General features: G+C 52.1%; 7 protein-coding genes across 11 annotated transcripts; 5 read left to right on the top strand and 2 right to left on the bottom strand.

Moving 5' to 3' along the window:
• Positions 1–5,245: 5,245 nt before the first annotated feature.
• SYPL2 (synaptophysin like 2) lies at positions 5,246–18,770 on the top strand. Its single transcript, XM_080648084.1, has 6 exons — positions 5,246–5,571; positions 5,728–5,802; positions 13,919–14,043; positions 14,940–15,141; positions 16,146–16,337; positions 17,930–18,770. Exons 1-6 carry the CDS (start codon positions 5,515–5,517, stop codon positions 18,074–18,076), a joined length of 798 nt encoding a protein of 265 aa, XP_080504210.1. The 5' UTR covers positions 5,246–5,514; the 3' UTR covers positions 18,077–18,770.
• Positions 18,771–22,751: 3,981 nt separating this feature from the next.
• On the top strand, positions 22,752–31,435 carry ATXN7L2 (ataxin 7 like 2). 2 transcript variants are annotated; one of them, XM_080647569.1, is made up of 11 exons: positions 22,752–22,907; positions 24,776–24,841; positions 25,184–25,288; positions 25,686–25,896; positions 26,189–26,475; positions 27,040–27,122; positions 27,471–27,724; positions 28,546–28,744; positions 28,889–29,010; positions 29,489–30,284; positions 31,285–31,435. In XM_080647569.1, the coding sequence occupies exons 1-11, from the start codon at positions 22,781–22,783 to the stop codon at positions 31,297–31,299; spliced, it is 2,265 nt and encodes a 754-aa protein (XP_080503695.1). In that variant the 5' UTR covers positions 22,752–22,780; the 3' UTR covers positions 31,300–31,435. The 2 variants fall into 2 exon arrangements, with proteins under 2 accessions (XP_080503695.1, XP_080503696.1); XM_080647570.1 differs by lacking the exon at positions 22,752–22,907 and adding an exon at positions 24,206–24,327.
• Positions 31,436–32,555: 1,120 nt separating this feature from the next.
• On the top strand, positions 32,556–35,722 carry CYB561D1 (cytochrome b561 family member D1). Of its 3 annotated transcripts, none has more exons than XM_080648435.1 (3): positions 32,556–32,896; positions 33,396–33,433; positions 33,999–35,722. In XM_080648435.1, the coding sequence occupies exons 1-3, from the start codon at positions 32,749–32,751 to the stop codon at positions 34,500–34,502; spliced, it is 690 nt and encodes a 229-aa protein (XP_080504561.1). In that variant the 5' UTR covers positions 32,556–32,748; the 3' UTR covers positions 34,503–35,722. The 3 variants fall into 3 exon arrangements, with proteins under 3 accessions (XP_080504561.1, XP_080504560.1, XP_080504559.1); XM_080648434.1 differs by lacking the exon at positions 32,556–32,896 and adding an exon at positions 32,952–33,020 and having other exon boundaries at positions 33,999–35,719; XM_080648433.1 differs by lacking the exon at positions 32,556–32,896 and having other exon boundaries at positions 33,060–33,433; positions 33,999–35,713.
• Positions 35,723–42,535: 6,813 nt separating this feature from the next.
• Positions 42,536–47,833, bottom strand: AMIGO1 (adhesion molecule with Ig like domain 1). Its single transcript, XM_080647352.1, has 2 exons — positions 47,529–47,833; positions 42,536–47,110 (listed from the first exon to the last, which is right to left on the bottom strand). Exon 2 carries the CDS (start codon positions 47,043–47,045, stop codon positions 45,573–45,575), a length of 1,473 nt encoding a protein of 490 aa, XP_080503478.1. The 5' UTR covers positions 47,046–47,110; positions 47,529–47,833; the 3' UTR covers positions 42,536–45,572.
• Positions 47,061–76,188, top strand: GPR61 (G protein-coupled receptor 61). Of its 2 annotated transcripts, none has more exons than XM_080647354.1 (4): positions 47,061–47,187; positions 71,722–71,884; positions 72,112–74,330; positions 74,972–76,174. In XM_080647354.1, exon 3 carries the CDS (start codon positions 72,726–72,728, stop codon positions 74,079–74,081), a length of 1,356 nt encoding a protein of 451 aa, XP_080503480.1. In that variant the 5' UTR covers positions 47,061–47,187; positions 71,722–71,884; positions 72,112–72,725; the 3' UTR covers positions 74,082–74,330; positions 74,972–76,174. The 2 variants fall into 2 exon arrangements, with proteins under 2 accessions (XP_080503480.1, XP_080503479.1); XM_080647353.1 differs by lacking the exon at positions 47,061–47,187 and adding an exon at positions 68,750–68,826 and having other exon boundaries at positions 74,972–76,188.
• Positions 76,189–78,188: 2,000 nt separating this feature from the next.
• On the top strand, positions 78,189–114,182 carry GNAI3 (G protein subunit alpha i3). Its single transcript, XM_080648640.1, has 9 exons — positions 78,189–78,469; positions 97,944–97,986; positions 98,102–98,243; positions 100,865–101,022; positions 103,535–103,663; positions 107,667–107,796; positions 108,202–108,355; positions 112,703–112,915; positions 113,005–114,182. The coding sequence occupies exons 1-8, from the start codon at positions 78,352–78,354 to the stop codon at positions 112,891–112,893; spliced, it is 1,065 nt and encodes a 354-aa protein (XP_080504766.1). The 5' UTR covers positions 78,189–78,351; the 3' UTR covers positions 112,894–112,915; positions 113,005–114,182.
• A 3,207-nt stretch (positions 114,183–117,389) lies between these two features.
• Positions 117,390–127,774, bottom strand: GNAT2 (G protein subunit alpha transducin 2; the record flags this gene model as incomplete). The annotated part of the gene is made up of 8 exons (XM_080648639.1): positions 117,390–120,915; positions 121,542–121,695; positions 122,565–122,694; positions 122,899–123,027; positions 124,351–124,508; positions 125,361–125,502; positions 126,230–126,272; positions 127,657–127,774. 8 exons carry the CDS (start codon positions 127,772–127,774, stop codon positions 120,725–120,727), a joined length of 1,065 nt encoding a protein of 354 aa, XP_080504765.1. The 3' UTR covers positions 117,390–120,724.
• Positions 127,775–135,435: the final 7,661 nt, after the last annotated feature.

Genomic DNA, 135,435 nt, shown 5'->3' with positions numbered 1-135,435 from the left:
ATCTGTTTTTCCCACCATTTATGTCCTGCCTTCATGAATTAGATAAGACTTTCGTTTTGTGGTCCCTAGCCAGTCAGAGGTTCGATGCCTTAATAAAATAAAAAAATAAATAAAAACTGAGGAGAAATTCCAGTAGCACTTGTCGGAGATCTGTTAGATTTCTCAGGGTATCCTTTGGGTTTCTGGTTAACTCATGTGGCTTATTGGAAAGTGTTAGTTCAGTTTACTATGCTTGCTCTTTAGAAGTTCTTTGGAAATTTATATATAGTAACTATCTATATAGGTACTCAAGCATAGTATTTCCTGAACACCCAGAGATGCAAGGTGCTCTATATACTGGAAGTGAATGTATCATAAATGTCTCACAAAATTACATGAATGTGGAATCCTTTCTGGGTAAATGTTTGTGTCCATATATTATAACAAGAGGAGCTGCAGGTAGTTGATTGTGGGTAAGAAGAGATATCTTGTTTTCTCCCCCAAGAAAGTTGAACTTTATGACATAAAAATCCAGCACCTAGTTTAGTTTCTTGTCCATATTCAATTCAATAAATAATTGCTTCATTAAGAGTTGGACCAGCCCGGGCCATTTTGACTCGGTGATTAGAGCATCGCCCACGGACCAAAGGTTCACAGGATAAATTCCTGGTAAAGGGTACATACCTCTGTTGCAGATTCCCCATCCCCGGTAAGGAAGCAACCAATTGATGTCTCTCCTCTCTCACCTCTCTCTCCTCTCTTCCCTCCCATTCTTTCTAGAAATCAATGGGGAAAATATCCTCCCGTGAAAATTAAAAATATAAATATACTAGAGGTCTGGTGCACAAAAATTCGTGCACTTGGGGGGGGGTGTCCCTCAGCCTGGCCTGCGCCCTCTTGCAGTCCGGGACCCCTTGGGGGATGTCCACCTGCCATCAGTCGGACATCCTTAGCGCTGCCCAGGATGCGGGAGAGGCTCCTGCCACCAGCGCTGCCACCGGCTTGTGGCCAAGCGGAGCTACCCCTGTGGGAGCGCGCTGACACCAGGGGCAGCTCCTGCGTTGAGTGTCTGCCCCCTGGTGGTCAGTGTGCATCATAGCGACCTGTCATTCTGGTCTTTCTGCCCTTAGGGTCAATTTGCATATTACCCTTTTATTATATAGGATAACATTTTTAGAAAGGAGAATAGATCTCATTTAAAAAAAAAATAGAGTTGGACCAGGTGTCCCTCCGAAGAAAATAATATAGGAGCCATAGAAGACAGAAAGGAAAGGAATGTAGTAAAATATTAGTCGGCTAAATTCAGAAACTGAGAAAGGATTACAAACATCCTGGAGAGCTAAGCACATAGGTCCTGGAGCAAAATAAATTGTGGCAGAATAGCCAGGGTGGACTGGAGACACTACCCAAATATAGAACCAGTAAGGCCCTGCTGGCATGGCTCGGGTTGAGTGTTGACCCATGAGCCAGGAGGTCACGGTTGGATTCCCAGTCAGGGCACCTGCCTGGGTTTCTGCTCGATCTTCAGTGTGGGGCCTGCAGGAGGCAGCAGATCAGTGATTCTCTCTCATCACTGATGTTTCTTTCTCTCTCTCCCCCTCTCGCTTCCTCTCTGAAATCAAAATATATTTTTTTAAAGTAATTTTGAAAACCTCATGGTATCTCTTTGAAAGAAATAAAATGAAAGGTGAACTGTTTAAAAAAGTAAAGTAGCCGAAACCGGTTTGGCTCAGTGGATAGAGCGTCAGCCTGCGGACTGAAGGGTCCTGGGTTCGATTCCGGTCAAGGGCATGTACCTTGGTTGCGGGCACATCCCCAGTGGGAGGTGTGCAGGAGGCAGCTGATCGACGTTCCTCTCTCATCGATGTTTCTAGCTCTCTATCCCTCTCCCTTCCTCTCTGTAAAAATCAATAATAAAATATATTTTAAAAAAGTAAAGTAATTGGGGATAAAGAAAATGTGGTATGCACATACAAGGGAAAATGTTATGTAGTTCAGTTCACTATGCTTGCTCAGTATTAAAAAGGAATGAAATTCTGATACATGCTACGACTTGGATGAAGCTTGAAGACATTATGCTAAGTCAAATAAGCCAGACACAAAGGACAACTATTATATGGTTGTACTTATATGAATTACCTAAACTAGTCAGATTTATAGAGACAGAAAGTGGAATGGCGGTTACCTGGGGCAAGGGAAGAAGGGGTGGGGGAATTAATGGGTACAAAATCTCAGTATGGGGGTGATGACAAAGTTCTGGAGATGGAGTGTGGTTGTAGTTGCACAACAGTGCTAATGTACTTAATGCTACTGAACTGTACACCTAAATATGATTAATACGGTAAATTTTATGTTATGTGCATTTTATGACAATAAAAAGAAATAAATTTTTTAAAGCAAAGTGATTAACATGTGAGTTCTTTGAGGACCAGTGCTGTGTCTTATTCATCCTAACAGCTGGTATATAGTAGATGCTTTAGGAATATTCGTTGAGTAAATAAACAAGTGTTTATTGATTGCTATAAACATACTAGCCACATAGAGATTAATACATGTGTCATTAGAAAATTCAATATTTCTAATTGAGACTTTCTTGAAATTTACTTTAAAACTAATATTTCTCTTTTTTATTTCCTTTGTGGGTTTGTTTTTTGTCTTTGTAACATAGAATTTTCTTGGTTACAATCTCTTTAGGTGAAATACTGAGAGGTAAGAAGGACTGTTTCCTCTTGAAAAAAATGCAGATTGTTTGGACAGTAATGAAAGTTCAGTATCCACCCACAGAATGAGAGCTCTCAGATGACTTGGTACTTTTTTGCACATTTTTGGCAAAAAAAAAAAAGTAAAATTTTCCCCTAATTAAAAGCTGCCATAGTAATTTTAGAGATGAATCACAGAGTTCTAAACTATGTTACAATAAAATGTGATACTTTCCTATGTATAGATTAGTTTGGTAAAGTTAATAGCCCAGAAATATCGGAAATACTCAGATTTGTTAGCAAAAGTCATTGTTGGTCACTTTTTATCAGATGGCAGGAAATATATGGAGAATTTTATAAATTAAATCAATCTAACCTACGTCCCTTTACTCTTTCTAAATATTGTGTCCCCCAAATCCAGCTATCTACATTTATCTCTAACACCTACAGTTGGTTATTTACATAAAAAGTCTTTCAGATTTGCCTGCCTCGCCTTGTATATGATTTTTATTTTACCTTTGGTAAGGCTATTTTTTAAAAAGCAAAGATTTTTTGTAAGGATATTGAGAGGTTTAACTAGCCTTGATTCTTGCAAGAGAATTAAATTAAAAAGGGTTACCTAAAGCATAAAATTTAAAGTTCAAAACAATTAGGAAAATGGTAAATTTCTATGTGTTGTTTCTAGATATAGTTACATATATATAGTAAAAGTATTAAAATATGCATGTGGCTAGTAAAAACAAATTCAAAAGAGGGCAGTGGTTACTTCTGGGGAGGAAGGAGAGAGGAAGAGAATGATATGAAGGGCTTTAATTTTATATGCAATTTTTGTTTCATTTAGGAAGAATGGATTTGAGACAAGGCAGAGTGTTAACAAAGCTGGTTGGTGGGTGTGTGGATTTTTGCTGTCTATTCTGATTCTTTTCTGCTTGTGTTATATTCTATATGCATACTGTTGTAGACACTGGGAATAAATGCTATTTCATATTTCTGTAGTATGGGCATTTACACACATCGCACCACTTAATCCTCATGATGACCTTATACAAGTAAGCAGGACAGAAATGATTATCCCTATTCCGTGGAAAAGGAACCTCAAACTGTGGAACAGTTTATTAAAAACTGGATTGGGCCCTAACCGGTTTGGCTCAGTGGATAGAACGTCGGCCTGAGGACTGAAGGATCCCAGGTTCGATTCCAGTCAAGGGCATGTTACCTTGGTTTCGGGCACATCCCCAGTAGGGGGTGTGCAGGAGGCAGCTGATCGACGTCTCTCTCTCATCGATGTTTCTAACTCTCTATTCCTCTCCCTTCCTCTCTGTAAAAAATCAATAAAATATATTTAAAAAAAACTAACTGGATTGGGCCTGGCTGGTGGTTGAGTGTCGATCTATGAACCAGGAGATCATGGTTTGATTCCTGCTCAGGGGCACATGCCAGGGTTGCAAGCTCAATCCCCAGTGGGGAGCCTGCAGGAGGCAGCCAATCAATAATTCTCATCACTGATGTTTCTCTCTCTCTCTCTCTCTCTCTCTAACCAATAAAAAAAAATTTAAAAACTGGGGGACTCAGTTGTTCCTTATTTAGCCTAGATTTGCCTGGCAGTCTGGGGAAGTTTCCTTCAAGTCCAGGTGACCTAACCCCAGCCACTCTCTCCTACCCCAGCCTTGAGAAGGCAGTTACTTACTCAGTGGGGCATGAATTGATGAGTAGCTAAATGTTTATTCAAAAAGCAGTCATTCTGTGGCACCAGAGGGAACCTCAAGAATGACTGTGAGGAGGTGGGTCAGGGGCGCTGGCACCACCCACTGGCTCACTCGGTGACCTTGGACAGATCACTTAACCTTTCTCTACTTACATTTACAATCCAGGAACCGAGTGCGTAAAATTCTTGACTGCTCATTTGGGGCTTCTGACGGACACTCCGAAAGTTAGGGACCGATTTAAGGTCGGCCATAATGCAAGAACGCCAACTTTTCAGCACAAATTACATTCTTTGAGCCCCCTAGTCCTCAGACTTGATTTTCACTCTCATGTAAATCGTGATGGCTATTTTAAAGGAGATTGCGTTTATACTTTTAAAAGATTAATAACTTTTAAATCATGGCATACAAGTGCATTTTGTTGTTTAAAATTTGTATCCATTGCCCTTTTCGTCTGCACTGGCTCTCCAAGATTTTGGAATGGAGCGATTTGTTAAGCTTAAGGCTTAGAACCTTAGATTTAGATTACAGCTTTGATAGTGCCTTATCAAAACCCTTTAGGTTCTGGGTATGGTGATGTAGAAAAAGAAAAGAAAATGGCTCCAAATCCAGGGAAACAGAAAGGTGAGCTAGGAGCCCGTGCGCCCCAGAGCTCCCAACTAGTTTCCGACTTGGGTGGTGGGTTGGAGTGGCCGCGGTGCCTCCCTTGCGCCTGGCGCTGAGCTTCTGGTAAAGACCTTGAGCCCCTTTTGGCCAAACTGCCTGTAGAAGCCACAGGTCCCTTTAAGGAGCCCTGCGGGCTGGAAAAGGGGCGCAGGGGGCGGGAGGAGGGTTCCCTAGCGCACGCCACGTGACTGGGCGGCCAAGTTCGCTGGCGAGTTTGACAGAAGTTTGAATCGGCCTCGGGGGCTTTCTGCAGCCGGAGGGGCAGCGCAGCGGCCGCGACCTCAGCGAGCAGCGAGCGCCAGCGACCCACCCCGCCAGCCTGGATCCCGGGCCACCGCGGGCTGCTCGCGCTCCACCACCGCTCGCGTCCCCCGCTGGTCAGCAGCCCCCTGCCCGACCGCGGACCCCGCACCCTCCGGGCGAGGGAGCCGAGCCCCCGCGCAGCGCCCGGGCCCCGCTGCGCCAGCATGTCCTCCACGGAGACCGCAGCGAGTCGCCCAGCGGACAAGTCGCCGCGCCAGCAGGTACTCCGCGTGCCCCTGGGGCTCTCACCGCCCTCCTCCGCCTGTGTGTTGGGACCCTTATTCTTCGCCCTCTCCTGGGCGTGGGTAGGAGAAGGGGGGCCAGCGCTTTCCTGGGGTCCCCCGTGCCCTGAGCCCTGGACCTCCCTGTCTTCGCAGGTGGACCAGCTGTTCGCGGGGCTGCACTGGCGGCGGCTGGAGGAGCCGCTGGGCTTCATCAAAGTTCTCCAGTGGGTGAGTTGCTGCCCAAGCCGCGGGCTATTTCGGGAGCCTGGGCTGTGACGCTGACCCGAAGCAATGTGGCCGGAGTGGGGGCGGAGGGGGCTGCAGGGAGGTCCTGCGGCCAGCAGCCCGCGGAGGGGTGGGGACAGCGACAGGTGGGCGGGGGAGGGGCGGGCTGGGGTTGCTTGTCCAGCACCCGGTGGCAGGAGGGTGAGAAGTGAGGCATGCGGAGTCTGGGATTCGGTCCTTCTATGTGCAAGGAGCCTGTGCCCAAGGCGCTCACATTTCACCGGGGCAAGAGGACCCGAGTGTAACCTTTCCAGAACTCTGATCCTGCACATACCACTCCTCCGTGGCGGGAGTGGGGGAGGGCAAGGGGGATGAGAGGAGGAATGCCACGGGAGGGCAGAGGAGGGAGGGAGGCAGAAGATGGAAACCATCTGCACCCAAACCCACCGGGACCTGAATGGGCCTGCAGGTGCACTCAAGGGGACAGGGTCCCGGCTGGCGGGTGCCCTGTTGAGATCACTAGGGGAATCTGGGTTCCTGTAACTGAGTGAGGGAGTGGATGAATGAATGAATGGAGTTTATGACTCTGGGATTAAAGAAAAGAAAAAATAAGATAGAATGACAACCTCAGTGTGCTTAAAATGTGGCGTGTAGAATAATACAGTCCATTATGCTGCGAAGCTGGGGCCCTGGTTTCCAGATCCGGACCTGCCTTTTCAGCCATGTGACCTTGGGCAAGTCACTCCTCTGGACTTCAGTTTCCAACATTAGTCCAATGTTGATCACAACAACCCTAGAGCCCCTTCTTCTTTCAGTGGGTTGGCGTGCTAGAATAGTGCCCTTCATTAGACTTACCCTGTGACCTTGAAGAATTCACCTGCCCAGGGCCTCAGTTTCCCCCGTAATGGTCCAGGGCAAATACAGTCGCCCTGCTTCACTGGTCCTTTCAGGCACTGTTGTGCTCTCTGTCCTTCCCAGTGCCCAAGGCCTGCTGGGTCTAAGTAAGGAATGTGGACAGGTGCAGTCACTCTCTCAAATCATGGAGACTTGTTGGGAACATTTAGAGTGCGGTCACGGAAGAGATTTTAGTTGGACTATCCACACACCAAATGGTGTGTGAGTAACGTATTAATGTGCTTTCAGCACAGAAGTCAGCTAGGGAGTAAGTTACCGTTAATACAGAGGAGGATGGAGTTCTAAAGGGCTTTTAACTCACCGAAGACAGGAGTTAGCACCGTGTCACCGATTCCTAAGTCATTGTTTGGACGAGAATCATCAAATCTGGAACTCAGGGGCACTGGTGCGTTTGGGGTTATCTGTGGATATCTGAGACCCTGACTGGGGCTCCGGGCCAGCCTGGGGAGCTTCCAAGTGCAAACTCTGGGCCCCGGTGGGGACTTTCCACTCTCCCTGCTGCCTCAGGAGCAATTGGACAGACTGCTGACTGAGCTCCTTCACCTCCTCCCTTCCTGTTCTGACGCCCCACTTGCGTACGGGAGGGGGCCATATAAGCATGACATTAGGCCTCTATGCGACTGCCATCCAGAGCTAGGGGGCCATTCAGCCTTAGTAATCTCTGTGATCCAGAGGAGCACAGCCTGAACTGTAAGAGCACAACTTTATCTTTAAACTAGACCAGTGGGCCCTAGCCGGTTCGGCTCAGTGGATAGAGCGTCAGCCTGCGGACTGAAGGGTCCCAGGTTCGATTCCGGTCAAGGGCATGTACCTTGGTTGCGGGCACATCCCCAGTAGGAGGTGTGCAGGAGGCAGCTGCTCGATGTTTCCCTCTCATCGATGTTTCTAACTCTCTATCCCTCTCCCTTCCTCTCTGTGAAGAATCAATAAAAATATATTAAAAAAAAAATAGACCAGTGGTCAGCAAACTCATTAGTCAACAGAGCGGCAAACCGCGGCTCGCGAGCCACATGCGGCTCACGAGCCGCGGTTTACCGACCACTGAACTAGACAAATGGGTCTAAGGAGATTTGAGAAAGACTGTCAAGGGACGGGGGACACAATGAGGTCACCAGACCATGGAATCATCTTCCAAGGGGGGTTTCTGCAAAGCGCCCTTCTTCAATCTTCTCTCCTTGCCCCCAGCCTTTCCCCACCCCTTGCCCCCAACACCCGCAACATTCCTATAAAGGCTGCACTGATCCCTAAGAGTTGACCCACCTTGATGACCCTTTGATGACCCCCAATCTCTTAGAGAGGGGGATACACCTTTCTCCCGTAATGCTAACTCCAGGGGCCCAAGGCTGGACTTGGAACTCGGCCTTCATTGGACCAGCAGCGTCTTAAGGAGCCTTGACTTGCTTTTACTGCCATCCTCAGAGCATGCGTTTCATTGCCTTGAGCCTCTGCAGATGAGCTAACGTAAAAGCACTTAGGAGCCAGCACCAGAAATGACAGTGAAAATGTCATTTGGGATTTTTCACTCATTTCCTGCTTGGAGGGATCAAATGCTCCTGACTAGAAAAGGAGAGAGAGAAAAAAAAGCCACAAATCTTGATAATTGAAAACTTTTGTTGTCATTATTATCAAAAGCAAAGGTTTTACTGTAATCCTGGTGAGAAGAAAGTAATACTATCTTTTTTATTAGTGTGTCTTGAAAATTCAAAAATTAACTAATCTCACCTCAGTTCCAATTCTGGTCTCGCTAAGTCTATACTAAACTAATGAAATAATGCCAAAACCGGTTTGGCTCAGTGGATAGAGCGTCGGCCTGCGGACTGGGGGGTCCCAGGTTCGATTCCGGTCAAGGGCACGTAACTTGGTTGCGGGCACATCCCCAGTGGGAGGTGTGCGGGAGGCGGCTGATCGATGTTTCTCTCTCATCGATGTTTCTAGCTCTCTATCCCTCTCCTTTCCTCTCTGTAAAAAATCAATAAAATATATTAAAAAAAATAAACTAATGAAATAATATGGGCATAGACCAATTGTTGGAGAAGTAGTTTTTTTGTTTTGCTTTGTTTTCTTAAAGAAAAAGGCAAAAATACAATAAGATAAAGCAGACTTTGAGGTTAGAGGGGCTTTGGTTTAAATCCAGGTTCTTCTGCTTTCTAGCTGTGGAACGTAGGGTGAGGGATGAAACCTTAGGGGCCTCGGTTTCCTGTCTGTTAAGGAGGGCAAGGTCTCCTGTGGGCTGACGGGGAGGACTGCAGGATGTAGTATCTGTAAAGCATCGAGCATTCAGGAAGACCGCGTGAGCCTGGCGGTCTAAGGGGTGTTCCCTTCCCTCCTATTCCCGACCTCCCCTGTCCCCTAACTTCCCCCCTTAAGCAGACTGTCAGCTAGACCTGTCCTTTGGTGAGATTATTCAAATGTGACTGCTGAATCCTCACTTTGAGGCTAAGGTACAAAAGGATTTCCTGGATCACTGAGTCACTGTTGCCGTAAGAAGTCACATTATTGTCAACTGGGTGTGCCCCGGATCTGTAATTCACCTTTGAGGTGCCAAAGCCACTTACTTGGCTCTGGGGTCTCTGATTTCAGTAAGTGTGGGGAATGTGAAAGCAGCCCATCAGAGTCCATGACGCCAAGGAGATGGTGGTGGAAGTAGGATTTGGGGGAGAACTTGTCTTCCCTGTTAGAACACTAACACCGACCGGGCATGTCCGTGTTCTCAGGACGGGCCCGGGAGTATCCCCCACAAGCACGTGAGCACCAAAGGCGAGCTCCATCTTGAAACTGGCAGGTCCCCCCGCATCGCTCCAAAGGAGAGGCAGTGGCAGGAGGGGGAGGTGGCGGGCAGTGTACGGTTGGCGCCAGAACTCCAGAGACCCACCCCCCACCCCTTGTCTCAGGAACTCCATCTCTCCTTGGTTCCTGGTCTTCATGACCAGTCGGCTCAACTCAGAGCCTAGTTTTCGGAGGCAGGGGTGGTTTCAGTCCTTCCCCGCCATCCCTGTGGCTCAGTTGCCTGGCACAGTTAGGGAAGAAAGCTACATAGGCGCCGAAAGGAGGAGGGGGCGTCTCTGTGCTCCGGGCCGTCCTCCCTGCACGTAGCAGAGACCTCTTGCTTCAGCCTCAGTCACTCTGTGATGCAGGGGTTTTGTTTGTGTGTTTGAGCGTGACACTCCCCTTTCTGGTGTAAACGCTTGGGAACAGGCAGAGTCTCATGTATCTTTATGTCTCGGGCACCTGGCCAAAGTAGCTGCTCCATGACTACTTGTCGCTAGATGAATGAACGCAGTAGACAGAGCGCTGGACGGGGAATCAGGATATGTAAGTTCCAAGCCGTCGATAGATGAATGAACAGACAGAGCAGTAGACAGAGCGCTGGACAGGGAATCAGGATATGTAAGTTCCAAGCCGTCGATAGATGAATGAACAGACAGAGCAGTAGACAGAGCGCTGGACAGGGAATCAGGATATGTAAGTTCCAAGCCGTCGATAGATGAATGAACAGACAGAGCAGTAGACAGAGCGCTGGACGGGGAATCAGGATATGTAAGTTCCAAGCCTGGCTTTCGCATTGGCTAAATGTGACCTTGGGCACGTCACTTAATCTCCCGGGACTCCAGTTTCCACCTCTATGAAATGAGACCCCGGCGCTCGATAATCTCTGAGATCCTTTTTGCTCAGCTGCTCTGTGAACCTGTGCGATTCTCCTGCGAGTTCTCCCTCCCTCCACTTCTGTAGCCAACAGTCTGTCACCTGGCACCACTGACTGCGACGTTCAGACTTAATCATATATTCTGGTTAATAAAGGGGTATAGAAGGTGTTTAGATTCCCGGCTGTCAGAGAATCAGCATAGAAGAGAATACAGTTAAGATGAAAGGTATTGTGGGTATATTTTGCCCAGCAAAGAATCATAAGTCAGGGTTCAGGACTGTCAGAACCTCAAGGTTGTCACCTCGACAGAGCAGACCTTTCGGTGACAATGGAAACATTTGATAACGTGCCGTCCAGTGTGGCACCTGCTAGTCACATGTGGCTCCTGCGCACTTGAAATGTGGCTAGTGTGACTGAGCAACTGTTTTAAATTGTATTTAATTTATTTATTTATTTTTAAATATATTTTTTATTGATTTTTTACAGAGAGGAAGGGAGAGGGATAGAGAGTTAGAAACATCGATGAGAGAGAAACATCCATCAGCTGCCTCCTGCACACCCCCTACTGGGGATGTGCCCGCAACCAAGGTACATGCCCTTGACCGGAATCGAACCTGGGACCCTTGAGTCTGAAGGTCGACACTCTATCCACTGAGCCAAACCAGTTAGGGCAAATTTTATTTAATTTTAATTCATTTTCATTTAAACAAGCAGCTACTGTTTGTTCACTGCTAAGTATTAGTGCCTAGAGCAATTCCTGGTAGGTAGTAGATGCTCAATAAATGTCACCTTTCTGAAGATGCCAGGAGGGCCCGCCGAGAGAATGCTGGTGAAGAGAAGGTTTCATAACTGCCCATTCCATTGCCCCAAGTTAGGAAGACTGGACCTACATTCTCAGGGAACCCATAGGGGGCCCTTGGCTGATGGAACCGACAGTGGGTAAAAATACATCCATTTGTGCTGCGCTTTCTAGAACATGACGCCCTAATGTGTCCAGTTGGACATCAGAAGCCAAGAGGAATAAAGAAACTGATCAGAGGAATCAGAGAGCCACAGAGCTGACAAAAGGTTAGAGAATGCCTCTCAGACAAGTTCCGCTGGGACACCCGTGCGGCGACTTGGAGGAGGTGAAGGAATGACGCAGAGGCGTGGGCGACTCCGGCAGGAGATGAGCACCGGGCTCTGTAGCAGCCTCAGACGTTTCATTCGGAGGAGGAGGTGCTCCGGCATTGGAGAGAGAGGGGTTGTGCTGCCTCCTTCCCTGTTTTTTTTTTTTTTTTTAATATATTTTATTAATTTTTTACAGAGAGAAAGGGAGAGGGATAGAGAGTTAGAAACATCGATGAGAGAGAAACATCGATCTGCTGCCTCCTGCACACCCCCTACTGGGTATGTGCCCGCAACCAAGGTACATGCCCTTGACCGGAATCGAACCTGGGACCCTTGAGTCCGCAGGCCGATGCTCTATCCACTGAGCCAAACCGGTTAGGGCGCTGTTGTTGTTTTTAAAGTGGAGACAAGTCTTATTTGTCTGAACCAAACCTCCTAGAAAGAGAGAGGTGCCCATCGTGACATTTAAAAGGGGGATCAGTGGCTCCATCATGGAGAGGCTGTGCCAGGCCAGGCGGTGCAGGGCAGGGCCCTGGCACCAGACACTGCCCTGGGGCCGGGCGCAGCTGCTGGCTGACAACAGCCTTCCCCTCAGCAAGTGAGAGGACTGCAGCGTCGGAAAGGCCTCCAGCTGACCTCCTCCAAACCCCTCACTTCGCAGGTGAGGACACTGAGACTCGGAGAGCAAAGCGAGGTCACCAGCTCATTTGTGACGGGGCCAGGGTTCTAGACTCCTAGTCCAGGCCTCTTCGCCGCCAGGCCATCGGGGCATTAGCCGAACAGTGCGCACGTCACTCTGTTTCCAACGCAGATTACCTGTCTTCTAGGTGCTTAATGTCCCAGACACGAGTCAGAGAGAAACTTACAGAACACGGCCAATCAACAGAATGAGCTCCCTGTGTAATTAGAACGATGACGTCACGAACAAGCCAAGGGCACGGGGCTGAGCCGATGATGTGGGAGGATGAGGTTCCAATTTCTCACCTTTTTTAAAAATATATATATATATTTTATTGCTTTTTTTACAGAGAGGAAGGGAGAGGGATAGAGAGTTAGAAACATCGATGAGAGAGAAACATCGACCAGCTGCCTCCTGCACACCTCCTACTGGGGATGTGCCTGCAACCAAGGTACATGCCCTTGACCGGAATCGAACCTGGGACCTTTCAGTCCGCAAGCGGACGCTCTGTCCACTGAGCCACACCGGTTAGGGCTCTCACCTTTTCTAATCGAAGTTTGTTTCTCCGGAAGGACACTCTAAAACCACGGCCCTGGCCGGGGAGCTCAGTTGGTTAGAGTGTCATCCCGATACGCCAAGGTTGTGTTCAATTCCCGGTCAGGGCCCGTACAAGAAGCAACCGATGAATGGATAAGTAAGTGGCACAACAAATAGGTGTTTCTTTCTCTCTCTCTCTCAAATCAAGAAATTTTAAAAAAGGGAAAAAATCATGGGATGAGGTCATTTCATCTCACTTTAAGACTCAGAGGTTCAGTACAGTGAGAAGAAAACAATTCACGTTGCCTGAAACACCTCCGGTTCTTAACCCTGAGAAATGGCAGCATCAACCCTGGTGGAGGGACACCACCACCAGGGAGGCAGGGGGCTGGGAAGGCAAGTGGAAGCTGCTTTCTCTGGGCTGGATGGAGCCAGGACCCTCAGCACCACCCCGGCCAGCTGTCCCCTTCAGCTCGGCCTCCACTGAGGCAGGAAGTTGGCCCCAAGGTAACGATTCAGTGATGGCTTCAAAGAAGAAATGGGAAGAACTCCGCGTGGGCCCCATTGTGGTTGGAGCAGGGGGATCTATTTCCAGGTGCCTCTCCCTTGGGGAGGAAATTCAAGGCCAGCTTTGAGCCAGAAGTTTCCAAAAGCCTAAATCGCTCTGTGCTCGTCCTCATCTTAAGAAGGCTACGGATAGAAAGGGAGTGGACTGATAATTCTCAGGGGGAAAGGGGTATGGGGGGTTCAGGAAGAGACTGGACAAAAATCATACACCTATGGATGAGGACAGTGGCGGGGAGGTAAGGGCAGAAGGTGGGGTGGGAACTGGGTGGAGGGGAGCTATGGGGGAAAAAAGGAGAAACAATTGTAATATTGTAATAATCTGAATAAAGATTTATTTAAAAAAAAAAAAAGAAGGCTACGGGTGGCCGGTCCCCCGACGTCACATCCCATGGGGAGATGTGGGAACCCTCCACTTCTTCTCTCTTCCCTCCCAGATGCCACTCGAAGGCAGCCTTACGCATTTGGCTGTTGGGCCCGGCACCCTGTTGGGTAAACACAGAACCGGAGGCTGGACCAACGGAAGACCTGGTCTCCCCAGGGGGACTTGATTAAAGGGGACCCCCCGACACACACACCCCATATCTGCGCCGCTTAGTCAGAGGGTGGTTTTGGAGGGCTAGACCTCGGCCAGCTGAGGCCTCTGACTCAGAGGGCTCCCTCTCCCTCAGCTCTTTGCTATTTTCGCCTTCGGGTGCTGCGGCTCCTACAGCGGGGAGACAGGAGCCATGGTCCGCTGCAACAACGAAGCCAAGGACGTGAGCTCCATCATCGTCTTGTTCGGCTATCCCTTCAGGTGAGCAGCGCTGGTGGGGCCCGCACAGCCCCCGACCCTGACCGGCTAGGCCTTTTCCTCTCCCATCTCGTGGGGTGTCACTCCAGACCGGGGTCCTTCCTACCCTCTAGGAATTTCAGACACACCGGCCAGAGAAAAACACAAGGGGAGTCAGACAGACCGGGGTTGTAACCCTGTCCCCGTCCACAGATAACCAGTGGCGGGTAACGACAGCCACAGCAAGGACCCCCGCGGCCTGGCGTGGAGGTGACAGGAGCCAGGGCGGGCCTCGCTGCCCCTCAGAGCCCCCTCCCTGCCTTGGAGGGAAGGGAGCGTGTTAGCACTCAGACCCCGAAGAGCTGGTGTGGGTGCTTACAAGGAGCCCCGCGGGACCCAGGAGGGAGAAAGGAGTCTTCCTTGAGGAAGGGGGACCCCAGGTGTCCAGAGGACAGTGGGGACAGGGCCACCTTTCCAGACATTTCTAGTAGCAGCTGCCGAGTTAGATGAACGGCCTCTTGTCTGTACTAGGATGTGTTTTCCGCTTTGTCTGTCTCACTGGGGCCTACAGAAGGCCTGGGGATGGGTGAGTCGGGCGTCAGCGTGCCACCGGCCTGTGCCTTCCCCGGGGCAGCGAGAAGCTGATCTGGCGGCGTGGCTCCGGGAAGTAGATGACTCTATATACCGGGGTCGCGGCCTAAAGGGCCCTGGAGACTCTGGAAGCGCAGTCACTGCTGAGTGTGGGTGGGCTGAGCGGGGGCAGGGCTGGACCAGGATCCCAGGGACGTTCACCGTGGCATCCCTCCCGCCACACCCGCTTCCTGGCTCTGGAAGAGGGGAGGGTGAGGAGAGCACAGACTACCCCCGGGCAGGGTGGCCAGCTCAGGAGCCCCCCTCCCCCCGGCCCCCCCGCACTGCAGGTTGAACCGGGTCCAGTATGAGATGCCGCTCTGTGACGACGAGTCCACCTCCAAGACCATGAGCCTGCTGGGGGACTTCTCCGCCCCCGCCGAGTTCTTCGTGACGCTGGGCATCTTCTCCTTCTTCTACACCATGGCCGCGCTGGTCTTCTACCTGCGCTTCCACCGCCTCTACGCGGAGGACAAGCGCTTCCCGCTGGCGGTGAGTGGGCCCGGCCAGGAGGGCTGGCCTGGAGCTGGTGGCTCCCTGGGGCCCTGGCACCTGCCAGCTGTTGGCTGTTGGCCCTTCAGGTACTGAGGCTCCCACAGCTCCTGAGGCCCGGGGGAGGCCTGAGTCTCAGGGCTCTGCCTGCACCAGGCTCCCACCATCGCTTGGTCTCCTCCCCGGAGGCACAACAGCATCAGGCAGCGGGCTCTGGCCCTGGCAGCCTGGCTCAGGGGTTCAGTGGCGACCTATGAACCGGGAGGTCACAGTTCGATTCCTGGTCAGGGCACACGATGCCTGGGTTGCGGGCTCTGTCCCCGGTATGGGGTGTGTGGGAGGCCCCCGATCAATGATTGTCTCTCATCATTGATGTTTCTATCTCTCTCTCCCTCTCCTTTCATTCAATAAAAAATATGTATATTTTTTAAAAAGATGAGCACTTTCAAAAAAGTGTCTGGTATGTAGTTAGCTAAGTGTTAGCTAGTATTAGTATTCTCCCCCTTCACTTTCTCCCCAGCCCAGGCATGCAGGTGGAGGGGTGCCCCCTCTGCCGCCAGCCGCAGCTGAGCGGAGGCTGATGGGTGGACAGCTAGGCTGCCCAATCATTCGTTGTACTCCTGAAGCTAATGCAATGTTGTATGCCAACCGCGACGGAAAAATAAGTTTAAAAAGGGGAAAATGTTTTTGAAAATTTTTAAGGAAATGCAGGGAAGGGAGAGTGGGGAGTTGAAGACATGTGGGTTTCGGGGTGACACTGACCAGGGGATACACTGTCCCCTGAGCTCGGTGTGAGGGCATGGGCAGGGGTAGTCCCGGTGGCGGGATTCCTTCGGTTGGTGACAGTGAAAGAGTTTCCGAGACCACCCGGGCTCCCTGAGGCTCTGGGCGGATGGAAGGGGAGCTGTCCCGGGACCCCAGGATCATCCCAGTGCATTAGAGCAAGAAGACGAAAAGTGGGAGTCCCAGGTGTGACTGCATGTCCTGCCCCTCTGCTCCTGCAGGACTTCTGTGTGACCGTCTCCTTCACCTTCTTCTGGCTGGTGGCTGCAGCTGCCTGGGGCAAGGGCCTGACCGACGTCAAGGGGGCCACGCGGCCCTCGAGCCTGACCGTAGCCATGTCTGTGTGCCACGGAGAGGAAGCCGTGTGCAGTGCCGGGGCCACCCCCTCCATGGGGCTGGTCAATCTCTCCGTGGTGAGGCCTGCGGCCCCCAGGGGGTCTGGGGGAGGCAGGACTATCCCACTGCCCAGGGCTGCCCTAAGAGCAAGTTCTGAGAACAGAGGGTGTCCCCACAGCTGGTGTCCCCTACACCCGGAGTCAGTGCCCCCTGCGCCTAAGGCTGGCTGCTGGCTTCGAGCTGACCCTGGGAAGACATCCGGGGATGGGGAGAACCCGAGAGCACTTAGCCTCCTGCCCCTTCCTCCTGCTGCTGCTGCCTTCCCATTTCCCCTCCCTCGCCCCACCTCCAGGCTCGCATGCCCCATTTCTCCTGCCTCTTTAACAGTGTGTGTGTGTGTGTGTGTGTGTGTGTGTGTGTGTGTGTGAAGGGGGATCCCAGACCCAGAGGGAGTGGCTCAGACCTCCAGGCTGGAGGAGGGCTTTGGGCAGTGGGGGTCCAGCTGGCATGCGTCTTTTGGGCCATCCCAGTTTTTAGAACGTTGACATATTTTCCTATCCGTTGGTAAATAGCAGAGGCCTCAAGCTTTTCCAATGTCCCCTGTCATCCCAGCCACCTCAGCCCTCCCCTGAAAATGGCCTGAACCTCCGGGAGGCCCAGTGATGTGACGGGAGGGTTTCAAGTCTTACACAACAGGGAGTCTTCTAGACCTTGCCGGAACACTGCGGATAGGTTTCACCCCGCCCTGACCTTTTATTGTAAAAATCCTCCTGCATACAGCAGAGCTGAAAGAAGTTTCCAATGAATACCCACGTGCCCATCACCTAGCCCAGTGGTCGGCAAACGCATTAGTCAACAGAGCCAAATATCAACAGGACAACGATGGAAATTTCTTTGGAGAGCCACATTTTTTAAACTTAAACTTCTTCTAATGCCCCTTCTTCAAAATAGACTCGCCCAGGCCGTGGTATTTTGTGGAAGAGCCACACTCAAGGGGCCAAAGAGCCGCATGTGGCTCACGAGCCGCGGTTTGCCGACCACTGACCTAGCCTGTACCATGAACATTTTACTAGACTTATTTTATCACGTATCTGCCCGCCTCTTTCCATCTATCAACCCGTCTTATTTTTAATGCATTTCAAAGTTAATTGCAGGCGTCAGTACACTTCCCCCTAAATGCTTCCTGCTGGTAGGTTTTTAAATATTGTGAATACGCATTGGAATATCGCCCTGGCTGGGTCCCTCGCCCAGCCTCCCGCCCTAGGAAAGGAGCACCTTGGACAGCTCTGGCCACACCCACCTCACGGAGGGCTCTGGGACCTGGGTCCCACGTGTACGTGTGTGCGTGTGTGCGTGTGTGCGTGTGTGCGGTGGGAAGAGCGACAAGGACGGTGCTCCTTGCTGTGCTTTGCACAGAGTGCTCCACTCCAGGGCCCAGAGTCTCCTAGGGACCAAGCCACAGCTGGGGGCATCTGTACACAGAGTTAGCCACGTTCACCAGAGAATCCCTTAGTGAGTGATGGCCTTGAACTGTCTCAATATCCAGTTTTCTGTTAGTTTTTTGTGGCCCTCTGTACCTCTCCCCACCTGCCCCCTCCACAGGTACTCCCCTCCCGGTTCTCACGATGCTCCCTCACTCTTCTCACAAACTCCCCTGATGTCTTTGCAGCTCTTTGGCTTTATCAACTTCTTCCTGTGGGCCGGGAACTGTTGGTTCGTGTTCAAGGAGACCCCGTGGCACGGGCAGGGCCAGGACCAGGGCCAGAGCCCCAGCCCGGAGAGCACAGCCGAGCAGGGAGCCGTGGAGAAGCAGTAAGCAGCCCCCACCTGGCTACTCCCGAACAGGATGCACCTCTTCAACCACCTCGGCTCCCAGGACCTCCCCCTTCTTGCTCCTCCAACCCCCCTCCCCCGCCCCTCTGGGCTCTGACCTATGAGAAGTCATCTGTGGGTGGGCAGGCAGCAGCTGTCAGAAACCTGGGCAGCCCTCCCGGTGGCTTCCTGTCCCTCCTCTGCCGGAGCCCCCCCCATGGCAGGAACTCAGTGCTTCTTGTCTACTGCCTGGACCCAGGCACCTCACCTAGGGTCATAGGGACCCTCACAGCCTCTGCTGCAGGTGAGGGTTGGAGGCAGGAGACCAGAGTCCTGAGACTGGTTCCTAGCAGCCACCTTATCAACCTGTGCAGCTTCAATAAAAGTGGGGGGAGGGGAAATTGGCTGGCAGCCTTCTTCCTGGTCCCTTGCATGGAGGGCCCACCAGTGCTTTAGAGACCCCTCTTCAATGGCCTCCACCTAGGCCTCGTGCCTGCACTGCTCGCCACAGAGCCCTAGCTCAGCGTGCTCCCCACTCTCCTTTGGCCTCTGCTGCCCACTGAGCCCACCAGGTGTGAGCCGGGGGGGCCCACCAGCCTGGCAAACAGCCTTCAGAGGGTCCCGATGCCTTAGACTCAGTGGGGAGCAGACACATTGCAACTGCATTGAAATTCAAGAAACTAAAGCCAGGAAACTTGCTGGGGAGTCAGTTTCTTCTATTCCCTCAGTCCTCCCGACCCTCCAAGCTGGGGCTCTTTCCACCAACTCTCTAAATTCACCCTGGCCCTCAACTCCTTACTTTCCTCCCTGACCTCCCTCTTGGGCTTGGTCTCACACTTGGGACACAACCTGAGGGGTCTAAGAGCACCTCCATCTCAGCCCTTCCCTCATCCTCTCTGCCCATCCCCCACCCCCTTGGGTCTGAGGCATTCAAGGTCCTTTTCCAAGTCTGGCCAGGCCTTCCTTCCATTCCTGTGGGGCCAGACAAGGGCTTTGGAAAGGCCCAAAGGACCGTGCATGAGGCTACGTTGCCCCGGACCCAGGACATGGATGGATGGGCCCACTTCTTCTTCATTCTCTGCCCCGCCACCCTCCTTCTTGGCCCCTCTTTCATACTTCCCCTTCTCACCTTACAAATGGACTGTGCCCTCGCCCTTTGCCCTCCTGCCTCCTCTCTCCCAGGCCCTACTCCCCACCCGTCCAGGGCAGGCCGATGCTATTGGTGCTTCTTCATTTCGGGACCCAGTTCCATATTTGTCTTTGGTGTGTCTGCTCTTACTGATCCCTCCTTCAGTTCCTCTCTGAACCCCAGAGCCTAGGACACAGTGCCCACAGGGTAAGGGCCATCTGTTCCCCACCCGGCCCCTACCAAGTCTGCCCTGGCCATAGGGTTGCCCAGAGAAGGATTAAGAAGGATGAATCCTGCCATTTTCCAATCCCAGTGCCAATCAGCCCATTATCATCCCAGAGGCGAGTGTGCCTTGTGCCAGTCTCTGCTCAGGACTGAGTCAACCCCTCCAACCTCCTCACCTCCCTAAACGCCATTCACAGGAGTATGCGCGTTACTGGGGTGCCCAGGAGTCAGGGCCTTTGCCTTTGGGCCAATCACTTCTTCTCTGGGGCAGAGTCTCCCCCACACACACTTGATGGGGGTAGATTTATACCCTCAAATACTGCAGAGCCCTTGGGTATAAGACTTAGGCCATTTTGTTTTGATTTGGGGAAAGGGATTTGAGGAAAAAAGAGAGGTTACGGGGATGAGAGTGTCTATAAGTCTGAACCTCTCTCTGTCCTGAGCTGCCCCATGGTTACTCGAGGACAAAGAGGGACAGTTTTGCCTACAGCTCCAGAGACGCAGAGAACAAAGGGGTGACCCTCATTTTCTTCAAGCTGGCCCCTGCGGGGGTCTGTGAGCAGCTTCTACTGGGACTTTTGTTTGGATTCTGTGTACGTATTTATAATTTACTTAAAATGTGATGGATACAGTGTTCTCCTTCGGGGGCCGAAGTTAGCAACCGGCCCTTCAGGGGGAAAAGGGCGGGTACGCACTCCTGCCAAGGACTCCTAGCTCAGCACTTCCCCTGCCGCAGAGAAGGCTTTTCCCCTCAAACGGCTGGCTTCCTATCAGCCAGAAGACCTTGATACAGGTTATGGCCTCTCTCTCCGCCTAAGAGGAAAGGCAGGGCTAGGCCGAGTGCCCAAGGGCTGGGCTGTCCTCAGGATTCACATCCCCTCCGACCAGGGCTGGCGGCACCGCTTTGCCTAGTGGGGCCAGAGGTAGAAGAAGGTGTCTGGTTTCTCCAGCTGCTGCAGGAGGCTAACAGGCAGGCCCTTTGCCCTAGTAAACTCTGACCCCGCCAGGTTGCCCACCGAGGGCCTTTCCTGAACATGAGTTCCTTCCACCGTTGTGGCCATGGGTCTCCTACCTCGGGATCACAGGGCGTGGGCGGGAGGAGAACGCTGCATGTCGTTTGCTGGTGCTGTTCTCACACATTGGAATAAAAGTGCTGCAAGCATTTGCCATGAAGGAGCCACGACTGGAGCCCTCCCGGGGATTCTTTCTCCCTCTTCCTCCCCTCGCTTTAAGTTTTTGGACAAATATCTGCATTTCCACCAAAACATCATTCTGCCCCTCTCCCCGCTGCACCCCAGGCTGCAGAATCTGCAAAATGAAGAGCGGCTCCTGGTGACATCTCTTTTGGTGGCATCAGTTAGTCCAAAGAAACCGAGCCTCATTAGCAAATTTAGAGAAAACTCAAAAGGTGTGTGTGTGTGTGTGTGTGTGTGTGTGTGAGAGAGAGAGAGAGAGAGGCCTCCACAACGCCGTTTTCATTTGTTCTCCTACCATCTGTGACCCAGACAAGCTTCCTGCCGGAGTCGAGGGGGGCCATATGCTTGCCCCCTTCACTAGAAAAGTTCTTGCTAAACCAACTTGCACCTCTCTCCCCTCTGACAGTCACACGCTGCATTTACATTCCCTAGAAAAGTACACCTGGGCACAATATTACGTTCAATCTCACCAGGATCCTGGACACCCTGGGGCAGCGGTCGGCAAACTCATGAGTCAACAGAGCCAAATATCAACAGTACAACGATTGAAATTTCTTTTGAGAGCCAAATTATTTATTTATTTATTTATTTTTTAATTTTTAAAAAATATATTTTACTGATTTTTTACAGAGAGGAAGGGAGAGGGATAGAGAGTTAGAAACATCAATCAGAGAGAAACACCGATCAGCTGCCTCCTGCACACTCCCTACTGGGTTTGTGCCCACAACCAAGGTACCTGCCCTTGACAGGAATCGAACCTGGGACCCTTCAGTCTGCAGGCGGACGCTCTATCCACTGAGCCAAACTGGTTAGGGCGAGAGCTAAATTTTTTAAACTTAAACTTCTTCTAACGCCACTTCTTCAAAGTAGACTCATCCAGGCCATGGTATTTTGTGGAAGAGCCACACTCAAGGGGCCAAAGAGCCGCATGTGGCTCGCGAGCCGCAGTTTGCCGCCCACTCCCCTAGGGATCGGCTCTGGTTCTCACGTTAAGATTCCCTGCCCTCAGAGATCATTCTTGAGGGGAAAGTGAGAAGGAATCTGAGAGGTCTTGAAGTCACAGACCTGGACTTATTTGTCTCTGATTCGATTGCCCCTTAGCGGAAGGCATGAATATGGGGTGACATGTGAGGGGTTGAGGAGGAATAAGAGAATTCGTATCTTTCTTCTGATGTGATGGGGAAGGGCAGGCTTTTGTCTCTTGATTGTGTGAGGGTGGGAAGAAATGTTATCAGCTGAGAAAAAGGAAGAGGAGGATAATGAAGGTCCTTCCCAGGCCTTAGCAAGGAAAATGACAGATCTGATGAGAAATCTCCCTATGCCGAGGCTCTGGTAGCAGTCCTTCCAGCAGAGAAAATATTCATTAGGAAAAGAAGCCAAAGTGATGGATGGAGCCAGGGTCCAGCCGGGGTTTGGGAAGAGGCAGTCCAGGGTATCGATCGCTCAGGAGGAGAGAGACGATCAGCAGAGAAGCTGCAAACCCAGTTCCGGGGCTGGCTCTGGCTCCGAGACAGCCTTCTGTCATCCTGACAGGTGATCTCGGTCAGCTCAGCTAGGTCCTCTCAAACCCGGACAGCGCCGCTCCAACCCTCTGCTCCGCGCCAGGGCAGCGTGGGGTTCCCACAGAGGAGGCACAACACGCGACCGAGGACCCTCCCCCACGCCAACCCCTGTGTCCTTCAGCGCATCCTGCAGCCTCCCTCCCCTTGCCCTTCTGATTCACAGCGCCCACCTCCCTGCACCTACCCAGTTCGATCTACGGGGGAGCGAAGTCGCTTCGCAGCCGCCAGCCCGAGCCGGGGCGCCAGCCCGCGGGCGGAGGCGCGGCTTGGGGGGGCTGGGGTGCGTGTGCGGTGAACTTGAGAGTGGGCCGGCAGCACGAAGAATGTGTGCACAGGGGTTAGGGGAGGAGGTCCTGGGGCTTTCGTCTCTTTTTCCCCCCATAATTGTGCATTTCGGAGGAGCTCTCGATGCAAACTCCTGCAAGACTACATTTCCCAGAAGGCTCTGAGGGAGTGAGGGCGAGGGGCAGGCGGCCCGCGCTGCGCTTGTGCAGAGAGTGAGCTGGAGAGGTGGGAGGGGGGAGGCGTGCCCGCGGCGGGGCGGGGGAGGGGGCCGCGCGGCGGCGGCGCCGGGCGGGCGCGCGTCCGCGGCGGTGATGGCGGTGCGTGAACGCGCGGCGGCAGCAATGGCCGCTCTGGAGCGGCGGGTGCCGAGTCTCGATGACTTCGCGGGACAGAGCTGGAGCTCGTGGGTGGAACGGGCCGACCTGCCCGCGGCCGACGGTGAGTGAAGCTCCCCTAGAGTCCGGGGACCCCATCACTGTCTCCCCTCCCCCCTCCGGGTCCCCGCCAGCTGAGGGGAGCTGCCGACGGGAGCCGCCGTCCGGCTCCCCGGCCCCCCAAACAAAGGACCCACCGGGTCCTAGTGCCCGCCTGCTCCTCCTCCTTCGCGCCTCCGGGTCCTAGCGCCGGGTCTCCGCCCGCAGCCCACCCTGCCCACCTCTGCCTCTGCCGGTGCCCAATACCTGTCCCCCCATGTGCTTGCTTTTCTCTTTCTCCTTGCTTGCTGCCCCCAGCTTCCGCCCCTCCTGCACCTGCCTCGGGCTTTCCCCATCCGCAACAGTCCTCTCCACGTGTTTCCCACGCACCCCACTTCCGTGCCCTCCTCCCCTTCCCCCTTGTTCCTTCGCCTTCTGCCCCACGCCTCCTGCTCCTTTTCGGCTTTTGCCTGCCGCCTGGGATGCTACTGGACCCCTGCCTTCTCCGCATTCGTTCACCGGTCCATCCATCCATCCATCCTCCCTTCCTCCCTTCTTCTGTCCATCCACCCATGCCTCCAACCCACCGTCCTTTCTGGGCCTCTTGCCCTACCTCTTGGCTCTCTTTCCTGAACCCCACCTTCTCCAGGCCCCTGGGTGCCTTTGGTGATCGGGCTGGCAGCCCCCTTCTCCTGATCTTTGTGTCCTGGGCCCCAGGGAGCACCTGGCCTCGTGGCCTTTGAGGTGACAGCGGGCATCACGCCCCTGAAGAAGTTTGCAAGTAAGAAGAGGCAGTGGAGGAGGACCGCTCCATGCGGGCTCTGATGACACTTGTTCTCCTCTGAGACTGGACTCGCTGCTCAGTTCTGTCCATCACTGCATTTTCACCCACTTGAGAGTGGGAGCTGCCCCTGTCCTGCATGCCTCACCCACCGCCCCTCCTATCTGGAGATGATACAAGATTGTCAACGGTCTTCTCCAGCCTGAAAGGGGCACGTCTGTGAGCGGGCATCAGAAACAGACCTAGTGGGAGCCCTGGCCACCCGGGACTGCCCCATGCTGGGTGGGCAAGGATGGGGCCATTGTCAGGGTCTGGGTGCGTTGAGAACCGGAAATGGAATCAGCCGGGTTGGGTGACTCAGAATTGATTTTTTTTTTCCAAGGGACAGGGAGGGGGCGTAGTGGAGGGAGGGGAGAGGAGTAAGGTAGGGGGATGGGGAAGGAGCTGCTTTGCACAGCTAAGATGTTTTTGTCATCCACCCAGAAAGTGAGAGGTACGAGGGCAACCCTTGCCCAAAACCCCCCTAAAGAGGGAAGGGGCTTGCATCACTGACCAAGGGGACTTGGAAGATGCCAGAGGGCCCCAAGACAACAGTTGCTCTGCTCTGTGGCCACCCTACCAGTGCAGGACCTGAGAAGCGGGCTGTAACTCTGACAATGCCATGGTAACCCAGGGGGAGCAAGACTGAGTTCATGGGGATGGGGACCTGGGAGAGTTTCTGTTTGGGATGCCAGAGTAGCAGAAAGGACCCAAATCTCAAGAAGGGACTCAGAGATCTTCAGTAAAATACGTTCAGGACTGTTTCCCATTTAAGTGGGGAAGATATTTACTCACAGTCACTCAAGTAGTTGGCCGTGGAACCCTGACCCTCACCTTGGAGTCTACAGGAAAGGTGGCAGGATCCCTCCTAATGGCACCAGTTCCTTCCAGAAGTAGCAGATGGGGGAAGAATGAGCCACGGAAGGTTCCCCAAGTGGTGCTGAGCATCAGGATCTCGTCAGGGAGTGTGGGCTTCGTACTGCCCGGCGGCAGGCTGCAGGCCCCGGGCGGGTAGGCGAGAGATGGGGCTTCTGGGAAGGAGGTGGTCCTTCTGAGCTGTGTTTCTCCTCCAGGGGCTGAGCTGGAGGAGACTAACAAAAGCACAAAGAAGTTGGATGCCATGACCCTCATTAAAGAAGGTGGGAGTCAGGACCACCTTCCCCTCTTCCCCCACCTCCCAGGAGGTGGCTGTTTGGTGGTGGGGGCGGGGGGGGGGCAGGTCTGGGATCCTCACTTTGATAGGTCTGAGTCGGCCCATTCGCCTGGCTGCTGGCACCTGTCGTAGGAGATCCTAATCATAGGGGGTCGGTGCAGACTCACCCGAAAGCCCACATTCTTAGGGACCGCTTAGATTGAACTCTGGAAGCTGGGAGCCTCCAGCAGGCAGCCCGTCATGCCAACAGGGAGGGGAAGTGCTCCTCGTTCTCCCAGGGAAGCCCTGGGGTCCCCAGCCCCGGTGATCAGGGCTTCTGTCATTGCAGACATGTCCATCTTCGGGCACTGCCCGGCCTACGATGACTTCTATCTGGTTGTGTGTAACCACTGCAGCCAAGTGGTGAAGCCTCAGGCTTTCCAGAAGCACTGCGGTGAGGGAGCCCTGGGGCGGAGCAGCGGGCCGGGGGTGGGGTGGGGGTGGGAGGGAACCCCCAGGACAGGGTCAGCTGGGAGGCCTGTGTGTAAGGGAGGGCGGCCTTGGGGATAGGGAGGTCCTGGGGGTGGCTGCACAGATGGAGGCAGCTTGGGGTTAGCGTTTGAGCAAACTTGCAGCAGTTCTTGCCAGTGGAGTTTAGGGAAGCGCTAAGAGATCCAGGAAGCTGGGCCCTAGAATTTTGAGTCCCGAAGGCTCAGGTTCCGAGGGGAAGGAGGCCCGTTTGAAATCTAAACTCCAGATTCTCTGTGCTGAGTCTGTGAGCAGGGTGAGCAGGTCGGGAAGGAGGCAGCCGGTTACTCACCTCCGTTGCTCTCTCCACCTCCTGGTGACAGAAAGAAGACATGGGCCCCTCAGCAAGCTTTACGCCCGGGCCCCACCCCCACCTCCAGCCCCTGCCAGCTCTCAGAAATGCCATGTAGTGAATGGGCAGGGCCCAGCTTGTAGGGCCCCAGGTTCCACCAAAACCTCCTCCAGGGAGAAGGGCCAGGGGTCCCGGAGCCGTGGCCACGCACCTCCTGAGAAGAGCCAGAAGGACAACCTCTGGTAAGGAGAGGCTGGAGACGCCCAGAGACCCTGGCCCAGTCCGGGGAGGGGCTGCCAGAGGGGGCAGCTGGGGGGGGGGGGGCGATGGGCACCGTTTGTAGCAGGAGGCAGCCAGCTCCATCGGCAGCCCCTCCCGGGTGCTCCGGGGAATAGGGGTCCCCCCTCCCATGTTCTGCATCCCTGCTGGAGCCCACCCAAGTCCCAGGGCTGGGAAGGATTGGGCTCTAGGCTAGAGCCCAGGACCCAGGCCCAGCCTCCCGGCCCCCCGTCCACACCCTCTCTCCCTGTGCAGCCTGTTCGTGCCTGTGGTGAACCTGGAGAAGATGTCTGGCCTCCCGAAGCCCGACGGCCCCGGAGTCAGGGTGGCCCCGCCCTCTGCCTTCCTCAGCCAGCCCGGCAGCCTCACCAAGGACTCCCCTGGGAAACCCCCCATGGCGCCCCCTCCTAAGGAACTTCCGGGCAGAGAGAGCATCAAGATAGCCCCCAGCGAGGGCCCCAGTCACCGGGCTGAAGGCAGCCCCCCTGAGAAGGAGCCCGGGGGGGCCAGGCTGCCCCCTAAGACCCACCGGAAAATGGCTCGTGAGTAGTCGTGGTTTTGGGGGTCAGGAAGGTAGAGTGGGACTCGTGCTCTGTCCCTGGACCTGATGGAGAAGGGGCAGACAGGAGAGGGCCTGCCATCACAGGTGGCCAGGGCACAGGAGCCGCTGGTCACCCCTCGTCACCTCTTGACGTGGGCACGTTTGACCTGCTTGCTCTCTGGGAAGCTTCCCTCCAGCCAGGTCTCCCGACCGAGGCTCCAGGGGCCTGTGGCCAAGCCGGGGAATTACTGTTCCTCACCTTGGGCTGCTGCCTGCCTTTCCTCACCCAGACCAGGCACCAGGCACCTCCCACAGCCGGGCCCCTGGCGCCCCAGATGTCTGCGGCTGCTTTTGTGTTTTGATATGTGTTGCCCTGTTTGGGGCTTGGAGTCCCCAAAAGGCGTTCCTGGGCTGCGAACGGGGCCAGCAGAGAGCAGCTGGTGCCGACACTGCAGTCTTGCACTGAGGGGCGGGGGGCTCTTCGCCCGAGGCCCCACTGGCCTCCCGCCTCCTGAGGGCCTCCTGGAAATGCCCTTGAGACTCACTGGTACCGCTCTCCCCGCAGGGAAGGAGTGCGACCTCAACAGGCAGTGTGGGGTAATAAACCCAGAGACCAAAAAGATCTGCACCCGCCTGCTGACCTGCAAGGTAACCCCTCCCACCGCACTGGTCTGGGCCCTGGGCAGGGAGGGGAATGGAGCTGTTCTCCAAGACCCAGCTCCAGGGATGGGGGTGAAGCCCAGACCAGGCAGGGGGAGGGGAGGCTGCCCACAGTGGGCCTGGAGTGGAGGCAGCAGGCAGGGGGTGGCTTCCAGATCCCCCGATTCCGCGGAGGGTTCTGGCCCTGTGGGGGAGTGAAACAAAGACACACAGACACCCCCGCAAACACACTCACATCCCCTCTCTCTCCGCTTGCCCAGGCCAGAGCACACCGCTGCCCCTCACCCCTGCTCAGCTCACACCCCCTCCCCACCCTTCCATCCTGCTGTGTTCTAGATCCACTCGGTGCACCAGCGCCGGGAGGTCCAGGGCCGGGCTAAGGACTTTGACGTGCTAGTGGCAGAGCTGAAGGCCAACTCCCGCAAAGGGGAGTCCCCGAAGGAGAAGAGCCCGGGGCGCAAGGAGCCGGCTCTCGAGCGCCCCTCCCAGGAGCCCCCCTCCTCAGCCCCGCTTGTGGCAGCAGTGGTTGCTCCCAGCAGCACCTTCTCTGCTCGTGCCAAGCAGACCTATCCCTACTGTGCGCTGCCCAGGTACGTCCAGGATCCAGCCACACCTTACCTGGGGACACTCGGCCCCAAGCCATCAGGGACCCCTGGAGACAGGCCCAGGGAGCGCGCTGGAAGATGCTACTCATTCCGCCCCGAGTGTGGGGGGAGACCTGGGGCCCCGGTGGGTGCGGAAGTAGGTGACTCCCTGTTTCTAACAAGCCTACCTCTGGTGTGCCAGTTCCAACACCCAGGATGAAAACGGTTTCCCAGCTGCTTCCGACAGGCCAGCACTCGGAACTGGGGAGCCGCAAGGGTCCGGGAGCTGAAAGGGTCAGGGTCCTGGGCGAGGCGGTCCTACTGTGTATTCATTCGCTGGCCCCTTCGTGTGCAGAGGCTGCGCTGGACCCTGGGGAGAGCCCGCCTTGCGGAAGGAGACACACGCCTCTCTGCCTGTAACACGGGCAGACACGAGACACAGGCTCAGCTCCCAGACAGGCTCACAGGAATGTGTGATGCGAGAAGGGGGTTGAGAGAATTGACGGGGCTGACCAGAGCTGGGTGCAGTTAAGCTCAGAAGATTTTCTGGAGGAGGCGAATCTGGAGCAGATTTCCCCCAAGGAGGCAGGGCCTGGGAAGTGAAGGGCTGGGGAGAGAATTCCCCGGGAGCCGGGAGCCGCAGCCCCTGATCTCTGCCTCTCACCCTGTGAGCTCTGTTGTTCCCTCCCTTCCTCTCCTCCCTTCCTCTTTGTCTGATGGCTCAGCAGGGTGTCTGCCCTGGCTTTGTGAGCTGGGCGGGTTCAGGGATACCCCCACCCTGACCCACGGCTGTCCCATCGCCCTCACATCCCCTTTGGCCCTTCCAGGTCCCGGGCCTCCTCTGAGAGTGAGTTGGACGATGAAGGCCCCTGTGGTGGTGATGGGGACCCAGGCCTGTTCCCCTTCCCCCTGCCCCGGGGTGGGGCCCAGGCCTCCAGCGAGGAGAGTGAGGAGGAGGGGACATCCGATGACCTCCACCTCCCCCCTGACTGCCATTATGCAACCCGGCCCCCCAGGCCACAGGCGGTAAGGACCTGGGGCAGGGACCCGGGTGGGGGTGGCCCAGCCCTCCCTGCCCACAGTGTGCAGGGGGGTCAGATGGTGTGTGCAGGTAGGTGCCCCCCCCTGCATGTCAGGCCCACTGATCCCGTGCCTTCCCTCCATCCCCAGTTCTGCACCTTCGGGAGCCGGCTCGTGAGTCCAGGCTGCTACGTGTTCAGCCGCAGGCTGGACCGGTTCTGCTCGGCGCTGAGCTCCATGCTGGAGAGGCACCTCAGCTCACACATGTGGAAGTGAGTTTCCCGGGCTCGGAACTTCCTCCCCAGGCCCCGGGCATCCGTGGGCCTCCGAAGCCCTAACTCTGCACATGTACCCATAGATGTGGCTTGGCTGCTTGCCAGGAAGACCCCGGCTACAGGAAAGGGGTGGGGGGACTTGGCAGCCCGGAGCTGGGTTAACGCAGGGCGTGAATGGTGGTCTGGGAGTGACTCACTCTTAGCCATACTTCCAGCACCTTTTAGGAAACTAGGATTAGGGGACGCTCGAACATGGAACATCGAAAAGGGTGTTCTTAATGGGTCTCTATCCTAGCTCATTCCTGCCTGTCTGTCCCTGTGCCTTCTCCCTAACCCTCAGTTCCAGCGTCTCCCAGCAGATGGCAGCACTGCCGGGGCGCTGGGCCGTTTCTAGGTGTGCCGGAGGCTGGTGTGTGTTGGTGGAGAGGCCCTCTTGTTTGCTTGACATAACCGTGGCGCTCTCTTTCTGCTGCAGGAAGATCCCGCCGGCAGCCGAGCCTCCATCCCACCTTGCCAGCTCCCCACTCCCTGCTCCCCCGAGCCCAGCCTCTATGGGCAGCTGCCCCCACCTTCCAGGCCCACCCCCCAGACCTGCTTGCCCAGCTTCCACGCCCCTCACCAAGGACAGCCTGGTCCCCAACTACCCTGCCGGCTCCCCCAGTGTGGCAGCCGCCTGCAGCCAGGCGGAGTGCATGGGCGGGAGCCAGGCCATCACCTCGCCACTGCCTGCCAACACGCCCTCGCCGTCCTTCAGCAAGCTCCCTCCATCCAAGGCCAGCAAGTCGTCCAAAGGCAAGGACGGGGCCGAAGTGGAGGCGCCGTCCCGAAAGCGAAAGCTGTCCCCTGGCCCCACGACTTTCAAACGGACCTGCATCCTGGAGCCCACGGGCAAAGGCAAACCCTCCGGCTGCCGGGGCCTCTCGGCCAAGACCAAAACGGCGCTGGGCGTGGGGCTCAACGGGACGGTGGGGCCGAGAGTGAAGCGGGCAGGGCCCCTGGACTGTCGGGGTTCCCCTCATCAGCCTCCCACACCGGTCAAGGCTTCTCAGCTGGACAGCCAGGGAGCGGCTGGCCACCCAGCCAAGGCCCTGCCGAGCAGCTGCCTCTCCGAGGAGGAGGTAGCCAAGAAGCGGAAAAACCTGGCCACGTACTGCCGGCCAGTGAAGGCCAAGCACTGCCAGGCGGGCCCCCCCGCCGACGCGGCCTGCTCCGTGCGCCGCAAGAAGCCGGGGCCAGCCCTGGCCTTCGAGGAGAAGTGTTCTGCACTGAAGGTACCCGCCCAGCTCCCTGCAGAGCACGGGCAGCGAAGGGCAGCATGGGGGGTGGGGGGAGTGGGGGGGTGGAGTGCGCGGTGGGAACCTGACAGACAGGTGCTGAGTGAGTGAGTGTGCAGGGAGGGGAGGAAAGGGGGCCATCGCCAGCGAGAGGTGCGTCAGCTCACTGCTAGGTGACCCCGGCTTTCGCTTCGTGAGCCTTTCACTGTCTCAGCCCAGTCCCTCAGGCTAAGGAGATGCTGCCTTTGCCTCCCCCTCCCACACCCCACTTTTGCTGTCATCAGAGGGCCACTTTCTGAGTTGCCTGTGGCCTTGGGAACTGGAGCTCCCTCTGTCCCCTGAAGGAAAGGAAGTTTGTCTCCAGGAGCTCTGATAAAGGTTTGGGCGTGGGGTTGAGCTTGGGCCCGGAGCTGTGGCCTGAACGCCGCCCCGCAGGGTGGCTGGGCCCATCCCGCGCACTGCTTTTGCCTCGGCATCAGCATGGAGGGGCAGGGACAAAGCTCAAGGTCCACATCGGCGTGCATGCCCACCTTGCACACAGACCCACTTCCAGGTTTTCGGGTGCCAGGCAAGTTTTCCGGGGTTTCTGGGAAAGCCAGCAGCCGGCTCTTCCCCCGCCCCGCCCCTCTGTTGATGGAGCCTTGGCGTTGCATGGATCTGTCCCTAGGTTCTCAGCCAGTAGGGAGTTACTGGAATGGAAGGGGGTGCTGTCGTGGTTTAGGCATGGGCCAGATGCATACCAACACCACTGGTAACCATGTGGGAGTGGTGAGTGTGACACCTGCCCAGGGCCTGAGTGTGTGTGGCACACACGTGTGCGTGGCTGTTCTCCAGGCCGGCCCTGCGGGCTGGCTCTCGGCCTCCTCCTGGCCCAGCTTTGCCCACCAGGCCAGCGGGAGGAAGTGAAGCCTTAGCTCTGTGCTCCACGCAGTTGGCCGAGTAGGAGGACTGTAGGCCCCCAGCCTGACCCTGTCTCTTGCCTCTTGTCTTCCCGCAGTCAAAAGCCCATTAACGAGAAAGTGCCTGCCCACTGCGATGGAGCCGCCAACACCTCCTCCCCTCCAGATCCGGGCCCCAGGCTGCTGTCGCTTTTTATAACTTTATATTATTTTTTTTAAGAAAAAAAAAAAAACTCTTTAAAATACCTCAAGACTGTCTCCCTATTCTGTTGCTGCTAAGAAAAATATAAAAACAGAAACCTAGAAAAGAAAGGGGAAAATATATAACAAAATGAGTGTCCTTACTGTCCCCAGCCATACCGCAGGAGGCTGAGATGATAGAGAGCCGGCCTCCAGCTTCCCTCTCTCTGTCCCTTGAAACAATGTGGAAATGGCCGGGGTGTGTGTTACTGGGGAGTCTTCTTTCCAGGCAGGGTGATGAGGCATGGCTCTGAGCGAGCAGGGCTCCCCCAGAATCTTGACCCCAGAGCTGACACCAGTCCTGTTGGGAAGGGAGCTTGACGGGGAGGGGAGCCACACCTCTGGTTCCGCTCTTGGGTCTTTGCCCTGAGGGTCTGTGGGGGTCAGCCTGTGGCCCTTTCATGGTCTTTCTGCAAGCCCCGGCCTCCATCGCGCCTCCGAATTATTGCTTCATTTCTTCAGCCGTTCCTGCCTCTAACTAGCAGCCTCATCTTCACCACTGCGGGAGCCCGAATCGAGTTGGTAACTTCTCAGAATGTCCCTGTCTGTTTTGGCCTCTCCCTGGCCATTGGGTTTGCCCTGAAGGAAAGGGTATAGCTCTCCCAGGTGGGCCTCCTTGAGCTGAACACACCTTTTTGGGAGGCAGGAAGGGAAGTGGTGTGATCACAGGACTCCCGTGGTGTGGGAGGCCCTGGTCCCTTAGGATCGCCTGGCTCCCCGGGGGCTGAGCAGATGGTGTGGAGGCGGCTGGGGCTGTGAGTGCCCTAGTTCTTCCACTTGACTCACTGGGGACAGCGATTGTGCAGATCGAGTATCATCGACTGCTGGTCCTCACGCCTGAGTTCACTGGGGTGCAGGGCACGGTTTTCCCCTCGTCCTTTCCTTTTCCTCTCCTTCTCCTTCAGGCAGGGAGGGATCTCATTCCCTTAGCATAACCGAAGAAGGATGGATGGAGGAGACAGTGGGCAGCCAGGGAATTCCAGTATTTACTGGTTCCAGTGTCGCCAACTTGTGACTAGGGGTTTGGGGGAAATCAGTTGTCGCACATGTAATTTCCGCCGCTACCTGAGACATAAGCCCTTGCAGACAAAGGTACTGGGAGGCTGGCTTAGAAACAGCGGGCCAGGAGCTGTCCAGTGCCCTGCGCCCTTGGGCTCTCCTGGGCGGCTCGCTTCCCCCCCGTCCCCCAGAGGGCGCTGTGGGCGCACCCGCCGCACCGCCGGGCGTCCGGGGCGGAGCCTCCCGCGGCCGCGGCGCCGGGCGATCGCAAACCCGGAAGACGCGCTCGGGCGGCCGGGAGTGCGCGCCGGTCCGGTCCGGCCATGCAGAGCCTGGAGTTGGGTCTAGTTCCCGCTCCAGCGAGGGAGCCGAGACTGACCCGCTGGCTGCGGAGAGGCAGTGGGGTCTTGGCGCACCTGCTAGCTTTGGGCTTCACCATCTTCCTGACTGTGCTGTCCCGGCCGGGAACCAGTGAGTGCGGGGCGGGGCGGGGGCGGGGCCCGGAGAGGGGCGGGGCCGCGCTGCTGGAGGGGCTGCGCGTGGGAGCGCCCGCCCCGGAGACTTGGAGTGGGGACCATTGTGGAGGGATGGACCGGTGAGGGGGAGTCAGGGCTGGCGGGGCAGAGCTCCGGGTGCCAGGGAGGAGAGGCAGACGACGGCCGCGAACTCCCTAGTTCCTCATAAGCAGAGCCTTCGTGGAGGGTCCAGGAGGGAGGCTGCGGTCCAGTCTGCGGGGCACTGGGCTGACAGCTAGCTGCGGGGTGCCCAATGGGAAGCCAGGCTGAACGGGTGTGGGTTTGGCCTCGTGGTTGCTCACCCTCACCTTGGCTGCGCCACTTTGCCCTGATTCCTGATCAGGGTTGGGGATCGCACACTGACCTGTCCCTGTCGGCAGATTCTTTGGGCTCCAGCCAGCCTCAGGGGCAGAAACAATGGTGCCCCGCGTCAGTCTGTTCTCTTTGGTTCTTAGGTCTTTTCTCCTGGCACCCTGTATTCATGGCCTTGGCGGTGAGTTTGGGCTTCCTTACGCAGCTGATTGGTTTGGCTCTGTCCCTAGGGGAACATCCAGCCTCCAGAAGGCCCAGCCTTGCTAAGGCTCCCGGGTGGGGACGCAGGCCGCCTCCAGCTTTCCCTGCAACCTCTGAGAGTGGGAGACAGGGAGGGCTGGGCTGGGCCAGGTCGTCCGTGGGGGTGGGAAGGCATGGAAGGTATTTCTCCACTAGGGCCTGGGAGGAGGAAGTGGGAGGGGGAATACCCAGTCACTCCTCCCCCCAAATTCAGGAGGAAGTTTTTAACATTTGTTGTTTCCATTGGCCAAGAAATGGGAGTCACTGTCTCAGTGAGGGCAGGTGGGGGGAGCGTGAACTTGCATGTCAGCGGGAATGACAAGCCACTTTCGCTCAAGTGGAGACTCCCAGCTGTGCCCAGCCATGTCGGCCTGTGGGGCAGGAGGTCCTGGTGGGAGTTCTTTAGCCCCCCCACCCTGTGTCCTGGTCTGGATATGTGAGAGCACCTCCCTTTCCTCAGACTCCCCAGCTGGCCTTCAGGCTCACTGGCCCTCTCTTGTTCGCAGTTCTGCGTCTGCATGGCCGAGGCCATCCTCCTCTTCTCGCCTGAGCACTCCCTGTTCTCCTTCTGCTCCCGGAAGGCCCGGATCAGACTGCACTGGGTGGGGCAGACCCTGGCCCTCCTCTGCGCAGCCCTGGGCCTGGGCTTCATCATCGCCAGCAGGACCCGCAGTGAGCTGCCCCACCTGGCGTCCTGGCACAGCTGGGTGGGGGCTCTGACGCTGCTGGCCACGGGGGGCCAGGCACTGTGTGGGCTCTGCCTGCTCTTTCCCCGGGCAGCCAGGGTCTCAAGGGTGGCTCGCCTCAAGCTCTACCATCTGACGTGTGGACTGGTGGTCTACCTGATGGCCACCATGACGGTGTTCCTGGGCATGTACTCGGTGTGGTTCCAGGCCCAGATCAAAGGCGCGGCCTGGTACCTGTGCCTGGCGCTGCCCCTCTATCCAGCCCTGGTGATCATGCACCAGATCTCCAGCTCCTACTTGCCGAGGAAGAAGACGGAAATGTGACTCCCTCCAAACTCTGACTCTAGCCGGCACCCTTGCCTTGGACTTCCGTGGTCTGTCTGGTGACCTTGAAGGGCTCCGCTCCCGAAGTGGTAGGGTTTTTATACTTCTAGCTGGGCTGACGGGTGACTCAGTGGACCGAAATGGGGAAACGTACTGGGTGCAAGTAAAAGGTGATGGGGAGCTGGATCCTGGGCCGCCACTCTGGATGGGAGACAGGAGGGTTGGGTACTGGTGGTGATGGTGAGTGCATGCCTGATGGAGGGTTGGGTTCCTGCAGTTATGAAGGGCAGCTGTGGCTCTTTGAGTCACTTTTGAGAAAGCACTTGGTGTGGTGGACAAAGCCCATGGTCTTGTCTATGGGTTAAGGCAGTGGTCGGCAAACCGCGGCTCGCGAGCCACATGCGGCTCTTTGGACCCTTGAGTGTGGCTCTTCCACAAAATACCACGGCCTGGGCGAGTCTATTTTGAAGAAGTGGCGTTAGAAGAAGTTTAAGTTTAAAAAATTTGGCTCTCAAAAGAAACTTCAATCGTTGTCCTGTTGATATTTGGCTCTGTTGACTAATGAGTTTGCCGACCACTGGGTTAAGGTCCTCGTAGGCTCTGTTGTGTGACCTTATGCAAGTCCCATGTCTCAGGAGCTCGGCTTCTTTATCTGTGTGAGGAGTGTTTCTAAGTGGCCTCTAACATCCCGTGTCTGTGAGGCTGACCTCACAGCACACCCTCTGGGGCCGGACCACTTAGGAGACTCAGGATGTAATTCTTACATCCATTATCCCCTTTCCACTCTGGAGGGACAGACCTGCCCCCGTGGCCTGTCGGGAATCTATGCTGATTTGGCCCCAGACCAGGGCACAAGGGGTCAGGCACTGTGGAGGGAAGGGGCCCAGGTGAGGATCTCCTGAACTCCCAACACAGCAAAGGCACTAAAGTCACTTTAAAGCCATGGGAGAGCCCTGGTCGGTGTGGCTCAGTGGATAGAGCATCCGCTTGCGGACTGAAGGGTCCCGGGTTCGATTCCAGTCAAGGGCACATGCCTCAGTTGCAGGCTTGATCCCCAGCCCTGGGCAGGGCACGTGCGGGAAGCAACCAGTCAATGTGTGTCTCTCACATGGACGTTTCTCTCTCTGTGTCTCTCCCCCTCCCTTCCACTCTCTCTAAAAGTCAATGGAAAACTATCCTCGGGTGAAGATGACCCAAAATAAAAATCAGTTGTACAGAGCTGTGGGAGTGGAAGGGCGCTGGTGTACCCAAGCCTCGGCTCCTGCTGGGCTGTTTGGCCCCCTCGGGCTTGGGGGCTGAGGACAGGGCTGTGCTCCCCGCCTGACGTCCAGTCTTGGTGGCCCAGTCGTCCTGGGCACCCCGTGTTTTGCCCTCCCTGGGCTCAGCTTCTTGCCTTAGCACATTCTGTGCAGCTACCCGGGGCTTTCAGCACCAGAGAGGAGCCCAGGGTTCGGGGCAGGGCTCCTGTGACCTCGGAAAGGCCCCTCTCCCTCGTCACCTGTGTTTTCCTCACTGTCGTCTCTTGCCAGTCCTTGGGCCCAGCAGCAGGGCTGAGTTTGGTGCCAGCTGGCCCCTGAGGGCCAGGCCCTCTTCCCTGCAGAGACCCCTCCTTGTTCCACATTGAAGGCAGTTTCCCAGACTGCCCTCAGCGATGTGCACGGGGTGCCAGGCTGGCTAATGGCGATCCGGCTCCGTTAGGGAGAGGGGATCCCCGTAGATCATGGCAAGGAGTGCAGTGGCTGACCAGGAGAGCTGGTGTTGAGCAGGTGGTAACAGCTCGTGGGGCTCTGGGAGGCCGGGGGATGGGAGCTGGAGCTCCAGGTCCCGGGACCAGGGGAGGTGTTCCTAGGTGGCAGCATTGGGGTGTCCCAGGCCTTTTGAAGATTCAAGACCTCCTCTCTGGGTGGCTCAGAAGCAAGGGGTTGGGGTGACTCCACAGTGCAGGATGGGACTACACGGGCAGAGGCATCCCCGAGTGGACTCCCTGGGCGCCTCCTGGTCACATGGCCTCTCCCAGGAGCTCTGTGGACCTTGAGCATGTGGGGTCCCTTGGATCGGGCACCCATGGCCTCTCCATCCGACACAGCCAGTGCCGGGAGGCTTGCCCTGTCTGCAGCGGGGGGAGGGCCGGTGCGGCTCCCAGCTTCGTCTGCGAGCCCAGCCGGAAAGGAAAGCCGGCGCCTGCCTGAGGTGTTGCCTCCTCCCAGGTGGTTCAGGGGCTGGTGGGCGGGTGGGCGGGTGGGCAGGCGGCTGACAGCCGGCAGTTTGCGTGGGCCGTGCCAGCTGATGTCTATTCCCAGCCCTGGGAGGGAGGGGGGACTCATTTATATTCTGCGAGAAGAAGGGCCCGCAGCTGTCGCCTCTCTGCCTGGGAGGCCAGGAGGGCAGGGGGCAGAGGAGGCGCAGGTGGTCCGTTTGGCGGGTGGGACTGCAGTGTAGGGAGTAGGTCGCCAGGAGGAGCCTTTGTTCCCTGCTGGCCAGATTGTGGGGGGCCTCCCTCCCCTCCCCTCTGCATTTCTCCCTCCTTCGCCACCTGCCCTCACATCCTGGGCAGCAGCGGGACAACCAGTAGCCCTCGGTGCCAGGGCGCCCATCCTCCAGCTGGGATGTCAGTGGCACGCGCTCTGCCCCCACCTCCACGTCTTCCATCGGGGTATTAGCTGGGCACCTCGGTGAAGAGGCAGGGGCCTCGGGGGAGAAGCACATGGCTGCCTTTTGTCCTTGGCCTCTGACTACGGAGAGCTAGTAGTCAGCCTTTTTACCCTTAAAAAAAAAGTCAGGGTGCTCAACTTAAAAATAAATAAAGAAATAAAAAAGCATGTCATTTGCACAAATTTGCCAATCAGGCTCCCTAAGTCCTGATTCCAAATATGATGATATTCAAACTGAACCTTGAGGACATTGGAAATAGAGGAGGTTTTGTATTCAGATCCAGGTGGTAATTGGGTTACCATTCTGGGTTCAGGCGCCCCGGCCCCCATCTTTTCTGGGAGCTCCCCTTCCCTGGAGCCCCACCGTGGCGGGGCGGGTAAGGGGGTGCTCTTGAATGGGGGGAGCTCCGCGTCGGGGGAATTCTACCAGCCTTGCCTTCTCGGCTCTGCAGCTGCATCAAAGATGGGCCTCCTCTCTCCCCACCCCCTCTCGGGGCAGACCGCCCGCCCCACACCCTGACCCTGGCCTGTCCCTCCTTTCTCCTCGTCCCCCCCTCCCACCCCCCCGTGCAGGGCTGCCACGGGCCCTGTTTTCCAGCCTCCCTGTGGGAGAGCCAGCTGGCAGCCGCGCCAGGGTCTGTTCCGAGTTAACAGTAATCATTAGCTGAACGGTGCGGGGCGTTCAGCTCCAGACCTCCAAGCACCGAGGCTGCGGCAGCCCGTCCTCACCTTCCCCACTTCCTGGCCTGCGGGGTGTCACCATGGTGTGTCCCCAAGTAGGAGGGAGCAGAGGTCAGGACCCCCACCTCCCAGCCACGCCCGAGGCGTCTTCTCTCGGCCAGTGGCCCCCAGAGTCCTCTGAGTAACCAGTAAGGCTTTTCACCGACGAAAGTCAAGGCGCAGGGAACAGGTGCGTGCCCCGCTGACGCTGGTCGGTAGTGGTGTTGGTGGCCGCTGACCCTGACCGGCTAGTCCGCCTGCCCTTCCCTCTGTGTACCTGGCCTCCAGAGGACGCCCTGGTCCTGACCCCCGACCTCAGCCTTTCCGGTGGCCCCTGCAGGCTCGGGGAGCAGCAGGCTCCCACTGCCCGCGTCTGGTTGGCAGAGGGCATGGGTCTGAGGTGAGCGGTGGGCTGGCCAGGAACGAACGCGTCTGCCGTCCTGGTTTCCTCCTAACATGCGTGTGGCCTGTGCTAATCACTTACTTGGCGGCCTACCTCCCAGGGATGTAGCGAGGGCAAGAGGAATGCGTGTTAAGAGACGCTGGAAGGTTCAAGGCATTAAACACCTGTGAGCAGGTGGGGTTTCTCCGTCTGCTCCCTCCCTCTCTCACTGCCTGGCTCGGGCTCTGCTTCGCTGAGGGAGGCAGTGAACGGCTAATGACACTTTGGGGACCCCGGTCTCCGAAGGGCTGTCACGCCGGCCACCGTGAGGGAACACAGACGTCTCCTCCTGGATGCAAGGTCAGCTCTCCCACTCCTGCCAGGAGCACCACCGGGGCTGTGACTCAGCACTGGCCCCGTCGCCTGCCTGGCCCTTTCGAGTCAGGGCGCTGATGGGAAACCTGGGAGTCGGTTACCCCTGGGCCAGCCGGGGTTCCTGGGGCTGGTTGGTCTCTCCTGTCACTCCAGCTCTTCTGGGGGAACCAGAGCAGACAAGCCAGGGTGGGAGGGAGGAGCAGCAATAGACACAGCACTGCCCCCATCCTCCCAGCCCCCCACCCGCCCTGACCCCCAGACCAGGCACTGGAGACTCAGAGCTGCAGACATGGCCCCTGGCTGTCCACAGGTTTCTCTTTCATGTTTCAAACGCTGGGAGTCACAGCCCCCTCCTTTTCGAAGCACTTTCATTGGAATTAAAACACACCCTCACCCCATGAACGCAGCTGTGTTTAAATTTTAAATTAGGGGAAGGATACTTTCCATTCCATTCGTCTGAGCACAGCCAGCAGCCTGCCTGGCGGTGCAGGAACGACAGCCTCTGGGGCTTTCTCTTTTATCCGAATTGTTTTCTACCCGGACCCGGGGATGGGACACGGGTCGGCACTGTGGGCATGGCCTCACCAACTGCCCGCAGCACAGGCATGGTGGGGTGGGGGGGGGGGGGGGACAGAGCTGACAGACGCCAGGACAGGGCCCGGGGCTGCCCTGGGGGTGGTTTGAAGTGAACCGCCTCTAGCACCCAGCACCCAGCTAAGCATAAAGCACACACATCACCTCCAGGAAGCGGCCTTCCCAGAGTCTTCCCCAGTGGAATCAGGAGTTGAGAATCCAGCCCCATCTCTGGTGGGCTCAGTCTGTACCAGGGACGTGGGGAGGGCGTGTCTGTTCTGTGCAAGGCTCAGCCAGCCAACCACTGGCCTTCTGCTCAGACCCACACCTAGCGCCAACGCCGGCAGGTGAGGGGACAGGGAGTTGCACTCGGATACGATGCCCCCAACCCGCGCGCACGTCGTGCACTGACAGGGGCTCCTGCAAACACACCGCCCTGACTCTGGGATCACTGACTGACCTTGTGTGCGCCAGCGCTGTGGGGCGTCTGGAGGCCCCCGCAGGGCTCCACGGCCTGGCTCGCTGAGGCCTGGTCCCCTCTGGCACGGGTCCACACGCTGGCCTGGGGCAGTCACTCAGCTGGAAGGCCTCGGGCGGGTCCCAGTATCTTTATCACTCCATATCCACCAGACCCTGTATAAGCCCGAAGAAGGGAAGAGCTATGTGGCAGCTGCTTTCGCCTCCTCCTCTCAACCCAGCGGGCACCGCAGCCAGGCCAGAAAAGCCCCTCGGCCTACTGCACAGGCTGAGGCTTGGCAGTGTGGGAGAGGACGGAAAGCCTCGCCATCCGTTTCCTGGGAGACAAGACAAGCTGTCCAAGAACTACAGCAGCAGACAGGGAAGGAGCTGAGAAATCAGGACAAGGGAGGCGAGGCTGTCACCTTAGCCTCGTCCACTCCCCTGAGGTGCCACCTGAACGGAGCCGGGGAAAGGGCTGCAGGCGTGGCGCACACACTCGCACTCGCCAGAAGCTCGTGGCTGGGGAGGCAGAGGAGATGCAGCCATGGACTTCCGTGGGATGATGGAGGAAGGAGCATCAGAACTTCTCAGGCCAGCCCTGGCTGGTTTGGCTCAGTGGCTGGAGTGTAGGCCTGTGGATTGAGGGGTCCCAGGTTCAATACCAGTCAGGGGCACATGCCCGGGTTGTGGGCTCGATCCCCAGTGGGGGGGCGTGCAGGAGGCAGCTGATCGATGGTTCTTTCTCATCATTGATGTTTCTTTCCCTCTCCCTTCCTCTCTGAAATCAATAAAATATATTTTAAAAAAACACAAAAACTTCTCAGGCCCAGCCGGTGTGGCTCAGTGGTTGAGCATCGACCTATGAACCAGGAGGTCATGGTTTGATTCCCGGTCAGGGCACATGCCCGGGTTTTGGGCTCAATTCCCAGTGTCGGGCGTGCAGGAGGCAGCCAATCAATGATTCTCTCTCATCATTGATGTTTCTATCTCTCCCCCTCTCCATTCCTCTATGAAATCAATAAAAATATATTAAAAACACACGCACACACACACACACACACACACACACACAAAACTTCTCAGGCTCGGAGACAGGGCTGGGCACAAGCCAAAAAAGAGAGGGGCCGCCCTCCCCCAGGAGTCTGCCCAGACCCGTTCTCTACCAGCCTCATCCTCTTGACCAAACTCAGCCAGAGCAAAGCTGCTGTGAGAAGGTGGAAGATGCTGATACACGTAGACGGGAGGGGGGGGCTCTGACATCAACAGCTGTCACTTCGCTGGCTGCTGGGATGGGGGTGTGGCTGTGGCGTCTCCAGCCCTCCCTGGGCTTGCTGCTCCCCGAGACGGAGGAGGGCTGCCCTCTGGTCAAGATTTTATCCACAATAGAGCGTCGGCCTGCGAACTGAAAGGTCCCGGGTTCGATTCCGGTCAAGGGCATGTACCTTGGTTGCGGGCACATCCCCAGTGGGAGGTGTGCAGGAGGCAGCTGATCGATGTTTCTCTCTCATCGATGTTTCTAGCTCTCTATCCCTCTCTCTTCCTCTCTGTGAAATATCAATAAAATCTATTTAAAAAAAAAAAAAAGATTTTATCCACAGAAGAAACCGGGTGGTTTTCCCAACTCGGATCCTCTTTCGTGTCTTTTTTCCTTCCACCATTTCCTCTCCCCTTCGCAATCCAGCATAAAGGCCCCTCCCAGAAGTGCCAAGAGAGTGGCCCCGGGACGCACAGTTCAGAGTTCAGTAGAATCCAGTCCCACCTCCGGTGGCCTCGGGCTGTACGGGCTGTACGGAGAACGCGGGGAGGGCGTCTGTTCTGTGCAGGGCCGAGTGAGTGCATGTGAACTGTCCAGGATTATTAACCTGCCCAGTAGCCGAGCAGACCTTTACCCACACCAGGTAGTCGCCACTCACAACGTGGAGATATAGGAGTAATAAAATAGTGTGACAGTGAGCTGCCCCACCGAGTCTTTCAACCCAGTCCAGGCGTTTTCCCATCATGCCCTTCGAAGGCGTGTGCTAGACTGGAGCCGAGCTCTGCAGGGAGGCCAGCCTTCGCCCCAGGGATCCGGGCCGCCTTCTCTACCCACAGGTCCCCCCTGCAGAGCAGAATCTCTAAGCTCTCCGGCTAAGGCACCTGTGACATTTCTTTTGAGAATCTATCTAAATTATGGTCTGCTGGCCCACACCAGCCCGCTGCCTGGTCCGGAAGAGTCTGTGAGCTAATAAAAGTTTTTACACGTTTATATCGTTGAAGCCCTAGCTGATTTGGCTCAGTGATTAGAGTATCGGCCCACAGACTGAAGGGTCTCCGGTTCGATTCCGGTCAAGGGCACGTACCTCAGCAGCAGGCTCAATCCCTGGCCCCAGTGGGGACAAGGGAGGGAGGCAACCAATCCATGTGTCCCTTTCACTCTCTGTTCCTCCCTCTCGCTTCCCCTCTACTCTCTCTAAAAATCAATAGAGAAAACATCCTTGGGTAAGGATTAACAAATACGGGAATAAAAAAGTAAATAAGTAAATAAATGGTTGAAGAAACTCAACAGACATGTGAAAGTTACGTGAACTCCACATTTCAACGTCCATGAAGAAAGTCTGGAACTTCCTTCACACGCATTTGTCCATTCACGTGACTTCCTGCTGCACGGGCACGGCCGAGGAGCTCACAGAGACTGTATGGCCCCGCACTCTCTGGCTCCTTACAGGTCCTGCTGACCCCTGGTCTGTCTCAATGCCGGGATGTGGATGCTACCGGCAGGCACCCTTACCCAGCCCTGAAATATCCTCTCCCTACACAGGCCACACCCTTCTGAGCCCCAGCGAACCCCACCCACAGGCAGAAAGGAGAAATGAACCAGTCACAGACGTCGGAACGAGACTCAAGCCAGGTTTAATGATCGTCTAGTTTTCAGAGCCCACAGGCTCCAAGGTTGGCCAGCCTGGGTATACACGGTGCGGGGAGGGGAGACAGGGTCCCGGACACGGGACGCCAGCTTGCTTCGCCAGCAGGGCTGCGAGGAAGTGGAGGTAAGAACACACAGAAAAAAATCAATCTGTCAGCCCTGCCCTCCCCAGCTGGGGGGCACCTCCTAGGAGCCCCATAAATACAACTAAAGAAAGAAGGCCACACGGTCAGACAGACTGTAGAGCCCTGTCATACTGTCTCCAGGGACCCCTGCTTCCTGGGAGCCGTGCCTGGTGGTGGGGGTGGAGGGGTAACCTCTCAGCCTGTTCTTAGAACCAGACCTGGCAGTTTCCTCCCCAGGGCTTAGGGAGCTTACATCTGCTGAGCACTCGGTCCCCCAGGAGAAAGCGACCCGTGGCTCCATCAGCTGAAGCCATGGAAGAGGCTAATCCGTGCAGCCTTGGAGGGGGGCGGGCCAGGCACACCTACCAGGCTCTCAAACTAGGGGCAGAGCAGGGAGACTGACAGCCGCGGGCCTTTTCCTGTTCCCCAACTGGGGCAGGACTTCTGAAGATGCCCTCACCCTCAGGAACTCGCTAGAAGGCCCCAGAAGGCCTGCTCCATCTGACGCTCCGCTCACTTAAGGTTGTCAGCGCCCTAGGCGGCTCCTAGAGGGGTGGCTGCAGCGTGGAGGTGAGATTTCCCAGGCTCCCCGGGAAGCAAGCAGGGAGCCCTGGTTCCTCCAGCCCCAGTAACAAAATCCCCACGGGTTTCAGAACCTCATCGGACGGCTTGGCCCTCCCGCCCCTGTCTCCCCGGGGCAGTTAAGAGCAGGAGAGCACCTTACAGCTGCTCGGCCCCCTGCCAGCGTCCTCTGGTCCTTCCTTGACCTCGCCGTGCGCTCCCGTGTCATCTGCTGCCTTTCATCCAGGGGAGGTTTCTGAGGGTCTGAAGACCTGGCTATCTCCTCATCACCCCTTCTCCCAAGGTCCTCAGCCTGTGGCTCCCCTAACTCCAGGCCTCGCGGAGAAGTTACTGGGTGCCATGGAGATGTGGGTGACGCTTCAGAGTTCAGAATGTAAAGTACAGAGTGGATCTGGGGAGCCTGGCGTGATCACTGTCTCCTACGGGGATGAGAACGTGCACGTGGCGTGGCGCGCGTAGGTGGAGACCATTGGGAAACGCTTAGCGGGGACTGAAGGATCGCGGTCCCGATGGTAGGCAAGGCGCTGTGTGCATGCGTACCTAGGAGCATGCGTACCTACGAGCATGCAAGGACTGGAGGGCGATGCTGCACCTCTCGACAAAACCGGGCGCTAAGAAAGGATGACGGGCAGCCTTGACCTCCCAGTCCCCGTCCCCAGTCTTCACGGGCAGCGGGGCAGTCCCTCCTCGCAAGCGGCCCCCACCCGCAGGCAAACGACCTCTCTTGGAACCTAAGGAGCAGGTCGGAAGATCTGGAGAACGAACACTGGGCAGGGAACTTGGTGAGAGAGGGGACAGACGGCGAAAAGACCAACGTCAGGGAACATTCTCACCTCCGCCCTGCGCGTGCCCTTGACCAAGCTCAGAGCAGCCCTCTCCCAGGCTCACACCATCAGAGGGGGGAGGGGCCATCTCCGTCCCCAGAGCACTCTGTAGCCGTGGATGGAAGGGGATGCCGGCCTGTCTTAGGTTCCTGGCCGGCCCACCCCCACTGCACAGACCTCTGAAAGCTTCTGCCCCCTTCTGAAGCTTCAGTGCCACCGACTGTCTCCATTACCATCTCCGTTACGAGACTGCCTGGAACCTCGCGGAGACAGACTCTAAGCCACACTCCAAGCTGCCACTCTGGGGCAAAGACCACCAAATTCCAACCCGTCAGCCACGGAATTCCATGCGTGGCTTTGCAGCAGGGGCGCGATCTGAGGGGAGCAAGGCAGCCTTGGTGACACGGGAGATACACACCTGGTCCCCCCACGTCCCCCCGCCCAGCTCACCCAGCTGGGGCCAGGCGTCCCAGCACTCTACCCTCCGCAGAGCAGCACCCTGGGGAACCTCAGAGTCCCACCTGAGCCGAGGAGACTGCACGGAGAGACGGCGTCCCTGAAAGTCAGGTGGGACCAGCGGTGCTACCTAAGAGGCTGCGGCACCTCCGTCCCGTGTGACGTGGCCCCCCGTCCCCCGTGTGTGGCAGGCATCCAGCCGTAAAAGCTCTGCCTTCAGCAGCCCCCACCCTGGCCTGACAGGCAGGTGCTGGAACCAAAGGGGCCAATCTGGAGTTCTCGCCCCCAGCTACTGGTGTTGAGCTGCACCTAGGCTCTGGGAGGACCCCTCTGTGCCACTGGTCCCAGGAAGGGCACAGACACCACACCTCCCATCGCTGCCATCTCTGACGGGCAGCAAGCGAGGCTCCTTGGGAGAAACGAAGGCATTGGGGAAGTCTCGGAGCTGGGGGAGAGCTATTGATTGAGGTCTCAGCCTTTTCCTAATTCATTCTCCCAAAGGTTTCCAATTCCCCCCCGCCCCCCGGCCGTGGAGTGTGACTTCCTGGCCAGAGGTGACACTACAGCGTCCCCATGTGGCTCCTACGGAAGCTCCCCCAACACACCCAACCTCACACGTGTGGGTGGGCAGAGAGAGAAAAAAAAGATTCCCCCCAAATGAGTTTCTCTTAAGGAGCTAGGGATGACCTCGAACAAGTTTAGGGAATCGGCTCTTGCCCCCACCCTTTCCTCACTCCCACCCAGCTCAGACACACCCCTCCTCCTTCGCCGCCTTGACAAATGGGCGCCGGGGCTTTGGGGAGGGTGCAGCATTGGCCTGAGGGCTGACATATCCGTATGTGAAAATCATGGCGGCTGCACCCTGGTCGGGGCCTTGCCTTCTGTTGTACCCATGACCAATTCTCTCGAGGTCAGGGGGGACCCACGCCCTTGGGCAGCCAGCCCTCTCCTCCATCCCCTCCAATCCTTCAGGGGCGCGTTACCTCTCCCGGGGCAGGACCTCCCCACCCCCCCATCCTGCTCACACCACAATGGGCGTGTCAGAAAAGACCGAGCTGACCGATTCCGGGTCTGACATCCTCCGCTGCCCCTTGCCCGTGGCCTCGGGCACCGGCAGCGTGTTGCCTGGCTTGAGCTTGCCGTTTTGGTCCTGCCCAGGTCCAGCAGGTTCCAGGAAGGCCACCCGCCGGTCAAAATCCTCCTCCTTGTCCCCGCCGCCGGCCATGGGGTCGTGGTTGGGTGTGGTGCTGAGCATAGAGGAGCTGAGGCTGTCTCCCTGGTGGCTGGCAGGCTTCTCCACCCCCCGGCACCAGCAGCGGCAAGGGGTGAGGTACAGGTAGATGAGAACCAGGACCACACTGAGGATACAGCCCACCAGGGTGGTGTAGGCTGTGTTGAGGGTGTCGTGGTGCCCGTGCAAGGTGAAATTGTACACCTTCAGCTCCACAGACAGCGTCTCGTTGAAAGCCTCCCCGACGGCGAAGCAGGTGTACACACCCCCGTCCTCGACCTGCACGCGCTGGAAGTGAAGGCTGCCGTTCTCCAGCACCCGCACGGTGCTGTTGGCCACCGCGTCGAGCGCGTCCAGCACCCGTTCGTTGCTGGGTGTCACCCACATCTTGGTCATCCCCTGCTGCTTGGTGTCGCAATGGATGGTCAGGGTGTCACCCAGGTGGGCCTCCCAGGCCCGCTCCTTGTACTCGCTGCAGTTGAGGCTGAAGACGCTGTACGGCTTCTTGGCGCTCACGCAGTGCAGGTCCTCCTGGAAGTCCACCACGGGGCTCAGCTGGCGGCGCTGCCAGTGAGCGAAGAGCTGGTAGAGCTCACAGGTGCAGTGCAAGGGGTTGCTGTGCAGGTACAGCCCGTTCTTGACCCACGCGGGCAGCTTCTGCAGGTCGGACACGGGCAGGTTCTTCAGCCTGTTGGCGGAGAGGTCCAGCAGCCTCAGCTTGGGGAGCCTGACCAGTTCCAGGGGGAAGCGGGAGATCTGGTTCTGGCTCAGGTAGAGCTTCTGCAGCTGGGCCACGTCCTCGAAGGCCGAGCGGTCCACCGCCACGATGCGGTTATTGTACAGCAGCAGCACCTCCAAGGCCTGCAGCTCGCTGAACAGCGACTCTTCCAGCGTCCGCAGCTGGTTGGAGGAGAGGTCCAGGTAGCGCAGGTTGGGGACGGGGGAGAAGGCCTCGGAGGAGATGAAGTGCAGGTGGTTGTGGCTCAGCAGCAGGGAGTGCAGGTGGGGAAGGCGCGTGGGGGTCCACTCGGCCCGCAGGCGGCTCAGGTTGTTGTGGCTGAGGTCCAGCTGGGCGGTGTAGCTGGGCAAGGCGTGGGGCACGTTGGGCAGCTGCTGCTTGGAGCAGCTGAGGATGTTGCTGGCGCACAGGCAGACGGCGGGACAGCTAAACACCGGCCGGCCAGCTCTGGCCACCTCACAGAGGAGCAGGAACCAGGGCAGCGGCAGGAGCCAGAGGCCTCGCAGGTCACGCGGGGGTTGCATAATGTCACTGGGGAGGGCGAGGAAGGCCACCAGGAAGGTCTGGGAGGGAGTCACCCGGGCATGTTCTGCAGGAGCAAAGAAGGGTCTTTCAGCACAGGCTTGAGGGAGAGAGGATGGGCTATGCTCACCAGGACCAATGGAGGTAAGGACCCGCTCCCCCCCCCCCCGCCCCCATTGGACTAGAAGTCATAGGAAGAGATGCCGGCCAGTTCCCCGGCTGCAGGCAGTGGCTCAAAATGCGGGGACAGAGGTGGACACAGGGCTTGCTGGGCCGGGTCGCAGGAGTGCAGGGGGACGTGCGGAGCCCTCAGGCGCTGTGGTTTCCAAGCTGCCTGGGCCGGTGTGAAGGCGGGGTCTGCAGGGCCTTCGGGGAGGCGAGGGGGAAGGTCAACAGGGCACCGGCTCGGTAGGGGCGTCGCACCGGGGTTGAGTCCCCGGGCCTGAGGGGCGGGCTCCCCCCTCCGGGACCTCTGGTCACTGCACCTGCTCGGCGAGGGCGTGTGTCAGCCCATGGCGGGTCCGGGCGCTCCGTCGCGGCCTCCCCTGGCGGCGCCTCACCGGCCGGCCTGTCGCGGCGCCCGCCTTACGCAGGGGCCCGCGCCCGGCGACATCGCCTCCCGGGGACTCGGCGGGCTCCGCGGCGCTCCTTCCCGGGCGCCTCCGCCCCCACCGCTGCGCCCGCGGGAGCCCACCGACCACGGCCGCCGCCTGCGGGTGCGCGGTCCGGCGGGGAGCGGCGCGGGGAGCCGGAGGCGCCGCGATCCGAGCGCTGGAGCGGCGTGGGGGCAGCGAGCACCGCGCGCGCGCCCGTGGCCGCCGGAGCCTGGTGCGCGCGCGCGGGGGGGCGGGGCGCACGTGCGGGTGTTTGTGGGGAGCCGGACGGGCAGCCGCGCGCCGGGCAGTCGATCTCCGTGAGTGTCCGGGCCCGGGACCGACCTGGCGACGGAAATTGTCAGGACGGAGACTGGCCCCCTCCCCCTCTATTGCTCTCTCCGCCTCCCTCCATCCCCTTCCTTGCGCCCCCAAACCGCTCTCAGAAGTATCTCTGAGTGAATTCGCTGCAACTGACTCCTGGGCAAGGAGCGCCACACGTCTTTTAATTTCACAAATTAAAGCAATCTAGCTCAGTGTTGGCGGGAAATTCATTAGGTTCCCCCTCCCCTCTCTCTAGGGTTGCGAAGTCCCCAAAATTTGGGGAAGGGCCTTCCCCGCCCCCCCTTGATGCCACCACTCCACCACCCTTGGGTACCAAGGAAGGGTACAGCGCCCCAGCCTGCAAGGCAGATGGGCAGGAGAGGGGGTAAGGGGAGGTCTTTGGCGCATGCGCAGACCCCAGGATCCCACTCTTCAGACACCCCATTCAGCAATTCCCACTCCTTCCCTGACACACACACAGGGGCTGCAGACAAACCAGCTACAGGCTTCTATTCCTGGAAACTTCAAAACCCTCCCCAGCGGGGATGGGGGGGGGGTCATTCTTCCCTTGGGCCTGGCCATGGTGCCCTTTCTGACCCAATGCCAGCCCTTTAACACCCTCCCCCGCCACACACACCCTCCTCATGCTGGAGCCATGCTCCAGCGTAGTTTCTCTATCACCAAATCCTAAAGATGAAGGGCGGGGGGTCTTCTTGGGGGCGGGGGGCACTTGAAACACCAAGAAGCTGTTCACAGTATGTGTTGTTAGGGGTTAGGCCAGCCGTGGGCAAACTTTTTGACTCGAGGGCCACAATGGGTTCTTAAACTGGACCGGAGGGCCGGAACAAAAGCATGGATGGAGTGTTTGTGTGAACTAATATAAATTCAAAGTAAAGGAGCGGAGTGGAGAGCAAGAGAACCGGATAGAACAGCCGGATCCGGCCCGCGGGCCGTAGTTTGCCCACGGCTGGGTTAGGCACTGGGCCAGGGGCGTGTAGGAGGAGTGGAGACCTTATGATTCAAGACTTTAGCTGTTGGGTGGTAGACCCTGAGGAAGACATTCCCTTTTTATTCTCTCTCGTCTCTCACAGCAGCCAGAGCACAACTGAAATGAATGTCGCAGTACATTAGCCTGCTAAGGGTTTTAAAAAGCGTTTCTGTCTGTCACAGGTGTTTGACCATGACTTTAAGTGAATGCAGTATCTCTTCGAGGGATATTAGCACGGCAGCCTTATGCATAGTGTGTCTTCTTCCTGCTCGTTCCAAGCATCCGTGATAAGTAGGGAGGGCATCAGGGCGTGGGAAACCCTGAAATGACCTTGTATCCTTCCTCTATGGCCGCATAACAACCCCAAAACTTTAATACAGTGATTTAATTAATACGATGATGTGGACACTTAATGTCTGTCACAGACAGTTTCTGTTGGTCAGAGAGATTCAGGGGTGCTTGGGCGGGCTGCTGGCTTGGGGGCGGGGGTCTCTCGGCAACTGCAATCATGTGTCAGATGGAGCTACAGTCGCTGGAAGGCGAGGCTGGGGCTGGAGAATGGACTTCCTCCGAGGCCCTTTCCGTGACTCACTCGTGCGGCTGGCTGTTGGCAGGCGGCCTTGGCTCCTCTCCCTGAAGGTCTCTCCACGAGACCGCGTGCGTGTCCTCACAGCCCGGTGGCCGACTTCCTCCAGAGCAAGATCGCCAAGAGAGAGCCAGGCAGGGGTCACATTGAGCCGGCTCTCCGAGGTCACACCTGTCACCTCCACTTCGGTCGCATGGACCAGCCCCGATTCAGCGTGGAAGGAAGGAGAGCACACGAGGGGTGCGGAGGGGTGGGGCTGGCTCTCACGTGCATCATCGCGGAAAGCACATCTGTTTTTCTAATTTTGAAGAGGTTCAAACCTACACAAAAGTGGAGAAAAGAATTGCAACGAACTCCCATGTAGCGATCATTCCCATTCAATTATTATTAAGGAAATTCCATCGTTTTCTTTTGTAATGGGTCCCGGAGAAACACGTGCCCTTCCCACCAAGCCCTCACCCCCGTAACTTTCCTTAGATGCAGTGCTCCAGGCTCTCTCTGGCTCGCCCCCTCTGCTGTGTTTAAGGGATGGAGGAGAGACAGACACAAGGAAAGAAGGCCCCTTATGCTGGACACCAGCCCCAAGTGTCTGCAGCTTGGAGCGGCCACCACAGGTATGGCCCTTAAGAAGTAACCATGTGCCAAAACCGGTTTGGCTCAGTGGATAGAGCGTCAGCCTGCGGACTGAAGGGTCCCAGGTTTGATTCCGGTCAAGGGCACGTAACTTGGTTGTGGGCACATCCCCAGTAGGAGGTGTGCAAGAGGCAGCTGATCGATGTTTCTCTCTCATCGATGTTTCTAATTCTCTATCCCTCTTCCTTCCTCTCTGTAAAAAATCAATAAAATATATTAAAAAAAAAAAAAAAAAAGAAGTAACCATGTGCCAAAACCGGTTTGGCTCAGTGGATAGAGCGTCGGCCTGCGGACTGAAGGGTCCCAGGTTCGATTCCGGTCAAGGGCATGTACCTTGGTTGCGGGCACATCCCCAGTAGGAGGTGTGCAGGAGGCAGCTGATGGATGTTTCTCTCTCTTCGATGTTTCTAACTCTCTATCCCTCTCCCTTCCTCTCTGTAAAAAAAAAATCAATAAAATATATTTTTTTTTTAAAAAAAGAAGTAACCATGCCAGGAACCCTTTACTCCCTGTTCCCAGTCCCCCATACCCTAAAAAAAAAAAAAAAAAAAAAAAAAAAAAGTAACCATGCCATTTTCTTTTCTTTTTTTTTAATTAATTTTTTTAAATATATTTTTATTGATTTTTTTTTTTTTACAGAGAGGAAGAGAGAGGGATAGAGAGTTAGAAACATCGATGAGAGAGACATCGATCAGCTGCCTCTTGCACACCCCCTACTGGGGATGTGCCCGCAACCCAGGTACATGCCCTTGACCGGAATCGAACCTGGGACCCTTCAGTCCGCAGGCCGACGCTCTATCCACTGAGTCAAACCGGTTAGGGCAACCATGCCATTTTCAAATGTTAATGTGCGTTCAGATCACCTGGGGATCTTAACCCGAGGATTCTGAAGCAGTCGGTGTAGGGTGGCGCCTGAGATTCTGCCTTTCTAATAAGCTTGGTGATGCAGACGCTGCAGGTCCACAGGCAAGCCGTGGCCTCTAGCTCCCTGTGGCTATTTACATGGATTACCATGAAACAGCATTATCAATCACTTCTTCCGTTTCAAATGTTCAATAGCCACACGTGACGAGCTGCGCTATGGAACATAATCACGGAAAGTTCCATTGGGTGGCAGAGTGTAGAACATTGACTCCTAACGGTTTGCCCACAGCTGCCTCCTCGCCCAGAACAACCATCTATTAATTCACAACGAGAAGAGAACCTTGGCAGGATGAACAGCAACAGGTTGTTTACCGTGGGCACTGAGTTCCTCTTGCTGGAATGTATCAGCCCAGGGTTCCTACGTACAATTTGGAAGGTCGTTTGGTTACCTCGGCATTTGAGCCAAGGAGGCTGGCTGTGTCTGAGACTGGATGAGTTGCTTTTCTCTCTACTTGGAGTATTTTTTCCTCAGTTACGAGTACTGGGCATCACCATCAGAGTTGGAGACTGCGGGAAAACACCCCATTACAAAGCTCCCTTTCGACTCCTTTTCAAAGACTCCATGTGGCTGACCACCCTTCTTTGGGGCAAGGTAGTCCTAAAGTGTGGGACACTGAGGGGTCCACTTCACATCGTACATATATGTCCTGACGGAACTTCTACATGCTATTCTGTCTGCTTACATGTCCACTTCCCCATGAGACTGCATGCCCTCAAAAGCAGTGATTGGCCCTGGGTCTGGCTCTTAATCGGCATTCAGAATGTGTGTTGTTTGCCCTGGCCAGTGTGGCTTGATGGTTAGAGTGCTGGCCAAGCACCGAAGGGTCATGGGTTCAATTCCCAGTCCAGGGCTTGTAGCTTCAGCCCAGGGGTTGCAGGTTCAGTCCCAGTCAGGCCCCAGTCAGGCGCTTGCGGGAGGCAACCAATGGATCTCTCTCTCTCTCTCTCCCCCTGCCCCCCCACCCCATAAAGCCATGGGAAAAATATCTCTCAGGTGAGGATTAACAGCAAAATGTTTGTTGAATTAATTCATTAATTCATAATGGCATTAAATCAACATATTTATTGTATGTTAGTCTCGATGTCTGGTGTAGGAGGAAGGGCAGAGCATGGGGCCTGGGCGTGGACAGCTCATTTGGTTGGAGCATCGTCCCAATACGCCAAGGTTGCAGGTTTGATCCCCGGTCAGGGCACATACAAAGATCAACCAGTGAATGCATAGATAAGTGGGGCAACAAATCAGTGTTTCTCGCTCTTTCTTTCTCTTTTCCTTACTCTCTCTCTAAAAATCAATAAGTAAAAAATAAAAAGATATATTTAAAAACTTAAAACAGCCGTAACTGGTTCGGCTCAGTGGATAGAACGTTGGCCTGTGGACTGAAGGGTCCCAGGTTCGATTCCGGTCAAGGGCATGTACCTTGGTTGCAGGCACATCCCCAGTAGGGGGTGTGCATGAGGCAGCTGATGGATGTTTCTCTCTCATCGATGTTTCTAACTCTCTATCCTTCTTCCTTCCTCTCTATAAAGAAAAATCAATAAAATATATTTTTAAAAAAACCTTAAAACATTCTTGCATTTTGTGGAGAACCCCAGTGATGTTACTAACATCAGGACAGATTTGTAGTCCCTGGAGTATCTCCACAAAGTGTGTGTGGGGGGGGCCTCTAGCACGAAGCTGGTTCTGGGAGGGGCCGCAGTAAAGATGAGTCCTTTGCTAAGATTTGCTTAAATGGCTGGAAGCTAAGCCCTTCACACCATTGGATGGAGCCCTTTCTCCAGTGTTCACCCGTGTTTCCATTTTTGGGTTGTCCCTGCAGGTGCTCAGTCTGGAAGATTCTCGTTGCCATTCCCCTACCCCCACCTCCATAAACCGTCACTCCTTTCTCTGACCCTTTAACATTGAACATGCCCTTCAGCACACTGAGCCATTATTTACTCTCCAGGAGGCACATATTTCCTCTTTGGGGACAACTGACCTCTGGCACCCTGTGGGCTACTTCTGACCCCTTCCCACCTCAGCCCCGCTCACTTGATCTGCAGAAAGCACCTGGTGTGGGTGTGAACTGGGGGCAGAGGAGGAGTCACGGCAGGTGGAGGGGTGCCGTAGACACCTTTCCGCGTCCTGGGCTCCTCAGGTTTGTCAAATAAACCGCAAGGCACCTTGTTGAATATACGGCTCACGTTCATGGTCAGGGCTATTCTGCTTCCACAGAGGTGATCATTCCTGATGACTAAATCGTGAGCGCTTTCTTGACTTCTGACACCCACGTATGGTCATCTCAAAACACTCCTGCGCTGAGTCATCAGGTAGACGCGCCCTCGAAATACTGCTGACAAATGCCTGGTTCAAAATGTTCTTTCCGCCTTCGGGGGCGGGGTTCCAATGCCACAGTCAGCCTGCAGCTGACAGACATCCCGGAGGTGAAGACTGGTTCCGAGGCCCTGCAGCCACCACGACTCCCTGCAGCTCCCGCAGTGCGGCCAGGCAGCCAGGCTAGTGGGGATCGAATCCCGGTTGTGCCGCTCCTTTGGTGACCTGAGTCAGTTACTTAACCTATAAAATGGGCATTCCAACTGTCCGTCCAATCATGGCTCTTTCTCGTCTTTTTTTTTTTTAATATATTTTATTGATTTTTTACAGAGAGGAAGGGAGAGGGATAGAGAGCTAGAAACATCGATGAGAGAGAAACATTGATCAGCGGCCTCCCGCACACCCACTACTGGGGATGTGCCCGCAACGAAGGTACATGCCCTTGACCGGAATCGAACCCGGGACCCTTCAGTCCGCAGGCCAGTGCTCTATCCACTGAGCCAAGCCGGTCAGGGCATCTTTCTCATCTTGACGTCATGAATTCGCCATCACCGGGAGCATTCAAGCAGAGGCTGGGTGGCCACTTTGCACAGATGCCCCTCCATTTGTTTGTTCATTCATTCTATCACATCCCCCAACGCCCATTCGCATAGAACAAGAACTTCTGTGAGTGTTTAGGAGTGAAATGCAAAGACAGACACGTAGGAAACTGTCTGTGTTCTCAGCTGCCATGATTTGGTGACGGAAACCGAGACTTGGATCATCACAGCGCATGTGACAGCTGACAGAAGAGCCTGTGTGGAAAGGGCTTCGGAGGCCGGAGAAGAGAAGGGAGCACACGTGTGGAGGAGTCCTATGTAGGGCTAGAGGTAGACCAGATGGCCCCTAAGTCCTCTTCCGACTTTGGTACCCTGTGCAGTGTTGGGGCCAAGGAGTGGCTTGGGAGGCCTTTATCCAAGCCACTCAAACAGCTTACAATACATATAAGAACCCCAATGGCCTGGCTGGTGTGGCTCAGCGGTTGAGCGTCGACCCAGCAACCAAGAGGTCACCGGTTCCATTCCCAGTCAGGGCACATGCCTGGGTTGGGGGCTCGATCCTCAGTAGGGGGTGTGCAGGAGGCAGCCAATCCATGATGTTCCTCTCTCTTTGATGTTTCTATCTCTCTATCCCTCTCCCTTCCTCTTGCTAAAACACACACACACACTTGCCGAAACCGGTTTGGCTCAGTGGATAGAGCGTCGGCCTGCAGACTGAGGAGTCCCGGGTTTGATTCCGGTCAAGGGCATGTACCTTGGTTGCGGGCACATCCCCAGTGGGAGGTGTGCAGGAGGCAGCTGATCGATGTTTCTCTCTCATCGATGTTTCTAACCCTCTATCCCTCTCCCTTCCTCTCTGTAAAATATATTTAAAACACACACACACACACACACACACACACACACACAAACCCCATGTACTTGCTATGCAAACAGTTTGAGGACCAGTCTCCCCGTTCTCCTCACTCCCTGCCTTCAACCACATGGCTGTCTCTTAGTTCTACATAGAAATTCTGGAGCTGCTGCTCATGCTAAGGTTCTATATTTTGCAAAGCTATCAAGTCACAGGTCTGAGCCCTTCTCTGAATGGACCACGTACAGTCTACTATTTGGGCAGGAGAGGTGGGTGTCTGCCAGTGGGGAGTGCTGGTGAGGAGGAGGAAGGGGGCAGGCGGGAGCGCATGGGGCGTGTCCTCAAACCCAGAGCTGTCTCCCCATGACTGTCCTGACAACCCTGACGTTTGAAAGCATTGCAGGTTTTCCTTGTTTTCTTTGCCGGCTTCCACAGACAGTACACCTGCCCTCGCTTCCTCCCACCAAGGTCACCACTCAGCAGGCTTTGATAAATGTCATCTTTTTTCGAAAGTCGCCTTGGAAAAAGGCAATTTGACTGCAGTGAGGCAGAACAGGGAGCCGAAGGGCAGCCCTTTATCGACCAGAGCCCAATCCCGAGAACAAAGCCAAGAGGAGTGGGAGCTGCCTGGGGCTCCTGGTGATCGGCCACCTCCCCCTGGACCTGTGTGCAGCGCCCGGGGCCTGGGGTTGGATCTCCTCCTCCCTCTTTTCCTCTCCCAGCCCTTGTCTTCTGCTACTTGTTTCCTGGCTGGTAACTCAAGGTCCCCGAGAACCCCCGCAGTGCTGGGGGTGGGAGCCCTCTCCACCGTGGGCTGCTGATTAGTGCAGGGAATAAATAACAGCAAGCTAATTACCTCCTGATTGCCGCTCGCTCACTAACGAGGCCGGGCTGGAGTGGAGATGCTGCAGCTGATCCTACTCCAAGCATGCGTCAGGGTTCAGGGAAATTTCCATGGCTTCCCAGTCTGGAGACACCTTCCCTTCCCCACTGCCCCGGAGGTCTGCGTGGAGGCGTTCCCACTCCTGCTTCACCTTGGGATTCAGAGACTCACCCCAGACACCGTTTGTATCAGACCTTCGTGGGCGATGGGAGCGGACTTCTCGTAGAAACAGGGAAAGGCTTTCCTGGAGGCTTGGGGGTTGGCCAAGGTCATGGGGAGATGGGTCCTCAGGGACCGCGCTCTCCAGCACTTAGTATCCTAATTGCATCTGCTGCTCCAGCTGCCGGAGCTGAGTGGTTCCCATCAGACTTGCAAGCAGAGGGGAGAAGTGCAGAGCCCTGGCATTAGACTTGACAGGTCTGGCTTCTAGTCCTACCCCGCTACCTCTGTGACCTTGACCATGCCCTTTAATCGCTCTGGTCCTCGATTCCCTCTCTACGAAATGAAGGTTAGGCAAACCTTGGGCTTCACTTCTGTAGAACTCCTGACGAACACACAGAACCCGGCCCGGCGGGCATGGCTCAGTGGTTAAGCATCGACCTATGAACCAGGAGGTCATAGTTCTATCCCGGTCAGGGCACATGCCTGGGTTGTGGGCTCCATCCCCAGTGTAGGGTATGCAGGAGGCAGCCGATCAATGAGTCTCTTCATTGACGTTTCTCTCTCTCTCTCCTTTCCTCTCTCAAATCAATAAAAACATATATTTTTAAAATATATTTTATTGATTTTTTTTTTACAGAGAGGAAGGGAGAGGGATAGAGAGTCAGAAACATCGATGAAAGAGAAACATTGGTCAGCTGCCTCCTGCACACTCCCAACTGGATATGTGCCCGCAACGAAGGTACATGCCCTTGACCAGAATTGAACCTGGGACACTTGAGTCCGCAGGCAGACGCTCTATCCACTGAGCCAAACTGGTCAGGGCAATAAAAATATATTTAAAAACAACCCGCCCCCTCTCCACCACCCCCCCCGCCCGAACCCAGATCCTCTTATAGCAAAACAGCAGCCAAGCCCAAGTTGAAGAACATTCTACAAAGTAACTGGGCTCTCCTCTTCCAAATACCAAGACGACAGAAGCCAAGAAGACCGAGACTGTTCCAGATTCAAAGAGACTAAAAAGACAAGGCAAGTAAACGCGACCCATGGTCCTGGGTTGGCTCCTGGCCGTCAACAACGTTATTAGAATCATCAGTGACGTGTGAATGGGGTCTTCGGGCTAGACCAGTGGTCGGCAAACTCATTAGTCAACAGAGCCAAATATCAACAGGACAACGATTGAAATTTCTTTTGAGAGCCAAATTTTCTAAACTTAAACTTCTTCTAACGCCTCTTCTTCAAAATAGACTCGCCCAGGCCGTGGTATTTGTGGAAGAGCCACACTCAAGGGGCCAAAGAGCCGCATGTGGCTCGCGAGGCGCAGTTTGCCGACCACTGGGCTAGACAGTGATTTTGTATCAGTGTCGGCTTCCTGACTGTCATGTTGTTCTGTGGTTAAGTGGGAGAATGCCCTGGCTTTTAGGAAACACACACTGAAGTGTTAAGAGCTAATGGGGCATCCCTCCTGAATGGATCAGAAATTGCACATAGTGTACATGGCGGGGGGGGGGGGGGGGCAGAGGGAGCGAGGGGCCGCCACGAGGCAGGTGTGTTCCAATCTGAAACGTAAGACACGGAGGAACTCGGTGAAAGGTACCCAGGAGCTCTTTGTACCCTTCTTGCAGTTTTTCTCTAAATTTGAAATTATTGCAAGAGCAAAAGTTTTCAAAGGCCATAGGTTGTGTAGCGCACAGAACAGCTGGGCCTTCGGACACGGGCAGGAGAGAGACCTGGCGAGAGCTGGAAGGTAACGAGAGGCGAGAGGCAGGCAAGTGTCATGGGAAACTCCGGGGTTGGGGCTAAATGCTCTGGATCCTGGCTCCGCGTCTCATCAGAGTCACGTGGCTCAAATAATAATGCAGGTGACAGCCCTGACCGGTTTGGCTCAGTGGATAGAGCTTCGGCCTGCAGACTGAGAGGTCCCAGGTTTGATTCTGGTCAAGGGCACGTACCTTGGTCGCGGGCACATCCCCAGTAGGAGGTGTGCAGGAGGCAGCTGTGGATGTTTCTCTCTCTTCGATGTTTCTAACTCTCTATCCCTCTCCCTTCCTCTCTGTAAAAAAATCAATAAAATATATTAAAAAAAAATAATGCAGGTGACGGCTCCTTGGAAGTCATAAAACAGGAAGCTGAATATAATCACTCGTGGTCTCTCCTTCCTCCCGGAACTACAACTAGTGAACGTGAGACCGCCTCTCCCGTCCTGACATTCCTCTCGGTTTTCGGTCTAGTTTCATGGGACGTGGTTATTCTCAGAGAGGTTTTCCCCTTTAAGGACTGGGAACCCCAAGGCCCCGCGCCCCGGACAGGACTGGGAACCCCGCCGCCGCCGCCGCCGGGCCTGCCGTGGTGCGTGTCTGCGTCCCTGTGTGCACGTGTGTGCCCGTGTGTGCCCGTGCACACGTGTCCTGCAAGCCTCGATTTCAGGCGCCGCCTCTGTGAGCAGCGAGACCCCTGGGGATGGACGGGTGCGGCTGCGGCTGCAAATCCATGACCACCTGCTGGCGGGGCCTGGGCGGTCTCTTCTAGGAGGAGGCCCTTCGCTGTGTCCCTCCTGGAGCATCACTGTGTGTGCGGGGGTGGGGCGGGGGTGGGGTAGGGGGGTGGGGGATGTCGGGGTGTGTGGGAGTGGGGTGGGGGTGGGGTGGGGGGATGGGGGGTGTCTGGGTGTATGGGAGTGGGGTGGGGGGATGGGGTGTGTGTGGGGGTGGGGTGGGGGGTGGAGTGGGGGGTGGGGGGTGTCTGGGTGTGTGGGAGTGGGGTGGGGGGATGGGGGTGTGTGTGGGTGGGGTGGGGGTGGAGTGGGGGTAGGGAGTGTGTGTGAGGGGGTGTAGGGGGATGTGGGGGGGTGGGAGGTGGGGCGAGAGGGCGCTGCAGCGCAAACCGTCCTCTGGCAACTTGGGGTCCTCGCGCCACAGGCGCAGACGAGCTGATAGGGCGAGGGAATCAAAACCATCGCCGCGGCTTTATACCCTTTCCGAACATTCCCTCCCGGGAGCCTTAACACCACAGCACCTGCTGCTCCCGGCATCTTTTCACAGCTCAGAACAGCCTAGCGGCAGGGAGACAGGCCTGGCCCATGCTCAGGGCTCGTGAAGGGCCCCGTGGGACCCCCAGCCGGGCCGCCAACAGCACTCCCGCGGGAGATGAGATGGTCTGTCATGGGCACCGCGCTCTTCCCTTTCCTGCCTCCAGGGGGCGCTGCTCCCTGGGCGCTGGCTTCTCAAGGGCATCCCCACTGAAGCCCCCTCTGCTGGGCTCCCTCTCCCGGGGTCTGGCTACCTCGCTCCCCCCACACTCTGCCCACACCCCCAGGGGTCAGCACCTGAGCCCCTGCTGCTGCAGGCTGCTCTGGAGCCAAGAGAGGGGACACCCCCACGGCCTGGAGGGGCCGGCCCAGGAGTCCTGAGCGGCCTCTCTGATTCCCAGCCCCGCTGCCGTCTCACCGAGTCCGTGTGGACATTTCTTTTTTGTTTTTGTCTTTTTAAATATATTTTGGTTGATTTCAGAGAGGGAGAGATGGAAACATCAAGGAGTAGGAGGGATGAGAGAGAATCACTGATGGGCTGCCTCCTGCATGCCCCCTGCTGGGGATGGAGCCTGCAACCAAGGCATGTGCCCTGACTGGGAATCGAACCATGACCATGACCACGTTCATGGGTTGATGCTCAACCACTGAGCCACGCCGGCCTTGACACTTTATAACTCCGTAAGGAAAGAGCCCATTCATCCGCTAACGCTGTCTGTGGGCCTCCTGGGGTCGGCAGTGGGGACAGTTTTCCCTGCCTCGGGTGCTGCCCAGCTGATCTGCTTCCTGGGCCAGGGAAAGGGAGAAAGAGAGTGAGAACTGTCCTTTCTTTCCTCTCTCCTCCCACCGCTGGCCATGCCCCAAGGGTCAGAGCATCCCCTACCCTCTCCCCACCCTCAGGAAACCAAACCCAGGCCGTGCTGCAGGGGGCAGAGCGGTGGGCTGGGGGCGGGCTGGGGGCCAGCAGAGCAGCTGCCGTAGGTGTCATCTTGCTGTGGGGGTGGGGAGGAGCCGGCCTGGTGACGTCTCATCTGAGACCAGGAGGGTAACCTGAACCTCTCTCTGTCCTAATTCCCTGAGGGAGAAGATCCCGAGGGTCTGAGTGGGCCAGGTCAGGGTCAGCCCAGGAGCCATGGGTCCGCGTCTGGCTGCTCAGGCTGCAGAAGAGAAGGAACTGAGCCCTCATGGGTGAACGCCAAGCGGCATCCCCGGAGAGGAGGACAGGAGCACAGCCCACAGCCAAGGCGGCAGCCGCCAGGCCCTGCCCCGCAGACAGGCGGGTATTGATCCCCGCACGCCCCTCCCTCTCTCCACTTCATGGCGCAGCTAATGGTCTGGAAAAAGCTGGCCAGCTGTTCCTCAGCTGTGACATAACGAGCTCGGGGACGATCAATGCCCCTTCCGGCCTCTAATTAGGCCTGGGAGCGGGCTGGGGTGAGTGCGGCCTGTTCCTGAGGACGCCGCTGCCACTCCGGTCCCCAGCTGCTGTCTGCTGGCAGCCACCTGGGTGCAGGCATCTGTGCCCGGGAGGAGGGGACAGGCCCGCAGAGCGGCCCTGGGGAGTCTTCTGACGCAGGGCCCGTCTCCGACAGCAGAAGAAGGGACTCCGTAACCATGTCACGTGGGGGCAGACAGGCTGGTGGGGACCACTGGGCCTGCATGTGAAGCTCTGTACCCCCAGCTTGCTGCCTGGGTCTGTCACTCTGCACAGTGGCCTTCAGTCCCAACCCTCAGCTCCCGGCCCCTGAGGCCCCGCCGGGACCCTCCCACCACCGGTCCCAGGGGGCAGGGAAGGGGCTGGTAGCGCCTTTGGCTCCCAGCCCGGCCTCCCTCTGCTATTTTTACCCTCAGTCCGGGGAGGGAGGGATCGGATTCTCAGTGTGCTCACTGCAGAGGAGGAAGTGAGGGTGGAGAGAGATGGAGAGGGGAAGGTGTACACTGGGCAGAGACAGAGGGGCAGGGAGCAGAGGCTCAGGCAAGGAGGCTGAGACTCGGAGAGTTCTGAGACCAGGACAGGCGAGCAGATGAGAGATCAAAGGAGCGACGCCAACTAAGAGACAGAAAAAGTGAGAAATGGGGCCATCAGGGAGGAAAGAGGAGATGGGATGCAAGGAGCAGGACACGCCCGGTGCTGGGTGGGGTCAGGCCCCAGGTGCCCGATCAGATGTCCCAGCGGGGAAGCTGAGGTGCTGGTCACAGTGTCCAGAGGCCTGGGTGAGATTATAGGAGTCAGGGGAGGACGCTGGGTCACAGGCACAGGGACCGGAGCTGTCTGGAGGGACGAGGAGGGGGTGTGGAGTCTAGAGATGGGGAGGCCCGGCAGGGACCCTCCCCTGGGAACAAGCCTCTGGGGTCTGCTTTCTGGGGAGAGGGTGCCGGCAGGAAGCTGGAAGCAGGAGCCAGGGCGATGCGGGGAGAAGAGGAGGTGACTGCTGGGGGCTCTGGAGGGAAAAGGCCGGAGGGAGGGGTCTAGGCTTTCTGCAGCCTCCAACTTAGGGGAGCCCAGCCTGGCCCTGGGCTTCTTCCTCCAGCCCCCCGTCCTATTACCTGGCACACGGTCACACACAAGCCAATCAGATGGAGCCCCTTGAAGGGGTCTTTCTGGGGCCCGTCCGACCCTGGTCATCCTTCTCGGTCCTAAGACTGGATTTCTTCCTGATTGTGGTTCCCAGAGGAATGGCCTGGTTTGTGGCGAGCAGAGGTGCCCGCTGCTGTGTCCTGCCCCCCTGCCCTGCCTCCCCCCCCCACCCCCCACCCCCGGGCCTGAAACTGTCAAGCTATCAGCACCCTGGAGAGAGAAGCCACTCAAGGTGTTGCTGACTCAGACGCCAAGGCCAGAGCCGCGGAGGGCCTGAGCGAGCGTCCTGGGCCTCGTCCAGCCCTCCTTGGAGCTGGGCTCCAGGTGCTCTGCTCACATAGGCGGACGCAGTCTCTGGACTCCGAGCTCAGTGCTCATTCTGGGACGCCTGCCGGCCCATCTCTTCCCAGCCACCTCCTAGGAGGAGGAGGGATTTTTCTCTTGGGAGCCTTGGCCCTTTTGCTTGGCCCTCCCAGCAGGGATGGTGGGGGGGGGTCAGAAGGTGAAAAGTTGGGGCCCACAGGACAGCAAGTCCCCCAGGAGGGACAAAGCTTGTGGATTTGGAAGGGGAAGGATTTCCCCCCCCCCCCCCCCACCCCCTGCAGGTGACTCTTTGTAGCTCATTGGCCAACACTGCCCTCTTGTGGCTGCTGGTTGTCAGGGCCGCCCAGGGCTCCTCTTCCTCACCCAGGTCCTCACCATCCAGGGACCCGCCGCTGTGCGCAGGCTGATGTACACCCTCCAGGCCTACCCTTCCAGGCCAGGCCGTCCCAGAGACCGAGCTTCCATCCTCCATTCTCCAGTGCGGTCCTCAGGTACATGGGCGAGGGCTGACCATCGCCCCGCTCTGCAGGGCCACTCACAAGCCATCTCTCCATCCCCAAGGAGCGCTGGGTCTGGGGGTCTGGGATTCTGGCCCTTTTTGAGACATAGGAGCATGAGAATTGAATGGGGAGGGGTCCCTGTTTTTAGGTGGGTCAGGAATTCAGGGAGAGGGCTTTGGAGGACAGGACTGTCTGGGAGAGAGGCCACAGGGCCCAGATCCCTGTGCCCAGGATGCGGAAGGAAAGGGGGTCAGGCTGCCCAAGGGCGCAGCGGGCTGGCCAGGGTGAGGACGGGTCATTTGGAGGGGACTGTCCCAGAGATGTAGAACAGGGGTTTCCCCTCGAGTCAGAGACCAGGCATGCTGCGAGTGCCCGTGCAGGGAAAGCCAGCCCAGTTTGGCTCATAGGCTGGAGCGGGACAGGGCGGGAGCTGGCGGCCCGTGCTGGAATGAGACGCTGGGTGGTCCAGGGTGCCATGTGCCTGCGGATCAGGCTGGGCAACTTCTTGTGACACCATGAATCCAGAGGGGAGACTTCCCAGACACTCAAATTTCCACTCCATCCTTGGCCTCCTCCCCACAGGATGGACGTGCAGGTCACTCTTGGGGACCTGAGCTGGTGCTCGGGAGCCCTACCCCTCGGAGGGTGCCGCCTGGGGAGCGTGAGCGCCCCCTCTGATCTCTATGTTCTTCATCGCTGGCCTCCCCTCGCCTCTGAGTCCCTCTGACGGACGCGTGTTCAGAGGCACCGTCTCCGTGGTGTTTGCTCCCCTCGCTCTGGGCCTGCGGGACAGGAACATTTCCAGCCTCGCGTTCACCCCCTCCCTCTGCAGCTTGCGGGCTCAGTAAATACTTACTGACGGACTCACTAAGAGACAGGAGGCGAACACTTCTGTGGCCTGCGTTTCCCTGCTCAGAACATGGCGCTGTGTGACCTTGCAGTCCGGCTTACCCGCCCGTCTCCCTCTCTGTTCTCGTGTCGGCCCTGCACACAGAGAATGTCTCAGTCAAACCGGACAACTCATGGTGCCCTGATGTTCCGTGAACCTGCCTGTCTGTCTGCATGTGTTTGCCAGGCCTGCTCCTTCCACCTGGGCCACTCTCCTTCAAAGTCCCACTTACACCCCTACCCTTCCTTTAAGACCTAGGATGCCTCCTTCATGAAGCCTTCCCAGATTTCCCGAGGGGGTGGGTCCACTTTTTCCTTTGAATCTCTAGAGCACTTTGACTCTCCTTTGGAGATTATAACCCACTTTGTCTCTCTTCTAGATTATACACACCAAAAGGGCAAGGTTTGCATTTGTTTCAACTACGTATCCCTCCCTCTTACCCCCTGTACAGAGCTTTGCATAGAATAGGTGCTCAATAAACACATCTGGAATGGAGTGGCGTGGGGCCTGCAGTTTGGGCTGCTGGGAGCTGAAGAAGGTGGGAAGGGGGTGCCCCAAGGAGTGTGCTCAGAATGGGAGGGAAGTCATGTTCAGGGAGGTGAGCAGGGAGCCTGGTCTCCTCGGAGCCTTGGCAGGAGGGGGAGCACTTTGCTGAAGGGAAGAGGCAGCTGGGAGGGCCTTGGAGATGTGGGGGTTAAAGAAGGGCACCAGGTGTTGGGGGACTTCCGGTCGGCTTCAGTGTCAGGTATGATGGACCCCAGCGGCCTGCATCCTTAGTGACAGGCAAAAAATGGGTTGGGATCCGGAAGCTTGGATTCTGGTCACACCTGCCTCACCCTCTAGCTGTGTAGCCTTGGGCCAGTTACTTCCCCTCTCTGGGCCTATTCATTTGTAATATAAGCATCTGACCTCCTATGACCCTTTCAGCTCTGCTCTTCTGACTCCATTTTGAGGTTCAGAAGTAGAGGGGTAAAGCTCACTGGGGAGTTGACCCCCCGCCCCAGGCCTGAGCACCCGGAATGACCCCACCTAGGTCCTGGAGGCGACAGAGTTCAAGGCCATGATGAGGCACGTGGCTGAGTCAGCTGTGTCTTGGCCCAGAGGATGTGGAGGGGGCTGGCAGGGGGAGACAGCACCTCCAATTCAGAGCAAGTTAAGCGCCCAGTTCTCAGGCTCCAGGGAAGGGTTTCCGGGGACCCCCTTTCTTTTGCCGTCTCTTGTCCTCCTCCTTTGTCCCATTCCCAGACTCAGTAAATATAGACCTGGGATTTGATCCCCGCCGATCAACTGTGTGTCTCTGAGAAAGTCACTTAACCTCTCTGAGCCTCCACTGTCAATGGGGTCACTGAAACGAACTCAGAAGGCCCTTATGAAACTACTCATGTGAAAGTGCCCAGTCCTGGGCCTACGGCTAGATCGCCCTGCTGAGTGGGGAGGGAGACGATTGGGACAGACCGCCTGGCAGGCCACAGGACACGTGGCTCATGGTGCCCTGGAGGTGGGGTGGGCATCAGAAGGGCAGGCCGGTGGGGGGGAGGTTGGATGGGCAGATGGGCAGAGGGCATTGTCCCAGCAGCCCCTGCCCGCCAGGGAGGAAGGGTCACTCTGCTGCAGGCCTCTCTACTCTGTAGTTCTCAAGGACCCAGGAGCTCTCTGGGAATTTTTCTTTGGGGTCCAGCCTTGAGCCCCCGCTGATGGATGGGGGCGGGCAGGCTGGGGAAGGCTCCCTGGTCTCATAGCGGCCTGGCCTGCACATACACTGTGGGTGTTCCTGCCACTCTTTTGAGCCCGGTTCATCTGAGGCCCCCAGTTTCTAATCTGGTTGGGAAGGGTTTATTTTTGGGTCCCTGTAACCTAGCAATGGGCTCACATGACCAATGGCAGCTGCAGGCTGAATATACCGTCGGATCCTGGCTCCTGGCAGGGGGTGTCGGCCAGACTGTGGGGGAATAAAGGGAAAGAAAAGGCTCTCACCTCTGCTTTCCTCATCTCCCCCTCATCCTCAGCCCGCCCCCCAGATGGCGGGCGGCGGGGTGGGGCCTGGGCAGCTGGGAGCTGAGCTGCAGGGGGCGGTCCCAGCTGGGAGCCTGCTCTCTGCCGGGGAGGGCTGGGTGTCCGTGGAGATGGAGTGGGTGCAGAGAGGAGCCGACGTGGGCATCCTGGGGGGAGGCCGGGCTGGGGAGGAGGCATTTGAACAGACAGTCTGGGCCGTGGACTCTCAGGGACACCCTGGTCGGGGCCGGGATCCCAGCATTCGCTCCTCCCCTCTGCCCCCTGAGAAATGGCTGATATTAAATTGTTAATATTCCTGGGAGAGAGGACACCTTAGGTGGCTCTGTGTGAACGGATGTGTCAGCCTCCTTCTTGGAAGCAGGCTCTGACCGAGGCCGAGAGCGCGGAGGGGGGGCGGGGGCCACCAACTCGCGAGGGCTGGAGGGAGGGGCTGTGGGCACGTAAAGGGCATTCGATGGATATTTACTGAACAAATGGACGCTGAAGGATGAACTTGGTCCACTTCAGGGTCTCATCTGAGGGGACCGGGAAAGGTGGGGTGCGGCGGGGCAGGGGGGTGGACATAGCCCTGTCAGGAGGTGCTGGTGGGCAGGGGCGGGCAGGCCTGGCCAGGAGGAAGTCTGGGGTGGAGAGAGCAGACCTCAGCTGAGGGCTGCCACCGCCCAGGCCTGTGACTGGTGCCCACTCCCAGGCCAGCAGGCAGCGCGGGCCAGGGTCTCTGGGAGGTTCTCCGTCTTAGTCTTTCCCCCTCCTCCCTGTGCAAGGCTCTGAACGGACCGGCGGGATGTAATTTCAATAGCTCCCCAGGTTGAGGTAATTGAATGAGATACAGTAAGAGGGCGTCCCCAGATTGGGCCTTCAATAACTCGTGTCGCCATCATTATTGTCAGCATCATCGTGATCATCCTCATCCTCATCCTTATCCTCATCCTCATCCTCATCCTCATCAGCTGCCTCCAGGCCAGGATGGGCAGTGTTTCCTCCCCCCACCCCCCCACTCTTTTTTTTTTTTTTAATATATTTAATTGATTTTTACAGACAGGAAGGGAGAGGGATAGAGAGTTAGAAACATCAATCAGCTGCCTCCTGCACACCCCCTACTGGGGATGTGCCTGCGACCAAGGTACATGCCCTTGACCGGAATCGAACCTGGGACCCTTCAGTCCACAGGCTGACGCTCTATCCACTGAGCCAATCCAGCTAGAGCAAACCCCCCACTCTTGAGCCACCGAGAGGACCCTCTAGGTGGCCTCCTGGAGCCGCCTTCCCGAAGGCTCGCTGGGCGGGGCCTCTGGACCTGGAGGCTTTGGCTGGCCAGATTGCCTGTCCCAGCTCCCCAAGGCCACCTCTGTATTGCAGGGTCCCCATCCCTATTAGATTAGCTGGAGAGCGAAGACCTCTGCCCATTTTATAGACAGAAAAACGAAGACACAGATGGCCACCCACCGATAGAGGAGAGCGCAATCAGAACCCAGGTGTTTTTGTTTGTGGGTTTACTTTTTAAATACATCTTTATTGATTTCAGAGAAGAAGGGAGAGGGAGAGAGGGACAGAAACATCAGTGATGACAGAGAATCATTGATCGGCTGCCCCCTCCTGGGGATCAAGCCCACAACCCGGGCATGTGCCCTGTCCAGAATTGAACCATGACCTCCAGGTTCATCGGTCAACACTCAACCACTGAGCCACGCCAGCTGAGTCAGAAGCAAGGCGTTCTGACCGGCCCAGTGCTCTTCCTCTAATCCTGTTCCGATGAGCCTGAGTCCACTCTGGTTCTGTTGGACCCTTGGGAGGGGCCCTGCCAGTCCGGCTGGGCCCTGGGGCGGATGGTGCTGATCGGTGACAGGCTTCCCATGACCCCAGAGGGTTTGATTGACACCGAGATGATCTTGCCAACATGACAGCACAGGGTTTGATAAGCGGGCTCTGCGGAACCACGCCAACCCAGGGCTGTCAGCCTCTCTCTGCTGTCTGCAGGGTTTAACTGGACATTTCGATGGGATTTCCCCGCACTCAGGGGTCTCCGGTTCTGGTGGAGGCTGTGCCCTGGATGGCAGCGGCCACCTCAGGGCTTCAGCTGGAGCCTCACGCCAGGCCCCCTGAGAGGCCTGGGGTGCGGGGGAAGGAGCAAATGCCTTGGCTTCAAACAGACCTGGGTTCAAATCCTGGCTCTGGCATCTACCTGCCGTGTGATGGGGGCGGGGGGGCGAGGGGGAGTCTCGTAACCTCAGGCACCTGAGTTGTCATCTGGAAAACAAGGTGAGGAATGGCCGCCTCATGGAACCGGTGTGATCACTGGACGGACCGCATGGCAAGGGCCTGGCGCTCGTAAGGCCCAAGGAAGGCGGCTGGGCAGGAGGAGATCCCCGGGCCAGGGGGGCCGGTCGGCTTTGCTGTTGGCCGGGAGCCTGGGCAGCCGCCTGCCCCCGTGAGCTCCCTGAGGGCCTCGTTGCTCTCTGGCTCTTCGGGTTGGTCTGAGAAGCACTGCCGATCCCCCTCCTTTTCCGTTAGAGACGGAGGAGGCTCTGGATGGCGCGTCTGAGGGCAGAGGGCTCTGGAGTGGGCATCGTGCCCGAATTCCTGTCTCAGCTCACGGCTCTGCCCTGTGGCTCTGGGCCATCTCTTCATCTCTCTGGGCCTCGGAAACACGGCTGCTGTGGCCGGAGGACGTCCTGGGTGTCAGGCCTGTACTAGGGGCGCTGACCATTTTCTTCACAGCCGGGGGGGAGCCACACCCCTTCCTCTCGCCTCCAGAGGTTTCTCACTGGGCCTGGGACCCTCCAGTGCTACAGACCCAGACCCATGGGAGCCTCCTGCGTGCTGACTCCGCCCTCAGGGAGCGGCTGGCCGGCTCTGCAGGGAGGCCCCCCCCCGCCCCCCATGTCAGATCCCCCTTCCATCCGCTCTCACGGCCCCGCCCGAAGTAAGCGTACATCCCGAGAAAGCCACGATAACATGCTGGTGAGGGGCAAGCGCCGAGCGCGGACCAGGCCTTGACCCCCCTCCAGGCTGCCCGCCACGCAGACCCGGCCGCTCTACCTATTTTGCAGCTTCCGCAGGAGCCAGCCCGGGGCCGCCTCTGGAGCCGGGGCCCTGCCAGGCCTGAACCGGGCTCTGCGCCCCGCGCCCCGCGCCCCACGCCCCGCGCCCCGCGCCCTGCGCCAGCACTGACTGGCTTGCTTACTCAGAACCACGCCAACCCAGGGCTGTCAGCCTCGGGGAGCAGCCCTCCTGCGTCTCCTGGAGCAGGCCAGAAACGCAGGCCCGGCGTGGGAAATGACTCGCCCAAGGTCACAGTGCCGGTCCGTGCCGGCGCCAGGCCTTCAACGTGGCTTTTCTGACGCCAAGTCCTGGCTGACCAGGGCGGTCTCCCCTGCCTCCCATCACGTGCCCCACTGGGCTTTTGAGGTGCCACCCCAGCAGCCTGAGAGAGGTGGGCAGGGCAGGGCCTGCTCCTGGGTGCCCTGCCCGGGGGCACTGGCGCCTGAGTGGCTCTGAGGGGCTGGGCGGGAAGTGGGAGGCCATTAGGACCCAGAAGCTCGGGGAGCATCCTCCCTGCCGCTGCCTCTCACGCTCACTGCAGTGGCTCCGGCAGCAGCAGCCTTGGAGCAGCAGCCGGGAGGAGCTATCACATGGGACCTGGAGCTGCTGGGCAAAGGTAGGAGTTGCCCACTAGGCCAGGAGCAGGGCCGCCGGGCCTGGGGCTGGGTGCCCAGGGTTCCGCCGGGAGGCGGCTCTGTGTCCCGGGGACCAGCCCACCCTACCTTATGCCGGGGATGGCTCCCAGGTACCTCAAAGGCAGTATTGGGGTGTGGGCATCTCCGAAGCCTAGAGATGGGGCTGACCTCCTGCCAACAGGAGTGCCCACATTCCGCAGGCAGAGAGGGTTCCCCATCTATCTCCTCCCGTGTCATAGAGACGGGTCCCCACGTCCCAGGGATGGGTCCCTTGGCATCCAGGCCGATGGGCAACTCTGCATCCTGGGTGTGGGCAGCTCTGCCAGGGAGAGGGGCTGCAGGTCCCTGGAAACCCCCGTGGCCCAGGCGGGCGTGCTCCGTCTGAAGGCAGGCCGGGCTCGGTGCTGGGGAGGGCAGCTCCGGGTCTGGGAGCCCGGTCTGAAGCCCACACAGGGTGCCCTGTGGCCTCGGGCTGGGCACTGCTGGGCATCTTGCACCCAGAAATGAGGATGTTTGTGACTTGGCCATGTCCTTGCTCGAGGCCCAGACCTCGGCCCCTGGGGTGGCAAAGCCTTCAGGTCCCGAGGTGAGGGCGGGGGCGGGCAGGGAGCGGTGGATGAGCGCGTCTGAGCGGCAGAATGATGTGAGCTAGGAGGGGCCGGAGGCCGGCTTGCCTCCCACACCGGTGCCCCACAGCCCTCTGCTCCCATCAGCGAGGGAGTGCCGGGCAGGTCCACCGCTCCATCTGTCAGGAGGGGGACTCCTGGCACTTCGGAGTCAGTGTGGGGACCCTGGCGAGGCCGAGGGAGCTGTGGCAAAGAGAGATGCCCACAGCTTTCTTGTCTAAGGGCTCCATTATGTCTGCACAGCACCCACCCCCTGCCCCCATCTCCACGTGGCAACCATGTCTGCTTCCCTCCGTCCGGGACCCAGGTGGGCCCTGCTGGCAGACCCGACGTCCATCAGCCCCGGGGGGCCTCTACCCTTCGGCTCCCGGGGCCTCGGAGCCACGTCTCCTGGGCCCTCTCCCTGGTGGACGGGCTGGGGAGTCAGGGTCTGGGGAAGAAGGGGCAAGGATGCCCCCTATCTTTCCTTCTGCATTTTTTCTGGGAGACTGTCTGGTGAGAGAAGCTGATGTCTCCACTCCGGGCTCTCTCTCCCCCTTCTCTGCAGCCTCCGAATCTCTGTGGCCATTTTAGCTGTGAAACGGGCTTTCGGAGGCCCTGGGGACGGGCGCCTCTTTATTTAGGCAGTTGTCCAAAGTCGGGGCTGCCTTGCGTCCAGGAGCCCAGGGCAGCCTTGTCAGGAGAGGCGCCTGTCTACCACACAGCGGAGCGAGCCTCCTGGAGGAGGTACTGGCGGCAGGGATTCAAATGATCGATTTCAGTTTGATTCCATTTACAAGACTGTCCTGAGCACCCGGTGCCCGCACGGCGTGCTAGACGTTGAAGGGGTGCAAGGTTGGTGGCGATGCCCCAAACCAAGGTGGTGTTGGCTGTAACCATGCAGGGGGATTGGGACCCATCTGGTCCTCTTTACTGCAGTCAGAGAAATGGTGGTGGTGGTGGGGGGTGTTTTTAAAAATTTTTTTAATCCTCACCCGAGGGTATGTTTTTATTGATGTGAGAGAGGAAGGGAGAGGGAGAGAGATGGAGAAACATGGATGTGAGAGAGAAACATTGATCAGTTGCCTCCCGTACATGGCCCGAACCAGAGACCTGGGTACGTGCCCTGACCTGGAATCGAACCTGCGGCCCTCCAATGTACGGGACAATACTCCAACCAGCCGAGCCACCGGCCAGGGCCAAAATGATGGTGTTTTAGCATTGAGCAACCACCAGGCCCTCGGTAGCCCAGGAGCTCACAGAGTCATCAAAAGTTATCACATAGGGAAACCTTGGAGATGGGCTAGCCCAGTCCTCCCTTTTCACAGACGAGGAAACCGGGACCCGGGCCACTGGTGACTTGTCCACAGAAAGCCCATCCGACCTGCATGTCCACCGTCTGCCTCTCAGTTGCATACCTCAGCACACTGGACGGAGGCACCTGGGCTGCGGGAATGGTATCTGGGGATGAAAACAATGAAAATTACATTGGGCAACTATTTCAATGGTATGCAAACTCAGCATGGATAAGGAGCCCGTGGAACAGAGCTGAGCTGCCATTTGATCAGGAGGCAGGAGAGACGCTGAAACCCCAGACTTCCTCTCCCAGTTTCTTCTCTGCTTCATGCTCACCGACCTTCACCATCTAAGTCATCTACCCACTCTCCACCTACCCCCTTACCCAGATGCCTGCTCCCCGCCCCCGCTCCCCTTCCCCCCAGTTCTGTGATGTGGTAACAGTCCCGGAACAAGAGGGCTTTGGGCCTGGGGTCCTCCGGTGGTCACTTCCAGTGACCAGAGATCTGGGGCCCCAGGGGTTGGGAGGTTAGGGACAGCTCCCCTCCCACCTGCAGGGACACTGTGCCTTGGGAAGTGATGGAGTGGGTGCGGAGCACCGCTTCCTGGTGACTCTGCCCTTCCAGCTTTGGGGCAGTGGAAGCTCAAAGAGCGGAACTCCAAGCTTCCTTTTTTTTTTTTTTAATGTATTGATTTTAGACAGAGAAGAAGAGAGGGATGAGGAGAGAGAGAGAGAGAAAGAGAGAGAGAGAGAGAGAGAGAGAGAGAGGTTCGTTGTTCCACAATTTCTGCATTCTCTGGTTGACTCTTGCATGTGCCCTGACTGGAGATCAAACCTGCAACCTTGGCGTACTGGGACGACGCTCCACGCAGCTGAGCTCCCTGGCCAGGGCCTCACCGTTCCTTCTTACCCCTCCCAAAGCATCAGCCCTTTGTCTCGGGGACGGTGTGTTAGAGCCGCCTGTCCGCTTTCAGGGATCTCCTTCCAGCGTAGCCCCAGAGCAGGGAGAGACGTTTTTAGAGCCGGTTCACATTCGACAGCTACTCACTGAATGCTGAGACGCTCCGGCCGCTGTGGAGGCACCACTGAACTCGGCGTGGCACCCGACCTTGCCACGTACTCGCCGTGTGACCTTCGGTAAGTTGCCCTCTCCAGGCCTCAATGTCATTGGCTGCAAAAGGGACGTCAGGATGCTACCTCCCGGACAGGGCTGCGTGCGAGTCACTCTACAGAGTGCTCAGCACCAGGCCTGGCCTGCGGAAAGCCTCTTAGAATGTCCCTGCTCATCACTAGTCTTCTTATTGCTGAACCTCAGGGTCCTCCCAGCACGGCTGTGAAGTCGGCATTGTTGCCTTCGTTTACAGATGCCTTGATGAGGAAGCTGAAGTTCGGAAGAGTCACCGCGTTGGTAATTCCCAGACCTCGTGTTCTTTCTGCCCCCAACTGTACCTGCCGCCGTGAGGAGACGAGAAACCAGGAAACTTACATGAACAGCCTTAAACCCGGGGCGCTGTCCCGGAGCTCAGCAGGACCCTGGGCCAGGGGAGCGGATTTAGACTCTCTGGATAAGGCGTCCTTGACAGGGGAGAAGGGTATGGACCACAGAGGAAAGAAAGTGGTGAAGAAGGAGCCGGAGACCAGTCGGCAGGTGGAGTGTTGAGTGGGCGAGGCTCCCCCATCCCTCACGTCTGTCTCCTCCAAGGTCATGGTCACCACGGCAGACCCTGAGCTACCTCCTGGCGGAGAGATGAGCTCCTGAGCCTGGTACTGGCCGGGGGCTCCGTACAGCCGCCCCGCCTCCCTCCAAGGCTGGCCCCCAGAGCGTGTCTGAGAGACTCCAGCAGGAGGTGCCCTCTTCCGCCACCCCCCCACACAGCGCTGGGAAGCCTGGGCCTGGGCTCGCCATCCCAGGGTCACTGGACTAGGATGGGGGATGGGCCTGTGACAGGAGGTGCCCTGGGTGTCCTCTTCCGGCCCCATGGAGTCCTCACCCATCCCCCAGTCATCAGGGAACTCTTCCACTCTGGGGAGGGCTCCCCAAACCCCAGGTCCCTCTACTGCCAGCGGGGCCCCGGAGGTGGGGCTGCGGGACGTGGCCTCGGAGTCCGTGGCCCTCTTCTTCATGCTCCTGCTGGACTTGACCGCCGTGGCCGGCAATGCCGCCGTGATGGCCGTCATCGCCAAGACCCCTGCCCTCCGGAAATTCGTCTTCGTCTTCCACCTCTGCCTGGTGGACCTGCTGGCCGCCCTGACCCTCATGCCCCTGGCCATGCTCTCCAGCTCCGCCCTCTTTGACCGTGACCTCTTCGGCGAGGTCGCCTGCCGCCTCTACGTGTTCCTGAGCGTGTGCTTCGTCAGCCTGGCCATCCTCTCCGTGTCGGCCATCAATGTGGAGCGCTACTATTACGTGGTCCACCCCATGCGCTACGAGGTGCGCATGACGCTGGGGCTGGTGGCCTCCGTGCTGGTGGGGGTGTGGGTGAAGGCCCTGGCCATGGCTGCCATGCCAGTGCTGGGGAGGGTCTCCCGGGAGGAGGAGGTGCCCAGCATCCCCCCAGGCTGCTCCCTCCAGTGGAGCCGCAGTGCCTACTGCCAGCTGTTCGTGGTGGTCTTTGCTGTCCTCTACTTCCTGCTGCCCCTGCTCCTCATCCTGGTGGTCTACTGCAGCATGTTCCGGGTGGCCCGCGTGGCCGCCATGCAGCGTGGGCCGCTGCCCACGTGGATGGAGACGCCCCGGCAGCGCTCGGAGTCCCTCAGCAGCCGCTCCACCATGGTCACCAGCTCGGGGGCCCACCAGACCACCCCGCACCGGACGTTCGGGGGCGGGAAGGCGGCAGTGGTCCTCCTGGCCGTGGGGGGCCAGTTCCTGCTCTGCTGGTTGCCCTACTTTTCTTTCCACCTCTACGTGGCCCTGAGTGCCCAGCCCACGTCCACGCGGCAGGTGGAGAACGTGGTGACGTGGATCGGCTACTTCTGCTTCACTTCCAACCCCTTCTTCTACGGATGTCTCAACCGGCAGATCCGGGGGGAGCTCAGCAAGCAGTTCGTCTGCTTCTTCAAGCAGGCCCCCGAGGAGGAGCTGAGGCTGCCCAGCCGGGAGGGCTCCATCGAGGAGAACTTCCTGCAGTTCCTGCAGGGGACCGGCTGCTCCACGGAGTCCTGGGTGGCCCGGCCCCTCCCCAGCCCCAAGCAGGAGCCGGCTGCCGTGGACTTTCGAATCCCAGGCCAGATAGCTGAGGAGACCTCTGAGTTCCTGGAGCAACAACTCACCAGCGACATCATCATGTCAGACAGCTACCTCCGTCCGGCCCCCTCGCCTCGACCTGAATCATGATGGGCTGCTGGACTCGCGGAGGGAGGTGGGGCCGGGGCCGGTCAGGACCGCAAGGAGCGCCTGGTGGCTCACCTTTCCCCAGCCACGGGGCTGCGGGCCCTCTGCACGCGGCCTTTGCTTCGTGTTTTCTGGGTCGGGAACGGAGCCAACAGGATGGACATGTGGCAAACGCCTTGGACATGGCTGTGATCCTTGACTACTGGGGGAGGGAACCTGGTGAGATGGTGACGAGAGTCAAGGGTCACGAAGGTGAGAAGATGGATGTCTTTCCACTAGTGAACTTTCCCCGCCAGGAAGCAGGGACGCTCGTAAGGGTAGGAGCTGGAGGAGGCAGGGCGGCAGGCCGGGTTTGGAGTCATCCTGGGGACCCTTCAGGATATTTCGATTTTTCAGGGTAATTGTCCAGGGCAGTAACTGCATCCAAGCAAGGTAAGAAAATGACCCACGGGGTCTCCTCTCCTGGCCAGGTTTAAAAAGAACTAGTCCAGCCACATGTTTCGATGTGAGTACATAGACCTTTTCTGGGTTCAGGCCCGCGGGTTCCTTAAAGGGAGAGGACCAGCGGGGCATGAGTCTTTCCTGAGTTCGGCCAGAAGCAAAGGGAAACAGCAGTCAGGGTGTGCTCCCCCCTGCCCTCTGTTCTGGGGGCAGCCCTTCTGTTCCATGGCTCTGTCTCTCTCCTGCACATGGGGCATCCAGCCGGGGTTCATCTCCGCAGAGGCAAGAATAGGACAGGATGGCGCTTCCTCCTTGTCTTTTAGGACCAAGAAGTGGAAAGATCGGGGGTTGGATGGCTGTAGGATTTGAATTGTTAAGGTGGTTGGGTACAGAGAAGCTAGGTGATCGCCATTACCAATAATACCATAAATCTTTTCTTTCCCCCCCACTAGGACTGGCCTCCCTGATCTCTCTCCTCATGGCCGTGACCCACCTCCAGCCCCTGGACCATCGGGTACAGAGACTAAGGTTGGGAATGGGTTGGTCGGGTGGGGTTTCCATGGTCCATTTAAATGCCTCCCTGCTCCCATTCATCGCTCTCAAAATTAGCTTCAGTGACAAAGACTTACATCTCTCTCCTATCTGTAGCCCTGGGTTGGAGAGAGGGCACAGGAGTGGGGCTCAGCTGTTCACTGGTTGAGACTATAGGAACTGTGTTGGTTGGCATTGTGGTGGTCTTCTCACGGGAGGGGGAATCATTGCAGATTGGACAGGACATCCACCTGGGACTACTTGTCCACCCACTTCCCTCAGCTGAATCAGGTAACATTACAGGGTTGAGGCAGGACCAAGGGGGTGGTGTGGCCTGTATTTGAACAAATTCCCGGCTCACTGAGCATCAAAGGGGAAGATGGCCTGGTGGGAGTGGGACAGTTTCCCCTTTGAACAGCCAATAAATACTTTTTATTACAAAAGTTATACTGATATCAACATTGACGCCTTCAGTTCAATTCAGTGCATCATAGTTGAATACCCACATACAGGATGCGAAGTCAGTGTCTTCAAGGAGTTCATAGTCTAATTTGACCAAGTACCTTGTATTTTTACAGACCATTTACATCTGGTAAAGCCTAATAGAGTTCTGTGAAAAATATCCTGGAGAATATATGAACATGGCTCTAACTTCTGAGAGTTCAGTCTGTTGCCGCAAGATACTTACCACGGAGGTTTCCTGCCGATTATGGAAAGTGTGTGGGTTGTAAATGAAAACTTAGTTGAGGAAAAAAAATAATTTGTTAAATGAAAATGGGCAAACAGCTTTCCCCCTTTAGATCTAGGAAAATTTCCAGGTTTTTGTCTTCCTAGTCTAGCGCCTATTACATTGAAGAAATCCCTTAGATACTATATACACCCAGGAGTCTTTTGTGGTTGCAAAACATATTCTCCTCTCTCTTCCCTTTTAAGATAAACTCCTAAGGGTGGACTCTCGTTCCTAGGTGAGGGAAAACCTCTTCCAACATCACTGATCTGCAAGTAGGCCCTAACACTGCCAGCAGGTGGCAGTGTGAGCCAGTGGAAACAGGAAAGGTGCCTCTGTGTGTGTGTGTGGGGAGGGGGGGTGCAGGGCGGAGGAGGGGGGCATTAAACATTGTCTGGGAGCCATTTTGTTAATTTCTTTTGCCTTTTTCTTTGACTTTGCCCAGCAACCCTTCCTCCCCATACATCAAAGGAGATAATTTTAAGTGCAAGGATAACTCTAATTCAGGCTGAAATTTCCTGACACCTGTGATCTCACTGGTGTTTATTACAGACTTTGACATATGCTGGTTCGTTTGCCTTTTATTCCCCCCCCCCGCCCCCCAGTGAATCATGAAGGAAATAAACATTTCTCTTCTCTTATGCTAAGAACTTTCCCAACAGTTTCTGCCATGACCACCTTCCAGGAGTTTTCTAGTCGCCTGGTCAAGTTCGATATGTAATCCTTTCGCTGTGAAAGTTGTTCCTGGAAACATTTTGGCCCCTAATCCCCTGAGGAACCAGCAGGCTGAGACAAGCGTCCTGTCAGTGGCTTTTTCCTGCACCCTGGTGGTGTTGGGGTAACTCAATCCTAGATGAAGACCTTCTGTTTTCAGGTCTCCCCAGGTAACACCTTACAGCGGCGTGATAGAAAAGGGGTGAATTTGGGAGTCACACAGACCTACTTACTCATGGTGTGAACTTGGGAAAGATGCTTAACTTCTCTGAGCCTATTTCCTCATCTGCAAACGTGGGGATAACATTACTTACCTCGCAGGGTTGCTGTGAGGATTAAAAGAGATAACAGGTGCAAGCACCTAGCCATACCTGGCAAGTAGGTGCTCAATAAATACTGGGTTTTCTTCCCTCTCCTCTTGCCCTTTCCCCCCCATTAGTATTGATTATGGGAAAACATGTCCCTTTTATTCCAACAGACATTAGGGAATGAATAGGAGTCTTGTCAAACTTCGAAAGAAACTGGTATGAAGTTATGGGGGTGGAGGCTGTTGAAGGTGGCGCTCATGGAACCTTTCTAATTATTGAATCATCACCATAAAAACCTTTCTTATATTCTAAGGCTTAGGGTATATTAGGGAAATAATTTTTAATCACAGGGCAAAGTTTTTGGGGCTACCAGAGTTCCCCTCCCTAGACTGTTTGGTGGAGAGTACGTGGGGGGCTATTGGGAGAAAAGGTAATATAGGGTCACCTTCACGGTAGTACCCGGGATTATGAGTGGAAAAGGCTATCAGTCGGGGACTTTCATAGGGGATTTATTACTTTTCAAGTGATGCTAGAACTGAAAGGCCAATTTTACTAGAACTTCCCTTTTTGTGTGGCACCGCAACAGGAAATTTTAGGAGATTCACAGGGTGCACTGGTTTGTTTCGGGGTGTGGGGCTGAGGTTGACGAGTCCTGGTAGAAGTCGTAAGGCCCTTCGGCAGAACGAGCTGCTGAGCGCGATGACTGGTTTATCCTGGGAAAGGCAGCGTGGAAATACCATGGAGGAACCACACGCTGACCTTTCAGGGAGAGTCTGCTAGCGATTTCAAGTAGCCCTTTGCCAACAACGCAGCAGCTGGACAATTCTCAGATCCACACAAATTTGCACGTAACCGCACAAGGACCAGCGAGCAGGAGGCAGAGGGACAGAGGGGGTAGGAAGGGATCGCTCCAGTCCCAGGCACGGTCGGTCTTACAGATCTCAGCTGTGAAGCGTGGTCAGAACCCGGCTCTGAAGTCTGCTCCCATCCCATAGATCTGGATGAGTAGACCAGGGTGGAGAACGTGTCCTACCCTTGGCCGGGGACCCCGGGTTTGGCCAGTGAGAAATTCCCAGCAGCAATTCCCAGGCGGGTTGTGGGTTCTTAACAGGAATCCACCCCCGCCCCCCACCAACCCTCATCCAAAGCGGGGCTGTGCCCTGGGGAAAGCGCCGTGAACTGAAGCCAGTCCCTGTTTTATTTGCATTTATTTAAATATGACAGCCGAAAACATGCAAAGGGATTAAGGCGAGTTCCACGGGACCCGGACCGCCCGCAGAACCACCGCCGGGATCCGCCAACCCCCTCCCCACTTCCCCGTACTTCCGCTTCCGGTTGCATCTCCAGTTTCCCCAGCTGGAACAGCTCTAGCCTTACCGGCCGCGGGGCGTTTCCGGAAGTGTCGTAAACACCGGATATCCGGTTTCTCCGGCGCTCCAGGAGCTGACCGAGAGGGCCTCCGCCCAGCAGCAGACACAGTCTCGGCCGGCCGACCCGCAGTTTCCGCGGTGCGTGAGTGAGCCCGGGCTTGGTCCCCTCTCTCGCCGCCGCCATGGGCTGCACGTTGAGCGCCGAGGACAAGGCGGCGGTGGAGCGGAGCAAGATGATCGACCGCAACTTGCGTGAGGACGGGGAGAAAGCGGCGAAAGAAGTGAAGCTGCTGCTTCTCGGTGAGGGCCTGTGGGCGGGGCCGGCGGGGCTTTCGGGGAGGCCTGGGCACTTGGGGGCCGTGAGGGGCGTCCGGCCGGGCTGGCGGGGAGGATCCCGAAGCGAGTGCAGGGCGTGACGGGCAGGGGTTCGGGTGTGGGGTCGGTGGCTGAGTCTCCGCAGGGCGGGATGCGGGAGAGGGGTTCTCAGGTGGTTGGAGTTAGGGAGAGGGTGTGACTCCCAGTGGACTTGCATTTAGCGGAGAGAGTTGGGAGCGCGGGGAAATCGGACTGTGTTGGGTGCCTAGGAAAGGCTCCTAAAGGAAGGGGAGGAGATTAGGGAAGGTTTTGCCAGGGAGTTGGAGTGGTGGGTAGCCTGGAGGACGGGATAGGGTGTGAGGGGCTTGTATAATGGGCTCGAGAGTTCGAAGCGAGGTGATACTTTACGGAAGGGCAGAGCCGGGTGGCTCGAGCGGTTAATATAAATAGAGGGGCTGGGCCAGAGTGGTCACGGAAGGCCCCGGCATGTGTTGGAGAGGGGGGTGCATTTTGAATAGTAGGGAAGGTGGAAGGACCCTGGCTTACCCAGTCACACGAAGGTGTGTGGTCGAGCTAAATGACAAGTTCTCGGGTATAAAGGAAAAGAGTTCGGTTGCAGAGGCTGTGTCTGTTTTTCCACCTTTTCCTATCCTTTTTATCCTCTTAAGGTTTTATCACCCCTTCCCTTGGTTTTGTAAAGGGGAGATGGTGTGAGTCGAGGAAAGTTAAGGACTGCCTTGCTTGAGGTTTGTGTCCAAAGACGTAGTGGACGGTAAAGTCCGCATTGGCAGTTGGTAGGGATGATGTGCAGTGGGAATGTAGTTACCTTAGGATAAATTAAGGGGCCAGACACATTTACTGTAAAGACTGGGACAGACTTCTGGTGAGCCGTTTTATTTTCTTTCTTTCTTTCTTTCTTTTTTTTTTTTTTTGGTCCCTTCAAACTAAGAGCATTGACTTCAGGAATTGCTCTTTATTTTACCCCACATTCGTTTTAAGTGGCTTTTAGGTACAATCAGATGCATTTTACTCAGCGTGATTAGTTTTAAAAATGTTTGAGAGGCTGGCTTCTGGAGGCTCGGTAAACCCTATGAAGAACCCTAGCATCAGCTTGTCAATAAATCAAGCCAGTTGTTTCATTATAAGTATTTTCTAGGGATCCGTTGGAGAAGAATTCTAGGGATCTGTTGGAGAAGAAGTAGGAGTCATGGTTTCTGTAAGCAGTAGAACTTTTATTTTTTAAAACAACTGATTTTTGAGAAAAAGAAGTTGCGTTAAGAGAGGTGCCCCACCATCACCTACTTTTGTACTCCAGGATGTGCTGGGTGCCCTGTTCCTCCTCCTGCTAACCTGTTTGGTGGTTTGTAGATTGCAGAAGCCCTGGTAACAGCTTTCTGGATGGAAGGGGCAAGTTACGCATTAGAGTTTGAGCTTCTAGATTGAATACCTGATCTTTCAGAAAGCATGAATTCCCATTGCAGTTCTAGACAGCCCGCTCTGTGTAACAAGTATCATTTGTGAATGAGCATGGCCCCTGGCACATGCTCTTTAAATACTATTAATATTGGGCAGACATTGCTCTGTGGGGCTTTTCAGGTGTTTGATATAAATCACAATACTCAGGGCATTAGCATCGTCGATATTGATCAGCTGGTTGTAAAATTAAAGGTGTCTCTCATCTTCTGTGAGTGTTTTGATTTATATTGCCCATCAGAGAGCCCCTCAGGGCATTAGCTGATTGTAATACAGTTGCAAACTGGGAGGCTGTCTTCCAAGTGGCAGGATTTGGCAGGCGGAACTTGTCCAAATGTCTACAGAAATCTTTATTCAGGACTTTTAAATAGTGCATTTAATTAAAAACAAATGAAACATGTGATGACAGGAAACCTCGAAAGCTGTAAGTAAAAATTGAAGTACTAAAGCATTTGCTTTTAATTTTTATCCATTTCATTGTTTTAATATTCTTGAGCAAGTTTAATCAACCACTTTAAGTAGGTTACAGATACAGATGCTCTTGCTGGAACCATATCATAATGCACATATGAAATGCAAGTTTTCTCCCTGGCTGTTTCTATAAGCAAAATGCACCCATTATGGTATACAAAGAATTTTCTTTTTGCTGTAGAATACTCCTGGATGTACATGGAAGTCGTTTTTACTTCATCACTCTGAAGCTGTCAAGTGTAGTGTTAAGTTGCGCTCTATTTACTTGCCCTGGTCTCTCCTGGCACATAATAGGTGTTCATTAAATATTACTGTATTTTCTTCCTCGCAGGGATGTAGGTTAGCACAGTGATTAACAGCATGGGCTCTGCAGTCAGACTGTTTCATATTCTAATTCTCACTCACCAGCTCTAACCTTGGGAAAGTTATTTACACAATTCTCTCTCAGCTTCCTCATCTTTTAAAACGGAGAAAATAGAGGTATTTCATATTATTGCTGTGAGGATTAAATATGGTAATAATGTGAAGTAGAACACAGCTTGGTACACTGTATTAGCTCAGTGAATATTAGTTATTTTTGTTATTAAATCAAAATGAATGTTACAGATGACAGGTACTATGAAATTCAGATTAAGAAACTAGTGTGGGCTGAATTAGTTAAGGAACACTTCCATGTTATAATTGTTTTATTACCTTTTATTTGAATTTCCTTTAGGTCTATTATTGGAAGGATCTTGATATGCCAGATTAGTGTTTAATCATAATATTCTATAGAAAGACAAAATTATATTTTGCAAAACTTTCCAATCAGAGTGCAGTGGTGTGCTGCTTGCAGACTTTTAAAATAGTTTTGAAATTTTAAATCATTTTTATAATTTTTCATTACAACAGTTGAAATGATAATTTTGGTATGATTTCCTCTGTAAAATTTCTGAATTTGGTATTGAAAATATTTCATTTGGAAGATTTATACTAATTAGTATTTAATATCATCTGTAATACTTTGTGTTTGATTTTTCATGTCATAATTTTATGATATATGAAAGACATATCCAGCTTACCTCAATAAGCCTCACGAATACTATCATTTTCAGTGTGTGCCATGATGTGGCAAAGTTGGGACGCACTGGTATAATGGACAGTAGCACTGCTTTTGGAGTCACATCAAACCAAACTCAGTTCCACCTCCATTTGTTAACTGTAAGACCCAGAGCATGTAACAACCATATGAGTTAATTTTCACACATGTAAAGTGGGAATGACGATGCCTGTTTGATAATATGAGATGAGATGATGCATGTAACATGCTGAGCAAACAAATATTCAGTAAATGGTGACCTCTGTTGTTAAAATGTTTGTGAAGCTTATCATTTTAGCTACTTTTTTCAAAGGTGTTTCAGGCAGATATCTAATTACTTTTCTTTTTTTTTTTTTTTTTTTTTTTTTTAATATTTCTTTTTTTTTTAAATGTGTATTTTATTGATTTTTACAGAGAGGAAGGAAGAGGGATAGAGAGTTAGAAACATCGATGAGAGAGAAACATCGATCAGCTGCCTCCTGCACACCCCCTACTGGGGATGTGCCCGCAACCAAGATACATGCCCTTGACTGGAATCGAACCTGGGACCCTTCAGTCCCCAGGCCGATGCTCTATCCACTGAGCCAAACCGGTTAGGGCTACTTTTCAAATATTAATATACCCTTTTTAAAGATCTTCAAGGAAGTTTAATAAATATCAATCCTTTATGGTGAAGAAATTAAATATTATCACTTAGTTTTGTAAGTTCTTGCATGATCTACTCCTGTGCTATCTCCAGATTTTCATTTCTTGTAGTTCCTCTTAGCAGATCTTGCGCAAACATTATACAAAATGAGGGCGACGCTTTGTTCTTTAGGATTCTGCCAGTGGTGGCATGGCAGAAATGAAGTTTCGCGTATAGTTGGAATCATCTAATTCACTGAAACCCTGTGTTATCCAATCGATGATTCACATGTAAATATCATCCCTGGTTGAAGGTGCTCATTGAAAATCAGGCAGTCCTTTGATAAGTACCATACACATTATGTCCTCATAGGATGATAGCCTTTGCAATGTTTGCCATTTTTTGGCATAAGATTCATAGACAGCTGTTAAACTTCTTGCGAGGATGCATCTTGTTTCTGAGAGAAAAAAAACTGGCATAAAAAGTAGAAATTCACATTATAAAAATAGGTTTGTTTTTTTATAAGCACTTACTGTTCTTTGTGTCTTTTATTTAAATGCACTCATCATTCTGCAGTCTGACAATGTGGTCCTTTTTAGGAATTATAAGATTGCAATCTTCCCCGAATAGGCTAATTCTGTAGCGATGACAGAGAGGAGGGTGCTTAGTACTTATTAGAATTTATAGGGTATGTAACCTTTTAACCAGGGCTGCATCTGTGTTGTTTTAAAAATAAGTTTTAGCCTATTAAACTTATTGCAGTTTTACCAAAAAGTCGTTCAGTTCTGCGGCAGTTGTCTCTAAGAAAGTGGTTCCTCTTTTGGAGAAGGTTGGCGAAACCCGGAGACCTGCGTTCCTTACTCAGTTCCTCCCCATGGTGCTGAGCCTCATCCCCAGTTGCTGGGAAAGGAAAAGGGAGTGGATGGGTCTTGGCAGGTACTTCCTCTTTCCCCCCAACCCTCTCTTTCCCTTTCTGGTTTCTTCCATGGCATGCTTTAACAAACAAACCAACGTGGGGGCGGGGGTGTACCCCTTAGGGCTTCAGAAGATCCATGGCTTTTTATAAATTGCTAGCAAAATTTGTGGTTATAGCATTTTCCTGGGGAGAGGAGCCATAGATTCGATCACGTTCTTTTCCCACAATACTATCTGCCCTCCATTCTTTAAAGTCCCTCATTGGGACCAGGAGAATCAGTAGCTGTGCAAAAATGGGAAGTTCAAAATCCAAAAGAAAAAACCTAGACACTGTGAAGAGTGCTTAGTTCCTCTTTTAGAGGACAGTTTTTTACTTGGGATTTTGAGAAATCTTTTTCCTGTACTACAGATGGCTTGTCTCTCTCCTGTTTCCCCAATGAATTCATTACCTACAGGCCACTGCTTACCTCAGGGTGATAAACCCAATATAGAACTTACCTCCCCACGTCCCTTCTCTGTCCACCTCTCAGGAACTTGCCTGTTCTGGCATCATCGTTCTCAAGTCTTCTTGGCTGAAAACAGATCTAGATTTTTAACTCTTCTCTTGTTCTCATCCTTATAACCAGTCAATCACCAAGTCCTGTGACTCATTTGTTACCAGATATTGGAGTTATTGGACCTGTAAAGTTTTGTTGTTATTGACTGACTTAGGGTCCCATCATTTTCTTTCTCTTAGTAAATGCGTTTTAAAAATAGCCCAAAGTTCCATCTGTTATGATTGCTGTATGGTTCCCTTTCCTCCATGAAACCTTTTTCAAGTTCTGTCCCTTTCTTTGAAATCTCATAGTACTTTTTATGTCTCTTATAGTCTGTCCGCCTTATATTATGATTATTTTTATACTTACCTGCTCCTAACTGCATGGTCCTTGAGGACGAGAGGACTAGGAATTTCTCATCTTTATATTGTAAATAATGCAGGTGTTTTGCCTGTAAGGAACAGGAACTCTCTCACACTTGTCCCAATTCAGGAGGAGTTTATTGAAAGGATACAGTGGGCAACTTCATAGGCATCAGACATCCAAAGACAGACAAGAGGTGAACAGAGCCAGGTCCCGTGTGTAAGGATTGTGATGCGTGCTCTCCTCCCATTCCTCCTAGGACAGAATAGTCACTAGTTCTGTGCTGTTGGTAAGCCACCTCTTCAGATCAGCTTTCTCTGCTCACTTATGACTTCTTTAGCCCTGCCCCCATCCCTACCCCCAATTTTCAGCTTTGGCTTACTCTGACACCTCTGGCTCACACACTGCTTGACCTGGCAGTTCAAGTGCTTCATTTCCTCTGAGTCAGGTTCCCAGGATCCGCATTTCAGGTTCCTGGGAAAGAATGTCAGATTGGCTCAGCCATGTCAGGTGTCCACCACTATCTAGCCAGCTGTGGTGGGAATATGGCAGGGTTGATGAAGTATTAGGAGTTCCGTTAGTCTGACCCTTTCAAAGACTGGGTGGTCACGTTCTCTATTAAAAAGGCACTAGGGGCCCAGCGCGCAAAATCGTGCGAGACCCAGGACCCAGAAAGAGTCCTGCGGCTGCCGCCACTGCTGCTGCCGCTGGAGGCAGGACCCAGAAACTTGCCCGTCGCCCCAGCGGGACCCAGAAACCCACCCGCGCCTCCGGTCAAGTCCTCCAGAGTCAAGTCCCTGCCCACCTCGCACACGCAGCCTCCTGCTGACCGGTCGTTGTGGTGTGATGGTGTGACGACCACAGGCTTTTTACATAGCAGATGGATAGAGAGTTGATTAATAGATGATAATCCTACGATGTAGTAGACACTCATTAAATACAAGTTGGAATGAGATGAAATATTGAAGAACTAACTGTATCCCTGCTTTAGCCCTAGCTGGTTTGTTCAGTGGTTAGAGCGTCAGCCCACAGACTAAAGGGTCGTGGGTTTGATTCTGGTCTAGGGCACATACCTCCCTGGCCTCGGTCGGGGCGTGTCCAGGAGGCAACCAATTGATGTTTCTATCTCTACTCCTCCCTTCCACTCTCTCCCAAAATCAATGGAAAAAATATCCTCAGATGAGGATTAACAAAAAAACAACAATGCTTTAGTTTTTAATTAATTCACAGAAACATGCCTGCTAATTCTCAGTATTAAGTTGTCATTTTGTATGGTTGGCAGATGTAATTAAATTCAACTTGAGGTAGGGTGCAGGATTTTGAACTCCCATTATCAACACATCCAGCTCAGAATAGTTATTTAATTACTATTAAATAACTGAATTCACCTGAATTTAATTACTTTCTATTTTAATTCAGGAGCTAATTTTTTAATGCGTATAATCAGTACAGAATCTGTGCTTCATCATCCCTGCTTTTTCCTGACTTTTTTCCCTACTATTTTTATGAGCACCAGAAAATTGTCCAAAACTAAGGGAAGAGATAAAACAGACTATTTTGCTCTTTGTTGATAATCTTGCTTAGAGGTAGGTTGGTTGTTTGTTTAGGGAGCAGGTAAAAACATGGCGAAGCAGATTGCTCATAGGTTTGAGCTATCATGCTCTGTCTTAGGTTTTGTTGGCTTCGTGGAGTTTTGTTTTATCAGGGATTGGGACATGTCGGGGAGAGTGGGGAAGGGAAGAAGAGATGCTCTAAGTACCAGGAGCAAGAATGTTAGCCACAAAGACAAATGTCTAGAGCAGTGGACTCTACATTTGTTCAGATTACTGGAGCTTGTTTTAAAATTGAAACAGAATACAGAAATAAAGAGACTGAAAATTGGGAGGTCAGTCCTAATCGCTGAGCTTCATTTTCCTTGTTCTGCATGAGGTCTGATCTCAGGGTCCTTTGTCTGTGGAGTTAATATTATCAACCAGATGGAGTATTTTAGCAAATTATAAAGAGGGCTGTTTTTGCATTGCTAGTTCTCTTATTCTTGAGTTTGCTTGAACTTAGTTTAATATAAAGCTGTTTAGGAAGATAGTTAAAAACTGAGGTTAAAAACCTGAAAGACATAAATTACATAAAGTGCCCATGGTGTAAATGTTCAAGAGAATGTAAAGAAAAGAAATTGTTCTAGTATTTGATTTTAACCTCCAGTTGTTAAACTGTCTTACTTTTTGGTATATTTCTTTTTCAGTGTTTAGCAAGTTAGAGTTATCTTTAAGCCTTTATCTATCCAGGCTCTCCTGTTACCTGTTTAGCAATCATCTGTATCATTTCTGTAATTCAAGCTACTTGAACTGAGTAACATTGTGTTAGGATCCCTGTTTAATCATTCTAGTTTTGATACAGTGCTCTGTGTAAATGAAATATCCTATTTTCCATGATTTGCTATTAAGTTGTAACAGAAATGAATATACCTAATATGAACTAAGCAAAGAAGGATTCCCAGAAGACCAAATTTGTTTGACACGTATCTGAAAAATGGTCCAATGATCTTAGACAAGTTTCAGGAGGATGTAGACTTCAGACATAAATTCCCCTTGATTTCCAAGTTAGACTCGGGAGGTATTTAAAGTTTAAGAAAGATTGTTCAAGATTAGCTGAGATATGAGTGTTCATTGTTTGCTGCTTTTTGTCACCAAGTCTACTCAAATGGTTAATGCTTTTAATATTCATACAAAAGTCTTAGGTGTTTTTTTTAAAGTGATGTTAGTATTTTACATCTCAGAATTTCTTAACTTAAAACTAGACAGTGCTCTAAATTTTTTCTAGCTGCTCTTGGAAATCTACAGCTGTAGAGTCAGGCATGTCTCACCATGATCAAAACATACACTCTATTTATATATTTAAATGGTGCTTGTATCTTCTGCTTTGTTCAGGTGGCCTGAGGTTAACACTTACTGTACTGGTGATATAGGGACCTTTAAATCAGACTTCTTTAAAATTAGCGGGGTAGCTTGATTCTTGTCATCTTATAATTAATCTTTGTGTAATGGTTGGGTTTTAAAATTAAAACAGTATTCCAGTGAATTCTAAAAACTTATTATGGAAATGTTGCACTGTCTATGGCTTTCTGTTTTAGTCATGTATTGATATCCCTAGTTTTTTAAATTTTTTTCTTATTAAATGGATAGTGTTGTATGGAAATGGATTTTGCCTGGGACCTTGGGAATTACATTTTACAAATTACTGTAAATTATAGAAAGATTGTTTCAGAGTAACATACTTTTAGTAGAGCATGGCCCCTCTGTTTCCTGAAGTTAGAACATGGGAATCATTCACTTCAAAACAGGGCTCTGTTTGAGGCAATGCTATAATTACCACCATGATTTACATAGTTAATGTAGTTCTGATGTCTGTGATGTGACAGTGCAGCCTTAAACGCTCCGTGGAAGTGATTTCAGTGTTGAGTTATGCGTTTCGGGAAATAACAAATTGAACTCCTTCGGTTTAATGATGGAAATCTCCTTTACCATTTTGCAGCATTAATACATCCTCACATACTTTAGTTCATTTCAGGTTGTTAAAAAATAATTTCGTTCCTTCCTCTACTTCTAAGAAGAGAAGTATATTTCTTTTATTTGTGTTACTATGGTTGTAATGAAAATCCACATTCTGTCCTCATCAGTATTTGTAGTTCTTTCAACTTTTTCTAGACTACTTAAAAGTTTTTTAATACACTTTTTATTTTGGAATAATTTTAGATTTGTAGAAAAGCCACAAGATAGTGCATGGAGTTCCCATATACTGTTCACCTGGTTTCTCTTAAGCTGACATCTCACACAGCAGTGGTACATTTGTCGACACTAAACTTCACACTTTCCTGGGACTTCAGCCGTTTTCCACTCGGTTCTTCCTCTGCGCCAGGACCCAGCCTAGCGTGCCGCATTGCACTTGTCAGGGCTGCTTTCAGTTGAGCTTTTTGGCTTTCGGGGTGGCACTTCCGAAGGAGCCTCGTTTATGAAGCTGCTTATGATCAGCTGCCTCTGATCGTCTTCTATGTGCTCAGGTGCTTTCCTAGCCTGGAGATGACCAAGAACTGAGAATAGAGCTCTGAAGCAATTGGAGCTGTGGAGATGCACAAGTAAACAGCGGTAATGTACGTGGAATGTGGTTACAGGAGGAGCAGCCACCTTCTGGAAGGAGGTGGGGAAGAGACATATCAGGGAAGCCCTCCCAGAGGAGGCGATGTTGGAGATGGACCTTGGAGGATAAATAGGAGCTCTTAAGGCAGAGACTGGAGGGAAGCGCACCCAGACCGAGGGGTAATAGTGTGTACAGAAGCTCAGGGGTATCTGTGAGCCAGTGACTAGGTTTGCCTGCACTGAAGGGTTGGTGTAAGAATGGAGGAGGTGAGGCTGGAGAAGTATGCAGGGATTAGAAGAGTGCTCATTTGAGTATTTTACTTTTCTATTTCACAAGAACATTTTGAGGCAGGGCTAGTAAGAAATGTACCTTCACAAAATTAGTCTTCAGTGATGTGTGTGTACAAACCCTATAATTTAGGGTTAACATCAAATGGCTTTTTGTTGACCTGCTTTCAAAGAAGTGAAAGGAAACTTACTCACCAGAAGCCAAAATTAGAATACTGAGGCAGCCAGAGGCTAATCCCCGTCCTTGCTCACAAGTGCCCGCTCCCTCAAGCATTCTCTTTATTTCCGCAGAAGTGAGGAGGAACCCACACTTGTCCCACTTACATGGCCAGTTGCCCAAAGAGAACACCGGATCTTTAGCAGCACTCAAGTTACTTGTTCATATTCTCAAGTGATAGTGTTTTGAGGAGAGCTATTCGGCTAAGTGAGCTGCCTCTTTTTCTCTCTTAATCAAACCAACATCTTCCTTAGGTGATTTATGAACGTTCAAGTGGCTGTTAGCTTTCTGCTTTATAGTTTACTAGTGGCCCAGTGCACAGATTGGTGCACATTGAAAGGAAATTAATTAGAAGGTGGCTGGCAGGGCAGGACTGGGCTAGCTGGGGGCTGGACACGCCCTGGAGCCAACCTCCCACAGTCCCTCCCCAACCAGATTCTGGGCGACAGTGCCCAGCAACAACATAATCCACGGCCGAAGGTGGAATCGCGTGGCCCCATGAGGAATTGGGGTCCCTCCTCTCTGGTTCCGGGGTGCGTCACCACCGCCACTGCCCAGTCACCGCAGCTTGGCAGCTCCTGCGTTGAGCGTCTGCCCCCTGGTGGTCAGTGTGCGTCATACCAGCCGGTTGGACAGTCGGACAGTCACTTAGCATTTTATATGTATAGATAAGGCTTGTGAAATGATAGGGTTGCCCATGTAATTGGAGAAAGATGTGAAACTACAAACCATATACTCTTGTGTAAGGCAGACATATTTTGGTTGTTAGGGTTTTGTTTTTTTTTTAATGCCCTCCCCTCCCCTATTGCATATTCACCTTCTAGAAATATTTCATGGCAAAGTAATTGATGTTAGGAAGAGCCACAGGTGACTTCAGAGATGACTGGGCATCTTTAATGTTTTATGCTGGGTGATAGGTACATAGATGTTTGTTTTGTTACACATATGTCACAATTATTCCCTTTTATGTATTCAATATTGAATCAAACCAACTTAAGATTTTTTAAAGGCCAAAACAAAGGGTAATTGATTCTAATTAACTTAAAGTTACTTCCATTCAGTTTTTTATGTATTTTTATGTTTTGTTTTGCTCACAAGGAATGGAAAACTGATTCAAGCCAGCTCAGAGTTGGGAGGGAACTGTTGTTAGACTGGAGAGAGGTCTTCCGGGAAAGCAGGGCGAGCGGGAGAGTCCGGCCGTGGGAACTGAGGCAGCGCTGGCATCGGCCAGGCTCCTGTTGTCTCCCTCTTTCGGCTTCTTTTCGCTTTCTTGTCTCTTCCTCTCCCTTCCGTCTCCGTGGGCCCATCCGTTCTCTTTCCCCACCTCTGTCTTTTCTCTTGTGTGCCCTCTCTCCTCTCCCATGGTGTCTGTACGGCTCTCTGCACATCTGCCTATTCGCTTTTCTCGAGGCCAGCTTCCCCGGGGCCCTTCCCTTTCTGACGTTGAGGTGCGTGAAGGCCCCATAATGGCAGCCTGGGTTTTCACACACTGCCGCCTCGTAGTTCAGGATTCCTTTTTCTCCACTTCCTTGTACAGCTTCCTCAGTTCATCTTTTGGAGCGAGGTCGAGCACGGTGCAGGTCCTTTGTCAGCCTTGCCTGGGTGACTCCTGCTTTAGGTATTCACTTCCTGATCAGTCACGGGGAGGGAGTGGCCCAGATCATGTAGGCCATGGCAAGTTTTATCAGAAATTCTTTATATGCACTTTAAGCCTTTCTGGCAATTGTTTCCTAAAAAAACCTTTTCAGAGAAGAGACCGTTCCCTCTGTCCCAGTCGCACTCACTGCCATCTTTTACCCTTAGGTATTCATTCATTTACTCACTGAACAGATATCTCGTGAGGACTCACTGTGGTTCGGGCACTCTCTTAGGTGTTGGGATACGGGGTGGACGGGACAGATTCGGAGCAGCTTCACTGAAGTGGATGGTTGGCGCACGGGAGCTGGGACAGGCTTAGAGTGAGGAGTCGAGGGAAATAGGGGGAATTGGAGAGGTTTGTGAGCGAGTCCAAATTTATTGTCAGGTATAATTGTGGGTGAGAGATGAGGGCATAGCCAGGAATGGGTGTGGGACTGAGTAAAAATAGCAGAGGAATGAAAATCTGTTTCTGTTAACTGCCCACATCGAAAATTCCATCCACTGCAACTGGCATTTGCAAAATGTGATTAGGTAACCACTGAATCTCATGGAAACTCAAGCCATTCATCATGTCCGCAGTTATGTGCCTATCTGTCCTAGATTGTGGCTAGATACGGGGAGGGGGAGGGGGGCGGGGCGGGGGCGGGACACACAAAAAGAAGGCACTACTTTGTGCTTTGTAAGAGCGCTTTTGAGCATAGGACTACTGGAGACCTAAACAAGTACAAACCCAACTCATTACATTAATTTGACCAAATAATTAGTGTGACAGTGTTTGACACAAGCCTGTAGGATCAGGTTGGGCCTGGTCAGAGTGCCCTTGAGGGAGGAGTACAGTGCGGAAGAGTGTTCAGGTGGTCCCAAAAAGAGTTTCACTGCCATTTCATCAAGGCCAAGGAAACCAGTTCGCAGCTCAGGAAGAGTGCGGAGAGTAGGAGCGGGGAGATAGCTGGTTTTTAGAAGAGCCAGAGCTGGCCAGAGATCACAGGAAGGTGAGGTGGCTGGGAGGGCGAGTTTGGGATTTAATTTTGGAAACTAACCTCTGGGACGGATACTGAAAGGCAGTGAACAGTCTACGCCAGCCACAGAGTGGGAGTAGTAACAATGTGCAGAGAGGATGGCGCGGGCTTCAGCAGAGAGGGGAAGTTTGAACTAAATGGGGTTTTCAAGGATATTTATGTGCAGAGACTGGGCAGGTTTAGAGGGACAGTGGGCCGGGTGGAACAAGGCATTCTGATATTTTAGGCTAAGGAAAGTTGCTAATTTCACACGAAAAGCCGTTTCTAACTTCTCCCACGAGACCATACGTTCGTTCCTAAGCTTATCTGTATTTGAGGTCCCTGCCCAGCAGTTTTTGACACATACAAGAAATGCTTGTGAGGGGAAAAAGACTGAGAAACAATTTTTATTTGCTCCATGACATCTTTCACATCTGTAATTCTGCTAACCTTTTCTTTTACTGAATTAGGAAGTGACCGGTTTTTGTATTAATGGTACCTTGAAAAGCATTCTGAATGAAATGTCATTTTCACCTTCATCTGAATTTTCACTGTTAGCTACTCTACGCCTGACAATAGAAAGGGATCAGTGGGAGCCGTCAATCATCTTGTGATTGGAATGAGCATGGCCTGTGGTCCTGTGATCCTTAGTTAAGGATATTCATTCTTTAAAGAACGGCAGCTAACTTGAATATTCCGCCAGTTTGGGATTATGTAATTACAGAGCCCCCTTGAGCATGAATAGAGGTTTGCTGTCAGACACTCTTTCCTCCATGTCCTGCACTGTCTGATGCTTTCTGTTTTCTGTCCCTTCTTGGTCAGGAGTGCCCGATAGGAGACATGCTGATCACGGGATTGTGGTCACTATTGTGAATGGTTGGGTTAATAGGATGATGTGACCCATGGTCTGATTTCAAGCCTACGTGTGTCAGAACTAGACCTTGAGTCTGCTGTTAGCTTTATCGAGTCATTAGAACCATAGTGTTAGAGTGCAGCCACAGAGCACCTAGGCCGCAGCCCTTCACAGCTGATGTAGAAGGAGACAGGCACGCGAGGCCAGGTGGCTTGCCAAAGGTCCTGCAGTTAGTCATGGCAGACTAGGACCGAAGTCTACTCTTCCCAGAGTTGATTATGCCATGGGATCATTTACTAAGAAACATTTCTAAGTGCCTGAGTTGCAAATGAAAGTGAGGATAAGTTAGAAAAATCAAATTTATTTGCTGGTCAGGTTTTCACGCTGCTGTGGTACGGAAGTCTGTGCTAGTGAGGTGTTCCCATTTGTCTGCCAGTGGGGCCTGCAGGGGGACCAAGAGAGTGCCTTGGTCTAGCACGGGCTGGTCATCCACACACAGGGCCCTGTGGGGACTTAACTACAGGCCTCTAGAAGAGGGCCAGTGCTCTAGCTATAATCCCGGGCTTTTAGACACTTCAAGATTTCTCCATGGAAACAGATACTTAAAAGGAAGGAGCCGGAGATGTTTCAGGTGCCACAAGAATCGCCACTGGTACACGAGGTAGTGGTAAGGACACAGCACAAGGAAAAGCTGGAGAGGGACCGATGGGTGAGAGGTGTGGGAGAGGAGGTGGTAGGCGTGTCTAGAGCCGAAAGTATATTTAAGGAAGAGAGGTTTTTTTGGTTGTTGTTCCTCTGCGGGGGGGGGGGGGGGGGGTGGAGAAATGACTCATGCTTTGACATAGTTTGCTGTAGTTCGTAGGTTATAAGTTGCTGTTTAAGAGTGTGAATCCACTTTCCATCTAGGATTTGATTGTTGGGAAACAGCTGCTACTGGGATTTTGAGCCAACCAACACCAGTGTCCAAGGAGTTTTTATTAAATTACATTCTTTGGGCCCTAGCGTTACTTGGTGGTACTCTGACAGTGAAAACAGCATTCACAATGATGGCTGGTTACTATTGACTGGATACTGTTGTGTGTCAGGCACTGTGCTAAGTAAGCATCACCAGTTGACCGTTCAACAGGTAAGTAAATCCTATCCCTGAGGGCACAGCAGTGTAAAGGAGCAGAATACACGCATGCACCCTCTATGGACTGGCTTGACGTTTTCTTCTAGTCAAAGTGAAAGAGGAAAAAAGAGAAGGCGTCAGGTGACACTGTTTTTCGAGGATCACCCTCTTTCGGGGTTTAAAATCAGTGTGTATGTAAGCTGAACATGTTTATTTATGTGATGATTTATTTATGTTAGCAGTTCCTTGGACTTAAAAAAATCGTGCAAAGAAATCATCACATGGGGCGGAGATGGAAGTGGGGAGGAGGGGAGTCATTGGTGGGGGAAGGGAGCTTCTGTAATACTTCAAGCAATAAAGATAAATTAAAAAAAGAAAAGAAATCATCGGCATCTCTTATCTTTCAGCCCCATAATGTAGTGTGTGTGATGGGAAGAAATGGGTGGGGCATGTGATACGTGTCTCCTCTCAAGGAGCTCCCAAAAACAGACCTTAGAATGCATTTAGGTAAATGTAATGACTCTAGAATAGAGTACGTGCTGTAACTGGTTTCCATCTCACTGTCGGAGGTTATGCTAACCTGTACACACACTTCTTGTTCTGTTTGATTGTCCCTAAGATGACTTTCTACATCAGTTCTACCCCTTTATTTGCTACAGATTGCCTTGCTTCTTGTATTGAGAGTGGGACCATCTAACTTAGCTTCTTCTGCCCTTTTTCTTTCAGAAATCCCTTAGCTTTAGCCCTCATCCTTTCTTCCTATTGATATAAGATGATCTTTTTAAGGATAAGTCTCCTAAGTCAAACTGTTCCCATTCTCTCCTGTCTCTGGGGCCTTTCAGACTTTGCTCTCCTATATACCCTACCCCCTGCCCAGTTCCATCCCTTCTGCTACAGAGTCATCTTCATTTCTTCTCCCCAAGCCATGGATTCTGTCATTGCACTCCCTTTGTATGGATCCCGTTCTTTACATCCTTAGGATTACTGCCCTGGTAGCTTGAAGATGGGCAGATGAATCCCCCCTTAAATCTGGGGTGAATTTTGAAGGAAGGTAGGTGAAAGGATACAGATAAAATTAGGAAGTTCCAAACACCGTATCTGTATTGGGAGGGGAAGGTCAAACATGGGAAGCATGTGGGGAAAACCTAAGAGTGGGATGTTACTAGAGGGGGACTCACTTCCGCAGCAACGGAGCGCAGAGGATTGAGGTAAAAATGAAGAGTCCCGCCCTAATAAAGGGTTACAGAAGATGTTAGAATTTGGATAATTATGAGATAAACTGGTGCCTTTTTAGTAGTGCCATTTGGAAAGAATGAGAAGGAAGGGGGGCTTGGAGCTAGAAGTTTGAGAAAATTACAGCAATACAATAGGTGCAGCGTCAGGCTGAGACATGAGAGGAGTAGAAAGGATTAACTTGAGAAACGCATAAGGAGAAAGAAGATCCTGATGTAAGGAGAGAAGACTGAGTGAGTTCCAGGTGACTCTTAGATTTCGTACTGGGAAGAAAGGTAAGCTGGTGGCACTTTTCCTGGTGATCTGGAAGCCGAATGGGTCCAAGCCCTTTGGTAGGAAGCAGATCAGTCTTTATTTGTATAAAATGCCCTGGAACGCCCACTGAGACAAACCCTACTCAGTTCTGTGGTCAGTAAGGGGTGCCTTCTTTTAAGAGACGGAACTGGGTACCTAATAAAAGCTTGGGTGAAAAAAATACACAAATACATACATATACATATACATATACATATACATATATATATATATATATATATATATATATATATATATATATATATATAGTGTCATAATGAAGAGAAGGACAAACTGACATTTTATCAGGTAGCCTTGGAAAAGCATAGAGGTAGGGCCGTGGTCGGCAAACTGCGGCTCGCGAGTTTCTTTTCTAACAGGGTCCTTACAAAGTTCTCTGTGTGCTACTTGAATATTAGCTATTTTAGTGCTACCCCTGATAATTGATTAGGTGATAAGAACAGAGATAATGTCACAGTTAAAAATCCTGTTTGATTCTGTAAAAATGTAGATGTCTGGAATTTTTAAGTTATTTGAATTTTATTTTCACTAACATTTTTGGTTGATAGAGTTGAGAAATATTTAGTAAAGGATCATACATATTAAACATTAGTCGTTTATCTGTTCAGCAGTATTTATTTGCATGACCAACTTATGTCAGGCTGAGTTTTAGGCTCTAGGGATACAGGGATGCCTAAACCATCATGGAGCTTACATTTTCGTGGAGAAGACAGGAAGTGCACACGTCTGTAATATGAAGAAGTGGTAAGTGCTTCAAGAAAAGACAAGACAGAGTGAGGGGAGAGGGGGCGAATGGGATGGAGCTTCTTAGGTAGATTAGTCAGGGAGGGCTGTTCTGAAGAAGATTTTGTAAAAGCTTATTCAGGCAGAGGGCATAGCGAAGGCAGAGACCATGAGTCAGAATCGGGCTCACTGAGAACCTGTTCGGTATGCTGCAGGAAAAGCAAGAAAGCTTGTCTGACAAGAGCAGAGAGAACAAAATGGAGAAGGACGGGAGTCGACGCTGAAGAGGTGGACAGGCCAGAGCGCAGTGGCCTTCCTGCCCCGGGGTTTTACTTCGAATGTAATTGAAGGCAGAGGAGAATTTGAGGTGGAGTTGTGACATGATCTGATTTACATTTTACAGATTTCATTCCTGCCACTGAGTGGAACACTGGCCATAGGAAAGGCAAGGTCTGAAGCATTTAGGAAGTCTTTGCAGGAATCACCTGTGGTTTCCAGTGTGCTCGTCATGATCCATTGTGGGGCAGGAAGAACCTGTTAGAACTATGTATTTATTTATTTAAAAATTAGACCTTGCTAGTATTTAATATACATATTGGTACTGGCACCCACATTTCATCTGTGTGTTAATTATGTCACTTAACATTTTTAGCTTGAGCGACTGAGTCAGTGCTGGTGCCATTTACTGAGATGAGGAAACAGGATGGGGCGGGCTTTGGTGGGAAGGTGGGGAAGCAGTAACTCAGTTTGGGGCTTTTTAAGTTTGCGATGTCTAATAGAAAGCTAACGAGAGAGATATGCCAGTAGGTAGTTTCCATATATGAGTCTGGAGCCAAGGTTAGAAGCCAAGATGAAAGATCTGAATTTGGAAATCATTAGCATAGAGGCAGTATACAACAACTTTGGAGCCAAACTGTGTGAGCGCACATTTTTAGCTCTGTTGCTTCCTGACTGTAATTGTGGCCAAGTTAACATCTCTCTGCTGTATGTACCTCATCTGGGGATAATAATATCTACCACACAGGGTATTGTATTCCTTGGGTAATACAAGCAAAGTGCGTGGAACTGTGTCTGGCACTCAGTACTCACTAGATGTTAACTATTGTTATCACTTTATGACTGGTGTTTAAAACCAGGCGGTTAGATGAGATGGCCTAGAGAATGAATGCAGATAGAGAAAGGGGCTGAGGAAATAATAATTCAGACAGGAGGATGTGGGCTCCAGAAAAGATTTCAAGGGGAGAAGTTATCAATGTGGACAAGTTCTGTTTAAGAGGTTGAATAAGATGAGGAACAAGAATTGGCCATTGGATTTGTTAACATGGAAGTTGTGAGACCTGGGGAAGTGGTTTCAGAAGCGTGGTGGGTGTGAACATCTGCCTGGAGCGGGTCCAGTAGAGAATGGGAGGCACAGAATTGGAGAACATGAGTAGAGACAACTGAAGTGTTTTGGTATAAAGAGGAAGAAAACATGAAGAGGTAGCTGGAGGAAGATACGTGGAGTCGGAAGGTAGGAGGGTGGGGTATGTGTTGATTTTAAGATGGAAGATGATCGAGTAACTTTGTATACTGAAGAGAGTGGCCCAGTAGGAAGAGAAACCTCGATATTTGAGTGACATGGGATAATTGTAGCAGCCAAGACCTTGAGTAGGTACAATGAGGTGGAGAAGTCCACAGTTGAGGAGATTAGTCTTAGAGGTAGAGAATATTCATGGAGGTACACGTACATTGGTGGATTTGGTTATGGGAAAATGTGTGCGTGTTTCTTTTAGTTCTTTAATATTTCCAGTTAAAAGAGAGGCAGGATCGTCAGCTGAGAGTCAGAAGTGGGAAGGGGTTTGTAAGGTTTGAGAGGTGTCAGTGTTAAACAGGCATCTTGGAAGGTGGGAAGATGAATTGGCTAGGGAAATGCAGGTGGAATGAATCTCAAGGAGTTCAGTGGGCCCCCTGACACGGGTGGTCATTAAAATGGTTCTCGCTGGATGAGGAGGGAACTGGGGGGGTGGGGTATAGAGTGAAAAAGTGCTGGGGACAGTGCCTCCTCTGCTTCTATTTTGAACTCTAGTCCCATGGCTGAGAGGATTGCTCTTGGAACATTCCTCAGGTCCCTGGGGTTGGCAGAGGAATTACTCAACATGTGAGGCCAACAATGAATCATGTCATTTTTGCCTGTGTTCAGTGTCTGTATCCTCTTTCGTGTAGAGGGTGAGTTCCTAGAGGTGTTGGCTTGTCTCCTGGAGAATGCCTGCTTTTCACAAGTGGTATGCTGTAGGCCCTGGGACACTGTCAATGAATTTTATTTGGTTGCTGAGTTATGTAAAGTATAAAAAAAACTAATGGAGAAGCTCACTGGTTTTTCCGGATAGAGCGCCTCACCGAAGTGTTCCCCAGGACCTGTGGTTTCCATTAATCTGGAATTACTACTCTTGTTGATTTCATGCTTTTGTGTTTGATTCCAGATGAATTCATCATTTGGTTTTCCTTTCTTTCAGGTGCTGGAGAATCTGGTAAAAGCACCATTGTGAAACAGATGAAGTAAGTTGAGACATGGCCTTTTGTAAGACTGCACTTCCTCATAATGCATGCAGGCTCATAGGGTCTTTTCAGGTTAGGTCCATCGTAATGATTTGTGGTTTTCTTCTTTTGCAAGAATCATTCATGAGGACGGCTATTCCGAGGAAGAATGTAAACAGTATAAAGTAGTTGTCTACAGCAACACGATACAGTCCATTATTGCCATCATCCGAGCCATGGGACGGCTGAAGATTGACTTTGGGGAAGCAGCCAGAGCGGTAAGTGCCTCTCATTTCCTCTCCACTTGCTCTTTTTCAGTAGATGCAGTTAAGCAAAATTTGCTTCGAGTTTTAGGGAAATGAATTTAAGCAACAAGGTAAGATGTAGCAAAGTACTATGTGCTCATTTGAGAAGTGTCAGCAATCTGTTTGGGAGGTATTCGCTTGTCGGGTCTTTAAGAAATGGGATATAGTAGAGGTTCTGGGATAACTTTTATCCACTTCCTTTACAGCACTGTTTATTATCTTACAGTAGCAAATGATAGCAGGTTGATATGATGTAGAAGAGCCATGACATGTAGCTCTGCTTTCTGAGGTGTAAAGACTTAAGGCAGATATCGCTCTCCCAGTCTTACTTGGTAAGGACTGAACACCACGTCTACATTTCAGAGGCAGTTTTCGGTATTCAGGAATACTGTGGCCCTGTACTACACTGAACTATAGAGTCGGAGTTTCTCTTTCTCCTTTATGTGTAAGGATTTATATTTATAGCTCCTCCATAGCCTTCTAGTTATTCATGGCTGGTTAGAGAGTGGATGGGAGAGAAGAGAGCTGGGTGCGGGGCAGGTTGTTCTCATGTCTGCTTAGGGTGAAGGTATGTAGTTCATTGCAGAGGGGCCTCTTTTTTTTTTTTTTTTTTTTAAATATATTTTATTGCTATTTCACAGAGAGGAAGGGAGAGGGATAGAGAGCTAGAAATATCGATGAGAGAGAAACAGCGATCAGCTGCCTCCTGCACACCTCCCACTGGGGATGTGCCCGCAACCAAGGTACATGCCCTTGACCGGAATCGAACCCGGGACCTTTCAGTCCGCAGGCCGACGCTCTATCCACTGAGCCAAACCGGTTTCGGCACAGAGGGGCCTCTTTACAGACCTTTATTAAGAAGGTCTATTGTGGGGAAGCAGGATTGGTCAGTGGAAGAAATTTTGTGGTAGGGGGAAGTGTTTCCTCCTGAAACAATGTTTACAAAGTCAGGACAGCAGAATTATGTAGCCATAGCTCTCTCTCTCTTTTCAAGTTTCTAAAATTGAACCATGGTATTAAATAAAAATAAGTAATGCTTATTGAGGGCTTTTTTAATACCTGCATGAGTATGGGTCAAATTTCAGAACCAGGGGACTATAAAGTCTTCAAATCCTATATAATAAAGAGCTAATATGCTAATTAGACCGGATGGCCAAATGGCTGTCCGGATGATCTTCCGGACGACCTTCCAGACTAAGCCGGGGCTGCTGCGAGGGCCGAGCCCCCTGCAGGAATTTCGTGCATCGGGGCCCTCGTGTTAAAGAAAGCACTATACCATCTCCATAGAAGGGCCTGCTCACTGTTGGGTATTTGCCAGTTTATGTCATTTGGTAGCTTTTCTCAGTCATTCACTCCTTTATGTTAAATATTTATCTCTGGAAAGAGAGGAGGGCAATGTGGATGTTAGATAAAGTTTCGTAGAGAGGGTTGGGCCTAAAAAAATACAGTAAAGAATACAGGGAAGGATCTTAAAGGAGGAATAGTTCTCGGCAAACACCACGAAGGCTGAAGACCCCGAGTTTGGCAGGATTGATTGGAGTGCACTCGGGTTAGTTTTGTGTTGCTTTGCTTTGTGCTGGTGGATTCACACACCTTCGGAGGTTTGGGTTGTGAGTGCCCCTGTGGTTGGAAATGCTCTTTGCTGGCCACTGTGATACAATTGATTGCTCCCCTTCCCCCTTTTTCTTTACCAAGAAGATGCTGCTTTCATGTGTGTGTTTGTGTAGTCATTTGGAAATCTCCTGAGGCAGATGTTAGATTTGAGTGGGGAATCGTCCCATCAGACTGGTGTTCATTTTCATACCATCTGACAATTGGGGCTGAGAAGAATAAAGCAAAACAGTCACAGTTCTCCTAGCCCCTTTCAGTCCTCCCCGCCCCCCGCTCCCTCATTTGAGGTTTAAAAACTCTAACTACTTGTACAGCTAGGTCCCTGACTCACCAAGTTTTGATCAAATCTCTCTTTGTAGCTACCTTTTTGTCCTGCTGCCTTTCCCGCGTCTTATTAGAGGGTTATTACTGCTCTGGGGAAATCCAGAGACTGCATTTGCCCTGGAGTATTTGTTTCTCCAACGAGGCTTCCAGACTTCCAAAATGCCTCCTGCTCCTGTCTGACCTGAAGGGGAAAGAAGAGAACACTTTCTCCTTAAACTGGTTTTACTTCCTTGGATGTGTGCAGACTTTACCTCTTACGTGCTAGTTTTCATTTCTGTTTTTATTGGAGGCTTGCTTGAACAGAATGCAAATGAGTTACATGTGTCTGTCTCACAGGCCAGTTTTTTTTCCTGCCAAAATGTATGAGTAACCAGGATGGAGATTAGTAGGCCAGTCAGAAGAGATCTTTGCAGGGGATGGTGGTCTGTGGAGGAGGGGTGGGTAGGGGTAGGGGCGTGAAACCATTCCTCAGCTCAGCTCTGCACTTCTGACAGTAGTGGAGACGGGGTGAGACTCAACACCTCTTTAGAAATAATATAACATATAATGCTTGTGTGTGTGTGTGTGTGTGTGTGTGTGTGTGTGTGTGTGTGTGTAAGTGTAAGAGAGACTCTTGTCACGTCTTTAAGAACTGGAGAACCATCTGTCTCTCTCTTCAGGATGATGCCCGACAGTTATTTGTCTTAGCTGGCAGTGCTGAGGAAGGAGTCATGACCCCAGAACTGGCAGGAGTGATCAGACGGCTATGGCGAGATGGTGGCGTGCAGGCTTGCTTCTGCAGATCCAGGGAGTACCAGCTCAACGATTCTGCCTCATAGTAAGTCATTTCCCTCTATCACAGAAAATAGCTCAGTTCATTGCCCATCCTTAAGGAAATGGGGAAGTAGCAGACACTCTTGAAGTCTATGGAGTCCTCACAGAGATTGTTTCCGTTTAGTTGGAGAGCCCTGGGTCATTTTGTATGACTTGGAGAAAATCGTTTCCTCTTGGAATGTGGCTGGGAGCCTTGGCACCATGAAAGGAGCTCTGTGGTAGTTGGGGAATCTCTGCAGCTGGCTCCTGGTTCTCCCCCAGCTCAGGGATCCCTCTGCGCACCAGGGCTTTGCATCGATTGCCAGCGAGCGAGGGAGTTTAGGATTGTGATTCCCTTTCTGTGCATCCGCCTCTTGGGCTGGGTTGCACTATGGATTTCCCGGGGACTCGTCACTACTGATAAATCTTTCGCCAGCTCATGCAATAGCAGACTTTATATAGAAGGAGATGTTGAGTCTTGGAACAAAATTGAAGCATCTGTTTGTCCAGGAAATTCTCTTGGTTTACGTGCTTTTAGGAAATTTGTAATGAATAATTCTTTTAAGCTATAATGTGCTATCCTGTTTTGCTTCTTTTACATTTTTACTTATAATACCTATATTCAGAATGTTTTTTTAACATGCATTTTGGGGGCTTGGTGAGTTCTTGTTACTTGTATTCATTTCTTTACTAAATGAAGACACTTTTAAACATTAAAGTATTTTCTCCAGTATTATATTTTCTTACTCTCCCCATTCTCATTCCAACTTAAGTTGTTATAGAAGAAATTAAATGATATTTGAAAAACTTATTCTTTAAGAGAAAATTTGACCTGTGAACCATTTCAAGATTCTTGCCCATCTTTTTTTAATATTTTTAAATTGCAGCTATTGGTAATTTAAATAATTCTCCCTGCAGTTACCAAAGCTAGATTGTAGTTGTTTCTTCCATCATACATTCAGTAATCTCTAAATCCTCCAGCTACACCTGAAGGCGTGTGATTTATAGAGGTGCTGTTTTTGTGTGTTTTTTTTCATAGTTGATCTAAGCTTTACTGGTTCCTTATTAATGACTAGGGGCCCAGCGCACAAATTCGTGCACTTTGAAAGGAACTGTGGGCTGTGAGGCTGCAGTGGACACAGGGGAAGGTCTTGGCCCATCCTGTGGTCCCCTGCCTGGCCCCTCCCACCATGGCCTGGGTCCCCTCTTTGCTGGCAGCCCTGCTGTGGCTGCTCCCATGTGCTCGGCGCCGGCCCTGGCCCACTCACACCCACTGATGGCGTGGAGCGATTGGGGCCGACGCCAGCAGCAGGTACGAGCGGCTGCTGCTGCTCCAATCACCCCTCAGGAGAAGGGGGGGGTGGAGAAGCCCTCAGGTGATCGGGGCTTGGGGCCGGCAGCCACCACTCGCACCCGCTGACCCCACCAAGCGATCGGCACCAACTCTGGTGCCAGCAAGCAGGTGCGAGCAGGGCTATCACTGGCAGTGGATATGAGAGGCAGCTGCCGGCCCCAGATCACCCCTCAGGAGTAGGGGGAGGTGGAGAAGCCCTGAGGGGTGATCGGGGCCGGCAGCTGCCTCTCGCACCCACTGCCAGTGATGGCCCCGCTCGCACCTGCTGACAGGGCTGAGCAATGGGGGCTGACGCTGGGAGCCGGCAGGTGCAAGGGGGGCCGGCGCCAGCAGCAGGTGAGAGTGCCGGGCAGGACTGCAGTGCACGGGGGCAAAGAATTTTCAGTAACCACCAGAGGCTCGCCCCGATGACAACGACCGGTGCCCCGCTTGGTCTGACACCCCCACTCAGCTGCTCCACCATCCCGCCATGGCCGACACCTGCCATGTTCTTCATATCAGGCCATAAATCTTTTTTTTTTTTAACATTTTTATTTTTTATATATATATATTGATTTTTTTACATAGAGGAAGGGAGAGGGATAGAGAGTTAGAAACATCGACGAGAGAGAAACATCGATCAGCTGCCTCCTGCACACCCTCAACCGGGGATGTGCCCGCAACCAAGGCACATACCCTTGACCAAATCGAACCTGGGACCCTTCAGTCCACAGGCCGACGCTCTATCCACTGAGCCAAACCAGTTAGGGTGGCCATAAATCTTTAGAAACCCTGAAATCGTGAAAAATTTAATTTAGCTGTTAATCAGTCTTTTAATTATTTTATGACAAATTACATTTCTTTGAAGGTATTTATAGTTTGTTTTTGGCTTAGATTTTTAAAAAAACCCACAACTTTCAGTTTCATAAATAAAACAGGAAATACTCATTCTTATTGAGCATAGTTCTCTTTTTAGTAATTCACACACCATTCTTTAAAGTCCTATCAGTTCTGTGTGGTGTTTAGAAACTTACTCTGTCTGTCCTCTGCTAGGCTCACATTTTCTGATTTCTGTGATGGGAAGATGGATTCTGTCTGCCACTTTAGCTCAGGATCTACTTTTGGCAGGAACTAGTTTAGCCTGTTGACTTGCTGTGCACATGGTTGGCTTCCCCAGGTAAAAATAAACGTGTATTTTATTTAGTTACCTAAATGATTTGGAAAGAATATCCCAAAACAACTACATTCCAACTCAGCAAGATGTCCTGCGGACAAGAGTGAAGACCACAGGCATTGTGGAAACGCATTTCACCTTCAAAGAACTGTACTTCAAGTAAGTCTCCAACACAAACATCTTCCTTTAGTTAGTCTCTCTCAATGAGGGCGAACGTGCTCTAGGCAGTAGCTCTTGTTTTAGAAACTTACCGTATTCATCAGCCTGTGTTTGAATGTTTCAGCTATGGGAGTCCAAGCATTTCCTTTTTCTCCAAGTAGCATGAATACTTTTGTCCATTGGAGGAACTAAAATCAAAATTAAGTTATAACTTGGGTGTCAATAGAAGTTATCATATGGCTACCACTGTGTTTTATTTTATTTTTATTGATTTCAGAGAGGAAGAGAAAGAAAGAGAGAGAGAGAAACATCAATGAGGAGAGAGAATCATTGATCGGCTGCCTCCTGCATGCCCCCTACTGGGGATCAGGCCCACAACCCGGGCATGTGCCCTGTACCAGGAATCGAACCAGTGACCTTCTGGTTCATAAGTCAGTGTTCAACCACTGAGCCACGCCGACTGGGCGCAGTGTGTTTTGTTTTTAATTTTATTATTTTCAGCTACTTTGTTGTTGGAACCACCAAAACAGGTACTGGGTGTTTATTGTTTAGAAGGGTAACAGCAATTCTTTTTTTTTTTTTTAATATATTTTTATTGATTTTTTACAGAGAGGAAGAGAGAGGGACAGTGAGTTAGAAACATCGATGAGAGAGAGACATCGATCAGCTGCCTCTTGCACACCCCCTACTGGGGATGTGCCCGCAACCCAGGTACATGCCCTTGACCGGAATCGAACCTGGGACCCTTCAGTCCGCAGGCCAACGCTCTATCCACTGAGCCAAACCGGTTAGGGCGGTAACAGCAATTCTTAAAGGGCAGGAGACCAGTTCTGTGGCTTTGTTCGGCCATTTTGGCATTAAAATGGAAATGCTTTTCTCACCAGTGTCAGTCCTTTCTTCCTGGTTGCATATCCCTTTAAGTTTAGTGGAATGGAGCTAATGTAGTCAGGACTCTTGGACTGATGTGTGCACAGTATACGCACAGCTGAGTTTAATACAGTGCAGAGTGGGAAATATTTCTGGGGATAAAGATATTTGGAGAGGTATGATGACATATAAACAGTGGTTGTTTTAGAGAAAATTCTAGTATTTCAATACAAAGAATTTTCTCATCAGCATTAGTAATTTTAAAATAGGTTTCAGCTCATCTCTGTGTTACTGGTCTTTTGTAAATATTAGAACTGTCTTTGGTTTCTATTTTCTGCTTTTGTGACCTTTGAGATTAGAAGTAGACTTTCCCCCTTCAATGTCTGATGTTCTTTTTAGCTACCTCTTTATGCTTGTATGCAGGACGTAGTAGTGAGCTTTGTTGCATACAAATGTAACTTTTAGCTCAGAACTTCTATTTTCTTTTCTCTGAAAAAAAATTAATTTAGAGGAATATGAAATCCACACAGTTAGGTATTGGATACCAGTTGAGGCCTTGAAATTTTAGTATACCTAAACAGATTTGAAACCTGGAAATAACAGTCCAGCTGACTATTTATAGAAGAGTATTTATCTTTAGAACTGCTGAACTTATTTAACAAGAGTGGCAGAGGCCCTGGCCAGTGTTGCTCAGTGGGTTGGATCATAGTGTCATGCACTGAAGGGTCACTTGTCTGATTCCCAGTCAGGGTACTTGCCCAGGTTGCAGGTTCGATCCCCGGTTAGAGCACATATGGGAGGCTGGGAGGCAATGCATTGATGTCTCTCTCTCTCTCCCCTCTCTCTGTCTCTCTCTCCCTTCCTCCCTCTCTCTCTGTCTCTCCCTTTCCCTGTCTCTCTCCCTCTTCCTCTCTTTTTTAAAAATAAATAAAAACATTGCCTCAGGTGAGAGTGAAAAGGAGTAACAGAGGCTACTTGGATTATCGCTCTTGAAACCATGTCTCTTTGTGTACTATAAGATTAGTAATCCGTTTGTAATTAAATGTCATGACCTTTATTTAGTATGGGAAACTTTCTTGTTGATGTTGGCATAGATTGATCTCCAGTTAGGTAAACCCTACTGGTCTTCGCATGTCAGCATCAGTAGCCAGATCTCATTAAGGTGCTGCACCCACTTTATTGTTGGCATGTAGCTATCTTATTATGAAGTACTGTCACTTCTTCCTTTCCTCTTCTCTCTAGGCAAAGCCACTGCCCATTTAGTCACACATTTATTGAACATCTACTGTAGGCAAGGCATTGTGTAATTGCTTACTTGCCTCTCAGTTACGAGGTAATGTTTATAAAATGTCCATTTGTTAGTGAATTATATTGTAAATGTTAATGTGTGCTAAAAGTCCATGTTGGGAGCGTCATAGTGTTCCACTAGTTACATGAACTTTTTAGAAGAAAATGGAGGAGTGAACTGAAATTATTGGGGTACCAGTGTATGTCTCTCCTTGAGAGATACCTCGGTGAAATATATGATGTTAGCGTTCCTAAAACCTATAGTATGACCCTGTATCAAAGCCAACTTGTGATCGCATCATTATAGGTATCATGACCAAAGATCGAAAAAAAACCACTGTAAGATCAATCAGAAGAAAAAGTTGGTCATGAAGAGATAAAATGACCATTTTCTTCAAACACACATTGAGAAATTACTCAACTGCCTCAATCTCTGCAGGGGAAAAATCTCTGGAACTAGGTCCCTAGCCACTGTAGATCTGATAACTAAACCAGCTTGGCAGAGTTTTAACCTTTAAACATTTTGTCACCATCGTCCAACATACATCTTCAGGATGTCTGACCCTTTGTGTGCCGGCCTCCTCTGACCCTCGTACCAGCTGAGACACGCTGTGCGGGTGCTTCTTGTGCTGTAGGAGGTGGGTGAGGACGTTGTTGACAGAAGTTCAGAAGGTGACTCAGATATCTAGTGAGCCCCCAGAAGGGAGCAGTGGACTAAAACTCAGGGATGGAGCATGAAGGGTGCCAGCACTTGAGGCTTGTTAGTATTAATTAGGTTCAAATAAGACTGAGGGTTGAGCCGAAACCGGTTTGGCTCAGTGGATAGAGCGTCGGCCTGCGGACTGAAGGGTCCCGGGTTCGATTCCGGTCAAGGGCATGTACCTTGGTTGCGGGCACATCCCCAGTGGGAGGTGTGCAGGAGGCAGCTGGTCGATGTTTCTCTCTCATCGATGTTTCTAGCTCTCTATCCCTCTCCCTTCCTCTCTGTAAAATATCAATAAAATATTAAAAAAAAAAAAAGTCTTTAAAAAAGACTGAGGGTTGAGAAACATTGGTTTTGGTTTTAGATACTGACTTGTTGAGAGCCCTACCAAAAAACATAATTTCCTTTTTCCCATAATCTCTAAAATATTTTTCTTTAAGAAAAACAATTATACCTAAATTTTTTTAAAAAGAAAGAAAGGGAGATGTTATGGAAGAGAGTGCAGGTTGGGGATTTATATTTTGTTACGTTCTCAAAAGAGGTAAACCATTTGAGAGGTGCAGTGGTTTGTGGATAAGAGCCTGGGTGCTGGGGTCAGATCCTCAGTCCCCATTTGTTAGTTGTGTGTCCTTGGGCAAATTAGTTAACACATCTGGGCCTCAATTTCTTCATCTGTAAAATGGGGTTACTTACAGGAGTCAGGAGTGCTATGAGGGTTAAATCAGTTAATGCACTTAAGATGTTTAGGATGGTGTCTGGCATCATGGTAAACACTCAGTAAATATTAGGTATCGTTATTATCTGAAGTTGTATTATTCCGCTCTTTATTTTCCCTGTCCTTTTCCTCTCCTTCCTTTCATTCATTTCAGTGCTTACTCTGCTGGCTTGGCACATCTGATACAAGCTGATAGGAGGAGGCTCAGCTAGCTCTGAAATGAGAATTTTGATTATTCCAGAGATTTATTTTCTCATGTTTTGTTTTACTTTTAACCACAGATAATTATTTTGACTATCCTTTATCTGCTCCTTTGTCTGTTTTTCCCTTACAAGTGGGGTTTGGAATATGCAGTAGTGGGCAATCCCTGACCATTTCAGTTTAGGGAGGGGGCGTGATCTTGCTGAATCTGTGCTTTCCCCCTTCCTCAGGATGTTTGATGTTGGTGGCCAAAGATCAGAACGAAAAAAGTGGATTCACTGTTTTGAAGGAGTGACAGCAATCATCTTCTGTGTGGCCCTCAGCGATTATGACCTGGTTCTGGCTGAGGATGAGGAGATGGTATGTTGGAGCCTCTGGAAAAAGCCTGTCTTGTGCATCCAGGAAATGGGAACTAACTTTTAGGAAGACTTTGTGCATCCATGTGCTCATTGAATCAAAACTTATGTCCCTAACTTTTTTCCTTGTCTGTGAAATTAGATTTTCAAAATACTCATTCATGCCCTGTTGACTCGTAAGAGAGATGGCCATGGCAGCACATTGAGTATGTGGGCAGGATTAAGTCCTCTTCTCAGCCAGTCCTTCTTCCCACCTTCTAATCTTCCAAGAATTACAAAAATGAGGACTGGCCCAGACTTTTTGTTATCAAGTGTCTGACTTAATGCCACGGTGCCATTCAGCGCTTTTAAAACGTGGTCTGTTTTTGCTTTTTGTGATTTGACCTGTCATCCTTTATTTCTTTTTCAGAACCGAATGCATGAAAGCATGAAACTCTTTGACAGCATTTGTAACAACAAGTGGTTTACAGACACTTCAATCATTCTCTTCCTCAACAAGAAAGATCTTTTTGAGGAAAAAATAAAGAGGAGTCCATTAACCATCTGCTATCCAGAATACACGGGTAAGCGTCATGACGGATTTTGTTGGAAGCACCCACCTGAGAGCAACACTTAGCGACAATCCTACAACTGCCTTTTGTTTGGAACAAGCCTGCTGTCCTCCTGGGGGTGTTTGCCGGTGGTGGGGTCGACATAAGTATGTGATTAGACCCCTGGAGTCCAAAGTGCTGTTCCAGACACAGACGAGTTTACCAGTTGGTTTTATCTTTCTGTTCTCATTTTTTGAGGGATATAGAGAAAGATAAAAATCAAAGTTTGGCATAAATACGTTCAAGAAAGTGCAGGGATAAGGTGCAATCTTTGCACTCAAGAAACTGACAGTAGTTGTAGCGAGAGATACACGTGGCCACACGAAGAATTACATTACAGGGTAAAATGTTGATGAAGAGAAGGACAGAAGCAGTGGTTCCCTCGGTGGGGTCAGTGCAGTCCTCGTCTCGAGGAAATGACACTTAGAGTGAGACAGGAAGAGGATGAATCAGAAACCACCAGGCGGACGGGGGAGTAAAAACGTTTTAGGAAGAGGGACTAGCATATATGGAGGGAAAAGGGGACGTGATTTGTTCTGGAACCTAGGAGGAATTTGGTATGGCTGAGCTTTAAGAGGTGGGGAGGACTGGTGGGAGGGATGGGATGCGCATGCAGGGCCTAGTTTCTCATGCCGAGACCGTGAGGAAGGAACTGTTGAAGCATCTTAATTGGGTACGTGAAATTGTGGGACCTGTGCTTCAGAAAGATGGTGCAGTAAATGGCAATAAAGATAGATAGTGGGGAGCTGAATTAGTAAGGACTCTCTGGGTGCAAATAAAAACTTCTGGTGAAGATACAGGGATATATCATAGACGTCAAGGGCAGGAATGCAGACATGTCTTAACAGTGCAGTTAGAACTAGGAAATAGAAAGCTGCCAAGAATCCCTGTTTCTTTTCTCTCCTCTCCGTTTCATTTTTCCCCCCTATGTGTTTTCTTTATTCTTCTCTCCTTACCAACTTTTTCTGCTGCGCAGTTTATGTGATAACAGATGTCCTGCCACTGTTTCTGTATCTCCTGCATTTAAAAGACCAGGCTAGACTGGGGTCCAGTCCCCAGGTTCACATTCCAGGAGAGACGTGGCTGCCGGGGCTGCACCACTGTGACTTTTAGATCAGAGTTGGGCATTTCCAGGGAAAGGGGCCTCTTCGCTGGGCAGACACTGTAAATGCCGTCTAGAATAAGGTGAGGGCAGGGACGTGGGAAGAAGCAGAGCTACTCCCCGGCTTCTGTCTTGGTTGGATGCTGGTGCTGGTGCTGTGCTCTGAATTCATATTTAGGAATGCTGATGTTGAAGTGTCTGGAACATCCAGATGGAGATATCTAATAGGCAGTTATTCTGTACGTGGCCTTGGAGCCTGGGGAGAGGGTGAGGGTTAAGGTATATTGGTTTGGGATACAGTGTGGAAATGAAAATGATGACGCAGTTATTCCGTACGTGGCCTTGGAGCCTGGGGAGAGGGTGAGGGTTAAGGTATATTGGTTTGGGATACAGTGTGGAAATGAAAATGATGACTCAGTGGTTGTTATAGAATGAGGAGAGAAAAGGACCATGGATGGAATGGGAGAATATCAGCCTCTCTTGGCAGAAGAGAAAGAAAGGTTTGTAGAGGATCCAAAGAGAAGAATCAGAAGAGCCAAAATATCAAAAACTACGAGGAGAGTTTAAGAAGTGAGGAGTGGGCAACAGTGTTTATGCAGAAAAATAAGAGACACATTGGAAAGTGACCTCTGGAGTTGACCGTAACTAAGAGCAGTAAGAGGAGTGGTAAGAGTGGAGAATGTTTGTAGGCTTAGAGGTAAGAGCCTATAGCAAAAGGAAAGTTTTAAGAAGTGGATGTGATGGGTGGAGCGAGATTTGCAAGCAGGCAGGAAAGGGGTCAAGAGTCTAGGTAGGGCCCCGGCCGATGTGGCTCAGTAGGTGGAGCGTTCCCGTGCACCAAAGAATCACTGGTTCAGCACCCAGTCAGGCACATACCAGGTTGCGGGTTTGATCCCTGGTCGGGATGTATGCAGGGAGGCAACTGATTGGTTTTTCTCTCTCACATCCATGTCTGTCTGTCTCTTTCTTACTCTCTCCCCCACTCTCTCCCCCCTCCCCCTCTCCTTCTACCCCTCCCTCTCTCTCCCTTCTTCTCTCCCACTCTCCCTCTCTCACTCTCTCCCTCTGTCTAAAATCAATAAAAAAACATACCCTTCCTTTGTCTCTCTAAAATCAATAAAAAACATACCCTTCCTTTGTCTCTCTAAAATCAATAAAAAACATAAAAGAGTCTAGGTAGGATGAGTGGATGAACAAAGAATGGCATGTCCATGGAGCATTATTCAGCCATAAAAAGGAACAAAGTACTGATGGCTGCTACAGCTTGGATGAGCTCCATAAACATTATGTTAAATGAAAGAAGCCAAATACAAAAGGTCACACTCGTGTGATTCCTTTTATCTGATACATCCAAAATGGGCAGATCCATGGAGACGGAAAGCAGATGGGTTGGTGGTTATCAGGAGATAGGTGGGGGAATGGGATGTTTTTCTGGGGTTAACAAGTTTTGAAACTAGAGAGAGGTGGTGGTTGCGTAACATTGTGAATATGAAAATGCCACTGTATCGTACACTTTGAAATGGTTTGTTATATGTTAACGTGAATTTTACCTCAGCTTTATAAAAGGAGTTTAGGTAGAGAAACTGAGTTTAGAACCAGAGAGAATACATCTCTAAGACCAAAGGTACAAGAATAAGTGCAGATAGCAGTAACTTTTTAAGCAAGGTGTTGTGCTAAAAGGTTAAGATTATAGTTTAAGCCCCATGGCCTCTGTTTCTCAGGGAAGTTGGAAGTGTGGTCCTCTGTTCAGAGTGAGGCAGGAGTTGAGAGCTGGGTGAGTCTATATAGAAAGTAGGAGGGTGTGGGGGGGAATCTTTTAAAAAGTTTTTTAGTATATATTTTTATTGATTTCAGAGAGGAAGGGAGAGGGGAAGAGATAGAAACATCAATGATGAGAGAGAATCACTGATGGCTGCCTCCCGCACGCCCCCTACTGGGGATCGAGCCCACAACCCAGGCATGTGCCCTGACCAGGCGGGAATTGAACCGTGACCTCCTGGTTCATAGGTTGGCGCTCAACCACTGAGCCACGCCGGCTGGAAATCTTTCTTAAGACAAGTAAAAGGATTGACATTAATGTTCAGTCAGGAGTCTTGTTTACACATAGCAAAGAGCCCTCGATGTCACCACTCTGTGTGTGTGTGTGTGTGTGTGTGTGTGTGTGTGTGTGTGTGTGTGAGAGAGAGAGAGAGAGAGAGAGAGTGAGAGAGAGAACTTCCAAGCCTGCTTTCTGTTTACCCTACTGAGGGATTCCCAGTCCTGATTTCCCAAGTATCAATATCTGTTCCTACCAGACAGACATGTTTTTCAGTCCTCTGTTGCCTTTAGATTACACAAGTCCTGCAGATCTGTGGGAAACCATTTCAAGCCCCTCCAAGCTATCTTTCTTCAGTTCTTCAGACATTCTGTTGAAATAACACCCTTCTGTTATTTCGTGTTGATGTGCTCGGTGCTGGTATTTTTTGTTACGCTTGATGTCACTGACAGCAGCCTCTGGTTCGCAGGAGTCCCTGTTTCTGTTTCCTTTCCCTGGCTCTGCAGCCAGTTTCCATGCTACTCTGAGGGCTCACAGGTAGACAAGATGGTGTAGGAAGCAGGTGATTAAGGGTGTTAATTACAAATGTTGACAATGGGGTTTGGTCCTCCCTCCCCCACCATCACTCCCCCACCTAAAAAAATTACAGCATTATTGAGGTATAATTCACATACCATAAAATTGACTACTTAAAGGTGTATCATTCAGGGCCCTTTCCCTTTGCATCTGTTAGTGTACCTTTGGTTCTTTAAATTATTGCATCAAGGCTCTGAGGCTCAGCCCCCTTAACACCGGAATGATTTTGAAAAGAAGCGTGACTTACCCTTTTGAATTATTTCACATCTCTTCAAGGAGTTACAGGCTTTGTGACCTTCTAAACAGTTGTGTTCTTCTAGAAACGTGTGCTCCTACTCTCCCAGTTTCCTTTTACACTTCGTAGGGATTTTTAGCCAAGAAGTCTAAATGAAGGGGGAAAGAGAAACTTAGTTTGTTTTCTGGATCTTGGTGTGTGATGATTTTGTTCAGTTTATGATGATATGAGTCCGCTCTGAAGAAAAACCCAATAATGATGAGAGAAATAGAGAAATGTGTCTGTATTCCATTGGCCCACGTGCCCGCTCTTCGTCAGTAAAGGATGAGGCAGCTATTTAATTGGAACTGAGGATGTGGGGTGTCGCCTCAGGTTCCAACACATACGAAGAGGCAGCTGCTTACATCCAGTGCCAGTTTGAAGACCTGAACAGAAGGAAGGACACCAAGGAGATCTACACCCACTTCACCTGTGCCACCGACACCAAGAACGTGCAGTTTGTTTTCGATGCTGTCACAGATGTCATCATTAAGCACAACTTGAAGGAGTGTGGGCTTTACTGAAGCGTGGGGACGGGAACAGCAGGTAAAACCTGGGGCCGTGGTTACCAGCGCTGCAGCCATGTCTCTCGACTCAGTACACGTTCTCTAATGAAGAATGTTCTTCCTTTCCAGTTATCACAGGTGGAGTGTTGAGACCAGACCTCTCCTGCTGTCTCATTGCGCAGCAGCGAGCATGACCGGGACCAGGGATGGCGGCAGCATGCAGGACTCTCGCGCTCTTTAGCACAATCTTCTGTATTCGGGACTCTTAATTGACACGACATGCTCCAGTCAAACACGGAATTGGACAGCCGTAAAGTATGAATCAGGACATCACTTGGATTTCAAAATCTCAAATGTTAGGGCAGATGTGAAGTTGAGGTGCTGCATTCCAGAACTTCAATATGTAGCTTCTTTTTTTCCTTGTTAACAGACCATCAGTAGTTTATTTTTTAAGGTGTTTTTTTTTTTTTTTCCATCAAGAATACAAAATTTTATTTCTTTGTTTGCAAAAGAATCTTTATTAAAACACACACAGTCTTAACTATGCACAAGATATGAGCAGATCATCTTGAAAATATTCCTCTTAGTAGGAACTCTTTGTTTTTTAACTCTTGGTATGGTCAGAATATAATATTTCTGTACTTGTGTAATTCTTCAGTTATTGGGACTATAATTACAGCTTTTTTGGATGAAACGTGTGTTACTATTCTGTTGAAAGTACCATAATGATTTCTAAATGGTAATTACAGTGGAGAGTTCTGTCTAGCTCTCTTTTTTTTAAGCTTAGGGTTGAGGGTTAACCGGGTTTATGCTGATTACCAAATTACTAAATAAATGCTTCTGTAGTATGATAAAGTCAACTTCTTGGATACAGACATACCCAGGGCAGCTGCCAATCAAATGCAAATTGCTAAATTTTATCTTTTTTTTTTTTTTTTAATTGCTAAATTTTAAACAGAACCAGTGACTTTGCTGCTATGTCCCTACTAAATTGGCCGCTCTGATCCTTGCTTGTCTGTCTCAGTCAGAGGGAGTTTTGTAAACGATGTCCCTTGTTTTTCATCTCCTTCGGCCTTTTTTTCGGTTGGGGAACATCTAAAGTGTATTAACAGTGCATGCTTTTACTTTGTAAACGTGGTGCCAAAGCCGTTTGCCATTGTTTTTATTGTAGCAATGTTAATTGTAATAATCCTCAGTCAGGACGTTCTTTTGCCGAAACCATTGCATTTGGGGGCCTTTTTCCACGTTGTGTGTACAGATTTCAATCTGTTCTAGTGGCAGCAGTATTAAATGATGAGTGAAGAGTCCAGGTTTGTTCCTGTTTGTAACTAGTCCTTTCTGGAAGTGGTTTCTTTGGTTTCTTTTTGCCCCTGCTGATGTGCTTTGGCCTTTGTCTGAGAGTGGGTTTGGGTAAGAAGGTTCCCTGGAGGCAGTCTTTCGGTGTAATGGTAGTGTTGAATCTTGGCCAGCCTGAGGTCTTATGTCCCATCTGTGTAAGTGACAGGCCGTCACAGTCCATTTCCCAGATTTACATTTTGGTTGTGTGGGGAGCTGTATTCGCCTCTGCCTGCAGGTCCTTTTGTACAATCTACAGCAAATGTCATTAAATAGTGAACGGTCCGTTGCGGGAGGCAAATGAAGAGAATGCATTTTGAGCAGTCCATATCACTGGTTTAAGCAGTGCCTTTTGGGGTCCAATCTTTTAGGATTGGATTCTGTTTCATCTTTTGATGTGACCTTTCACTAGTTTAAAAAGAAAGAAAAAATGTTTGCTGGTCATCGAAGCTGGTTCCAGAAGTAAGCCAGAGTAGTTCAGTGCCTTTATTGGTAGTTATTAATTTTTTTCTTATTCTTTTTTAGAAAAGTATTACTATGCAGATGGTGAACTGTGTTATCTAACGATTTTATTTTAGGGTTGTGAAAACTGGACCTAAAAGAAAGAAAATCACCAGCTTTAATTGGTGATTGATTTATGCCCACAATGTAAATAGGGATGATAGTTCTTGTTTGTTTTGAATATGTCTTTCCCTTATTGTATTTTGTAAATAGAATAATCTGGAAATGAGAATTGCTCCAGTGTTGTTTTAACTGTAGTTGTTTCTGGGCTGATGGGATGGTGGTGTTGATAGCCCATAATAACAGATAACCCCAAAAAGTTAATTTTACTTTGAAATGCATTTTGTATTTCCATTTGAATATGTCTGTGTTCATTTTTAGCCCTTCTGTTAATGAAAAATAGTTCTCCACTTTTCTGCCTCTCACACCATTTACACTTGTTCTGTGTTTACATGAAGATCAACCCCCACCGCCTCCCCCATCCCAAATAACGTACTGAATGTACATTCCTTGGTAGACACAGGGACACAGTTGAAGTCGGTGGTTTTCAAATATGCCGTAAGTCCAGAACACCTGGATCCATCTCAGAGATTGACGCTTGGCCAGCAGTCCATAACTTTAACAGGGTTATTCTGATCATCAGGCTTGCAGATCACTCCGTATCTTGAAATACAAGATTCTTTCTTATAGCTAGAATGTGCGGATGAAACATCCTATCTACTAGCCTGGAGAAAAGATTTTATATTTGTAATTAAAGAAACAAAAAGTTGCCTGTGTCTGGCTGTGAAGAATGCTAGAGATTTGTGATGGATCATGTTTCAGAATTCAGGTGACCAGGCTCTGGATCATCCGAGACATCAGCACATCTAAGAAAATTAAACTGTTAGAACAGTATTTAATAGACCTGAGCAGGAAGGACTGCGCTAGTAGCGTCTTTTTGTTGACAGTCGTATCTTCCTCGAGGCCTGATTAACCCTTGGCTGTGGAATTGCCGCCCACTAGACTCCATATAAAGAGGAAGCATTCTGCTTCCCGGCCAGTCTCCTCTGCCTTGCGACAGATTTCACCTCCTGGCATGAAAACTCCAAAAACATTTACAGTTTTTTGTGAGTGGACTCTGAGATGCCGTTTTTATTTTGGACAGTTAGATTTCTAAGTCTAGTTCGGGGTATCATTGTATTATTTCCACTGATGGATTGTTCTTCTTCATAAAGTGCGGCCTTCTAAGACCAGATGGACCACATTTTTAAAAACTGTTCTCTTGTTTATTTTTCTTCTATCTGTCGGTTTTATTATCTGCGTATTTTAGCGTCTTTAAAAATAATGACTGGTTCTTCCAGCCCCTTTGCTCACCTTCACTGTGCACATCCTGGTCATTGTCCTCCTCTTGGTGGTGGTGACTTCCTGTGGACATGGTTTGCCTGACCTGGCTAAGTGCTCCATCCGTGTACCCGTTTGCTCAGCGTAGTTCTGGAGTTTCCTATTGCAGAGCTCCTTGCTGTCTGGCAGTCACACAGAAGCTAAAGTTAGGCTCATTCCAGTTAAACCCTGCCTTTGATGGAGTTTCCCCTTCCAAATGTTCAAAAACTCACACTTAGTCCTCTACTCGTTTATAAAACCTAAAACAGCACGTACTCCCTTCCCTCTTATCACTTGCGAAACCTTTTAGATGTGATACTGATATGACTTAGTGTGGGGTGTTTTTTTTTAATGTTTTTATTGACTTTTAGAGAGGAAGGGAGAGGAATGGAGAGATAGAAACATCTATAAGAGAGAAACATCATCGATCAGCTGCTGCTTGCACGTCCCCTAATAGGGATCAAGCTAACCCGGGCACGTGCCCTGACCGGAATCAAACTATGACCTCGTGGTTCCCGGGTGGACGTCAACCACTGAACCACACCCGGCTGGTTGTGATACCGACTTTAACAACACAGTTGTCTCAGTTTCCCAGCATTCTTCTCAAGGCTTCACAGTAAAATGAGAGATGTGACCTCGGACTAGCCACAGCTCTCTGCGCGGCTTCATGGCCATCCAAGCACCAGAGAAAACCAGCTGCTCCGTGGCCTCCCGTGGGAAGTTGATCTTGCTGTCTGTCAGCCATTGGGAAGTAAAAGACAGATGCAAGGCCCTGAAGAATGCCTTCCGGGATGGTCAAGATCCTTGTCTGGGCACCTTTGCTTAGGTTTTACCCGCCCCCGAACCCCCCCCCCCCCTCCGCCGCCCCGCCACCACCATATACACACACAGACCTGCAATTTTCTCATAACCTTTTCTGAGTGCCTTCTGCTGAGGAGCATGGACTTCTGAACAAGTCAGGGCAGCTTCTTCCCGGCACTGCGTCAAGCTGGATCTGGCCTGTCTCCTCAGGGACAAGGTAATCGGAATGTTACACAGGAGTAGAGAGATGAGATCCACGATGAAGATGCGGACGTTCCTTGGCCAGGCTACTTTTTGTTTGCCAATAAGAAGCACTTTTTGTACGTGACTTATAGTATCTAGTTTTTATACAAAATGAAGACAGAACAAGAAACTGGGACTTCTAAACATTTATTTCACTGCATTTATTTATGCGTTGGAAATGGAAAGATTCACAGACCACACTAAAAATAAAATCCTGTGACAGAGCTATTTTTTGAGGGGCCTGGGACAGGGTAGGTGAGGGGTATGATGGAGGAGTCCAGTAGTAAAGGCTTTGTGTGCCGGGTGCTGATGTTTGCCTGAAGTCCCGTGGGAGTCAACAAGGTGGCAGCGATCATAAAATAATTAGCAAGACACACCATGTCAGTGAACGAGCACTCACTAAGCTGTGAGGTTTGAGAGCTGGAATATTAAATTTTGTACAATTGGATTTTTCTATCTCCTAACCTCTATTATCCTCCATCGTGTGCCCATATTCCATGTGTGAGAGATTCCCCCAGCAGACATAACAAATCACAAGGAATTACCTGTTCTAATAGTTCATTCTTGCTCATGTAGGATGAAGGTCCTGAGGCCCCAGAATCTTAGGAGGTTGGAGAGTTGTTCGGTGTGCTGGGTTCTGTTTTTCCCCCATTTCCAACCAGCTATGAAATCTTTCCGTCTTACATTCCTATTCTGTTAACTAAAAGTGGGCTTAGTTAAATCTTCCAACTATGATGTTCCATGGTTCTCATCAAATGGAAGTAACTTTTAAAGGTGCCTCGGAAAGATTCGTGACACCCAAGATTACACTGCAGAGTCTGTAGCGGCTTGCCTTTTCTCAGCATCTCAGTGTCCCATACTCATTTTAAAGACCTGAAGTGAAGTTCTACTATATGTGGAGCAGGTAAAAGGTCTTTGTTTTTTTGTGTTATTTTAAAACATATTTTTTGCCCTGACCGGTTTGGCTCAGTGGATAGAGCGTCGGCCTGCAGACTCAAGGGTCCCGGGTTCGATTCTGGTCAGGGGCATGTACCTTGGTTGCGGGCACATCCCCAGTAGGGGGTGTGCAGGAGGCAGCTGATTGATGTTTCTCTCTCATCGATTTTTCTAACTCTCTATCCCTCTCCCTTCCTCTCTGTAAAAAATCAATAAAATATATTTAAAAAAATTTTTTAAAAATTAAAACATATTTTTATTGATTTCAGAGAGGAAGGGAGAGGAGGGAGAGATAGAAACAACAATGATGAAAGAGAATCATCGATCGGCTGCCTCCTGCACCCAGGCATGTGCCCTGTCTGGGAATTGAACCCTGACCTCCTTGTTTGTAGGTTGATGCTCAAGGAAAGGTCTTTGCTTTATTTTTTGTTCACACCATTGCTTACTTTTTCATGACCAAAAGGCACCAAAAGGTTGTCAGTTCGATTCTTGGTCAGGATACGTGCCAGGGTTGCAGGCTCAGTCCCCAGTGTGGGGACCGTGCAGGAGGCAGCTCTCACATGGATGTTTCTCTCTCACTCACACTCTCAAAAAATCTTTAAAAAAAAAAAAACGAAAAAAAGCCAACAGTGTGGTGTGATTGGGGGGAAGTGGGTCCTCCCTATTTATTTGAAGACAGATTAAATGGTATAAATTTACACTGGAGGCCTGTGTAGACAGATCATAGCTGTAGCGAGGATTCTAACCTGGTGCTTCAGAGCTGCAAAGATAGAACTGTATCTGTGTGTTGGTTTCCTTTGTAAATCTCTGAACCTAATGCCTTTTAAATATTCGGAGAGGGGCCCATTGGATTCCGGCTGCCAGAGGGGTCCATATCCCCTATAACGAAGAGCTAATATGATAATTAGACCGGACGGTGGAAGTCGAGCCGTGAGGCAGCCGGGCTGCGAGGGCCGAGCCCCTGGCACAAATTTTGTGCATCGGGCCTCTAGTACAAAAAATAAAAAACCAAAAATCTGCAAACAACAAGAACCTCAGAACCCCTGTCCGTGGAATTAAAGCAAACAGGTCAGGCATGGTTGGAGCAAGCCACTTAGAAAACTCCCCGAACAGCTCTTGGCTACAAGAGGTCTTACTTACCCAGGTTTTTTCTTTGGCTTGAGTTTTGGTTTGTTTCTTTTTAAAAAAGTATATTTTTATTGATTTGGGGGAGAGAGAGAAACATCAATGATGAGAGAGCGTCATTGATCGGCTGCCTCCTGCATGCCCCACACTGGGGATCAAGCCTGCAACCTGGGCATGTGCCCCGACAGGGAATCAAACCATGACCTCCTGGTTCGTAGATGGACGCTCAGCCACGGAGCCACACCGGCCAGGCTTTGGCCTCAGTTTTTTAAGTGGCAGTAGGCAGAGTATTTTTCCTTAATTCTCCCAAGTTGGTTTCTTTTCAAGGATTCAGACTATTGAATGAATCCAATTTTAACAGCTGCAAGTATCTTCTTCAGTGTGTTTCAAGCTCATATGGCTCTCTAGTATCAACATTGCTAGTAGCAGCCTAAGTGTGAATGTGTGCTTCTGGCAAAGAGTGTATTTTCATTTTAATGGACACATTCTTGTAGATACTAAGTCTTGCTGCCAGGAGCCTTCTTCACTGGTAGTTGTAAAAATGCTAAATCCATACTGCACCGCCTCCTGTCAAGATAAATGCAAGCTTGTTTTCCCTCAAAGGAGTTCAGAGGAATGATTTGCTGGTTGGTCTGTTTGGGAAGATGTTTTCAGCCAGACGTTACATGGACCCACCCAACTGCAAAGATGTTTATTGCCTAAAGCAAGATCCGCTGCCTTTTTTATTCTGAAGCAAATAGCAGTTGAAATGAGAATTTTAGGATTGCTCACTTGTTCTAGATTCTATGGTGGAGGAGTAGCAGCAGTAAGATCATTAATACTCCAAGTATTAATGCTGATAACCCTCCACGCTTACTTAGAAAGTGTCCTGTATAGCTGAGAAACAGTTCCCTACAGATAAAAGAGACTCGGTCTTTTGGGGGGGGCAGAGGGGTAGTCTGCTTAATAAAAGGATGGTTCTCTAGGTGCCTTTGAAACGAACTCACCTCTATTCAGTGATCTGGATGTCTGAGCTAAGGCACATAGACGTCTGTTAGTAAAAAGGGGTGGTAGGTTTATCAAGGTTTTGTTTTTAATTGATTTTTGCTGTTCTGCTTGGGATAGTTCATCGCAAAACCTAGTATTGATTTTCATAAATGGCAGCGTTTACATAGGATTTCTTTCTGTGACTCTAACCACAGAGCCTTTCTGTGCCTCCCCTGCAGTTATGTTTGTGATCATCAGAACAGCCCGTGAAGTATAGAGAAGTTTCCTTCACTTTACCGGTGAGGGACTCGGGAGAAATGAAATGTTTACATTTTGTAGTAAGTTGCAGAACCAGTACTGGAGCCTGAGTCTTCTGGCTCCTGGCCTCCGGCTCTTTAAACTCACTGGCTACCACCCTGCTTTGAAAAGAATGTGAGAGAGACCGTCCAGTCACGTACACCTCCCCTCCAAGGGAGCACACGTTCATTCTCCATCTCATGGTGTCGTGACCGGACATTTTCTGCTTCAAATTGCCCAGATTCCAAGCCTGTTCGTGGGAGATACACGTGGGAAGTGATGGAGATTAGAAGAGCCCGCAGTCCTTGAGGTTTTCTTTGATGATAATATCTGTAACTGCGTCAAATACAAATTTGACATTTTGCGTGTCCGTAGCGCAGGTCATGTGACTGTAGATTTCTTTGACATCTTTTCGCATGTTGAGGTCAAGGAACTGGCTCTTGATATAATTCCCTGCATCCTCATAAGAGTTGGTTCCTGGTTTTCCAGAAAGATAGTGAAGAAATGGGATAAGTTAACCCTTAGCTGCTCACTTACGTTTTAGGTGACTGACTTGACCCTCAAAGTGTTATGAGTCAAAGCAAACGCGTGTGGGGCTGCTTTTGAAGGGAAGGCCCTCTCTCGTATTGCCCTCCAGTGTTTGTCACTTGAGTTGAGCAAAGAAGTCGAGGTGAGAGGAGTCTGTCTCCACGCTTGGTTTCTGGTGGATCCCATTGGGATAGGCAGGCAGTGGCTCTCCTGCATCTGACATCTGAATGTAAACCTAGCTCTATCCACGGAGCCAAGCCAGCTAGGGCGATGACTCTTTCTCATCGTTGATGTTTCTAACTCTCTCTCTCTCTCTGAAATCAATAAAAAATAAATTTGGAAAACCTAGAACTGGGTGCCTAAGTTTCTCTGATGAGACAGCCGAGTGTCACTTGGACATCACAGAGCTAAGAGGAAGGAGTGCTAAGGGATAAGGGGTCATCAACTTGGCACAAGCGGGGGGGTTACTTAGTACTCCTCAGAGACAAGTTCCTTCCTGCCTCCTTGGTGTGGGAGATGGCATCACCAGTCATCGCTAAGAAAGCATGACCTTGTCCCCAGCCCTCGACACTTACCATCATACTCGGGGAAGCAAATGCTGAGATGCACCTTCTTGATTTTTTCCTCAAAGAGGTCCTTCTTGTTGAGAAAGAGGACAATGGACGTGGCCGCGAAGAACTTGTGGTTGCAGATGCTGTTAAACAGGTGCAAGGACTCGTGCATGCGATTCTAGGGGAGGAAATACATCAGAGACACCAGGCTGGCCTCATGGGATGGGCGTTTGCCTCCTGTTCTGGGAGAGACGAGTGCCAAATGCCAAAAGCGAGATAGGGAACAGCTTCTCTCTCTAGTTCAGCCAACAGCCTCTGGCTTCCTCCTGATCTTCCTATCCTGGCCATGCGACGAGGGGAGAATCATTGCGCTTTTCTGGGTCTGATTCCCTACCTCATAGGGTGGTTACGCAGGTTAAATGCGGTCATGTACAGAGCATGCCCATGACCGTGAAGGCCAAGAATGTCATGCAGGTCTTCGGGAGCCAGGGCACACTAAGGGTTGTGACATCCGCACGTGCTGCTGATCCAGGGTTGAGACTGGGCCCTTGTTAGCGTGTGCCCACTTGCGTCTCCAGGATGATTTTGATGGACTTTTGTGATAGGGTCCCGGACCTCAGTGTGGGCAGCAATGTAAATGGTGCCGAACGGTGAGGGCGAGAGAGCCCAGTGCCACACCACAAGCACTTCTGCCCACTTCCTTCTCCGAGCGCCACTGTGAGCGAGGAGAACGGGGCCTGTGTATCTGCAGAGCCCAGAGGGGCCCCAGGCCAGCCTGGTCTCGGGGAGCAGGCCATTAGGGTCTTGAAGGATGCTCTTAGCTAACTTGCTCAATCTTTCCATCTGATGAGAAAGAAAAGCCTAATGTGTAGCCTTTTTTATTGCTAATACTCCTACAAAACGCCGTCACACCTCGTGGACTTGAAGACGTCTTGGAAAATGAACGGCCTGTGAGACGTTTCGCTAGAGGGTGTTTAGGGTGCCCTGATGGAACGTGACCTAAGGAGAAGGGAGAACCCCGGGAGCGGGGGATAGGCGGCCACTCACCACTTCGTCATCTTCCACCAGCACCATGTCGTAGGCACTGAGGGCCGCACAGAAAATGATGCACGTGACTCCCTCGAAGCAGTGGATCCACTTCTTCCTCTCCGACCTCTGCCCTCCCACATCAAACATCCTGAGGGAGGAAAGCTGTCCTCGTCGGGGGTGGCCCCCATGTGTGGGGATGGCCCCCATGTCTGGTGTCTACCCCCAGGGAGGCGGCCAGGTGGCAGTGAGAGGGAGGGGGTAGGACACTGATGCAGGTGGGCTTTCGTGAAGGTCAGGGCGCACGCCCGTGCCCTCTGATGTCTGAGGTGCTTTCAGGGTACCACGTTCTCACCTGAAGTTCAAGTCTTTGACGGAAAACTTGGTCTCAATGATGCCTGTGGTTTTGACTCTGGACCGTAGCACATCTTGCTCATTGGGGAGGTAGTTAGGGGCCGTAATGCGGTCTAATTGGTTCAGGTAGCTAGAGAAAAGTGGTTGGCATCGGTGACATTAAGTTTTCCACCGCCAAGGCCAAGAAAGGTCAAGAATCTTACCCAAAGGCTTACAACTAACTTGGTGATAGAACCAGGACTAGAATCCATGTTAAAGCTAGGGTTCTTCCCTTCAGGTCCTCGTGTGTCCTCACAAAAGGCAGTGTGGGGTGGGCTGAGGCCACGTCCATCTGAGGCAGTGGTTCCGCCCCATTGAAGTCAAGTCAGGTAACGGCCATGCATTTCCCCTGACTAAGGGGTTTTCAGACTCTCGAATGAGACTTGGTGGTTTAAAAGGTGCCAGAATTTCCATCAAAAAAATAGGAGTGGACTAAGAAACTGGAGGACACACGAGACGCGAATGACTGCAATGCTTATATCCTGTTTATGTCCTGAATCAAGTTGGGGAACAGTTGACATATGGGGGAAACTTGAATGGACACTGACTTGGCTACTTGGTGACATTAAGGAATTTTAAATATTTAGTTGTAGTGATTATGTTGTGATTTGTTTTTAAAAAGAGCCCTTATTTTTAGAGATACCTAATGAAATTTTTAGGACGAAATGATAGGATATCTGGGATTTACTTCAATATAACCCAGTGGGGGATGAAGATAAAGGGAAATAAGAGTGGCCATGAGTTGATAACCCTGAAAGCCTGGTGAATCATTGTATTATTCTACTTTTGTATATGTTTGCCAGTTACCATTTGTAGAGAGCCGTCTGGGAAGGCACATGGATACGGCTCTCTACAACCATTTTTTAAAAGTTCAAAAAAGAAGGTGGTGGGGGAAAAAAAAAAAAGCAGGAGGAAGGCAGATGTGAAGTGAAGGGACCGAGAGAAAGAGGGAAGGAAAATTAATACAGGTTCCTACTGTATGCCAGGAATCTCACGTTTACATCCTCATTTGAACCTGGCTGGCGTGGCTCAAGTAGTTGAGTGTTGACCTATGAACCAAGAGGTCACGATTTGATTCCTGGTCAGGACACATGCCCAGGTTGCGGATTTGATCCCCAGTGTGGGGGCGTGCAGGAGGCAGCGGATCAGTGATTCTCATCATTGATGTTTCTATCTTTCCCTCTCCCTCTCTGAAGTCAATAATTAATTAAAGCAGCACGGAGCGTGGAGCTGTGGCCCAGGTCCCGCCCTAAAGGCATTCAGTCCGAGCACAGTAAACCACCGGGCCCAGCAGGCAACAGGCCGAGTTCAGGCCCTGGGTCTCCAGCTTTCAGGGCCTGGAACGTCAGGCCGGTGCCATGTCTCCTAGAAGGTGACGTACACCTCATCCCGCCCCGTCCCCAGCGAGCCTTACTAGGCCGCCGAGTCGTTGAGCTGGTACTCCGCCGCTCTGTCGAAGCAGGCTTGCACCCCGCCATCCTGCCACAGCCTCCTGATCACCTCCACCAGCTCGGGGGGCATGGTGCCCTCCTCCAGGGAGTCGGCCAGGTTGTTGAGCTGCCGCCCGTCATCCTGTAAGGCAGAACCCTGGCTGAGAACCACAGGGAGTCCTGGCTTCCCAGGAGGCTTCTGGGGATTCTGCTGGAAGGGCAGCACTTTGCATCGCTCCCGAAGCCTGAGCCGGAGGCGGTGTCCCGGGGCGAGTCCACCTAAGAAAACACTGATTAATTTCCGAGTGGGCTTCCGGGATGCAGAGGGTGGCCACGCATCCAGTCCTGGGGTGGCCAGCGGATGGCAGAGGGCCCAGGGGCTTCCTCTGGGTGTCCCATCCTCCACCCTTAGGCCAAGAGCGTGCGCCCCAGCACGTGCCCTCTGCTTCGTGGCGACCGCGCGTTCGCAGAGCAGACTGACCGAGAGGTGGACACGACGGGCGGCAGCAGCCTGTCACCTTGGCGAGGTGTAGGAAGAGGCCAGCCCTGGAACGAGGGATTGAGCTGGAACAGCTCCACGGCAGAGCGAGGAGCCGAAGGAGCGACTTGAATGGTATAATAAGACAAAGAGGCAGAGAAAACATTTACTGTAAAGGTAGGCATTGCAGCCCAGCTGGCGTGGCTCAGGGGTTGAGCGTTGACCTAGGAACCAGGAGGTCCCGGTTTGATTCCCCGTTGATGTCTCTCTCTCTCCCTTCCCCTTTGAAATCAATAAAAATACATTTTTTTAAAAAAAAAAAAAAGCAGGAATTGCATGCTTGCTCCAGATGTGCACCTGCCTCCCGAACTAAAAAGATTGGAAGCTCAGCAGGTGGGATTCTAGTTACACCCAACTTTTCGGACCCGTGGTTCCTCCCAGCCTGTTGGCTGCTGGTCTGCTCCTTGCTAGCCTTCCTCTCCCTCTAGGCTTACCCACATCCCGTCGAGCACATACCACGCAGCTCAGTTGGGCATAGTCGATGCCCAGGGTGGACATGGCGCGGACGATGGCCAGGATGGACTGCAGCACGTTGCCGTAGATGATGGACTTGTACTCCAGGCATTCCTCCGGCGAGTAGCCGTCCTGATGAATGATCCTGCAGGGAGCGCGCCCGCCCTCAGCGGGGCCTGAGCAGCCAGGCCTGGCGGCTGGGGATCTGGGAGGCTCTACAGCAGTGGTTCCCAGCGTGGGGCGCACGCCCCACAGGGGGCGCAATTCGAGAATGGGTTATTCACAGTGAATATTTTTTCATTTCTTATGGCTCTAGGGGCCTCATATACAGTATATAAATATGTATTGTGATGTATTTATGCATTTCAGTTCTCTATTATATGTTTTGAAACTTTATTTGCTATTTTTTCATATCACTTACTCTTTTAAACAGTTTCTTAGGGCTGTCTTCCTCAGCACTTCAACTGTCCTTTCGTTCTTTTATTTTTATCTTTCTTTGGTGTCATGTTCTTTGGAAGCTTGTTTAGACCAAGTGAATGGCCTTTTAGGCTTCCTCCCCGTGAGTAGGAGTCACTTTTTGAATAATAAGAACTCTATGTGGGGCGGGGAGGGCAGCGGCCATCAGGGTCTTAGAGATGCTCAGGTGGGGCGTGGCCAAAATCGGTTGGGAACCGCTGCTCTAAAGGGTCATAAGAACCTGATCTCTGTTCCAAAGGGGAGAGTTAGAGGCAAGGGGGTGCAGATGAGGGGCGTCGGTCCCTTCTGTTCTTTACATCAGGGTTCCTTAAGGCCCAGGCGCCCCCTCCGCCCCTCTGCCGGCTCTGCCACTCCCTCCCCCCCCCCACCCGATCCTCAGGGCTTCGCTCACTCACTTCATCTGCTTGACGATGGTGCTCTTCCCCGACTCCCCGGCCCCTGCGGGAGAAGGGCTCTTGCTCCAGATGTGTACCCGCCTCCCCACCCTCCCAACCCCCCCCCCCCCCCCCGCGGAGGACAGCGGGAGGCCCTCGCCTGCCAGCCTGAGCCCAGGCCATGCAGAGCGGAGGGCCTGGCGGCTTCTTGGTCGGGGAGGGGTCTCCTGCGCATTGAGTGTCCAGCCACGTTCCTGGCCACCACCCACTGGCCGTCGGTGGCACTCCCTGCTGACAGTGGTGACAACCGCACGTCCCACCAGACATTTCCAGATGTCCCCATGGGTGGGGGCGGGGCAGCCTCGTTGGAACCCGGATAGTCGGGGGAGTTCCTTGGACACTCTCTCCTCTCCGACCCTTTCACTCGGGAGCCAGAACTCAGGCAGGGTTGGAGGGAGCTGGGTCCCTTCGCTGAAATGCTGCATTTCTCCATCGTGGTGGTGGTTCCTTTATTGACAAAAATGCCCTAATCCCTCCTTCACCGCTCTCCCTCCATCGACACCCACACACCCTCCGGCCCTCCCCAGCCTGGGCTGCTGGCTCTGAGCGGCTTATCCCGAAGGTAGAAGAAAGCTGATTAGGCTTAAAAGATCCCGGCTGGCCTCCTCTTCCCCTGCCGCTCGCCTCGGGGCCCTGTGGCGTCGGGGCCCAGATGCAGAGGTGCGCTCTTCCAGGGTGTCCCCAGGGCCAGGCTGCACACCGCAGGGTGGGGCGGGCCTGGGCTTCCACACCCCGACCAGCTGCCCTTCGCACAACCCCCCCCCCACCCTCCCTCCTCCCCCACCTGCGGCCCCTGCGGTTCTCCCGAGCCAGGTGGCCGAGCTCTATTGTCTTGGTTCTATTTACATCCGAGACCAGTGTCTCTGACTGACAGCCGAGGTGAGGTGTGGTCTCTCTTCAGCCCTGACCCCTGATCTGCTCAGGAGTTCCTCGGGGTAGGAGCTCCCGCTGAAGGCCGGGCCTCCCCTGGGGCACCTGCTCCTGCTGTGTTTACCCAGAGCGAGAAGGAGCCGGGCTCCTTGGCAAGTGGGCCGGCCCTGCGCCTACAAGACCCTGTGTGTGGGACCGGGTCAGCAAGCCCCAGGTGCGTGGTTTTGCCAAGCCCCGAGGTGTTGGGTTCGGTTAGATTCAGAGGGGGCGGGGCCATCCTGGCCCTGGTTCTGTTCCTGGTCCAAGGACTAGCAGAACCATCCTGGCGGAGCTTGGGCATCTGCATCTCAGCCCTAGAGCTCTGACCCCCCAGCCGGAGACCGGAATGGGAGCGGGACAGTGACCGGCCTGTCTCCTCCGCCCCTGTGGGGTGGGCTGGGACCCATCTCCGCCCAGGCCCAGGAGAAGCTGGATGGAGCGGGCCTTCCCCTTCCCCGGCTCATCTCCCATCGCCTCACCCAGCAGCAGCAGCTTGACAGTCTTGGCCTCCTTGTCTGCGTCCTCCTGCAGCTTCCTTTCTAGCTCCTTGGACCGCCTGGCCAGCTCTCTGTCCTCAGCACTGGCTCCGCTCCCCATGGCCCGCTGTCTGCTCCGGCGGCTTCTCCTCTAGGGTCTCCGGGTCTGGGAGAAGGAAGATAAGGGAGCAGTAACCTGGGGTGGAGTGTCAGTTCCTCAGGCCTGAGAGGCTGGTCTGCAGGGGGCTGGGGAGGGAGCCCGCTCCAGTCTCCTCCCTTGCCCGTCTGGCGAGATTCCTGCCCCAGCTGGAGACCTGCTTAGTCTGGGGATTGCGGCCTTTACATCCAGCGCTGCCATGGCCAAGCCAATTAAGAGCTCAGGATGACAAAGGGCAAAGACTCCGTGTTTCTGTGACCAGGGAGGTGGCCTGCTGGGTTTGGACACAGGAGAACGGGGTGAGGGTGCTGGGGATCTGGAGTGAGATAACGGCTGCCCCTCCTTTTCAGGGGCTGACCCCCTAGAAGTCTCTCTCACAGATTCACTGGCAACTCGGAGCCAGAGACGAGGCACAGACGTAGGGAGGCCCACTCAGAGGTAGATTCTGGGGTCTTGTTTCAGCGCACCAAAGCACACCCCTGGCGAGGGCTTTTTGTCTGGGGCGCTGCCCGTCCTTGGAAAGATTAGAAAGGTTTTTCCAGCCTGGCTGGCGTGGCTCAGTGGTTGAGCATTGACCTATGAACCAGGAGGTCACAGTTCGGTTCGATTCCCAGTCAGGGCATATGCCCGGCTTATGAGCTCGATCCTGAGTGCAAGGCATGCAGAAGGCAGCCGATCAATGATTCTCTCATCATTGATGTTTCTCTCTTGCTCCCTCTCCCTTCCTCTCTGTAATCAATAAAAATATATTAACAATAAAAAAGAATGCAGCCCTGACTGGTTTGGCTCAATGGATAGAGCGTCGGCCTGAGGACTGAAGGGTCCCAGGTTCGATTCCGGTCAAGGGCATGTGCCTTGGTTGCGGGCACATCCCCAGTGGGGGGTGTGCAGGAGGCAGCTGATCGATGTTTCTCTCTCATCGATGTTTCTGACTCTCTATCCCTCTCCCTTTCTCTCTGTAAAAAATCAATAAAATATATTTTTTTAAAAAAAGAAAGAATGCAGAAACTCAGGCCTTACCCCAGACCTTCTCAGAAGCTCCCTTTTTGGCAGGATTGCAAGTGATTTCAAGGACAGCGAGGGCCGGGAAGCACTGCCCGGGGAGGCCAGGGCACTGGTGTTCCCTCGGACCTGCCTAATGACAAGACCCAGCTGAGTGCTTGTGTTTCATCAAAACTCCAGTGTGCCGAGGGGAGGACGATCATCTGATTTCAAAGATGTTCAACTGTTACACATTTTTAAAAGGGTGTGCTTTAGGGTCAATACGTTCCAGTAATAATGCTAATTCCAGGGCCTGAGCAACTGTATTTCACACTAATATAAGGAGTTACTGTCATGTGGCAAGTTTGAAAAGCCCTGATCCAGAACAGTAGTTCTCAACTTTTGGTGTCCATTGGAGTTTACGTAAAGAGAGCTTTAATATATATATATATATATATATATATATATATATATATATATATATATATATACTGATTTAATTGGTCTAGAATGCAGTCGAGACATGAAGATTTTTCTTTCCTTTTTTTATTTAATCTTTTTTTTTTAAAATATATTTTATTGATTTTTTACAGAGAGGAAGGGAGAGGGATAGAGAGTTAGAAACATCGATGAGAGAGAAACATCCATCAGCTGCCTCCTGCACACCTCCTACTGGGGATGTGCCCGCTACCAAGGTACATGCCCTTGACCGGAATCGAACCAGGGACCCTTCAGTCCGCAGGCCGACGCTCTATCCACTGAGCCAAACTGGTCAGGGCTCTTTCCTTTTTTTAAAAAAAATATTTTTTATTGATTTCAGAGAGGAAGAGAGAGAGAGAGATAGAAACATCAATGATGAAAGAGAATCATTGATCGGCTGCCTCCGGCACAACCCCCCTCCCCCCCCGCACTGGGGCTTGAGCCCGCAACCCGGGCATGTGCCCTGACCAGGAATTGAGCCTTGACCTCCTGGTTCACAGGTCGATGCTCAACCCCTGAGCCACGCCGGCTGGGCCAGGCATGAAGATTTTAAAATTTTCTCTAGTGATTCTAATATGCAGCCAAAATAGGGAACCATTGAGCTCCAAGGATTTCCCTTTCTCTTTCCTTTTAGAGCTGGGATAGAGCAGCGGTGGGACGGACAGAGGGGCAAGTAGAACCTGGGTCTCCCACCTACCAGGAACCCTGAGCACCTGCCGACCATCTCCTCCTGCCGCCCTGCAGCTGCGTATCTGGGGATCTGACTGAGAAGCGGGCCTGGGGCCCAGACTCTCGGGGCTGATAGAGACATAGACAGCCGCCAAGGTGCCGTCCATGGTGATCTGTTTTCCCAATGAAAAATGGACACGTGCTTAGTGACGCGGGAAAACAGGAGAGTGCCTTTGATGGTGACTCTCCTGGAATCTTGGCTATAAGGTTTCAGTAACACCTGCCCTCGCCTACCGACAGTACCGGTAACACACACCTGGGCCAGCAAGGAACAGCCAGGGACTGTACTAAACAGTTTATGGGGCTCGTGTCAATCAATTCTCACAGTAACCTCAAGCTGAGTGCTCTTGGCCCCATTTTGCAGACCAGATAACTGAGACTTGGGGGTTAAGTCACTTGTTCAGGGTCATAAAGCTTAGTCAACAGACATGCCACGTGATCTTTCTATTGCCCTCGCATAAGCAGCCGAAGAAAGAACACTTGGGCCAAAAAGGCGAATGCGGGATCTTAATCACAGCAGTAGCTCTTGTTTTGTTAAAGGAACCCGACTTGTTTCACACCCGGGGAAAATGCTCGAGCTTGTTCCTGTTTCAGCTGCCACCTCTGCAAACTTCCGTGCTGCTTCTGCGTGCTTCCTGGCTTGCCGGCTCCCCTTGCCCACGACTCAGCTGAGCAAGGGAACTCCTGATCCTCACCTGCTTGCACAGACCCGCTACTACGCATGCACCACGCTGATGCCAGCGACCTGCCTCCCGTCTCCGGCTCCTGTGCCTTCCCTGTGGCAGCTCTACTTCATCATTGCATTGGGGTTCGGGGCCCTGGTGGAGTCGGTAGAGCATGTAGGTGCCATCCCCATTTCAGAGGGGAGTGAACAGAAGCAGAGAAAGGTGATCCTCATAGTGTCAATGGCATTGGGGTTTGGGGTTCCCCAAGATAGAAATCGAGAGGAAACCCCAGGGAAATTTGCAGACAGATTTTATGAAGCTTACGCTTGAGCAGGAGGGAAGCAGTCCTGAGCTGGCTTCATGGCCGGCTCTGTTTGGCCGCTTTTGTAAGCTGGGGACAAAGCGGGCTTGTGCCGGAAAGAAAGATGGGCTTGCTGGAAAAGGCGGCTTGTGAAGGGTTCAGGGGGTGGAATTTAACATGTCCGGGTGGGGTTACTTCCTCCTTCTTTTGGGTTGCTTGGCAACTATCTCCAGCCTGTGCTGTGGGGGCAAGATGGTGGTGTTGCTCATTACCGCCACCGCTGGAAGGTTGCATAGCGGACAAACCTGGATCAACCGAGCATGTTCCAGATGTGGTTTCGACATCTTCTGGCCACTGGGTCTTAACTTGTCTTCCTGGCCATCCGGTATTTTTTCATTCCTGGGCCCAAGTCCTTATCCTGCTTTATTTCCCCCTGGGAGGTTTTATCCTCCTTATTCTTAAGGGATTAGGGTCAGAGGTCTCCTGTGACTGCTTCCTGCTGAGCGAGGGAGGAATAACATTCTCTCGCTGTCCGGTTTGAAGAGCAGCAAGGGCTCGGGATGGGCGGGAAGCCTGGCATGCCCATCAGCTTCGTTAACACGGAGCTGTTGCCATCTGGAAGAGACAAACTACGAGAAGGTTAAAGAGACAAGGCCCAAATGCTAGTAGGAGAAGAAGGACCATCGGGGCTCCAGAGGGGAAAGCCAGGTAAGTGGAGGCAGGTAACCATTAGTGGATTCCAAGGTTTGATTTGGGTTGTCCTTTTTTTTTTTTTTTTTTTAGCAAGATTTTGCATTTATTTTCAGTTTTGAGTGCTTGCTTGCTTAAGGTTCAACCAAATGAACGAACGTTTTCAAAATACCTAGAACTTTATATTGGATAGGTCAGTGGTCGGCAAACTCATTAGTCAACAGAGCGGCAAACTGCGGCTCGCGAGCCGCATTTGGCTCACAAGCCGCAGTTTGCCGACCACTGGGATAGGTCCTCGTTGTTGACACCATTTATTTCAGCTTTGGAGTCCTCTTACCAGCAGTTACAGCAGCACTGTGCTCTGAGTGCTGGTGTTCAAGGTATACTCCTTTATTAAAAAAAAAAACATTTTCATTGACTTCAGAGGGGAAGGGAGGGGACAGAGAGACAGAAACAGTAATGATGAGAGAGAAGAGAGAGAATCATGGATCGGCTGCCTCCTGCACGCCCCCCCACTAGGAATGGAGACCACAACCCAGGCATGTGGTCCCAACCGGGAATCGAACCGTGACTTCCTGGTTCATAGGTCGATGTTCAACCACTGAGTCACGCTGGCCGGGCCAGGGTATACTCCTTTTAACCAGGTAGCCTGTTGCGGTGATTTCTCTGAAGTTTACAGGGTTTCGTCTCGCTGCAGTCTGTAATTGCAAGGCTCAGAAAAAAATAGTATTAGTTCTCAGTGATCCCAAGGCTAAGGATGGGAGAACAATCGGAAACATGTTTGGAGAGTCATGGGCAGATACCGGAGGAAATGAGAAGAATTCAGGATCTAGTCCAGGGTGTAAGGAGCACACAAACAAAACCAAGTGACAATGAACAGCACTAAACCTCATATCTACGAAGGTATATTATAGTTCCTATTAAAACACATTTTCTCTCTACAATCTCCCCATTTTATCACAGATAGCCACGTGAAGACCAATTCACTGTGTACGCCGAATTCTAATAAATCTGGCCTGCTATTTTTATAAGTGCAACAAGAATAGCCTTTGGCCCGGCCGGTGTGGCTCAGTGGTTGAGCGTCGACCTATGAACCTGGAGGTCACTGTTTGATTCCCAGTCAGGGCACATGCCCGGGTTGCGGGCTCGATACTGTGTGGGGCGTGCAGGAGGCAGCCGACCCATGATTCTCTCTCATCATGGATGTTTCTATCGCTCTCTCCCTCTCCCTTCCTCTCTGAAATCGATAAAAAATGTATTAAAAAAAAGAAGAATAACATTTGATCACAGAGGCTCTGTTGCAATCTGCTTTGCTGGACTTTCATAAGGAACCTCCAGACTGAGGTTTGTTTTTTTAAAAATATATTTTATTGATTTTTTACAGAGAGGAAGGGAGAGAGATGAGAGTTAGAAACATTGATGAGAGAGAAACATCAATCAGCTGCCTCCTGCATACCTCTCACTGCCTGCAACCCAGGTACATGCCCTTGACCGGAATCGAACCTGGGACCTTTCAGTCCGCAGGCCGACGCTCTATCCACTGAGCCACACCGGTCAGGGCTGTGTGTGTCTCTTTTAAACATGACATTCCAGTCAAAGCCTCATCAAAAGCTTCCAATTGTGTCCCATTATAAAGAGAACAGATTCCTGTAGGATTTATGCCAACAACCATATTCCCATGAAAACAATGGTACTCATTCAGAATTTCCAAACTTCTGCGGGATTAGATAGAAAAATATAAATGTTTCAATACTGTCTACAGAGATATAATTTACCAAACTCTTGTAAGTCATAGGTAGTTTAAGAGAAAACAAGCTTTCTTATACCCAGAAAACAAAAAGGTTAAAAATATTTCCAATAAAAAGTTATAAAAAAAGCCCTAGCTGGCTTGGCTCAGTGGATAGAGCATCGGCCTGTGGACTGAAAGGTCCCAGGTTCAATTCCCAGTCAAGGGCACATGCCTGGGTTTCGGGCTTGATCCCCAGTGTGGGGCATGCAGAAGGCAGCCAATCAATGATCCTTTCTCATCACTGATGTTTCTATCTCTCTCCCTTCCTCTTTGAAACCAATAAAAATATATTTTAAAAAAAGGTTATAAAAATTACAATCATTCTCAGTGCATTCAGTCCCATATAATTAATTCTTCTTTATTTGGTCACCTGCCAGTGTTCCTTAGCGTTCTATAAATCCTTACCCAGCTTAAAGATCTGATCCAAAAATTCTTAGAAACCTGTATTTTAAAATAAGCCAGAGGCCTCTCCATGTATCTTTCTGGAGATGAAATATATTTGCAAAAGCATCAGACTCAACAATGACCGTCTTTAAGGGACAAACATGTTAATGAGGTGGTAACAGAACCCAGGGAGGTGTGGGTTGAACTCTGACCCTTTGCCATATGGATTCCTCTGGGGCACTGACAGAGGCAGCCCCCACAGGCGGAGGAGTGTGTGAAGTGCCCAGGCCCCTGGGAACTGCCCCAGGGACCCCAGGGAGAGAGCTCTGGGGTCAGAAAGCTCTCACAAAGGAGTTTGCCGTGGTCACCAAGAAATGCAGTTCCTAAAAGTCACACCATTCGAAACAAATAACAGAAACAACATACTTCACTTACACACATTCATACCTGCATTCACACCCCACCCCCAAACATTCAGTACTCTCAGGTTTCATTTGCCAGCTCTAGATCACATCTAAAACCAGTTCCAAGTTAAAAACAAAAGTCTACAGCCTGGTTGAGACACAGACTTCACAAATAACAGATACAGTTCCAGGATCGATTTCCTCATTTTCTCACCCTAAAATGAAAGCGCTGTTGGTCAGCTCTGCTGGGTCAGCGGGGAGCACTGCAGCTCTGGAACAGTCAGCTCAGAAGAACCTGGACGCTCGCCACTGGCCAGGGTCACTAAACTGCGGGCAGAGCGCTCACTCAGGGCTACGTCCCTTCATAGTTACCATTTAAAAAATTTCTTTAAAATAAATTTTTATTGATTTCAGAGAAGAAGGGAGAGGGAGAGAGAGATAGAAACATCACTGATGAGAGAGTCATTGATCAGCTGCCTCACGCATGCCCCCCACTGGGGATCAAGCCCACAACCTGGGCATGTGCCCTTGACAGGAATCAAACGTGGGACCCTTCAGTCTGCGGGCTGATGCTCTGTCCACGGAGCCAAACCAGCTAGGGCCAAGTTACCTTTTTTTTTTTTTTTTTAATCCCCAAGACAATATTGGGGCCAGACCACATTGCAAAAGAAAACCAATATTGATTTTTTTTTCAATATTGAATTTTTTCAGTGTTGAAGAGAGTAGCCCAGCAAGAAGCCATGGTGTCAGCAAGTCCATCTCACCGAGTGGAAACAAATACACAAACAGAACGCAAAACAGTGTCTGGGACTCGGGCCTGAGACCCTCTGGGTGGGACAGAGGGAAGCAACCTGCCTGCCCACCAGTGTAGCTACAGGGGGACTTGAACCCACTTTCAGGAACACAAGGACAAGACAAAACAACCCCAAGGGGAGAGAAGACAAACTGGCCAGGAAACACAAGCTGTCTGGGCCGGAGGAGAGGGCTGGGAGCATCGGAGGCAGACCCGCCGATCACACAGACGCTGAGTCAAAGGCCCAGGTTTGACCCCTCGTCAAGCCAGATGAGGCCAACTCGTGACTTGTGTTCTGGCTCTGTCCTGCTGCCGTAGGGACACAAGGGGTCCCATCTGAGTTGCCATGAAATGTTACCGGTGTGGAGGTTCTGGGGTTCCCCAAGGTAGAAATGGAGAGGAAACCCCA

Source organism: Plecotus auritus (assembly GCF_963455305.1).
Source record: "Plecotus auritus genome assembly, chromosome: 12".
NCBI lineage: Eukaryota > Metazoa > Chordata > Mammalia > Chiroptera > Vespertilionidae > Plecotus > Plecotus auritus.
This window is presented reverse-complemented; position numbering and strand designations above follow the sequence as displayed.

Bases quoted from the DNA above. Each gene is read 5' to 3' on its own strand.
- CYB561D1 (XM_080648433.1), top strand. From the start codon at position 33,194: ATGGGAAGCCAGGCTGAACGGGTGTGGGTTTGGCCTCGTGGTTGCTCA. The intron at 33,434-33,998 runs GTGAGTTTGGGC...TCTTGTTCGCAG, and splicing joins CTGTATTCATGGCCTTGGCG to TTCTGCGTCTGCATGGCCGA.
- AMIGO1 (XM_080647352.1), bottom strand. From the start codon at position 47,045: ATGCAACCCCCGCGTGACCTGCGAGGCCTCTGGCTCCTGCCGCTGCCC.
- ATXN7L2 (XM_080647569.1), top strand. From the start codon at position 22,781: ATGGCGGTGCGTGAACGCGCGGCGGCAGCAATGGCCGCTCTGGAGCGG. The intron at 24,842-25,183 runs GTGGGAGTCAGG...CTGTCATTGCAG, and splicing joins CATGACCCTCATTAAAGAAG to ACATGTCCATCTTCGGGCAC. The intron at 27,123-27,470 runs GTAACCCCTCCC...GCTGTGTTCTAG, and splicing joins CCCGCCTGCTGACCTGCAAG to ATCCACTCGGTGCACCAGCG.
- GPR61 (XM_080647353.1), top strand. From the start codon at position 72,726: ATGGAGTCCTCACCCATCCCCCAGTCATCAGGGAACTCTTCCACTCTG.
- SYPL2 (XM_080648084.1), top strand. From the start codon at position 5,515: ATGTCCTCCACGGAGACCGCAGCGAGTCGCCCAGCGGACAAGTCGCCG. The intron at 5,803-13,918 runs GTGAGTTGCTGC...CCTCTCCCTCAG, and splicing joins TCATCAAAGTTCTCCAGTGG to CTCTTTGCTATTTTCGCCTT. The intron at 14,044-14,939 runs GTGAGCAGCGCT...CCCGCACTGCAG, and splicing joins TTGTTCGGCTATCCCTTCAG to GTTGAACCGGGTCCAGTATG.
- GNAI3 (XM_080648640.1), top strand. From the start codon at position 78,352: ATGGGCTGCACGTTGAGCGCCGAGGACAAGGCGGCGGTGGAGCGGAGC. The intron at 98,244-100,864 runs GTAAGTGCCTCT...CTCTCTCTTCAG, and splicing joins TTGGGGAAGCAGCCAGAGCG to GATGATGCCCGACAGTTATT. The intron at 103,664-107,666 runs GTAAGTCTCCAA...CCCCTTCCTCAG, and splicing joins TTCAAAGAACTGTACTTCAA to GATGTTTGATGTTGGTGGCC.